Raw genomic sequence first — 144,179 nt, forward strand, 5'->3', positions numbered from 1 at the left:
GAGACTTTTAAGTTTGGTTCATGAGGGCCTCTTTGATTTCTGTCCTTTAATGATGATTGTGATTCTAAGTAAAATTATTTGGTTACAGCTTTCATTTACTTATAATTAACTAATATGTGTGCCTGTGCTCAGTTGCTGAGTCATGTCTGACTCTTTTGGACCCCATGGTCAGGTTCCTCTGTCCATGAGATTCTCCTGGCAAGAATACTGAAATGGGTTGCCATTTTCTTCTCCAGGGCATCTTCTTGATCCAGGGATCAAACCTGAGTTTCTTGGGCCTCCTGCCTTGGCAGATGGATTCTTTACCACTACACTACCTGGGATACCCATAATTAACTAATATATGCTTGCCTAAATCAGTCAAATAGATTTATATATATTGTAAGTGGTTTATATAGATGCAGTGTCTAATGAATTTATTGATTAATCCTCTAAGGTCTCTTTATCCAGAAATTTACTAATTAGTATCATGACTGAGCGACTGAATTTAACTGACATAGCTATAACATATTCTGAAGCTTTTGTACCATTAATTTGAAATATTAGTTCTGTTACCTACAGGATCATTCAGATCTGCCTTATATAATTAAAAAATACCTTTGGCTTTCATACCTTGTCACCTTCCTTAACCTTCCAAAGAATTTTCTCTCAGAGAATAAAATAATCTGATTACTCTGAACTGTTATTACTCTTCCCAGGAGTCCCCCAATTATATATTTTCAAATATGCTTACTGTTAATTTTTTTTTTCCTGATGTACACCAGAAGACACAGTTCCTTCTTATATCTGTTAAGTCCATCTGTAGCAGAGTAAAAACTACCATAGCAAAAACACAACTGAATTATTATAAAGAAATATAGCAGCATATATGAAAACCTTTTAAAGAGCAGGTTTTTCTATTCCCTTGGTACTCTCACACAGGCTGTTCTGACATCCTGTATAGTGACAGAGTAGCACTTAACTTGATTGGCATCTAACATCACTCATAGCACAAATGTGAGATTCCAATCTGCAAGGAATTGGGTTAAAGTACTAAGGGATTAAAATGAAGCTTGATTTTTAGTTTCAACTTGCAATAAAGTGAAAAAGAAACACCATTTTTGCTGTTGACCTTATTTAACAATAAATTATAGCAAATTAATTATAAATATCCAGTATATAAATTTAACTTAAGTAACATAAAAATTAAAACAAGTAGATTTTAACTACAAAGCTTAACTCTGCAAAGCACAGAATACAAAAATACTTTATTGTTTTAATTATTTCAGTGCTTCTTAGAAGGACAAAGGACATTAACCTATAACTCTAAGGTTTATAAGGTTTAGAATCATAACCTCACATAACCTCACAGAAGAAACAAAAAATAAATTCATTTATTATCTTATAAAATCTGCAAGTATTAACTCGCCCAAACTACTTATGGTGAGCAGAAACCAGTGATCCCAAGCTTCTTATATGCATGTATCTCAGATTCATTGCTTTTCCTCACTAGGTGATTATAATGATTTTTTACATAATACTTGAGTAGTCCCAGAGGCTAGGGGCTGGGGAAATGGGGAGATATTGGTCAAAGGGTGCAAACTTTCAGTTATAAGACAGCTAGAGGGTATAATATACAGCTTGATGATTAAAGCTAATAATACTGTATTATATCCTTGAAAACTGCTACAAAAGAAGATCTTAAATGTTCTCAACACAAAAAAGAAATAGTAGCTATGTGATAGCATAGAGGTATTATCTAAAACTATGGTGGTAATCACTTTGTAATATAGAAATATAGCAAATCAAGATGATGTAACTTAAACATATACACTGTTATATGTCAACTATATCTGGATAAAGTTCAAAATAATTTGAAGTGGCATTACTTGAAAGAAAAAACAAAATATGTTTTCTGTGTTCTATGGATTTGTTTGAATTACAATTTTTAAATCTAAAAATATATAGTACTTGAAATCCATAGTGTATATCTGGCATAGTCCTTATGTATAAAAAGAGAAGCACCTGCTCATAACATCCTCCAAGCCCATTAAAATTGTGAGAGGAGGGCAGAAGAAAAGGAATTGTTCAAATGTGTTGTATTAGTTGATAACATTTTTTGAAGGGTGGAGATAGGTTTGTAAATATAACAAAAGAATGAATAGGGATACTAAAAAATGAAATGCTTTGTGGAAATTTTTGAAGCAACCTGTAAATCACTGCAAATTGGCTCCCATGTATTATTTGTGATTTCCTTGGATATGCTAATCTTCAGTTTACACAGGTTAATTTAATAATAACTGTACAAGATTGTATACTTAGGTTAATTAATTCATATGCACACATCTAAATAGTGGCCAGAGTAAAAAGAAACATTCTTTACATACCAATGAGTGACTATGATATCATGACTCATCAGTATTGATTTTCTAAGGACAGCCAGTTTTAAACCATAGCAACCTTGGTGAGTAAGAAAAGCTAACAAAGAAGCAAGAAAACATAACCACAATCCTTCATATGATTTCTAATATAAGAAATTACTACTATTCTTTTATTAATATGGATGTCAATCTCAGTCTGAGGTTTAGGAGGAATTGGATACTGTTTCTAGGAAATCTTGAGAGAAAATTATTTTTGCCTATAACTTGCATTCAAAAGGTCACAAAAGTCTCAGGGCCTTTGTAAGATACAGTGTCTGATCATTTATAGTTTTTTTTTTTTTTAAGACCACTTAATGATTTCAAGGGAATAGTTTATAAGATCATAAATTAAATTATGTTGACATATCAACATTACTGATGACTTTGTTTGAAGCACACCAGGCAAATTTTGAGTGCAGAAAACAAGCCTCTAATCCCTGCTCTCAATGTCGTCCCGTGACATATTCCAGGAGATAATCTTGTCTCTCTGGGGCATGATCAGGCTCCTTCTAAGATACCACATAATGTTACTATATACTGAAAATGACAACAATTCATGCACAACCAATTTAACCATGATTCACAAGCAACTGGGGTTTATTTTTTCAAGCCTATGGGAAATGTCAAACCCGATATTTAACTTTTGACATTTTCCAAGAGTTATGTACACATGTATAGTGTATTTATTTTGATGTGTATATGTGTGTGTATGTTTGTGCGTGCCCGTTAACTAGGTCTACCTAAAAAGAGACTTGTGTCAAATGAAACTGTAAATTGTTGGGAAAATTTCAGGTAGAAGTTGTATATTAATTGCTTTTCTGTCTTTTAGCACACAAATCTCTATGCAAATACAACTCCCTATCAGTCAAAGCAAACATCCATAAGCTGGGGCATGCCAAGCATGGTCCTCTTATCTAGCCCAGCATTTATTAATATTGAACCGTCTGTCCCCAATTTCCTCTCTCTAAAGATCCACATTGCATGCATTGTTTCTCTTCGTGACCTGTATGCATGTGTGTGTGCTCAGTTGTTCAGTCATGTCTGACACTGAGACCCTGTGGACTGTGGCCGGCCAGACTCCTTTGTCCATGGGATTTCCCAAGCAAGAATACTGGAGTGGGTTGCCATTTCCTCCTCCAGGGGATCTTTCCAACCCAGGGATTGAACTCACGTCTCCTGCGTTGGCAGGAAGATTCTTTACCACTAATTTACCTTGGTGATCTGTATATATTGATTCTTTACCACTAACTTAGCCCTCATGATCTGTATATATTGGTTAAATTGAAAAAAAAAAAAATAGAACAAAACAGAAAGAGTTTTCTGAAAAGAAAATAATTATTTGCAGATGTGAGTGGGGCAGGTATCAAGAGATAATATTAGAATCGAATAGCTAGATATATTCACTTTAATTTCAGGAGGATTTCAATCAAGAGCCAGTTATATTACTGCTGCTTTGCAACAGCATACATTGTGTATATTAAAAATTGGTGCTTTTCTTCATGAATGCATTGATTCATTCCACAGACATATACTTATACTGTATACTTACTATTGTGTACCTTTTATCTACTAAGCACTGTTTGATCTCTAAGATTATGAGAGGAAAGCAGCCGAACATGGCCTGTGCCCTTAAAGAGACAGTATAAAATAAGGAATGGTTAAGAGTCTACTCCCTGAAGTTGGTTCAGATTTTGTCTCTACCATTCTTTGGCTATGTAACCTTGAGCAAGATATTCAATTGGTATGTATCTCAGTTTGTTCATCTATAAAGTGGATTGATAAGAGTTATCATTGTTTTGTTTTGAGAAGTAAAAAAAAATATGTAAAGTATTCAATACTTAGAATAGAACCTAGCCCATAATATAAATTCAATAAATAGTAGTTATTTGTATTTCTCTCAGTGGAGAGAACTGAGCATTAGTTAGGGAGGAAGATGTGAGGACAAATAAGTATAACACAATGTGATATGTGATCAACTAGGAAAGTCAAAGATACTATGAAAACCATAGAACATACAACCTTAATTTGGTGTACCCTGGAAAGTTTCCAGATGGAAGTGATATTTAAGTTGGGATCTCTGGAGAATGAAAAATTAGCTAGGTAAGGAGGTACTGGGAATGCAGGGAACCCTATGGCTTCCACAGAAGTAAAAGACCAGATAATGAGAAAATAATGCCCTGAAAGTCCAGATTTTTGCTGTTGTTACCACATTTTTTGTTTCTTAGGATAACATGCTTAGGTGGTTCTTTGTCTTTACGCAGTAATGGAAGTCAAATGAATCCAACAATTAAAAGACTTTATCCCCCAAACAGCTATTCCTCTTGCCAACCCCTCTCATTTATCAAATAAATAAATAAATAAATAATAATAATAATAATAATAATAATATCAGGCCACTGTTTGAAAGACTGTTACTGGACTCATTTTAAAAATTCCATTTATTAATACAAATGTGCCAGACTATTTCTATAGCCACTACATTATTCACTTAAGAACTTGTATACCTAAAAAAGATTTTATACTTGCCTTGATATAATCACAGAGTTTAAATCTAACTGCTGCCAGTCAGAACTCTAGGATCCAAGATGCACAATTTGCATAGAACAATTTTTACTGAAAAAAAGCAATTTCACAGATAAACTGTCCCTATTAAGGGGATCTGATAAATTGAGAAAGTTGTGAAACACTTTTCTACGAAAGAAAATATACTTTCTGGTATTTTTTATTTGCTATGAGTAAAAAGGTCTGATTTTGATACATTGTCCTTCACTCTGGATCTCCATTTTAAAGATCCTACAAAAATACTAATAATTCCTGGCAGCTTAAGCAGGTCACAGCTCAAATGAGCTCTCAGCAAGGTTCCTGTGGGAAAGGAACTGTGTCACACTTCTCCCTTTCCAACACATAAGAATTCAAATATTCCGGAAGTAAATGTTGTTTACTGGAAATGGTACTGAAAATAACAAAGAAATTGAGAAAACAGTTTGTTATTATTAAGTGCATTTTGGTGGGAGTTTAATATATTCAGGTCAGATATTTCTGTCTGACTGGAGGTAAGAGTCAGAATTTTAATTTTTTTTTAGTAGACTATGAACAGATTTAGTTCAGCAGAACAAGAGAAAGAAGCAATCCTTTCCCTCCACAACCTTACAATGTCATATCCTTCCCTGTCACAACTGAGGCAAGTGCTTATTTCATATGCAGTAGGAGAATATATAGAGAAGTACTCTTAGTGAATCCCATTGGCCCACTTCATCTTTGAAAATAATTTTAATTTCAATGCTAACTGGAATAGTCCTTATTCTATGCCAGAATTTAAGGACAGGTTATGGCATCCATAGATTCAAGCAGAGATAAAACAGGACAGATTCTTGCAGCTGCCTTGAAAGATGAAAGAAAGAATCTGAACATCTACACTGAGAGGCAAATCAATTTCATTAGGATACAGCAGGTATAAAATGTGGAATAGCTCCAAAGCTGATTACTCTCAAAATATGTGAACATATCAAATTCTTGTCAGCATTTTGAGATGAGGGTCATTAAGGTAACCACTCTGGAGAACATAGGAGGAAGATCTCCCAAATACATAAATGAAGCAAAAACAACTGCATTTCCAAAGACCAAGGAAAAGAAGATACAAAACAGTGCAAGATGTGTGCTACAGAAATGTTCAATACTTGAGCTGCTTGTATAGAAGTTTTAAACAAGGACCATCATACATAGGGTAGAAGAGCTATAAAAAGTGATCCAAGTGAATGGAAGTATGTTGTTGTTTAGTAGCTAAGTTGCGTCTGACTCTTGGTGACCCCGTGAACTGCAGCACACAAGGCTTCCCTGTCCTTCACCATCTCCCAGAGCTTGCTCAAACTCATGTTTGAGTCAGTGATGCCATCTAACCATCTCATCCTCTGTCACTTCCTTATCCTCCTGCCCTCAATGTTGCCCAGCATCACGGTCTTTTCCAGTGAGTTGGAGCTTCATATCAGGTGGCCAGAGTATTGGAGCTTCAGCTTCAGTATCAGTCCTTCCAATGAATATTCAGGGTTGATTTCCTTTGGGATTGACTGGTTTGATCTCCTTGCTGTCCAAGGCACTCTCAAGAGTCTTTTTCAGCACCACAATTCAAAAGCATCAACTCTTTGGTGTTCAGGTTTCTTTATGGTCCAACTCTAACATCAATACATGACTACTGGAAGAACCGTAGCTTTGACTATATGGACCTTTGCCAGCAAAGTGAATGGAAGTATATCTGTATACAAATAAAGCTGTTTCAAGGCTTTTGCATGATATTCAGTGAAAGTGGTGAAGACCCTAAACTTATCAATGGACTGGAAACTTTACAAAACTCTGCCTAATAGAGACAGAGAAGGGGTGAGAGAGAGAAAGAAAGAAGGAAGGAAGGAAAAAAAAAACAACAACAATGCAGCTCTTTTAAAAACAGATTCTAAAATGTGGAACATCTCATTACTCTTTACTTTTAAAAATTAGCCTGCAGTAAAATCAAGAATATATGTATATGTGTCATGCACATTTCATTACATGAGTCTTTATAATTTTTCTCAGTATCCATCATAGTGTTGATCACAGGATGAGCACCCAATATCTTCCTAATTATTGACTAACTAAAATGGATTTTTAAAAAATCATCAAGGATCCAGACAGGATATTCAATTAAACAAGTCAGGCTACTTATAAAACCAATGGACACTTTCTATACGTCAAGAATAAGCCTAAGCATGTTACATCTATTAACTTTTAAAAAGTCACAGTAATCTTATGAAATAAGTATTCTTACCATTGAAGAAGTTGGAAACTGAAACCTCAAGGAGTCAAGTAATTTATCCAAGGTCATGCACATATTAAGGGGCAAGAAACAAGATTCACACTGACTGCCTAGCCTCAAAGTATGAATTCTTATTCTCTGCACTACACTAGGATCCTCTGGGGACTAGACATAATCTGGAGTTGAAGTCCTGAGGATCTGTATCAGAAGAAGCCTGGAGCAACCCTGTTATCAGAGCCCAGGACTCTGGGGTTGGAATAATACCAAAGGACTTGTATAACTAGCCCTGTACTCTAAGGATTTGAATTCCTTTCATCAAGAACACAGATTTAACAGAATACCTTGATGATCTGATCAGCTATTGTGCACTTAGACATATATTTTTATTCCTTAGAGGATTTTCTATTCATCCACGGCAGCTAGATGACCCGTGGTTACTCTACCTGTTCTAACATTATAATTTGGGGGCAATAACAACAACAAGATAATATTCCTCAAATACACTATTGCATGCAGTTATAATCAAAGTAGAAAGAAAAAAAAAACACACCTATATCAGCTGTGTATTGGCTTCTAGCAATTTCTTTTACCTTATTTTTTATGTTTATTGAATGACTTTTTCCTTTGTGGACCGGAGAATAACTTGACTGTGGAACTGATTGTATTTTACTCACATGAAAATGTCAAGGCACGTAAAAAAGCAGTAAAAACACAGAAGAAATACTGAGAAAATTTGTAAAATAATGTTGCTGGGTGCCTTGTTTCTCTGATGTTCATTGTCTGAACACACAGAAGTAGATTAATGAATAAGCAAAAAGAATGGATTTTTTTCCCCATTTTTCTACAGTTTAACAAATAAAGAACAATCTTAAATGCCATTTATCAAAATGTAAACACATACTCCAGCTGATAATCATCAATTTTTTCACTTATCCTCAGTACTAAGATAGATAAAATGATCATCTTCACTTCTGGATCCTAAAGAGTTCCTCCAGTGCAAGGCTTTTGCCTTATTCATATTCAATTCCCCAGCACTTAACACAGTGACTGGCATTCAGTGAATGTTCAATAATTTTCTGCTGAATTGAACTCTAAAGGTGAAAAACTAGTAATCATAAAAACTACAAAGAGGTGTGCATGGAGGCACATAAGCAAGACACTAGAAATTTTAAATCCAAGTGTTCTAGTTATTTACTGAGAATATCTGCCAAGAAATTGAACATGCTCATTGTTTATTCCAATCTATAGTTATTATCCTTTCTGGATAGCTTGAACCATAAAGAATCTGCAGTTGGGGAGACCCAGGTTCAATCTCTGGTTCCGGAAGATCCCCTGGAGAAAGGCATGGCAACACACTCCAGTATTTTTGTCTTGTGAATTCCATGGACACAGGAGCCTGGTGGGTTACAGTCCATGGCATTGGAAAGAATCAGACACAAATGAGCCGCTAACACTCACTCAGACACACACACACACACACACACACACACACACACACATTTGTCAGTTACCGTCCAGGTGCCAGACCCTGTAGTGGAAATCTATCATATTTATATTTTAAGGTTTTCATCAGTCCTGTAATGTAGGTACTGGAAGTGAAAGTGAAAGAGTTAGTCACTCAATTGTGTCTGACTCTTTGCGACCCCATGGACTGTAGCCCACCTGGCTCCTCTGTCCATGGGATTCACCAGGCAAGAATACTGGACTGTGTTGCCATGCCTTTCTCCAGGGGATCTTCTGGACCCAGAGATCAAAGATGGGTCTCTTGCTTTGCAGGCAAATTCTTTACCATCTGCGCCACCAGGGAATTCCAATATAGATATTATTACCACCCAAAGTGAAGTTAAGAGAAGTTCTATAACTTGTTCAAAGTCACCCAGTTAATATATAGTAGAGTTAAGATGAGAAATCTAAATCTATGTAACTTCAGAGTCTAAATCTATATATCTTTGGCCATCGCTTAGGTTGCTGCCTGGAATTTCAAGCTGAGCCATGTGTATATTCTCCAAGAAAAACAGCTATACTGTTTAAACAATACCAATGAAACTACATTGGAAATATCAAAAGAAAAAATATCAAAGAGAAAATATGAAACACAATGAAAAAGATCTTCTTGTGTCTGGGAATGATTGGGTAGATTATCTATGTGTGTGGAAGTTTTTCAAAACATGAAGGTTTAAAGATTTAAGGAAAAATCTAAAGACTTCTGGAAACAGCTCATTCACTACAGGGTATTTTTAAAAGAATCAGTAATCAGATGCTAAAACTAGAAAAATACAGAAAGGTTTGACTATAATGTCAAGTATAACCAAAGCACCTCCATGAGTGATGTTCTTTATTCTCTATACTGTAAAGCCAGCTGCATCCAAAGGCTACTACTTAGCATATAAGGAGCAACATATTTGGTAAAAATATTGGGCGTCCCTGGTGGCTCAGTGGTGAAGAATCTGCCTGCCAATGTGGGAGACACAGGTTGGATCCCTGGGTTGGGAAGATCCCCTGGAGAAGGAAATGGCAACCGACTCTAGCATTCTTGCCTGGAGAATCCCATGGACAGAGGAGCCTGGAGGGCTACAGTCCATGGGGTTGCAAAATAATCAGACATGACTTAGTGACTAAATGACAGTCGCTCAATCGTGTCTGACTGTTTGCAACCCCATGGACTAAATAGTCCATGGAATTCTCCAGGCCAGAATCCTGGAGTGGGTAGCCTTTCCCTTCTCCAGGGGATCTTCCTAACCCAAGGATTGAGTCCAGGTGTCCAACATTGCAGGCGGATTCTTCACCAGCTGAGCCACAAGGGAAGCCCAAGAATACTGGAGTGGGTAGCCTATCCCTTTTCCAGTGTATCTTCCAGACCCAGGAATCAAACCAGGGTCTCCTGCATTGCAGGCAGATCCTTCACCAACTGAGCTATGAGGGAAGCCATTAGTGACTAAACAACAAAATAAATACTCTGCGTGAGTGTGTACTCAATGATACTAAACCAATTTCATAATTTCATTTATAAAATGTAAGCAGGCTCTTATTTTCTCTCTTTACACTTTATTGAACTGAAAAGTAGTGAGGAAAATGTCAAGACCTTTGACTCTTTGTCCTCTTTTGTTTCTTTCATAAGATAGCAACACTTTTCTTTAGGTTTTATAAATTTTGAAGTATTTCAACACCCTTCATCTCAGTTTTTCCTCACAATATTAACAGGTATACGGCCAGTATGATTTTAGCCCTTTTATGGATTAGGAAATAACACAACTTCCCAAGTGGCTCAGTGGTAAAGAATTCTCCTGCCAATGCTAGACACACAGGTTCAGTCCCTGAGTCAGGAATATCACGTGTAGGAGGAAATGGCAACCGACTCCAGTATTGTTGTCTAGGAAATCCCACGGACAGAGAATCCTGGTGGGTTACAGTCCATGGGGTTGCAAAGAGTTGGACATGGCGGAGCAACTGAGCACGCACACACACAAAGCAACAAACAAACCCAAACAGATCCAAAATCCCACAAATACTTTTCTCATTTTAAACTGATAATTTTTCCATGAGTAAGGCTGAGAGAATCTAGTCCTAAATTTGTCCAGCTACTCCTACCCCTATATCCTCTTTTTCACAACTGCTTTAAGAGCTAGTAACAGGCATTAGAATGTCACCAGGATTAAGGGGTGTGTGAGGATTGGCATAAAGGGATTTGAAAACTGTGTTTGGTGCTTTTTTTACCATTTTTACAAACTTTTCCCCAAAGCCTTAAACATCAACATTCTTATTCCATACACAAGTACTTGTCTCTAGGAAACTGTTCTTTGTTTAATTTTTAAATATCATCTGGGGAGTAAAGAAATTCCTAGGGAGCAAAAGGATAGCCAATACAGAACAAATAAAATCTTCCATGTTGGAATGATCAACACTCTGTGTGTGTGTGTATTCATTAAGCTGGCATTTGTATATTTAAAGATAATGTTAAAAGCCTTGCAAAACATGAAGAAGCAAACAAACTCTGCAATTACTGGAAGAGATTTCCAATTCAAGTACTATTTATTTATTTTAAAGCTTCAACTTAAAAACAAATCCAACAGAACGATGGTATTGGGTTTTTTTTAATCATATTTTTTTATAATATCAAACTCCTTAACAGATTTGTCGACAAAGGGAACATAATCAATCTGAAATTTCCTGGGGTTATAAACCATTTGAAAAGCCCAGAATTTTGTATTGGCTAATCCATTAAACAAAAAGTTGTGTCTTTAAGTCATAAAGGGGTTACTGATTCACTGACCTGTGATTATTTTCCATGTGAAAAACACAATTAACAAAAAGGATAAAACACTTCTCTAAACATCCCATAATTCAGCTCAAATCAAACTTGATTTGCTTAGAAATCTACGTTTTTTTTTTTTTTTTCCTGAAGGACTGTGATACAGCTGCTGTGGGATTATCAAGAGATTAACAATGTCTGTGAAATTTTCTGATCAGATGTTAGACTTTGTCGTGGCAGAAAAAGCACTCTTTGTAGGATATGCAGCAATTTGTGTGTGGTTACTGATGGAAGCAGTCTGTGAGGCTTTCGCTTGCTTGTCCTCTTAGCTAAGCCAAACAATAGGAACCTTTAATTTCAAGTTAAATGGTGAAAGTAGTAAAGGATATTCAGCTAAAATCCCCACTGTCAAGGAATGGATAGTCTATATACATTTTCCTAACCAAGCTTTGGTTGGCTTTTATTTTTTTCCCTAGATTTGTTAATGCAGCATTTCCAGATCCTTGTTAAATGGTCTAATATTCAAATTTTGTAAAAGTTCCCAGGAGTATTTTTTATATGCTCATGAATAAACCTTGTCAACAATTAATAACATTTTTCAAGTTCTCTCTGTTCAGCCTTCTCTACCTCCCAGTGATAAACACTAATGCTTTTTCACGTGTCCAGAGGAGAGTCACCTCTATGCAACACTACCATCTCCCTGTGGGTACTGCTCTCTTTCAGGATTCTTTGTCACATCTGCTCAGTACCACTATTTCATACCATAATGATGCATGTTCTTTTTTTTTTTTAAGTAATTTATTTATTGGAGGCAAATTATTTTACAATATTATATTGGTTGGTTTTGCCATATATTGACATGAGTTCGCCCCGGGTTTACATAAGTTCCCCCTCCCGAACCACCCTCCCACCTCCCTCCTCCCTTTATCCTCCCTCTGGGTCATCCCAGCATGTTCTTTAGATGTCTCAGTATTCTTCAATCACCCTATGTTCATTAGAACTAGAACCATTGCTTCCCTCCCATGTAAACATTAGACTTCTTTCTGCATATGAATCCTCTAACATTTTTCAAATTTTTGAATTCTTTTATGCTTTTTTTCCTTACTTACAATGAATCACCACCATCACCACCACCCCGCCCCAAACATGACACATAAGACTCAGTTTGTGACTTGAAGCATCTACAGAAAATTTCAGGTGATAAACACCACATTTTAGAGAACTTTACAAGTTCCCAAATCTTTCTTTTTATAAAACATGTTTATATAGTAAGATTTATCTTGTCATTCATTTGAATGACTTTAAAATTATCTCGTCAAATCAAATGCTTGTAACAGTAGAATAGAGTGGGGCTTGGAATCAAACATATCTGAATTAAAAATCTGGTTTGCCATTGATTAGTCATTTCATGATGTTGTACCAATAATTAGATTGTTGTATGAATATTAAATAAATTAAATATATATATGATTCTTTTCATACTGCCTGACACAATGAACTCTGAATCGCACATGCTTATTTGTACAGTCATGTCCAACACTTTGCAACCCTATGGACTGTAGCCTGTCAGACTCCTCTGTCCATGGGATTCTCCAGGCAAGAATATGGATAAATGGTAGCTAATATCCTTGGTGCCTCAGTGTAAAGAATCCTCCTGTCAATGAAGGAGACACAGGTTCAATCCCAGGGTGGGGAAGATCCCCTGGAGAAGGAAATGGCAACTCATTCCAGGATTCTTGCCTGGGAAATTTCATGGACAGAAGAGCCTGGTAGGCTATAATCCATGGGGTCTAAAAAAGAGCTGGACATGACTTAGCAACTAAACAACAACAATATTACTGATAGATACATACTTTTATATTTCTGTTTCTTTGGTTTAACTATGTTATAACTATCTCTTTCATCTTCTTGGAGATCATTTGGTAGAATAACAAGATAACTGCTTTACTTTTGTTTTCCAAAACATAATCAATTATTCAGGCAGGATTTTTAAAAATTTATCTATTTTCAATAAGGTATTATTCCACTTTTAGCACATACTCCTCATGAGTTCTAGAATTTGTTTTGTGTAGTCTATTTTGTTACATTGATCTGGTTATTCTTGCACTAGTATCATACTGCTTGAATAATTGATGTTTTGAATAAACTTTAATGACTGATGGCGTTCTTTATTACTCTTTCTTTCCCAATAACTTCTTTGGTACTCTTACTTTTCTGCTATTCACAATAAATTTTAGGTCAATTCTGTCACATTATAAAAGTCTTACTGGTAGTTTTTTAGTAGTTATATCAAACTTAAAATGAATATGGACTAAACGGAAATCTTAACAATTAATTTTTTCATCTCTCCACTGATGATATGTCTTAAAAAAAAAAAAAAACACTTAGGAATCTGTATGAAGGATAGTTGCATTCTGGTCCAGTTCTTCCTATAACTAGCTACATGCCTTTGGATAAATCTCATAATGATGATATAATTCTTGCTTTGCAAAGCTCGTGGATAAAGAGGAAGTGCCTGTATAAGCATCTTCAGTGCTAAGTTGAATAGTTTAGGTTTTATTGAGAATGGGAAGATATTATGTACACCCAGAGCAGATTCATGTATGACAAAACCAATACAATAATGCAAAGTAATTAGCCTCCAATTAAAATAAATAAATTTTATAAAAAGTTCAAGCTCAACAGTATTGTGCTAGTTGAATAACAACTTTTAAACCCTAACAGTTCTCATCACAAGGAAAAATACTATTTTTCTTTTTCTTTTATTTTGTGTTTATGTGAGACAATGGATGTTCACTAAACTTATCGTGATAATCATTTCATAATGTATATGTCAAATCATTGTCCTGTACATTTTAAACTTGCAAAGTTCTGTGTGTTAATTATATTTCAATCAAACTGGAAGAAAAAATATGTATCATCTATATGTTTTCCAAATTACCACCCTTTCCCTGAACTCATTCTGGTTTGTTTAGTTCAGTTCAGTTCAGTTCAGTCGCTCAGTCGTGTCCGACTCTCCGCGACCCCATGAATCACAGCACGCCAGGCCTCCCTGTCCATCACCAACTCCCGGAGTTCACTCAAACTCATGTCCACAGAGTCGGTGATGCCATCCAGCCATCTCATTCTCCGTCGTCCACTTCTCCTCCCGCCCCCAACCTTTCCCAGCATCAGAGTCTTTTCCAGTGAGTCAACTCGTCGCATGAGGTGGCCAAAGTATTGCAGTTTCAGCTTTAGCATCAGTCCTTCCAATGAACATCCAGGATTGATCTCCTTTAGAATGGACTGGTTGGATCTCCTTGCAGTATAAGGGACTCTCAAGAGTCTTCTCCAACATCACAGTTCAAAAGCATCGAATCTTCGGTGATAAGTTCACCCTAAATTACAATATCCAAAATTAAGTCAATACTTCAGATGTGATTTAATGATGCAAAGCTTGGTGAGATTATTTTAGTTTACTAATCTTATAGAAAAATTCTTTTAAGTAAGTTTCAAATTAGTCTTGGTTTATCTTGGAGTTAGAGTTGGGGCATATACCAGACAATGGAAGCTTTGTTATTACGCACTAATAAAGGACTCCAAAATCTCCATGAAAACACAGCAAAGATTTACTTCTCACACATAACATATAATATGTATTGACATGGAGTCGTCTGCTCATCAGTCATTCAGCTTGTGACTTGAATATCAGGTTCAAGTCAGACTGACAGAAACTCAAGTACAAAACCTACTTCCATGGTCAACAAGACAGAAGAAGAGAAACTATGTACTGATCCTTAAAGTTTTTAAAACAAACTCAACTGGCCTCACCTAAATTCAAAGCTAGTGAGGACATATATTGAAACCATGAACTTGGAATGAATGAAGAGCTAAGTAAGATATTTAACTAGTACTGGTGGCTTGTAATCAGTTAAATAAACATTTTTTTTCTTGATTTGGCATAAATGTCTATCAAACCATGTCTTCCTAATGTTATAAAAATTAGTTAAAGGAGTTACAGGATTGACTTCAGTCTACTGATGTGGCCTGTTTGCTGTGGTCTGAATGTATCACCCCTAAATTCATATCTTGAAACCCTAACCCCCAAGGTGATACTATTAGGAGGTGAATCCTTTGGAAGATGTAATGTTCTCATAGATGAAATCAAGCTGAATATGAACAATGAAAAATTATAACATGCAGAAAGAAAGATGTCACCATGAATAAGAGTCAGCATAAACACCAATCATCAAATTTAAAGCCTGAAGAACATGAGCTATTGAAAATATCAGACACAGATATATTTGAAATGCTTAAAAATTTATAAATATAGAGGTCAAAAGACTGCAAAAAACAGGATACAGTCCAAAAAAGACAAGGTGCTGAAAGAAATTTTAAATGACAGACTTTAGGAAAAATAACAATAAACACAGTAAGAAGGATTAAGATGATAGAAAGAACAGCAGACAAAGATATGGATTAATGTCTTTCATCTAAACCAAGAGCAAGTAAACTGTGGCCCACAGACTAAATCTAACCCATCATTTTTTCCCCCTAAATAAAGTTTTATTGGATCATAACTATGCTCATTGTAATGGTTAATTTTATGTGTCAAACAGACTGGATCATGAAATCCTGACACATTTTGTCAAGTATTATTTACGTATGTCTATGAGGGCTTTTATCCTGAATGAGATTAATTTTTAAACCAATATATTGAGTAAATCAGATTGCTCTTTCTAATGTTGGTAGTCTTCATGCTATCAGTTGAACAGCTGAATAAAACAAAAGATCTTACCCTAACAAGAGTAAGAGGATACAACTTCTTCCTGACTGCCTTCAAGTTGAGACATTAGTTTTTATATACTTTCAGCCTTGGGCGTGTCTGTAACTGGACTAGAGTTACCCCATTAGTTCTCCTGGTTCTCAAGCCTTTCAACTTGCACTAGAATGACTGCTGGTTCTCTTTGGCATCTAGCTTGTCAGCTACAGATTTTGGGACTTGTCAGCTTCCATAATCACTTGAGCCAATTTCTTTTAATAAATCTCTCTCTCTCTTTCCATATGTATATAGATCCTATTGGTTCTGTTTTTCTGAGCAACCTTGACTAATACTCATTCACGTATTGTCTATGGCTGCTTTTGCATCACAACAATAGAGCTGAGTAACAGAGGTTATACGGCTCACAAAGTTGAACATAGTTCCTACCTGATCTTTTACAGAAAAAGTTTTCTAACTTCTGACCTAAACTGACAGGGATTACAAAATAATGATAATGATAAAGATGATAAAATGACAATGATAACAACTAACATTAGAGTAAGAAAATAAGGTGACACTAAATTATTGGCCAACAATAATATCTAGAATGAAGAAGTTATTAAAGTATTTTAAAATTCCTGTGTTGTTTGAGAAAAGGAAAGAACATTGATTAAAATTAGATTTCATTGCCAAGAATGTATATTATCATTATAAGAATAATCATAAAAATAAGTAAAAGTATAATAAGGGGAAATAAGCAAAAATAATTTTAAAACATTTGAATAATCCTCCCCAGTTCAGTTCAGTTCAGTTCAGTCGCTCAGTCGTGTCCGACTCTTAGTGACCCCATGAACCACAGCACGCCAGGCCTCCCTGTCCATCACCAACTCCCGGAGTTCACTCAAACTCATGTCCATCGAGTCGGTGATGTCATCCAGCCAGCTCATTCTCTGTCGTCCCTGTCTCCTCCTACCCCCAATCCTCCCCAGAAAAGGTTAAAAACAGGAAAGCAAAAGAAACACAGAGAAAAGATGTATAAAAAGATTAAAATAATAAGATAAAAATAAACTTAAATATATCATAATCATAATAGTGTAAATGTAGTAAATTTACCAGTTAAAACACAGAGACTATAATAATTGCAATTTAAAATATACAGCCTTTAATGCTTCAGAAAGAATGCAGAAGAAATGGAAGATGTACACTATAAAATACTAACTAAAAGAAAGACTGGTATACCTTTATTATTATTATTTGAAAGTATTCTAAGGAAGAATCATTTTCAGGGATAAAAAACACACACATAATGCTAAAGTGTATCCACCAAGAAATATAAAAATTCTAAACTCATATGCATCTAAAAATATTACTCAATATATATCAAACAAAACTAACATGAGAAACAATTTCCCCATAAAACATGAGATTTTTCAAATGATTATTTCAATAAATGGTAGATCAAGTTCACAAAAACATTAATAAAAAACATAGGAAATTTGAACACTGCAACTAGCAAACTTGATTTTATGAATTTATGAAACACTCTGCACCCAGGAAGTAGAAAATATACATTTTTCTCATGCATAAATGGATCATTTATAAAAATTTATCATAAATTAATCCACAAATATTCAACAAATTTGTAAGAATATTTATGCAGACCATACTCTCAACAATGATGCATTTAAGTTCAAAAACAAAATAACTCAAAATAGTATCAGAATTTGAAAATATATATAAAAAAAAAAAAACAACACTCTTATTCACAGGCCAAATACCTAAATGAAAAATAAAAACAAAATTATATTTAGTGCTAAACAATTATAACATAAAATTTGTGAGATGCAAGTAGAATAGAACTAGACAGAAATATATATCAATGGAACAAAATAGAAAACCCAGAGATAAATCCACATACCTACGGATACCTTATCTTTGACAAAGGAGGCAAGAATGTACAATTTACAAAAGACAATCTCTTTAACAAGTGGTGCTGGGAAAACTGGTCAACCACTTGTAAAAGAATGAAACTAGACCACTCCTTAACACCATACACAAAAATAAACTCAAAATGGATTAAAGATCTAAATGTAAGACTAGAAACTATAAAACTCCTAGAGGAAAACATAGGTAAAACACTCTCTGATATAAATCACAGCAGGATCCTCCATGACCCACCTCCCAGAATATTGGAAATAAAAGCAAAAATAAACAATTGGGACCTAATTAAAATCAAAAGCTTCTGCACAGCAAAGAAAACTATAAGCAAGGTGAAAAGACAGCCTTCAGAATGGGAAAAAATAATAACAAATGAAGCAACTGACAAAGAATTAATCTCAAAAATATACAAGCAGCTCCTGCAGCTCAATTCCAGAAAAATAAATGACCCAATCAAAAAATGGGCCAAAGAACTAAACAGACATTTCTCCAAAGAAGACATGCAGATGGCTCACAAACACATGAAAAGATGCTCAAAATCACTCATAATCAGAGAAATGTAAATCAAAACCACAATGAGGTACCATTTCATGCCAGTCAGAATGGCCGTTATCCAAACGTCTACAAGCAATAAATGCTGGAGAGGGTGTGGAGAAAAGGGAACCCTCTTACGCTATTGGTGGGAATGCAAACTAGTACAACCACAATGCAGAACAGTGTGGAGATTCCTTAAAAAACTGGAAATAGAACTGCCATACGACCCAGAAATCACACTCCTGGGCATACACACTGAGGAAACCAGAATTGAAAGAGACACATGTACTCCAATGTTCATCGTAGCACTGTTTATAATAACCAGGACATGGAAGCAACCTAGATGTCCATCTGCAAACGAATGGATAAGAAAGCTGTGGTACATATACACAATGGAGTATTACTCAGCCATTAAAAAGAATACATTTGAACCAGTTCCAATGAGGTGGATGAAACTGGAGCCTATTATACAGAGTGAAGTCAGCCAGAAAGAAAACACCAATACAGTATACTAATGCATATATATGGAATTTAGAAAGATGGTAATGATAACCCTGTATAAGAGACAGCAAAAGAGACACAGATGTATAGGAGAGTCGTTTGGACTCTGTGGGAGAGGGTGAGGGTGGGATGATTTGGTAGAATGGCACTGAAACATGTGTATCATCATATGTGAAACGAATCGCCAGTGCAGGTTTGATGCATGATACCGAATGCTTGTGGCTGGTGTACTGGGTTGAACCAGAGGGATGGGATGGGGAGGGAGGTGGGAATGGGGTTCAAGATGGCGAACAGATGTACACCCGGGGCGGAGTCATGTCAATGTATGGCAAAACCAATACAATATTGTAAAGTAACTAGCCTCCAATTAAAATAATAAAAAAAGAGTAATCAGAAAAAAGATAAATAAATGCAAACAAAAAAAAAGAAAAATTTTGTCAAAAATTCAAAAGTCATAACATTAAAATTGATAACTTCAAATTAAGTCAGTGCAAAATAGAAGCCCTGGTTAGTCTTATATCCATTAAAATAAACAAATCACTGTTCAAACTCACATCCAACCCCTCACTGTACGAATAAGTAGGCCTAGACTTTCATGTGAAATGAAAGTTGCTCAGCAATGTTTGACTCTTTGTGACCCCATGGACTGAGTATTCCATGGAATTCTCCAGGCCAGAATACTGCAGTGGGTAACCATTATCTTCTCCAAGGTATCTCCCCAACCCAGGAATCCTGCCCAGGTCTCCCATGTTACAGGTGTATTCTTTACCAGCTTAGCCACCAGGTAAGTCCAGACTTTTTACATCATTGTAATAAACATTGAAAGAACAGATCATTTGCATTGTTAAACAAACTTTCCAGGTATTAGAATATGAGACAATTCTTCCCAACTCAGTTTTTTGAGACAAATATATGATTGACACCAAAATCAGATCAAGAAATTATGAGGAAGGAAAAATTGAAAAGAGAAAAGCACTGTCTTATTCTCATAGAGTATATATCTAAAACTGCATAAAACATTATGCTTAATATTGTAATCTTGGAAGTTTTTCATGTACCCAAAAAAAGCAGGATAAGTATGCATGCTATCACTACTTCCTATCAACATTATAGTGAAGCTCTCAGCCAAGTCTGCAAGTTGATCAATTACAATAAAAGAACAAAAATGTTCATTGCTTACACTCAAGGAGACTGCATACATAGAAAATACAAGCCAATTTATGAATAAATTATTAGAATAAATAAAATTCTTCATGAAAGTCTATAAATATATAGGATTAATATTTCAAAATCAATTGCATGCCTTATTACTAGCAACAAATGGTTATAACATATAATATTGCAAAAAGATGCATTTTAAAACAGCAACCAAATATATTAGGTACTTGGAAATAAATTCCAAAGATGTGCAAATCATTTTAAAAACCAAGTAAAAGTTTAATTGAACAACACACAAAAAATCTACATAATTGAGAAACTCTATGTGCAGTTTAGAAGAATCAATGTCATAAAGAAGTAAATTCATCTTAGAAATTGAATTCAATTCCAATCAAAACCTTTATTGTTTTTATGCAGAAACTTGAAAAATTGATTCCAAAATTTCTTTTTTTTAGCGATTCACAGTTTTTATTTATTTATTTATTTATTTTAATTGGAGGCTAATTACTTTACAATATTGTAGTGGGTTTTGCCATACACTGACATAAATCAACCATGTGTTTACATGTGTTCCCCATTCTGAACCCCCTTTCCACCTCCCTCCCCATCCCATCCCTCTGGGTCATCCCAGTACACCAGCCCTGAGCTCCCTGTCTCATGCATCGAACCTGGACAGTGTTGAAACATGTGTATTATCATATGTGAAACAGATTCTAAAAGTTCTGTGGATACAATAGTCCAAGAGCAGTTGAAACGCATCTGAAGAAGAAAAATATGGAGGAATTTTCCGTAATAGGTATCAAGATACTGCAAATCTACTGTAACTATGTCACTGTGAGTTAGTCCAGAGATGAATATACTATTGGAACAAATTGAGGAAGAACCAATATTCAGAATCTGAATATAAACATAACTGCTACAAAGCTGAAGAATTCAACACTAACAGGAAAAAAGGGTAAATACATGACTATATAATTCACAAAAGAGGAACTATAAGTGTTCGATAACATATGAAAAAACACAATTGCCAGCCTGAGAACACAAAATTTTCCATTTTCCAAAATGAGTTAAATGTAAAAATCTGTACACAACTTGTTGCTGAACATGTAGAGCATTCAGAACACAAACACAAATCCAGTCTATCTGGGAAATAAGTTTGCATTGTTATAAATTTGAAGATGAGTCTGTTCTATGATCTAGCAATTCCATTTCTACATATAACTTAAAGAAATTTGTCCACACATGTATAAGAAGACATATACAAGAATGTTCATAGAACATTGCTAATAGAAAAACACTGAGAGAGCACTAATGTATATCAAAAGAAAGAATAATTAATTTGCCATATACTAATCTAATAGAATCCATGTAGCTCAGATGGTAAAGAATCTGCCTGCAATGCAGAAGACACGGGTTCAATCCCTGGGTCAGGAAGATCCCTTGGAGAAGGGAGTGGCAATCTGCTTCAGTATTCTTGCCTGGAGAATCCCATGGATAGGGTACAGTCCATGGGCTCTAGCAGGCTACAGTCCATGGGTTTGCAGACACGACTGAGAGACTAACATTATAGCAACTAATTTAATGGAATACCACCCTGCAGTGAAAATGAATGATATAAATCTACATGTGTCAGCATGGATAAATATCTAATATATAGTGTTAACCAAATCACAAACTACAAGTTATATCATTTATATGAAGCTTTAAGATGTTCAAAACAATACTATCATTATTTAACGGTAGGCATATGTAGTGTAAAAATATGGATAGAAATAATATGCACCTAAAGTTCATGAGGTCGCTAAGAGTCGGACACGACTGAGCGACTGAACTGAACTGAACTGAAATCAAAATAGTGATTTTTCTGGAATGGAGGAGGAGAATCTAATTGGTAAAAGTGTAGAGGAACCAGTCGGGCTCTAGCCAGTGAAGTCACAAAGAGTTGGACATAACTGAACAACTGAGCACCTACACATAGAGTTCTTCACTGTATTTCTCTGAGTTGGATAGAAAAGTATACATGTATGCTTGCTTTATTATGCTTAGCATGTTTACGCTTTATTATACATTTTACTATATATAAGCTGCTGCTGCTGCTAAGTCACTTCAGTAGTGTCCGACTCTGTGTGACCCCATAGACGGCAGCCCACCAGGCTCCCCCGTCCCTGGGATTCTCCAGGCAAGAACACTGGAGTGGGTTGCCATTTCCTTCTCCAATGCATGAAAGTGAAAAGTGAAAGTGAAGTCGCTCAGTCATGTCTGACTCCTAGCGACCCCATGGACTGCAGCCCACCAGGCTCCTCCGTTCATGGGATTTTCCAGGCAAGAGTACTGGAGATATATAAACTAGTTCTTAATAAATTTAAAGAAGGGAAAAATGGTCTTTGAACACCGTGCATTTATCTTTCTACATACACAGAATAAAAATGGAGATTGAAAAGAGGGAAGGGATTTTGCTTGCTCTGTCAATTGATTCTGGCTGCTATAACAAATAAGTGACAGACTGGGTGGCTTATAAACAACAGAAATATATTTGTTATAGTACTGGAGGGGGCGAGTATAACATCAGCTTGGCTGAGTTTTAGCAAAATTCCTCTTCTGGATTGAGGACTGCCTGCTTCTTACAGTATCCTGACATTGTGAATCTCTTTGGATCTCTTTGAAGCCTCTTTATAAGGTGAGTAATCTCATTCATAGCTCTGGTGACTCAGAAGGTAAAGAGTCTCCTGAAACACAGGAGACCCAGGTTCAATTCCTGGTTCGGGAAGATACCCTGGAGAAGGGGAATAGCTACCCACTCCAATATCTTGCCTGGAGAATCCCATGGACAGAGATCCATGGGGGGATACAGTCCACGGGGTTGCAAAGAGTCAGACATGACTAACATACACACTCTATCCCATTCACAGGGCTTTGCCCTAATGACTTAGTCACCTCACAAAGTCCCTACCTCCTAATATGATAACATTAAGGGTTAGGATTTTAATGCATGAATTTTCAGGAGACACAAACATTCAGATCTTCGCATTCTACCACTTTGCCTAAGTAGATACAAGTGAAAATTTCTGGTGCTCATCATCGAATTTTGTCTGAACATATTCTCTTTGATTTAGTTGCATCTGATGTTATGACTTTTTTATGTTGAGTTTAATTATTTGTAGCAAAAACAAACACTTTTTCAAAGTCTGTGTTTTAAAGATTTATAAAATTTGTTTTTAAATAATTAACAGCATGTTTAAAAAAGACAAAAATTTAAGCCTCTCTGATCAAATATTAGGGACATTCTTTAATAAAATTTGACCCCAAATTATTTTCTCTTAGCTGAGTTGGAAAGGTTTCTAAAATATTAATAAACTGGAAAGTTGTCTCTCTATTTAGAATAGTAGAACAGTTTTGAATATGCTGCAAGCTTTTCTGTTCATTTTCCATTGTAATATCCAGCAAACAAAAATAAGGACCAAATTTATATTTTATCATCTTTCAATTATTCACCTTGCCTACTAAAATACAAGAAAACCTTTGTTAAGTATGTATGATTAACATGAGAATAATCAATGGGTATAAAATAAACTTGTATAGAAAAGTTTTCTAATATTTATTTATGAAATATTATTTTGTCTGAAGTTTCCAATTACATTCACTAAAACTGAAAGCTCTTGGATGTCCTAAGGTTTAAAGTTTTGACTAACAAATTTTAATTAAAGAGACCTTAATTAATGGATGAATATGATGAATATTTGATAACCTAGTTAGAAAGTATCATGGAAGCTATAGTAATAATAAGACAAAACAACTTTTGTGCCTAGAAGTGCTCAGTCATGCCCAATTCTTTGTGGCTTTATGGATTGTAACCTACCAGACTCTTCTGTCTATGGAGAAGTTTCCAGTCAAGAATAGCAGATTGAGTTGCATTTCCTCTTCCAGGGCATCTTCCCATGGAGGGATTGAACCCCAGGTCTCTTGTGTCTCCTGCATTTGCAAGAGGATTCCTCACCACTAGTGCTACCTGGGAAGCCCCAATTTTTGTGCAAACAATATTATTTCCATCAGTCTAAACATTCAATTAAGTTGAGAGAATAGATCGATAGAAACAATCTGAACAAAAATGCAGTTAGATTACCTTGGCTTTCTATGTACAGGAGCCATCCAGAACTTATACAAAAGAAAGGTTTGCTGTTGTTGTTAAGTTGCTAAGTCGTGTCTGACTCCTTGTGACCCCATGAACTCCAGCAAAGGACTATATAAAAGTCATTCTAGCTAAATAATACACTCCTGGAAACTAACCTAAGCACTAACTTTTAGGCAGAAACTGTCTCAGTACTGTATGACTGTACTAAGTAAATAGTAATCCACTGGCCTAAAAGACTAAATACTTCATTCAAAGTGGAGTAAGCATAGCCATCTGGTGAGGTCTTTTTTTGTGCCACCTAATATAAATTGCTACAATAAAAGGAAAATATTTTGTTCAAAACTTTCTAATTCCATTTGCTAAGATGCCTTATCCTCTTGTCTCCAAGAATTAATCAGAATCCACAGTGACTGTTCAACTCAAACAAATTGAAAATGTAAGCTTACTATTGAAAAGAAAACATAAGGAACCTGTATTATTGCCAGTGGTGAGAAGAGGAGATGCTGTATAAACACACACCCAAACACACAGAGAAATATTTGGGATCAAAGCGTCCTGTTAGGTGATGTTTAATAACATCTCTGCTTTCACAGCTTTTGTAAATGAAATAGGAACTAAACTGAATAAATATACACACTGGCATTTTGTGTCTTTATTGTTCAAATGTCCTTTTCAATACCTATTGTCACCAAATTTGGATGTACAATTTTGCATGCCTCCTTACCTCCTCTCCCCTCTCCAGACACCCAGCAATCACTTCATACTTTATTTGTATTTGTTTATATTCAAGGATTATGAAATTATTATTAATAGTGAAACCTCTTTTTCAGTAAATGGTTGGATTTCTCTGTTCACAATAACAGCTCTGTTTTGGAAGGTAGATAGATCAAGTCTCCTCCAGGGAAGCAATCTCTGGATCTGCCTAGGAAGGATTAGCCAGCCTAGCAGCAAAGGGAAACTTCATTGAGATTAACAATCTAATTTCCTGGGGCCCTCACTAAAGGAAAGCAGTTTGCCTTGATCAAGGCCACAGTGGTAGAAGTCATTGATACTGATTCTTTGGAAAACAGAGTTATGAGAAATCTGAGTTTAAGGAAAGGGTACTCCCAAACCTTGATTAAGAAACAACCAACATAAAGATTTCAGAAATTAAGAGACATATTAGAATTTCTATATATTCACTACTATAAGGAACTCAAATATCATGAGAGAGTAAGTAGACTCCTACAAAGGGAAGAGTTTATCCACATTTAACATGTTTAATAGATTGGTTAAAACAGGGTGAATGAATATATCTCTCCATTTCTCACAATGATTGCACAATCAAATGGTGATAGGGCAAATTCCATTAGTGCAAAATTTCCTACAAATTTCAATCAACTGTCGTTTGCTCCCAGATTAGAACAATTTGTTAGGTAGATTCCTTTTCCAAAGAGGAAGTAACTCTGATACATTATATGTGTTTTTTTGACTGTGATTTAAATGAGCTTTAGGATTCTTCAACGTCCCTTGTAACAGTCAGCATAGGTTGGAATTGGTCATTTTGGCCAATTCCTCAAACATTTCCTGAATGCACACTACAACAAAGTGCTGCCAATTTTTTGGTTCTGGAACTATTCAACCATTTTATTTCTTCACTCCTGTCCAGTTGCTGAGCCCTGAAAGGAAAATACTTTTCTTTAGAAAAAATTTTTTTTTTGTCCATAAAGTAATTTTTAATAAATTCATGGAACAACAACAGAAGCTCATGCAATATGGAGCACATTTGGTTTAAAGTAGACAGTAAATATACTTCTTATAGATATACAGAAAGAAAAGACCAAAACTGGACATTCATGCTTTTTAAAAACTGAATAACATATCACAGAAAGCTAACCAAAATGATCCTATGAATCACAGACTTGTGTAACTCAGTTGAAGCTATGAGCCATGCCGTGCAAGGCCACCCAAGACAGATGAATCATGGTGGAGAGTTCTGACAAAATGTGGTCCACTGGAGTAGGGAATGGCAAACCACTTCAGTGTTCTTTCCTTGAGAACCTCATGAACAGTATGAAAAGGGAAAAAATATGACACTAGAAGATGAGCACCCCAGGTCAGTAGGTGTCCAATATGCTACTGGAGAAGAACAGAGGAAGAAACTCCAGAAAGAATGAAGAGGCTAGGCAAAATCAGAAATGAAAATCAGCTGTGGATGTGCCTGGTGGTGGAAGTAAAGTCTGATGCTGTAAAGAACAATATTGCATAGGAACCTGGAAAATTTGGTCCATGAATCAAGGTAAATTGGACGTGTTCGAGCAGGAGATGGCATGAGTGAGCACTGATATTTTAGGAATCAGTGAACTAAAATGGAGAGCAGTGGGCAAATTTAATTCAGATTACCATTATATCTACTACTAATACTATGGGCAAGAATCCCTTAAAAGAAATAGAGTAGCTCTCCTACTCAACAAAGAGCCCAAAATGCAGTACTAGGGTGCAGTCTCAAAAATGACAGAATGATCAAGGTTAATTTCCAAGACAAACCATTCAACACCACAGTAATCCAAGCCTATGCCACAACCATTAATGCAAAAAACCTGAAATTGAATGGTTCTATGAAACTTACAAGACCTTCTAGCACTAAGCACCGAAACAAAATGTCATTTTCATCATGGGGGATTGAAATGAAAAGTAAGAAGTCAAGAGATATCTGGAGTAACAGACAAGTTTGGCCTTGGAGTACAAAATGAAGCAGAGCAAAGACTAACACAGATTTGCTAAGAGAACATCTGGTCATAGCAAACACCCTTTCCCACAACCCAATAGACGGTTCTACACATGACTATCACCAGACGGTCAATACTGAAATCAGATTGATATATTCTTTGCAGCTGAAGATGGAGAACCTCTAAGCAGTTATCAAAAACAAGTCCTGGCCTGACTGTGGCTCAGATCATCAGCTTCTTATTGCAAAATTCAGGCTTAAATTGAAGTAGGGAAAATCACTAAGCCATTCAGGTATGACCCAAATCAAATCCCTTATGATTATGTAGTGGAGGTGATGAATAGATTCAAGGGATTAGATCTGGTAGGCAGAGTGTCTGAAGAACTATGGAAGGAGTTTCACAACATTGTACAGGAGGTGGTGATCAAAACTATCCTCAAGAAAAAGAAATGCAAGAAGGCAAAACGGTTGTCTGAAAAGTTTTACAAATAGCTGAGAAAAGAAGACAAGTGAAAAGCAAGGGGGAGAGTGAAAGATACACCCAACTGAATGTAGAGTTCCAGAGAAGAGCAAGAGAGATAAGAAAACCTTAAGTGAACAATGCAAAGAAATAGAGGAGAATAATAGAATGGGAAAAACTAGTGATGTCTTCAAGAAAATTGGAGATACCAAGGCAAAGATGGCCACAATAAAGAACAAAAGAAATTAAGGTGAGGTGGCAAGAATATACAGAAAAACTAAACAAAAACAGCCTTAATGACACAGAAAACTGTGATGTTATGTTCACTCACCTAGACTCAGAGATTCTGGAGTGTGAAGTCAAGTGGCCTGAAGAAACATTATGAACAAAGCTAATAAATATGATGGAATTCCAACTGAGCTTTTTAAAATACTAAAAGATGATGTTGTTAAAATTAAATGACAGCAAATTTGAAAAATTCAGCAATGGCCACAGGACTGGAAAAAGTCAGTTTTCATTCCAATCACAAAGGAGGGCAATGCTAAAGAATGTTCAAACTACTGCACAATTGTGCTCATATCACATGCTAGCAGGGTAATGCTCAAAATCCTTCAATCTAGTCTTCTGCAGGATGTGATCCAAGAGCTTCCAGATATACAAGCTGGATTTAGAAAAGGCAGAGGAATCAGAGATCAAATTGCCAACATTACAGAAAAAGGAAAGAAATTCAAAAATAAATAGATCTGCTTCTGCTTTATTGTGTATTCTAAAGCCTTTGTGTGGATCACAACAAACTGTGGAAAATTCTTAAAGAGTTGGGAATACCAGCCTTCCTTACCTGCCTCCTGAGAAACCTGTATTCAGGTCAAGAAGCAAAAGTTAGAACTGGACATGGAAAAATGGATTGGTTCCAAATTGGGAAAGGAATACAATCAAGGCTGCATACTGTCACCTTGCTTATTTAAATTACATGCAGAATACACCATGTGAAATGATAGGCTGGATGAATCACAAGCTTGAATCAAGATTGTGGAAAGAAATATCAACAACCTCAGCTAAGCAGATGACACTACTCTAATGGCAGGAATCTAAGAGAAACTAAGAAGACTCTTGATGAGGGAGAGAGGAGAGAGTGAAAAAGCTGGCTCAACATTAAAAAAACTAAGGTCATGGCATCTAGTCCAATCACTTCATGGAAAATAGATGGGAAAAAAATCTGGAAACTGTGAAAGATTTTACTTTCTTGGGGTCCAAAATCACTGTGGAAGATGACTGCAGCCACAAAATTAAAAGATGCTTGCTCCTAGGAAGAAAAGCTATGACAAACTTCAGTTCAGTTCAGTTCAGTCGGTCAGTCATGACCGACTCTCCGTGACCCCATGAATCACAGCACGCCAGGCCTCCCTGTCCATCACCAACTCATGCAGTTCACTCAAACTCATGTCCGTCGAGTTGGTGATGCCATCCAGCCATCTCATTCTCTGTCGTCCCCTTCTCCTCCCGCCCCCGATTCTTCCCAGCATCAGAGTCTTTTCCAGTGAGTCAACTCTTCTCATGAGGTGGCCAAAGTATTGGAGTTTCAGCTTTTAGACAGTGTATTAAAAAGCAGACATTACTTTGTTGACAGAGGTCCATATAGTCAAAGCTATGGTTTTTCCAATAGTCATGTACAGATGTGATAGTTGGACCATGAATAAGTCTGATCATCACGTAATCAATGCTTTCAAATTGTGGTGCTGGAGAAAACTCTTGAAAGTCCCTTGGACTGCAAGGAGATCAAACCAGTCAATCCTTAATAATAGACCCTGAATATTCATTGGAAGGATTGATGCTGAAGTCGAAGCTTCAATACTTTGTCCACCTCAAGTGAAAAGTTGACTCATTAAAAAAGATTGCAATGCTGGGAAAGATTGAGAACAGGAGAAGAGGGTGACGGACAACAATGTGGTTGAATGGCATCAGTGACTCAATGGACATAAGTTTGAGTAAACTCTGGGAAATAGTGAAGAACAGTGTGAAGCTTGGCATGCCTCAGTCCATGGTGTCACAAAGAGTGGGACAATAATTAGGGCCTGAACAAAAACAACATCAATTTAAAAGTATTTTATTAAAAATTTTGAAATTATTAATATGTTGAATTTATTAGACAAGTCTAGATAATCAGCATGACTTCCAAGCTTCCTGTTTTCATATTCATAAGACATCCTACAATTCTGTTATGCCCTATTGTCCCTCAAGATCATATTATTATCTACTTATTACTACTGTTAGCAGTTAAGTAAAAGTAAAGATTTTTCTTTCATATATAAAAAGTTTAGGTTTTAATAATAGTTTTATTGATAGCTACAGGTTGTAAAATTCACTTATTTAAAGTGTATAACCCATTGTTTTTTCATATATTCATAAAGTTGTGAAATCCCCACCATTAATTCTAGACCTATCCATCACCAAAATAAGAAACATCCTACTTATTAGCAGTTACTTTATATTCTCTCAATTGCTCAAATTTAGGTAACCACTAATCTACTTCTTTTCTCTATGAATCTGCCCATTCTAAGAATTTCATATAAATGAAGTCATTCAATATGTGGTCTTTTGTGTCTGGTTTCTTTTACTTGGGATAATGTTTTAAGACACATTCATATTGTGGAAAATATCAGTATCTCATTTTTTGTTATTGCCAAATAATATTATATTGCATGGACATACCAGATTTTGTTTATCCACTTATCAGTAGATGGATATAAGTATTATTTTTATATTTTGCTTACTTTGAATAATGCTGATATAAACATTCATGTACAAATATTTGTGTGAACATATGTTTTCATTTATCTTCAGTATATACCTAGAAGTAAAATTTCTGGCTCATGTGATAATTCTATGTTTACTTTTCTGAGGAAATGCCAATATTTTTCCCCAAAATGACTGCATAATTTTACTAAGAAATTTTATTTCAAATTATACACCTTAGTACATCACAGACACTGGTATCCAAGAAGTATAGTTTAGGAAACATGTATGTGTTGTGTGTATTTGTGCTCAGTTATATCCAACACTTCGTAACCCCATGAACTGTAGACTGCTAGACCCCTTAGCCCATGGAGTTTTCCAGGCAGGAATACTGGAGTGGATTGCTATTTCCTACTCCAGGGGATCTTTCCAATCCAGGGATTGAATCCACATCTCTTGAGAGCAAGTTTCCTGCATTGGTAGGCAGATTCTTTACCACTGTGCCACCTAATATAGCTAGATCATTTATTACATTTTCTATTCAGTGTGCATTCGGTTATTCCCTTGATATATCTGGTCCTTTAGAGGGAATAGACGTAAGAAATGGAACACTACACAGGCATGTCTGAAGGTCCAATTCAGTATTTGAAAAATTACAGCCTCATGGAATTTTTTTTTATATAAAAGATGCATAAGTTCAGTTCAGTTCAGTCGCTCAGTTGTGTCTGACTCTTTGCGACCCCATGAATCACAGTATGCCAGGCCTCCCTGTCCATCACCAAATCTCAGAGTTCACTCAAACTCATGTCCACAGAGTCGGTGATGCCATCCAGCCATCTCATTCTCGGTCGTCCCCTTCTCCTCCCGCCCCCAACATTTCCTAGCATCAGAGTCTTTTCCAGTGAGTCAACTCGTCGCATGAGGTGGCCAAAGTATTGGAGTTTCAGCTTCAGCATCAGTCCTTCCAATGAACACCCAGGATCGATCTCCTTTAGAATGGACTGGTTGAATCGGAACATCTGGAAGTTCACAGTTCACGTATCGCTGAAGCCTGGCTTGGAGAAATATGAGCATGAATTTACTAGCGTGTGAGATGAGTGCAATTGTTCGGTAGTCTGAGCATTCTTTGGCATTGCCTTTCTTTGGGTTTGGAATGAAGACTGACCTTTTCTAGTCCTGTGGCCACTGCTGAGTTTTCCCACTTGCTGGCATACTGAGTGCAGCACTTTCACAGCATCATCTTTCAGGATTTGAAATACCTCAACTGGAAATCCATCACCTCCACTAGCTTTGTTCGTAGTGATGCTTTCTAAGGCCCACTTGACTTCACATTCCAGGAAGTCTGGGTCCAGGTAAGTAATCACAGCATCGTGATTATCTTCATCGTGAAGATCTTTCTTGTACAGTTCTTCTGTGTATTCTTGCCACCTCTTCTTAATATCTTCTGCTTCTATTAGGTCTACACAATTTCTGTCCTTTATCGAGCCCGTCTTTGCATGAAATATTCCCTTGGTATCTCTAATTTTCTTGAAGAGATCTCTTGTCTTTCCTATTCTGTTGTTTTCCTCTATTTTTTTGCATTGATCACTGAGAAAGGCTTTCTTATCTCTCCTTGCTATTTTTTGGAATTCTGCATTCAGATGCTTATTTCTTTCCTTTTCTCCTTTGCTTTTTGCTTCTCTTCTTTTCACAGCTATTTGTAAGGCGGCACAGATGCGAGACCATGGCTCCAGTGCAACAAACCATGCACAGAAGCGAGGCCGAGAAGAGCTACCCCATGCCTGAGGTCAGGGACGGTGGCCGAGAGGAGCTACCCCATGCCCAAGGCCAGGGCTGGCGGCCCAGAGGAGCTACCCCACGTCCAACAGGCAGTGGCTGCGCAGGCGCAGGAGGGCCGAGAGGAGCTACTCCACGTTCAAAGTCAGGAGGGGAGGCCTTGAGCAGATACCCCTTGTCCAAGGTAAGGTGCAGTGGCTGCGCTTTGCTGGAGCAGCTGTGAAGAGATATCCCACGACCAAAGTAAGAGAAACCCAAATACAACGATAAGTATTGCAAGGGGGCATCAGAGGGCAGACACACTGAAATCATAATCACAGAAAATTAGTCAATCTGATCACATGAACCACAGCCCTGTCTAACTCAATGAAACTAAGCCATGCCGTGTGGGGCCACCCAAGACGGGCGGGTCATGGTGGAGAGGTCTGACAGAATGTGGTCCACTGGAGAAGGGAATGGCAAACCACTTCAGTATACTTGCCTTGAGAACCCCATGAACAGTATGAAAAGGCAAAATGATAGGATACTGAATGAGGAATTTCCCAGGTCGGTAGGTGCCCAGTATGCTACTGGAGATCAGTGGAGAAATAACTCCAGAAAGAGTGAAGGGATAGAGCCAAAGAGGATGTGACTGGTGATAGAAGCAAGGTCCGATGCTGTAAAGAGAAATATTGCATAGGAACCTGGAATGGTAGGTCCATGAATCAAGGCAAATTGGAAGTGGTCAAACAGGAGATGGTAAGAGTGAACATAGACATCCTAGGAATCAGTGAACTAAAATGGACTGGAATGGGTGAATTTAATTCAGATGACCATTATATCTACTACTATGGGCAGGAATCCCTTAAAAGAAATGGAGTAGCCTTCATGGTCAACAAAAAAGTCCAAAATGCAGTACTTGGATGCAATCTTAAAAATGACAGAATGATTCTGTTCATTTCCAAGGCAAACCATTCAATATTACAGTAATCCAAGCCTATGCCCCAACCAGTAATGCTGAAGAAGCAGAAATTGAATGGTTCTATGAAGACCTACAAGACCTTTTAGAACTAACACCCAACAAAGATGTCCTTTTCATTATAGGGGAATGGAATGCAAAAGTAGGAAGTCAAGAAACACCTGGAGTAACAGGCAAATTTGGTCTTGTAGCACGAAATGAAGCAGGCCAAAGGCTAATAGAGTTTTGCCACGAGAACGCATTGGTCATAGCAAACACCCTCTTCCAACAACACAAGAGAAGACTCTGCACATGGACATCACCAGATGGTCAACACCGAAATCAGATTATATTCTTTGCAGCCAAAGATGGAGAAGCTCTATACGGTTAGCAAAAACAAGACCTGGAGCTGACTGTGGTTCAGATCATGAACTCCTTATTGCCAAATTCAGACTGAAATTGAAGAAAGTAGGGGAAACCACTAGACCATTCAAGGGTGACCTAAATCAAATCCCTTATGATTATACAGTGGAAATGAGAAATAGATTTAAGGAACTAGATCTGATAGAGTGCCTGATGAACTCTGGATGGAGGTTCGTGATATTGTACAGGAGACAGGGATGAAGAGCATCCTCATGGAAAAGAAATGCAAAAAAAAAAAAAAATGCATACATGTTTGTAAACTTTCCAAATAAAATTCAATGTAAATTTGTGTGTGTGTGTGTGTGTGTGTGTGTGTGTGTGTGTGTGTGTGAGGGAATGAGATTGATTTTTGGTGGCTTGAAATAAAGACAGAATTGGTATTTTGAGGTCCCAATTGGGATTTTTCTATTCAATTTAATCTTCCAAGTTACTCCTTTGTATTTGGCTGGCCTAATTCTCAGAAGTTGTCTCTTAGAGTCCTCTCACAGAGGTTCTTGAAAACTTTGTTAATTGATCCCACAAAATACTGAAAAATCTCAAGAGAGCAGATTTAGATAAATCTTATATTATGTAATATAATGTCACCAAAAGGATTTTGTATGTTTTCCTGTATTTTAAAAGCTGGTTAAGTCTCGTATAAAGAAATGTAATTCCATCTCAGCTTTCACTTTTTCTGGGACTCTTGTTAGTTCACCATTTTTATAACTGCTTTTAGCCACATGATTGGTGTGACAGGTTCTAAAACACTTGCACTCATTCAGTTTTTCCTATTAATTTGTGCTGAATCAGAGATTCATCTTTTTTTTTTTTTTAACACATGCTGTACTATCTGGGGGAAAAAAAATGCCCCCTTAGAAAGATCAGATATGTCGCTTATGAAACTGCAAAAGTTGTTTCATGTTGAGTTAGTTAAATGGCTAGAAGCAGAAAAAGTTATGTTATTTTATCTCTTTCATTGACTTCAAACTTTGGCTATATCCATTTCAACACCTTCCTACTTTGGGAATCATTTAAATTAAAGGGCAGAGTTGGAGATGATGATAGAAGCAGAATCAAGCGTTATGGAGTGACAGGAAGCATAATAAAATCACCAAAGAATCAAAGTGTTGCCTATTTCTTTGTACTCCTCCACCCAATCCTCCATGAAGCATTGATTATTTTACTAATGAACTTATCTTTGAGTGGAAGTCTCCCCAGTGTGCTAGCCCTGGCAGGGGTTGATCAGTCTCAGAGGGTTAAAAAAAGTCATTTAGTTAGAAGGAGTTGCTGATGCTACCACAATATTATATAATGGAGTCATAAACTACTCGTGTATTTTAATATCTTTCTGAAAACTTTGGTTATTAGTTTTCAATTTCTGCGAACCAAATCACCACACTTAGTGGCTTGAAACAATATACATTTATTATCTCCCAGCATTTGTAGGTCGGAATTCTGGACATAGCTTCATCTGGGTTCTCTGCTTCAGAGTATCACTAGGTGGCAATGCAGGTGTCAACTGGGTCTTCAGTCTCAGTAGCAAAGGATTGCTTCCAAACTCACTCTGGTTGGTGACAGAATTCATATTCTTGCTGCTTCAGAACTTAAGGTTTCAGTTTCTCACGGGAGGCTTTCTTCTCCTAGAAACTACCTACTGTTCTTTGCCACAAGGCCATTTCCAACATGGCCACTTACATCACTGACGCTTGGTTCTTCAAAGTTAGCGAGTAAGACCGCAAGTCTGACTGCAAGACAGAATCTTGAATAATGTGACTTATTCATGGGAGTGACATCCACCACCTTTGCCATATTCAATGTCTTGGAAGTAAATCCCAACCTCATTCAAGGAAAAGGGATTACACAGAGGTAGGGATCATAGAAAGGGCATTTTAGAATTTGTCTACCACAACTTATACTCTGTTTCAGGTGCCACTCAATAGCAACAGTACTTTTGGATAAGCCCTGAGGGGAAGGAATTTCTTGTTTACAGTTTTATTCAGTATGAGATTTAGAAGATGAGTCAAGGAAGCCAGGCAGTCTAGCCAACTAAGGGTTGGAGAGAGAAAATGGACATTTAGAAAGCCAGGAACAAGACAGCAAAAGAGACACAGATGTATAGAACAGTCTTTGGGACTCTGTGGGAGAGGGTGAGGGTGGGATGATTTGGGAGAATGGCATTGAAACGTGTATGTTGTCATATGTGAAACGAATCACCAGTTCAGGGTCGATGCATGTTACAGGATGCTCGGGGCTGGTGTGCAGAGATGAGCCAGAGGGAGGATAAAGGGAGGAGGGAGGTGGGAGGGGGGTTCAGGAAGGGGAACTCATGTACACCCGGGGTGGATTCATGTCAATGTATGGCAAAACCAACCAATATAATATTGTAAAATAATTAGCCTCCAATAAAAAAAAAAAAGAAAGCTAGGAAGCTCAAAACCTACCTCTTCTCATCTGTGGAAAGTAAGAAGGGGTTGTCTAATGTGTAACAGTTAATAGTGGTGATTTTATTCATTATCACTTATAACTAAGGCTAAACTGCTCCTGTTAATAGCTAATGGAAGATTGGGAATGTGGAATCCACATAAAGGATAAAGGGTCATACGACTGTACCTTTATGACTCTGCTAGAAGAATGTGTGTATTTTCTCAAAGTATAAGAAAATCCAAATGAACTGGAAAGAAAATATTTGATTTTCCAACTTTTCAGAGAGACAAAGGAAAAACTAGCTCGCAGTCTTTTTGGATTTTCCTTCATGATTTACAGCACTGTTGGTGTGAGAAACCCAAATTGCTTTCTTCTCAATTATATACACCCTAAGTCCATTTTCACCTGGCCTTGTCCATCCTCACCAATCTGTCACATTTTGTCTCAGTTTGCTTTGTAGTGAAAACATGCAAGGATGTGGTAATAGACAGATGTAGTTGCTTGATCCACATTACTTATTAAAACCTCTCAACTTTCATTTATGAAGAAGTTTAATAATAGGTAAAATTGAAATTATCTTAGGATCTCTCCCACTGTACAACATGGTAGAACTGACTCGACCAATGAAAATAACTGATTCTACCTATCCATGTTGATTTAATTTTCTTAATTTTTATTGTATTTTTTAATTGCATTGGATTATAGTTGATTTACAATCAACTATATGTTTTTTTTTTCAGACCTTAACTTTTTAAGGACTATTTTTATATACATTTCTTAAATCAGTACTGCTCGCTGATAGAATTAGATCTCTGGTGGTATTTCCTAATGGCTTCTAGAGAGACTGGCGACCCACCAGATGTAGAAGAAAGAGTAGAAATCATCCACAAAATTGGCAAGGCTTTTGACTTTGTTATTACTGAAACTAGGAACCATGAAATAAAACAAGCATCTGCTTAATAGATACTTAAGCACTCACCATAGGAATATCTCATTGTACAAATCTAGAGGATATTCCATTTATAGTTCCAGAGGCTGCAATTCACATAGACTACAATTCACTCTGGAATTTTCCCTCTGCAGTTGTACAATTTGATAGGACTGATCATGAGGCCATAATTAAAGGAATGTTATAAAAGTCAACATAGAAAAGTTTCTATGATAACATAGAAAGTTGTCATAGAAAAGTTTCTTGGTAGCATTTTATATTTGTATCTAATGACCTTGAATGCAGAATATAAGAGCAAGCTCACTGAGTTTGTAAATTGTATCATTTGTATGAATTTGTATTGCTACTATAGCAAGCAAACAAAAAATTCCATAATTCTACCATCTGTGACATTTACAAAATATAGTATATACTAATTGAACCAAACTTCAAATAGTTTAGTGCATGGGAAGCTTTGGAAAGCTGATTTTCTAGCAGTGAAAATTTTGTTAGTGTTGATTCTTCACTTTCTCTTTCAATCTCAAAGGCATTATTAATATCTCCTTGCTGGTTTAATTTGCTACCAAGATCCTTGATAATCTTCATAGGGAGAGTTTGACCCAGTAAAATGCAGCTGCAGGATCCTTGTTAAATCAGTTTGCCTAACAATGTGGGACTTTTTTTTTTTTTACCATGATAATTCCTTAAACTGATATTTTACATATACAGGGGAGATAGACATAACTTTCAAATAACTTTCTGCACAGATTGCATACAGTGAAACAAGAACGAACTGCCCCTTTGCTGTGCTTGCTTACTTTGGAAAGTCTTTGTTAAGAAAGATGCTAAGCTTATCTACAAACGTGGAAAGCAGAGGAGGAGAGATTGAAATGAAGATTTCATTAAAAGTAATGAGAATGTAGACCTGAGTTGAATTCACACCTCTTGATTATTTGATCTTTCATTTGATAGACTTAACATCCAAGTTACTATAGTACTGTGAAATTAGTTTTCCCAGCACTGATCTATCATATCCCTTTCCCACAAACAACATGGGTAAGTACACCCCAATGTTCAGTAATAATTAAATATTTTAACCAGGCCTAGTCCTGTCAACAAGTTTCATGCATCAATTATTTGGTCAACAACTTCTTAAGAGTTAGGATAATTTTAAAGCCTGAAGGCACACTACAGGCTTTCTGACACATGCCTTTCATTTTAAAGATGAGGAAACATGCTCAGTGAGGATATGCAATTTGTACAAATCTGCACAACTTTGGGCACAGTCATAGGATAAATTAAACCCCTTTCCTCTTGGCTCTTAATTTAGGACAGTACACTGTTGCACGACTGAGCGACTGAACTGAAATGTTGCACACATAATTTAGCACCCTGTGCTGTGCTGTGCTTAGTCACTCAGTTGTGTCCAACTCTTTGCGATCCCATGGACTGCAGCATTTCAGGCCTACTTGTCCCTCACCATTTCTCGTAGTTTGCCCAAGTTCATGTCCATTGCCTCAGTGATGCCATCCAGCCAACTGATCCTCTGATACCCTCTTCTCCTTCTGCCCTCAATCCTTCCCAGCATCAGGTAATTTTCCAAAGAGTTGGCTGTTCACATCAAGTGACCAAAATACTGGCTGTTCAGCATCAGTATCAGTTCTTCCAATGATATTCAGGGTTAATTTCCTTTAAGATTTACTGGTTTGATCTCCTTGCTGCCCGAGGGACTTTCAGGAATCTTCTCCAGTCCTGTACTTATTCCCATGGGCATATCATGCCCTTGCAAATACAACAGTAACTAGAATATTTAGTGCTTACTTTATATCACATACTATCCCAAGCACTTTATGAAGACAAAACCAATTAATTCTCACAAGTCAATGAGTCATGGACTGTTATTATCCTCACTTCACAACTAAGAAAATTGAAGCAAAATAATCTAAATCACTTACCCAAGGTCACACAGATATTAAGTGATACAACTTCTCAGTTCATATTCAATAAAATTAAATTTCTATAAATTTCTACAGTTTATAAATCAAATCATTCTACAATTTCTATAAATATAATCATCCTACAATTTATTTCCAGAATAAATATACTCACAAGAAAAAATCTGGCATTCCAGGTCATTAAGAAAATTATACATAAATGTTGAAAGTGCTTTAAAACCATACTAAAGAAAACTTGATAAAAATATTATAGGCCTCAGAGTGCAAATGCTGTGACAAAATTATGCTATTTACTTAAAATATTTTATAGCAACTCTATCACAGGAGAAAAAAATACTCCTATTATTTGCCTTGTTTTATTCAATCAGTGTGTCCCTAAGATAACTAAATCTTTTATATAAATGATTTGATGCTTCATATAAATGCAATAATTGAAAAGAAAACCATTTAGTGTAATTTATCATGATTATTTGAATAAAGCTGCAAATTTGTTGAAAAACAAGGCATTTTATAGTAATTTTATAAATTCATGTTTTTCATGTAAGAGGTTGTAAGACAAGCATATACCATAGTTGCTTTTAACTTAGGTATGACATTCCATCTCTATCCCAAGTAATTTGTCACCTATAAACATTTTTAAACTTGAATTAGATTTAATTTTGTACCTTACAAGTGAAAAATTCCATAATTCTACCATCTGTGACATTTACAAAATATATAATATTTGAACCAACTTCAAATAGTACAGACAGATGTAATGAAAGAGAAAAGCCTCTCCCTAGTCCTGATTTTCAAAGGTTAATATTCTTAAAATTTTGTGTGCATTCATAAATCAACATAAAATATCCAGTTTAAATGTATATAATGTAATTCCTTTTTATTTATGGGAAGAGTATTATACCCTATAGACTGTTAAAACTTTATTTCATCTAATATATTTTCTCATCTGCACATATTGATTTAATTCACCCTATTTGATGGTTGCATATTATTCATTGTTATCTATGTATTTATATGTATGTTTATATAAACACTATATACATATATGTATATACAGTAAATTCTTGTACTGTACACTGTTCATAGATACTCTGGGAGTGTGTGTACACACTGTAAGTATGTACGTGACATACACACAGAAATATACATATACTTTGAGAGTTTCAAAGTTTTAATTATTAAAATTATTGCAAAGAATATTAATGCCCATATATCTTTGCATATTTTAGATAATAAATATGAAAGCTAAATTCATAGTAGTGGAACTTATGCATCAAATAGTATGTGAATTTACTATTTTGATAGATATAGCTAAGCTGCCCTATAAGGAATTAAACTAATTTGAGTTTTTCATCAATTATGTTTGACAGAACTTTATTTCCACAACTCTCACTAATACTGGGTTTTAATTTATTTTAGTTTTTGCCTTTCATGGACTTTAAAACATTATCTTATTGTATGGGTATGTATTTCTTAAACTATGGGAGGATCTGAACACATTTTAAAGTTTCTTCCATATCTTTCTCTACTAAGCGAACTGTCCTTTGTCCATCTTTTAAAAAAAATATTTTACTTTTCCTTTTACTGATGTAAGAACTCTTTTTAAATTAAGAAAATTACCGTTTTTTTTTACTGCAAATGTTGTATTTCCCCTCTAGTTTTGCATTTGTCCTTTGATTCTATTTGTTTCCTTTTCTATATAATAGTTTTAAATATTTATAATATAAAATTTATCAATCTTCACATCTCCTTATTAGAGCCTCAAGATTATTAAGTTAAATATTGTTATGTCTCAGGTGTAATGGATTTTACCAGGTTCAAAACAACATAATATGATCCACGGTAAGTACATGTCCTCCCACTACAGTTTAACTGAGTTTAACTGAAGACAAGCATAAAATCTGCTTTACCCATTCCTCTTCATCTTCCACACTATGAAGAGAACCCTGCTGAACCATATTGGAGACTCAAAGGGGAAAATCAGTAATGCTGACCCTATTGTGTGTGTGTGTGTGTGTTTCTTTCTTTTTTTTTAGTTTATTTATTTTAATTTGAGGCTAATTACTTTACATTATTGTATTAATTTTGCCATACATTTACATGAATCTGCTCCGGGTGTACGTGTGTTTCCCATCTTGAACCCCCCTCCCAACTCCCTCCCCATCCCATCCCTCTGGTTTAATGAAAACTTTGGTATTTTGTTTATCAAGGATTTTTGCATTAATTTTGGCTTTTAAAAAATACCGCAGTAAAACAGTATTCTTCATTGCTGAGTTTTTTGGTGCCCTCTTGAATTTTGTGCCCAGGGTAAATGATCCATTTGCTTCATTCTAATCCCAGGCTTACTCTAAACATTGGATTTCCCAGAACTCAGTACAGAAGTTCTCAGACCTCTTTCTATCTATATCAGCACCCACTTCCATAATAATCTCAGACTATGCTTCTAAATATCACCTATACATTGATGTGTTGCCTGCATGTTAACTTGCTTCAGTCGTGTCCTACTATGCCACCCTCTGGATTATAGCCCACCAGGCTTCGCTGTCCGTGGGATTCCCCAGGCAAGAATGCTGGAGTGGGTTGCTATACTCTCCTCCAGGGGATCTTCATAATCCAGGGATCGAACCCCTATCTCGTCTCCTGAATTGGCAGACAGGTTTTTTACCATTAATACCACACTGATGACTCTTAAGTTGACAGTTTCATCTTTAGTCCTGAGATCCAGAATCATATTTCCAACTTCCTAATCAATTACTCTACCACATGGAGATCTAATAGTTATTTTAAAGCCAGTATGTGTCTCATGTAAAGCTATTATCTTGTTTCAATGACTCCCTGAGTGCCGGCACTTGCCCTGCTTGTTTTGAACCTTTACCTATTTATGGGCCACTTCTGAGACCCATCCCAACATGTGTTCAGGCAACAAGCCTCATGATGACTTCCCTGTTTCACCCCTTTCCTCCTTTCCACATTGACCCAGTTACATCCATTACCCACATGCCACAGTTCCCACACCCATGACCCTCAATAAAGGTACTTGTCCATAGTTCCTTACTCCACTCTCCTCTTGCCTGCCATGACCAAACTTTTGGGGCTTTTGCATGGCCCTCCAGGAATGTCATGCCTCTCTCTCTGGGAGTACTGAAGATGATAAATTGTTTAATATCTTATGCCTCTCTGAGGGTAATTTCTGTGGTTGTGTTGGCGTGATCCTTCAAGGCTTATTCTCCCAATTACTACACAATATGGAAAACCAAACTCTCGAATTCTGCACCTGTCTGCTCCCTCACCACTGCTTCCTATCTGTGTCAATGATGCCACTATCTACTTATTTACCGAAACCAAAAATTAAATCATTATCCTTGACTTATTTTTTCATCTCTCCATCAATTGAACCTGCCAGTACTAGTCCACCTGGCTCCATATGTATCTTAATTCCATTCAATTCTCTTCATCTCTACCGCCATTACCCTAGTCCAAACTTCAGTATTCTATTGCCAAGATTATTGGAGTAGCTGCTTCTTCCACCTTTGCCCCTCCCACCATGTCTCTCCTCTACATAGCAAACAAATTTTAAATCATAGGTAAGAGCATGTCAATCCTCTGCTCAAAACCCTGAAATGACCTACAATTTCACTGAGAGAAAAATGCTTCTACCATAGCCTACAGAACTCTCAATGACCCATAGAACTCTTAGGACTACTTCTATGAGTTCCTCTCCTCCTGTCTCCTTTTATTCAATTGATCACATTTGTCTAATTTCCCTTTCATGTAAACATCAAGCGTAACCCCCTACATTGGGGATTTTGTGCTTCATGTTCTTTGTTTGGAATGTAATGTTTTCCCAATATCTACATGATTTGTGCCTTCACTTCTGTCAAGTCACATACTATCTTATGAGAGAGACTATCTATGACTTGTCTGTATAAAATACAATTCTTTCCCCATCACCATCAGCACTCATTAAACCTTTTAATTTGCTCTATTTTTCTGTTTTAGGACTTTCTATCAACTCCGGGAGTTGGTGATGGACAGGGAGGCCTGGCGTGCTGTGATTCATGGGGTCGCGGAGAGTCGGACACGACTGAGCGACTGAACTGAACTGATCATTGATACACCATGTGTGGTGTGTATGTGTGTGTATGCTTTATCTCTATATCCCTAGCACTTAAAGTCTAGCTTATGTGTTCAGTTGCGTCCAATTCTTTGTGACACCATGGACTGCAGCATGCTAGGCTTCCCTGTCTTTCTCTGTCTCCCGGAGTTTGCTCAAATTCATGTCCATTGAGTCAGCGATGCTATCTAACAATCTCATCCTCTGTCTCCCCCTTCTCCTTTTGCCTTCAATCTTGGTCTCAATAAATATTTGTTGAATGAAGAAGTGAATTGAATCTATGATTCATTCCCTACAATGACTGCCCAGTAATTATTTCCTCATTTCTAACCTCAAATCTTCTGTCTACTTCTCTACCTGGGGCTCCACCACCTCCCTCCACCCCAGCCCAAGTCTTAGTGGTAAAGAACCCACAGTGCAGGAGCTGCAGGAGACACAGGTTTGATTCTTGGGTGGAGAAGATCCCTTGCAGAAAAGCATGGCAACCCACTCCAGTATTCTTGCCTGGAGAATTCCATGAACAGAGGAGCCTGGGGGGCTACAGTTTAGCACAAAGAGTCGACTGGATTGAAGAGACTTAGCACGCACAGACATATCCTCGACCTAGCTCATTTAGAGACCTATTATCACACTTTGCTTATGATGAGGTTATCAGGTGTAAACTACCTAAACTATTTCTTTTTCATCTCAAATTTTCTTGATTTCTGCACTAACTTTTCAATGTACCATGATGTTTTAGATAGCCTTTTACTTATCTAATCAACAACTTTTAACAGGAGGTTGAGTAGTGCAAGATATTTAAAAGAGTGGTTCTGGATTTAACTCCTTGGCTCTATGATATGGATAGAGCAAGTTACTTAGTGATTCTGTGCATCAGTTTCCCCACCTAAAAAATGGCAACAATAATAACACTTACCTCAAAAGGTTCTTGAGAGGATTAAATGACTTAAAATAGGCAATCAAATTCATCATCATCATCCCAAACAATTAAAAAGCATGTGATGATATATGTCAGGTACTCTTCTAAGCAGTTTAGACACCTTAAAATATTTGTTCTCATCTCACTTTTGTAGTGTCTTTATGGCTGTTTGCTAATGAGCTTTCTTCAGTCATCTTTATTGTGTGTTTGTCATGGTTGGATATTACTCTTTGAAATACTTTGATTCATATAGCATTTTCTTCTTAGTATTATAAAAGTTTCCTTCCCTATCAGCTCAATTCTAATCTCAAAGTATAAGATGCTTCATTTACATGCACTATGCATATACTATGTGTTCATTACTGCTGCGCAATATACTGTGCTATGCACTGTAGAGATCATGACTATGTGCAACATATGCTGCCAATGTTTAAAAAAATAACAGTGCCTAGTGCTGGGAGGGTGACCATATATACTTGTTGGTGATATTTAAGACTGGAGAAAAATGTGGAATATATGCACAGCAAGGCCAGTTAATGTATACATTTCCTTTGATCAATAACATTTGTTAAATATATACATCCTAAGCTGATTTACTAGGCGATAAATTATATGAATGAGTATGTTGATGGTAGCATTATATATGACAAAATGAATGGACAAATTTTGCATGTAAAACAATGGGGTCAAGGTACACGGTAATTATTCAATAAATACATATTCAATAAAATTATGGCTTATTAACGGAATGGAATTTTATACCATAATTAAAACTTGTAGCATAGAAATATTAATATTGGGGATGACAGAGGATGAGATGGTTGGATGGCATCACGAACTCAATGGAAGAGTTTGAGCGAGCTCTGGGATTTGGTGATAGACAGTGAAGCCTGGCATATTGCAGTCTATGGGGTCGCAAAGAGTCGAAGATGACTGAGGGACTGAACTGAACTGAAGTTCTTCTAAGCAGAAGATATTAAGAGATGGCAATAATACGCAGAAGATTATACAAAAAAGAATGACCCAGATACCCACGATGGTGTGATCACTCACCTAGAGTCAGACATCTTGGACTACAAAGTCAAGTGGGCCTTAGGGAACATCACTAGGAACAAAGCTAAGAGAGGTGAAGGAATTCTAGCTAAGCTATTTCAAATCATAGAAAAATGATGCTGTGAAAGTGATGCATTCAACATGCCAACAAATTTGGAAAAATCAGCAGTGGCCACAGGACTGGAAAATGTCACTTTTCCTTTCAATCTGAAAGAAGGACAATGCCAAAGAATGTTCAAACTACAACAGAAATGCACTCATTTCACATGCTAGCAAAATAATGTTCAAAATTCTCCAAATTAGGCTTCACCAGTATGTGAACCAAGAATTTCCAGATGTTTAAGCTGGATTTAGAAAAGACAGAGGAACCAGACATAAAATTGCCAACAACCGCTGGATCATAGAAAAGTCAAGAGAATTCAAGAAAAGCATCTACTTCTGCTTTAATGACCATGCTAAAGCTTTTAACTATTTGGAACACAACAAACTGTGGAAAATTTTTAAAGAGACAAAAATACCAGACCACCTTACCTGCCTCCTGAGAAACCTGCATTCAGGTAAAGAAACAACATCTAGAAATGGACATGGAACAACAGACTGGTTCCAAATTGGGAAAGGAGTATGTCAAGGCTGTATGCTGTCATCCTGCTTAGTTAACAAATATGCAGAGTACATCATGTGAAATGCTGTGCTGGGTGAATCACAAGCTGAAATCAACATGGCCAGGAGAAATATCAATAACCTCAGATATGCAGATGACATCACCCTAAAGGCAGGACGTGAACAGCGACTAAAGAGCCACTTGATGAAGGTGAAAGCAGACAGTGAAAAAGGTGGCTTAAACCTCAGCATTCAAAAAACTAAGATCAGGCATCTGGTCCTATCACTTCATGGAAAATAGGTGGTGAAACATTGGAAACAGTGAGAAACATTATTTTCTTATGCTCCAAAATCACTGCAGATGGTGACTGCAGCCATGAAAATAAAAGACGCTTGCTCCTTGGAAGAAAAACTATGACAAACCTGACAGCATATTGAAAGGCAGAGACATTATTTTGCTGATAAAGGTCCTTCCTTATAGTCAAAGTTATGGCTTTTCCAGTAGTCATGTATGGATGTGACAGAGAAAGTTGACTGCCAAAGAACTGATGCCTTTGAACTGTGGTGTTGGAGAAGACATTTTCTTCAATTTTTAAAAATTTATTTATTTTAATTGGAATATAATTACTTTATAATATTGTAGTGGTTTTTGCCATACAATGACGTGAATATACCATGGGTGTACATGTGTTCCCCATCCTGAACCCCCTCCCATCTCCCTCCCCATCCCATCCCTCAGGGTCATCCCAGTACACCAGCCCTGAGCATCCTGTCTCACTCATTGAACTTGGACTGGTGATCTGTTTCATATACGACAATATACAGGTTTCAATGCTATTCTCTCAAATAATCCCACCCTCACCTTCTCACACAGAGTCCAAAAGACTGTTCTATATATCTGTGTCTCTTTTGCTGTCTCGCATATACAGTTATCATTAACATCTTTCTAAATTCCATATATATGCATTAGTATACTATATTGGTGTTTTTCTTTCTGACTTTCTTCACTCTGTATAATAGGTTCCAGTTTCATCCATCTCATTAGAACTGATTCAAATGTATTCTTTTTAATGGCTTAGTAATATTCAATGTGTAAATGTACCACAGCTTTCTTATCCATTCGTCTGCCAATGGACGTCTAGGTTGCTCCCGTGTCCTGGCTCTTATAAACTGTTGCAATGAACATTGGGGTACATGTGTCTCTTTCAGTTCTGGTTTCCTTGGTGTGTATGCCTAGCAGTGGCATTCCTGGATGGTATGGCAGTTCTATTTCCAGTTTTATAAGGAATTGCCAATACTTTGGCCACCTCATGCGATGAGTTGATTCACTGGAAAAGACTCTGATGCTGGGAGGGATTGGGGGCGGGGACGACAGAGAATGAGATGGCTGGATGGCATCACCAGCTCGATGGACATGAGTTTGAGTGAATTCCAGGAGTTGGTGATGGACAGGGAGGCCTGGCGTGTGGTGATTCATGGGTCGCAAAGAGTCAGACACAACTGGGCGAATGAACAGAACTGAACTGAACTGAAGGAATTGCCACACTGTTACCCATAGTGGCTGTACTAGTTTGCATTACAACCAACAGTATAAGAGGGTTCCCTTTTCTCCGCACCCTCCCAACATTTATTGTTTGTAGACTTTTTGATAGCAGCCATTCTGACCAGGGAAAGATGGCACCTCACTGTGGTTTTGATTTGCATTTCTCTGATAATGAGTGACGTTGAATATCTTTTCATGTGTTTGTTAGCCATCTGTATGTCTTCTTTGGAGAAATATCTATTGAGCACTTTGTCCCATTTTTTCATTGTGTCACTTATTTTTCTGGAATAGAGCTGGAGAAGCTTCTTGTATATTTTTGAGATTAAATCTTTGTCAATTACTTTATGTGCTATTACCCTCTCCCATTCTGAAGGCTGTCTTTTCATCTTGCTTATAGTTTCCTTCGTTGTGCAAAAGATTTTATGTTTAATTAGGTCCCCTTTGTTTAATTTTGTTTTTATTTCCATTATGGGAGGTGGGCCATAGAGGCCTCTGCTATGATTTATGTCAGACAGTGTTTTGCCTAAGTTTTCCTATAGGAGTTCTATAGTTTCTGGTTTTACATTTAGATATTTAATCCATTTTGAGTTTATTTTTGTGTATAGTGTTAGAAAGTGTTCTAGTTTTATTCTTTACAAATGGTTGACCAGTTTTCCCAGCACCACTTGTTAAAGAGATTGCCTTTCCTCCATTGTATATTCTTGCCTCTTTTCTCAAAGATAAGGTGTCCATAGTTGGGTGGATTTATCCCTGGGCTTTATATTTTGTTCCACTGATCTATATTTCTGTCTTTGTGCCAATGCAATACTATCTTGATGACTGTAGCCTTGTAGTATAGTCTGGAGTCAGGCAGGTTGATTCCTCCATTTCCATTCATTCTTTTTTCTCAAGATTGCTTTGGCTATTCGAGGTTTTTAGTATTTCCATACAAATTGTGAAATTATTTATTCTAGTTCTCTGAAAAATACCCTTGGTAGCTTGAGAGGGATTGCATTGAATCTATAGATTGCTTTGGGTAGAATACTCATATTCACTATATTGATTCTTCCAGTCCATGAACATGGTATATTTATCAACCTATTTGTGTCATCTTTGATTACTTTCATCAGTGTTTTATAGCTTTCTGTATATAGGTTTTTTGTTGTTGTTTCTTTAGATAGATTTATTCATAAGTATTTTATTTTTTCCAATGGTTAATGGAATTGTTTCCTTAATTTCTCTTTGTTTTCTCGTTGATAGTCTATAGGAATGCAGGGATTTCTGTGTGTTAATTTTATATCCTGCAACTTTACTATACTCATTGATTAGCTCTAGCAATATCTGGTAGAATCTTTAGGGTTTTCTATGTAGAGGATCATGTCATCTGCAAACAGTGAGAGTTTTACTTTTTCTTTTCCAATCTGAATTCCTTTTATTTCTGTTTCTTTTCTGATTGCTGTTGCTAAAACTTGCAAAACTATGTTGAATAGTAGTGGCGAGAGTGGGAACCATTGTCTTGATCCTAACATTAAGGGAAATGCTTTCAATTTCAATCATTGAGGACAATGTTTGGTATGGGTTTGTCATAGACAGCTTTTATTATATTGAGATATGTTCCTTTTATGCCTACTTTCTGGAGGGTTTTATCATAAATGAATGCTGAATTTGTCAAAAGCTTTCTCTGCATCTATTGAGATAATCATATGGTTTTTATCTTTCAATTTGTTAATGTGGTGTATCACATTGATTGATTTGTGGATATTAAAGAATCCTTGCATCCCTGGGTTAAAGCCCACTTGGTCATGATGTATGATCTCTTTAATATGTTGTTGGATTCTATTTGCTAGAATTTTGTTAAGGATTTTTGCATCTATGTTCATCAGCAATATTGGCATGTAGTTATCCTTTTTTGTGCATCTTTGTCTGGTTTTGGTATTAGGGTAATCGTGGCCACATAGAATGAGTTTGGCAGTTTGCCTTCCTCTGAAATTTTCTGGAAGAGATTGAGTAGAATAGGTATTAGCTCTTCTCTAAATTTTTGGTAGAATTCAACTGTGAAGCCCTGTGGTTCTGGGGTGTTGTTTGCTGGAAGATTTCTGATCAAAATTTCAATTTCCATGCTTGTGATGGGTCTGCTAAGATTTTCTATTTCTTCCTGGTTCAGTTTTGGAACTTATACTTGGCTAAGAATTTGTCCATTTCATTCAAATTGTCCATTTTATTTGCATATAACTGCTGATAGTAGTCTCTTATGATCCTTTGTATTTCTGTGTTTTCTGTTGTGATTTCTCCATTTTCATTTCTAATTTTGTTTTTTTAATTTAATTATTTTTATTGGAGGCTGATTACATTATTATATTGGTTTTGCCATACATTGACATGAATCTGCCCCGGGTGTACATGTGTTTTCCATCTTGAACCCCCCTCCCACCTCCCTCCCCATTCCATCCCTCTGGTTCATCCCAGTACACTAGCCCTGAGCATCCTGTCTCATGAATCGAACCTGGACTGGCGATTCATTTCACATATGATAGTATACATGTTTCAATGCGATTCTCTCAAATCATCCCACCCTCACCTTCTCCCACAGAGTCCAAGAGGCTGTTCTATACATCTGTGTCTCTTTTGCTATGAATTAAAAATGGACTGGAATGGGTGAATTTAACTCAGATGACCATTATATCTACTACTGTGGGCAGGAATCCCTTAGAAGAAATGGAATTGCCATCATGGTCAACAAGAGTCCGAAATGCAGTACTTGGATGCAATCTTAAAAATGACAGAATGATTTCTGTTCGTTTCCAAGGCAAACCATTCAATATTACAGTAATCCAGGCCTATGCCCCAACCAGTAACACTGAAGAAGCCGATGTTGAACGGTTCTATGAAGACCTACAAGACCTTTTAGAACTAACACCCAAAAAAGATGTCCTTTTCATTATAGGGGACTGGAATGCAAAAGTAGGAAGTCAAGAAACACCTGGAGTAAAAGGCGAATTTGGTCTTGGAGCACGGAAAGAAGCAGGGCAAAGGCTAATAGAGTTTTGCCAAGAGAACGCACTGGTCATAGCAAACACCCTCTTCCAACAACACAAGAGAAGACTCTACACATGGACATCACCAGATGGTCAATACCTAAATCAGATTGATTATATTCTTTGCAGCCAAAGATGGACAAGCTCTATACAGTTAGCAAAAACAAGACCAGGAGCTGACTGTGGCTCAGATCATGAAATCCTTACTGCCAAATTCAGACTTAAAGTGAAGAAAATAGCGAAAACCACTAGAACATTCAGATATGACCTAAATCAAATCCCTTATGATTATACAGTGGAAGTGAGAAATAGATTTAAGGGACTAGATCTGATAGAGTGCTTGATGATCTCTGGATGGAGTTTCATGACATTGTACAGGAGACAGGGACGAAGAGCATCCCCATGGAAAAGAAATGCAAAAAAGCAAAATGGCTGTCTGAGGAGGCCTTACAAATAGCTGTGAAAAGAAGAGAAGCGAAAAGCAAAGGAGAAAAGGAAAGATATAGGCATCTGAATGCAGAGTTCCAAAGAATAGCAAGCAGAGAGAAGAAAGCCTTCCTCTGTGATCAATGCAAAGAAATAGAGGAAAACAACAGAATAGGAAAAACAAGAGATCTCTTCAAGGAAACTAGAGTTTCCAAGGGAACATTTCATGCAAAGATGGGCTCGATAAAGGACAGAAATGGTACGGACCTAACAGAAGCAGAAGAGGTGGCAAGAATACACAGAAGAACTGTACAAAAAAGATCTTCAAGATCAAGATAGTCATGATAACGTGATCACTGACCTAGAGCCAGACATCTTGGAATGTGAAGTCAAGCAGGCCTTAGAGAGCATCACCACGAACAAAGCTAGTGGAGGTGATGGAATTCCAGTTGAGCTATTTAAATCTTGAAGGATGATGCTGTGAAAGTGCTGCACTCAATATGCCAGCAAATTAGGAAAACTCGGCAGTGGCCACAGGACTGGAAGAGGTCAGTCTTCATTCCAGTCCCAAAGAAAGGCAATGCCAAAGAGTTCTCAAACTACCACACAATTGCACTCATCTCACACGCTAGTAAAGTTATGCTAAAAATTCTCCAAGCCAGGCTTCAGCAATATGTGAACCGTGAACTCCCAGATGTTCAAGTAGGTTTTAGAAAATGCAGAGGCACCAGAGATCAAATTGCCAACATCCTCTGGATCATGGAGAAAGCAAGAGAGTTCCAGAAAATCATCTATTTCTGCTTCATTGACTATACCAAAGCCTTTGACTGTGTGGATCACAATAAGCTGTGGAAAATTCTGAAAGAGATGGGAATCCCAGACCACCTGAGCTGCCTCTTGAGAAACCTGTATGCAGGTCAGGAAGCAACAGTCAGAACTGTACATGGAACAACAGACTGGTTCCAAATAGGAAAAGGAGTACGTCAAGGATGTATATTGTCACCCTGCTTATTTAACTTCTATGCAGAGTACATCATGAGGAACGCTGGGCTGGAAGAAGCACAAGCTGGAATCAAGATTGCTGGGAGAAATATCAATAACCTCAGATATGCAGATGACACTACCCTTATGGCAGAATGTGAAGACGAACTCAAAAGCCTTTTGATGAAAGTGAAAGGGGAGAGTGAAAATGTTGGCTTGAAGCTCAACATTGAGAAAACAAAGATCATGGCATCTGGTCCCATCACTTCATGGGAAATAGATGGAAAAACAGTGGAAACAGTGTCAGACTTTATTTTTTTGGGCTCCAAAATCACTGAGGATGCTGATTGCAGCCATGAAATTAAAAGACGCTTACTCTTGGAAGGAAAGTTATGACCAACCTAGATAGGATATTAAAAAGCAGAGACATTACTTTGCCAACAAAGGTCCGTCTAGTCAAGGCTATGGTTTTTCCCGTGGTCATGTATGGATGTGAGAGTTGGACTGTGAAGAAAGCCGATCACCGAAGAATTGATGCTTTTGAACTGTGGTGTTGGAGAAGACTCTTGAGAGTCCCTTGGACTGCAAGGAGATCCAACCAGTCCATTCTAAAAGAGACCAATCCTGGGTGTTCATTGGAAGGACTGATGCTAAAGCTGAAACTGCAATACTTTGGCCACCTCATGCGACGAGTTGACTCACTGGAAAAGACTCTGATGCTGGGAAATGTTGGGGGCGGGAGGAGAAGGGGACGACGGAGAATGAGATGGCTGGATGGCATCACCGACTCTGTGGACATGAGTTTGAGTGAACTCCGGGAGTTGGTGATGGACAGGGAGGCCTGGCGTGCTGTGATTCATGGGGTCGGAAAGAGTCGGACATGACTGAGTGACTGAACTGAACTGATACAGGGTTATCATTGCCATTTTTCTAAATTCCATATATATGCGTTACTATACTCTATTGGTGTTTTTCTTTCTGGCTTACTTCATTCTGTATACTAGATTCCAGTTTCATTCACCTCTTTAGAACTGATTTAAATGTATTCTTCTTAATTGCTGAGTAATACTCCATTGTGTATACGTACTACATGATGATTTGATTCTTCTTTTTTTCTTCATGAGTCTGGCTAATGGTTTGCCTATTTTATTTATCTTCTCCAAGAACAAGCTTTTAGCTTTGTTGATTTTTGCTATGGTCTCTTGTTTCTTTCGCGTTTATTTCTGCCATAATTTTTATAATTTGTTTCCTTCTACTAACCCTGGGGTGCTTCATTTCTTCCTTTTCTAGTTACTTTTGGTTTAGAGTTAGGTTATTTATTTGACTTTTTTCTTGTTTCTTGAGTTAAGCTTGTATTGCTATGAACCTCCCCCTTAGCACTGCTTTAACTGAGTCCCATAGGTTTTGGGTTGCTGTGTTTTCATTTTCATTCGTTTCTATGCATATTTTGATTTATTTTTGGATTTATTCTGTGATTTGTTGGTTTTTCAGAAGTGTGTTTTTTAGCCTCCATATGTTGGAATTTTTAATATCTTTTTTTCCCCTTTAGTTGCCATATTATCTTACTGCATTGTGGTCAGAAAAGATGTTTGGAATAATTTCAATTATTTTGAATTTACCAAGGCTTGATTTATGGTCCAGGATGTGATCTATCCTAAGAAGCTTCTGTGTGCACTTCAGAAAAAGGTGAAATTCATTGTTTTGGGGTGAAATATCCTATAGATATCAATTAGGTCTAACTGGTCCATTGTATGATTTAAAGTTTGTTTTCCCTTCTAATTTTCTGTTTAGTTGATCTATCCATATGTGTGGGGTATTAAAATCTCCCACTATTATTGTGTTACTGTTAATTTCCCCTTTCATACTTGCTAGCATTTGCCTTACATATTGTGGTGCTCCTATATTGGGTGCATATATATTTATAATTGTTGTATCTTCTTCTTGGACTGATCCTTTGATCATTATGTAGTGCCCTTCTGTGTCTCTTTTCACAGTCTTTATTTCAAAGTCTATTTCATCTGATATGAGTATTGCTTTTCCTGCTTTCTTTTGGTCTCCATTTGTGAAAAATATCTTCTTCCAGCCCTTCATTTTCATTCTGTATGTGTTCCTTGTTTTGAGGTGGGTCTCTTGTAGACAGTATATATAGGGGTCTTGTTTTTGTATCCATTAATCCAGTCTTTGTCTTTTTGTTGGGACATTCAACCCATTTACATTTAAGATAATTATTGATAAGCATGATCCTGTTGCCTTTTACTTTGTTGTTTTGGGTTCGAGTTTATACGCTTTTTCTGTGTTTCCTGTCTAGAGAAGATCCTTTAGGATTTATTGAAGAGCTGGTCTGGTGGTTCTGAATTTTCTCAGCTTTTGTTTTTCTGTAAAGCTTTTGATTTCTACATATTTGAATGAGATCCTTGCTGGGTACAGTAATCTGGGTTGGAGGTTTTTCTCCTTCATCACTTTAAATATGTCCTGCCATTCCTTTCTGGCCTGAAGAGTTTCTATTGAAAGATCAGCTGTTATCCTTATGGGGATCCCCTTGTGTGTCATTTGTTGTTTTTGCTTTGCTGTTTTTAATATTTGTTCTTTGCGTTTGATCTTTGTTAATTTGATTAGTATGTGTCTTGGAGTGTTTTGCCTTGTGTTTATCCTGTTTGGGACTTTATAGGTTTCTTGGTCTTGGGTGGCTATTTCTTTCCCCATTTTAGGGAAGTTTTCAACTATTATCTCCTCAAGTATTTTCTCATGGTCTTTCTTTTTGTCTTCTTCTGAGACTCCTATGATTTGAACGTTGGGGCATTTGACATTGTCCCAGAGGTCTCTGATGTTGTCCTCATTTAATTCTTTTTTTTTTTAATTTTTATCTCTCTGTTTCACTTATTTCCACAATTCTATCTTCCACCTCACTTAGCCTATCTTCTGCCTCAGTTATTCTACTGTTGATTCCCCACAGTGTTTTTTATCTCATTTATTGCATTATTCATTATTTATTGACTCTTTTTTGTTTCTTCCACGTCCTTGTTAAACATTTCCTTCATCTTCTCAATCCTTGTCTCCAGGCCATTTATCTGCAAATCTCTTTTGTTTTCAAGATTTTGGATCATTTTTACTATCATTATTCTGAATTATTTTTCAGTTAGACTCCCTATCTCCTCATCTTTTGTTTGGTTTGGTGGGCTTTATCATGTTATTTCTTTGTCTTTTCATTTTGTTTAGGTTTCTGTGTTTGGTGTGGTCTTTCTGCATGCTGGGAGTTTGTGGTTCCTCTTTATTGTGGAGTTTGCTCCTGGTGGATGGGGTTGTACTAGTGGCTTATGAATGTTTCCTGGTTACGGAAGCTTGCATTGGTGTCTGGTGGGTGGAGCTGGATTTCTTCTCTCTGGAGCGCAATGAATTGTCCAGTAGTGAGTTTTGAGATGTCTATAGGTTTGGTGTGACTTGGGGCAGCCTTTACATTAAAGTTCAGAGCTATGTTGCTGCATTGCTGGAGAATTTGTATGGTATGTCTTGTTCTGGATCTTGTTGTCTCTTGGGTGGTGCTTGGTTTCAGTATAGGTATGGAGGCTATGGGATAAGCTCTTATCAATTAATGCTCCCTGGAGTCAGGAGTTCTCTGATGTCCTCATGTTTTGGATTTAAGACTCCTACCTATGGTTTTCAGTCTTATTCTTACAGTATAAGAATAAGACGTCTCCTTCCATACAGTACTGATGATAAAACATCTAGGTTAATGGAGAAAGGATTCTCCACAGTGAGGGACACCCAGAAAGTTTCGCTGAGTTATATGGAGAAGAAAAGAGGGAGGAGGGAGACAGAGACGACCAGGGGAGAAAAGGGACAATCAAAAGGGGAGTAATCAAATCCCTATGTGCTCTCCACAGCCTGGAACACCCAGAGAGGTTCATAGAGTTATATAGAGAAGAGAAATGGGAGGAAAGAGACAGATGTGGCCAGCAGGAGAAGAGGGGGGAGTCAAAAAGAGAGTGACAGGTCTACCCAGTAATCAGTTCCCTAAGTGTTCTCCACAGCCCAGAATACTGAAAGAGATTCACAGAGTTGGGTAGCGAAGAGAAGGGGGAGGGAGGAGATAGAAGTGACCTAGGGGAGAAAAAGGAGAGTCAGAAGGAGAAGGCAATCAAGCCAGTAATCACACTCCTAAGTAAAAATGGGTACTGAAGATTGGATTCTTAAAGGTATAAAATTGATAACAAATACCAAAAAGCAAAGATGAAAAATATAGGGTAGAGTTTAGACTCACAAAAATACAATGTTAAAAAACAAAATCACAAAAATTATAAAAAATATATATGAAATTTGTTTTAAAAATAAGGTCTTTTTAAACAAGTTAATAGTAGGTTATAAAAATGAAAATTAAAGCAGTAATAAAGGACTTCAAAATTAAAAAGAAAATGATAACAGTAAAAATGTATCTAGGAATTTCTCTGGAGCTGTTGTGGGCAGTGTGGGGTCAATTCAGTTTCAGATAGTTCCTTGTTCCAGCTTAAACTTCTCAAAGTCTATGCTGCTGCTGCTGCTCAGTCACTTCAGTCGTGTCCAACTCTGTGTGACCCCATAGATGGCAGCCCACCTGGCTTCTCTGTCCCTGGGATTCTCCAAGCAAGAATACTGGAGTGGTTTGCAATTTCCTTCTCCAATGCATGCATGCATGCTAAGTCGCTTCAGTCATGTCCGAGCCTGTGCAACCCTATGGACAGCAGCCCACCAAGCTCCTCTGTCCACGGATTCTCTAGGTAAGAACACTGGAGTGGGTTGCCATTTCCTTCTCCACTAAGGTTCTATAGGCCCCTTCCAATGTAGTCGGTGCCAACCACAGGGTTTTAATCTGTTGCACCTGTCACTTCCAAAGAGGTTCCCTGTATTTATTTTGGCTTCTGTTTGCAAGTCTGTTCAGTGTCTATTTTTGGCCCTGCCACAAGGTGGTGAAGATGATCATTTATTTAGGCTCACTTGTTCAGTCATGCTGTGGGGAGGGAGGAACACTGCAAACAAATATCACTGGTGCGTGTGTGGAGTGCTCTCATTGTCTCAGCTACACTGGCTTTGCCCCTGTTCACTGCATGTGTACTTTCCCAGTCTACATTTCTCAGGCTCCAGGTTGCTATGCAGGGAAACTGCCTAAAACAGGCCCTGGGTTGTGTGCACTTTTCAGGTCTAAGCTGCTCAGGTTCATGTTCTCAGGTACTCCACAAAGGCCCAGACTCGGTTGGGCCTTCGTTTTGTGCCCTTCCCAGGTCTTAGCACCTCAGGGGACCAGGTGATTGGAATGTCCACTCTCCCCAGGTAGGGCAGTGTCTCTTATCACCTGCCGTGTCCTGGCTGCTCGGTTTTCTGCGTGCATAGAGGGAGCGCTGTCTCAAGTGTGCCCTGTGTCTCCTCTGGGAAGCTGATCTCTGGCTGGGACCTGCCTGGCATATGTCAACCATCCAGGATCCCAGGAAGACTTGGTTAGCAACTGGGAGCCTGCTCACAGTTTGGTAGAGGATGCTGTCTCTGGGGCCAAGTTGCTCCTTTCCGGCTCTGGCTTTCGCCTGCCTGCCTCTCTGCCTCTGGCGGGGATGGTCTGGTCTGCCGCTGGTAGCTCTCCACTGGTATATGCTCAGTCCTTTGTTCTGTGAGTTGGCCGGCATTGTCTTAGGTTAGAGATTTTTGCAGGAAAGTTATCTCTCTCTCTCTTTTTTCTCTCTCTGGTTTTCCCACAGTTTGGGTTGCTATCTCATGTTAGCTCCCTCAGATTGTCTTCAAGGCATTCAGGACTGGTCCCTACCCTAAGCAATGCAGCCCACGCCTCGTTGTTTAGCCCCCACTTGCTGGTGGCCAATGGGAGCCTTTGGGATACTTCTCTGCTGGAAGTTGCCATTAAGCACATAAATCTGTGGATTTTATTTATTTATTTTTCTTCCCAGGTACGTTGCCCTCTGAGATTCCAAAATTCCCCACCGACCCACTGGCGAGAGGATTTCCTGATGTTTGGAAACTTCTCCTCTTTTATGACTCCCTCCCTGGGATAGGTTTCCATTGATAACTTTTTTTCTTTTATATTTTGTCCTACCTCCTTTTGAAGACAATGGGCTACCTTTCTGGGTGCCTGGTGTCCTGTGTCTGCATTCAGAAGTTGTTTTGTGGAATTTGCTCAGATTCAAATGATCTTTTGATGAACTTGTGGGATAGAAAGTGGTCTCCCTGTCCTATTCCTCTGCCATCTTAGGACCACCTGGAGAAAACACTTGAGAGTTCCTTGCGAGGAGATCAAACCAGTCTATCTTAAAGGAAATCAATCCTGAATATTCATTGGAAGAACTGATGCTGAAACTGAAGCTTCAATAGTTTGGCCACCTGAGGCAAACACCTGGCTCATTAGAAAAGACCCTGATGCTGGGAAAGATTCAAGGCAGGGGGAGAAGGTGACTACAGAGGACAAGACTGTTCGATGACATCACTGATTCAATGGACATTAGTTTGAGCAAGCTCCGGGTGATGGTAAAGAACAGGGAAGCCTGGTGTGCTGCAGTGCATGAGGTGACAAAGAGCCAGACATGACTGAGGAAATGAACAATGAGTTCTTAAAGTTTATAATTAGATATCAAATTATTTCAAACATGTAAAAGATACTTTTATATGGACAAAATCTAAAATATGTTTCATTTTAATTTAAAATAAAACCCTTTAAAAATTATTTTTAAGTAATTTATTTTTTATTGAAGGATAATTGCTTTACAGAATTTTGCTGTTTTCTGTCAAACCTCAGCATGAATCAGCCACAGGTATACATATATCCCCCACCCCCTTGAAACTCCCTCCCATCTCCCTCCCCATCCCACACCTCTAGTTTGACACAGAGCCCCTGTTCGAGTTTCCCGAGCCATACAGCTAATTTCCATTGGCTATCTATTTTACATATGGTAATGTAAGTTTCCATGTTACTCTTTCCATACATCTCATCCTCTCCTCCCTTCTCCCCATATCCATAAGTCTATTCTCTATGTCTGTTTCTCCATTGTTGCCTGTAAATAAATTCTTCAGTACCATTTTTCTAGATGGGAGAAGGCAATAGCAACCCACTCCAGTACTCTTGCCTGGAAAATCCCATGGAAGGAGGAGCCTGGTAGGCCGCAGTCTATGGGGTCACGAAGAGTTGGACATAACTGAGTGACTTCACTTTCACTTTTCATTTTCACGCATTGGAGAAAGAAATGACAACACACTCCAGTGTTCTTGCCTGGTGAATCCCAGGGACGGAGGAGCCTGGTAGGCTGCCGTCTATGGGGTCCCACAGAGTCGGACACAACTGAAGCAACTTAGCAGCAGCAGCAGCATTTTTTTTAGATTCCGTATATATGTATTAGAATACAGTATTTATCTTTCTCTTTCTGACTCACTTCATTCTGTATAATAGGTTCTATGTTCATCCACCTCATTAGAACTGACTCAAATATGTTCTTTTTTATGGCTGAGTAATATTCCATTGTGTATATGTACCACAACTTCTTTATCCATTCATCTGTTGATTGACATCTTGGTTGTTTCCATGTTTTAGCTATTGTAAATAGTGCTGAAATGAACAATGGGATACATGTGTCTCTTTCAGTTTTGGTTACATTGTTAAAATAATGATAAATTTTAATTTAAAAATTACCATGTAAAATTATAATTAAAAACAAACATGTAAATAAGTTATGATAGACTGCTATCTCAGATTAATTTTTATCTTTTCTTTTTGTCAAAATTATCTTTAATATGATTTCTTCTATTGAATTTCATTTAAAACAATGAAAAAAAATTAAAATAATTAGAGTGCATGTTCCCTGTCTTTGGTGAACTTACAGTAACATGGCACATACATTAAACAAATAAGTAGGGTAATACAGTAAGGCAAATGATTCAACATTATTCAATGAGTTTCAATTAATATATATAGTATAGCAGTGGTCCCCAATCTTTTGGGCACCAGGTACCAGTTTCATAGAAGGCATTTTTTTTTTCTCATGGACTGGGGTTTCAGGATAATTCGGTGGCATTACATTTATTGTGCACTTTATTCCTATGATTATTACATCAACTCCACCTCAAATCATCAGGCATTCGATCCTGGAGGTTGAGGACCCCTGGTAGAATATACAGTTTATCATTAACATATGTATTTATGCAGGCATTCCTTGTTTTACCGTTTTTCATGGTACTGCACTTCACAGATACTTTTTTTTTAAAAGCTGAAGGTTTATCACAACCCTGCGTCAAAATCTGTAGGTGACATTTTTACAACAGTATTTGTTCACTTAGTATCTCTGTGTTCTGAGTCCTTTGGGGAGCAATCTGAGAAGTTTTAACTTGTAGGTTCAGGTTTCGATATTCTACTGTTTTATTCTAGAATTTCTAGTCTTTTCTGGTAGCATTTTCCTCTAACAACTCCTCTTATTTTTTGATGGCTAGTAGGAGTAGACTTGCTATTATATTAAATGACAAGCAGACTAATTGCATTCCCCTTTGATTTACAACGGTGACACTAATAATTTTTCTTGTCAGTTTTTTGGAGGTAGTCTGCCCTGTTTGTTACTTAGAAAAAATATTAGTAATTTGATATTGGTGGGGAAAGACATGAAGGATTATGAAGAATTAGCAAAAACTTTGGATATGTGAATCTATAAATCTAAGGCTAAATGAGTTTTCAATAAAGAGTGATGATCCTCTAAATTAACTATATTTACTATCACATGCTGAGTATTATCTAAAACTTCGTAATAATAATATTTCAGAGAATTGATTGTCATCTGAGCCTCTTCATTTTAAAAACTGGCCTCATAATCTAGCCAAAAATAGTTCATTATTTTCATTTCCCATCAATCCATGTGACATTTTTAGTACTTCTTGGATTTCAGGCTAGGATAAAAATAGCAGAAGCACATATTATTATAACAGTTATTTCTGAACCCAAGAACTTCATAAATTCACAAATAAATGTTTCATAAACTAAAAAATAACACTTTGCTTCTGAGATGACTGAACGTATTTCTATAAAATAAAAATCATAATCATTTTCATTAAAAACATCAGTTTATATGTCATAACATTATTTGACAGTATTACAAAGAAGTTGAGTTAGAAAATATGTTGGCTTTTTCCTCACTTTTATTCTCATCAGTGGTCTGTGGAACAATTGACTTAATGAATGAATTCCAGACAGTCCTTTGAGTTTGTTCAAAATGCCAGAACAGGATGTTCTCATATCATAACATTGACTTCTTTTTGAAGCTTATATTAAAAATAAATTTTGAAGATTTTTCCTATATATTTTCTTCCCTCTCCCCTCTCAAAGAGAATCTTTGTACCAGCCAGTGTTCCATGTTTGGATTTCTATTTGAACATCGGTAAATGTGATTGAACTTATTTGTTTATATGTTTGTCTAACTCATTCTGTGGACACAGAGCTCTGCTGCTCAAGGGCAAGGATGGCATCTCACTCCCCTTGGTTTCCCTAGTACCTGAAACTAAGTATAAGATTTAACAGTCCTCATTTTTGTTTCTTCCAGTGTTCATATCTCTTACATTTCAAATTGTAGTATCCTTCCCCTCTGACACTGGGTTTAATGATATAATTAGCTTTGGCCAATGTGTGCTGTGCTAAGTCGCTTCAATCCTGTCTGACTCTGTGCAGCCACATGGACTTTAGCCCAGCAGGTTCCTCTGTCCATGGGATTCTCCAAGAAAGAATATTGGAGTGGGTTGCCATATCCTCCTCCAAGAAATCTTCCCAACCCAGGGACCGAATATGGGTCTCTTACAACTACCTGCATTGGCAGGCATGTTCTTTACAACTAGTGCCACCTGTGAAACCCATGAGCTGTTAACAAGTTGTGATACAAATGTAGGCTTGAAATGTGATTGGGATTGCTTGCACTTGCATTCTGCCATTACAATGAGAACATGCCCATGTTAACCTGATGGAGGATGGAAGACAGTATCACTCATTTTTCTAGGTGAATTCATCTTAAACCACTTAACAAACATCTCCCACCCATGTAAACAAGGCTAGGTGAAACAAGAATTGCTATTCAGCCACTCTCAGTTCATAAAAATAATAACATTGTTATATACAAATCAGGTTTTGATGTTGCTATTCACAATTATTTTGGCACTAAATAGCTAACGCAAAGAGAATAGCACCTAGAATGTGCTTAATAATTGAGAAATTAAGGCTGCTTCTAGGTGGCACAAGGAAAAGGGGAAAAAATGAAAAGGAAAAGCAAAGGTAGAAAACATGTTTGCCTCCTAAAATACTCTTATTAAAACTCCCTCAATATAGCTCCACTTATATTAAAATAGTCTAGATAAAATGAAAATGAAATTTTTCTAAGCCTTCGGGCCTAGGGAAAAAATGAAACTGATATTAAATGAATGCCTACTATGCCCCAGACATTATCATGTATGTTTCATTTAATCCTCATGTCAATTCAAGAGATAGGAATTGTTGTCCCCATTTTAGAATGAGAAAAATTAGATTTGATCAAGTAACTTGTCTAAGGTTTTGGATTTTAAAAGGTGCAGAGTTAGTGAGAGAATGCTCACTGTGGAAAGTATATTCATAGGATGCAAGAGTGAGGCACACAAAGAACAGATTTAGAAAGGCCAAATGCCAATTGGGACCTAATAAAAATATGTATTGATCGCCTATCATTCATCACATCATTTGCAAATTGATGAAATATAATAAGCATTGAAGAATGATAAAATATAATGAAATAAGAATACATATTATAAATGCTAGAGCAATCACTAACATCTTAAACTAAAGAGATATAACTAATAAGCAAATGGAGATAAAATGGAATTTTTGAAAAATCTCAAATTATGCAAAAGAAGATAGCAAAGCATAAAAGGGAACAAATGTGAAAGATAGAAAATAAATATCATGAGAGATGTAAACTCTACCACATATAAAATATATATTTTATATATGGTACCACATACCAAATATAAATGGCTTAACAAGTCTAATTAAAAGACATTTAAAATTAAATAAAGATTCCAAGACTTACTTGTATGCTACCCATAAGAGGCCCACTTTAAATATAATGACAGAGGATAAAAGTAAAAGAAAGGAAAAAGATATTATGTAAAAATTGATGGAAAGAAGGCTGGAGTGCTATACTAATACTAGGCCAAGTAGTACACTTCAGAACTAGGAGTACTACTATGAATGGAGATGAATATTTCATAAGAATAAAGAGATTAATTCACCAAGGAGAATTAAAAACCTTAAACAGGTATGTATCTAATAATAGGATTTTAATATATGCAGAAGAAAAACAGAAATGAATGGAGAAGAGACAGAGCCAGAATTATCGTTGGAGAGCTCAAGACTCCTATCTTAGTAACTGAGGTAAAATGGCAAGGAAATAAAATTTGGTTGTTTATTTGTTGCATATTTTTATTGTCTTTTTTCTCTGAAACTAGATATTTATCAATAGAGAGAGGAAAATAATGAAAAATAGGTGCCCCTTCTTTTTGGACCTTAATTTGTTCTATCTTTCAATTTGCCATCCTTTAGCATAAATGAAGAGCCCAATTGTACTTAGGCGCATTTGGTCCCATCACTTCATGGGAAATAGATGGAAAAACAGTGGAAATAGTGTCAGACTACTTTTTTGGGCTCCAAAATCACTGTGGATGCTGATTGCAGCCATGAAATTAAAGATGCTTGCTCCTTGGAAGGAAAGTTATGACCAACCTAGATAGTATATTAAAAAGTAGAGACATTACTTTGCCAACAAAGGTCCGTCTAGTCAAGGCTATGGTTGTTCCCGTGGTCATGTATGGATGTGAGAGTTGGACTGTGAAGAAAGCTGATTGCCGAAGAATTGATGCTTTTGAACTGTGGTGCTGGAGAAGACTCTTGAGAGTCCCTTGTATTGCAAGGAGATCCAACCAGTCCATTCTAAAGGAGATCAATCCTGGGTGTTCATTGGAAGGACTGATGCTAAAGCTGAAACTGCAATACTTCGGCCACCTCATGCGAAGAGTTGACTCACTGGAAAAGATGCTGATGCTGGGAGGGATTGGGGACGGGAGGAGAAGAGGACAACAGAGAATGAGATGGATGGATGGCATCACCGACTCGATGGACATGAGTTTGAGTGAATTCCGGAAGTTGGTGATGGACAGGGAGGCCTGGCGTGCTGTGATTCATGGGGTCACAAAAAGTCGGACACGACTGAGCAACTGAACTGAACTGAACTGAATCTGTAAATCTATCTTGATCAAGGCATGGTGAATTTTATCAATCCAAGGAGCAATCAGCCAGTATCTTAAGGCAAATCACGTATATAGACACTGTTTCCTCCTTTGTGTCCTCCTCATTCCTATCCTATTTACTATCTAAGATGTCAGAGTAGAATAACTTATAATTACAGGGGTATCATGCTTTAAAGATAAAATGACTATTTGTAAGGATGTTCCACTACAATTATTATTCTTCATAAGTTCCTGATGCATTAGTTTTTGCTATTTTTTTATCCACATTGCCATATATAATTTAATTCTCAAGATTTCTCTCCTATAGCCTGTTTCATTTCTTCCCTATTTCTAGGCAGAAGAGTTTGTCATGGCATTCAAAACTTATCTCAAGACCAGAAGTTATGGTTGTTAGACAAGCATCTATGTTTATATTTTAGACACCTTTTTGATCACATGTAGATCTCTCAAGTTCTGCATGATTCTTTGTGCTGTCCAATTCCTGGAAAAATATTTTTCATTCCTTTGAGAAACATAGATATTTTTAATATCCTAACTTGTACAATTTTTTTTTCTTTTTTAAAAATTGTATTTATTTATTTTGCTGCCCTGGGTCTTATTTATTTATTTATTTTTACTTTACATTATTGTATTGGTTTTGCCATACATTGACATGAATCTGTCCCGGGTGTACATGTGTTCCCCATCTTGAAACCCCCTCCCACCTCCCTCCCATCCCATCCCTCTGGTTCATCCCAGTATACCAGCCCCGAGTACAATTGTTAATTGTAAATTTGAAATAAATAAAATTAACCCTTGTTTTGAAAGTATATAAAATATACAATTAATATGTATTCACAATATAAATATTAATAAAATTAATACTTATCCATTGGATCATAGAAAAAGCAAGAGAATTCCAGAAAAACATCTACTTCTGATTAATTAACAACACTAAAGCCTTTGACTGTGTGCATCACAACAAACTGGAAAATTCTTAAAAGAGACGGAATACCAGATCACCTTACCCACTTCCTGAGAAACCTGTATGAAGGTCAAGACACAAAGTTAGAACTGGTCATGGAACAACAGACTGGTTCCAAATTGTGCAAGGAGTATATCAAGTCTGTCTACTGTCACCCTGCTAATTTAATTTATATGCAGAGTATATCATGCAAAGTGTTGGGTTGGATGAAGCACAAGCCAGAATCAAGATTTCCGGGAGAAATATCAATGATCTCAGATATTCAGATGACAACACCCTTAAGGCAGAAAACAAAGAAGAACTAAAGAACATCTTGATGAGGGTGAAAGAGGAGAGTGGAAAAAGCTGGCTTAAAACTCAACATTCAAAAAATGAAGATCATGGCATCTGGTCCCAACATTTCATGGCAAATATTTGGGGAAAAAGTGGAAACAATGCCAGATTTCATTTTCTTGGGCTCCAAAATCACTGCAGATGGTGACTGCAGACATGGAATTAAAAGACGCTTGCTCCTTGGAAGAAAAGCTGTGACAAAACTAGACTGGATATTTAAAAGCAGAGACACAACTTTGCCAACAAACATCCGCATAGTCAAAGCTATGGTTTTTCCAGTAGTCATGTATGGATGTGAGAGACCATTAAGAGATCTGAGTGCTGAAGAATTGATGCCTTCAAATTGTGGTCCTGGAGTAGACTCTTGGACAGCAAATTGATCAAACTACTGAATCCTTAAGGAAAACCACCCTGAATATTTGTTGGAAAGACTGATGCTGAAGCTGAAACTCAATATTTTGACCACCTGATGTGAAGAGACAACTCATTGGAAAAGACCCTGATGCTGAGAAAAATTGAGGGCAGGAGAAGGAGATGACAGAGGATGAGGTGGTTGGATGATATCACTGACTCAGTGGACATGAGTTTGAGCAAACTCAGGGAGATAATGAAGGACAGGGAAGCCTGGTGTGCTGCAATCCATGGGGTCACAGAAAGTCGAACACAACTTAGTGACTGAATAGCAAATTATCCCCAATCTTCAAAGTTGGCTCAATATCAGGAAATCTATACTAACAAATTAAATTTTTTCAAAGGCTTTTTCTGCATCTATTGAGATGACCATATTGTTTTTATCTGTCAATTAGTTAATATGGCATATCACATTGACTGATTTCTGTATATTAAATAATCCTTGTATCCCTGGAATAAACCCAACTTGATCATGGTATATGAGCTTTTTGATGTGTTGCTGAATTCTGTTGGCTAAAATTTTGTTGAAGATTTGTGCATCTATGTTCATCAGTGATATTGGCCAGAAGTTTTCTTTTTTTGGTGTTGTCTGTCTGATTTTGGTATCAGACAGACAGATGAATGGATAAAGAAGTTGTGGCATATATATGTATGTATGTATGTAATGGATTATTACTCATCCATGTAAAGGAATGCTTTTGAGTCAGTTCTGATGAGGTGGATGAACCTAGAACCTATTATACAGAGTGAAGTGAGTCAGAAAGAGAAAGATAAATACCATATTGTAACACATATATATGGAATTTAGAAAAATGGTACTGAAGAATTTATTTACAGGGCAACAATTGAAAAACAGACACATAGAACAGACTTATGGACATGGGGAGAGGAGAGGGTGAGATGTATGGAAAGAGTAACATGGAAACTTACATTGCCATATGTAACATTCATCTTCTTGATGTTAAAATATATCATCTCTTCTTAGAGAATTAAGAGTAGAATTTTATGTCTTGACAAACAGTATAATGTATCAAACCCCACTAATGTTACCCTTAATAGTGAAATATTATATATTGCATTTGAATTGAAATTTGGAATAAGATTATGCTATCTACTATTAATGCTAACATCCCAACATTGTTATAAGACAAGAAAATTCCATTCATTTTAAATATTAAAAAGTATATTGATCAGATATTATTATTATTAGTTTATGACAATGGAAATCACAGTTGTTAGACTAAACATAAATGTATTTAAATCATTGGGGAAGCTAAAGAAGCAGAATCTACCAAGAATAGCTCTTAAAAACACATCAAAGAACTGGATCCCCAAGGGAGCTATTGTCTTTATCTTGAGGAAATTATCATATCAGGAATTTGTCTGCCATGGAGAAAGTTACCATGTCAGATGCTGGCTACAGAATCATGATGTCTTTGCTACAAATGTGCCAGAAAAAAATGGATGACTTGCATTTGCCTCTCTCTTCACATAACTCATTTCCAAAGTAAAGTGAGATTTGCATATATGTGATTTATTGAAACTAAATTGTATCCAGAATCCAAGCTATAAGAAATTCTTGAAAATGTAGGTCACAGATTCCATTCTCTGCAGCTAAATGAGGGTGCAAATGGATGTTGAATAATCCTACTCATGGTCTCTATCACAAAATGGAAGGAATAAAACTCATTTTTCTCACAGACCATATGTTGTGCAACACAGAAAATCCAAGAGAAGCAACTAAAAAACCCAGCAAAATGTCTATAATCATTCCTAAACTGATTAATGAAATATATTAAGAATTACTGTACAAAAAATTAATCAACTGGATAATGGAACATAACGATCCTATTCAAAATTGTAACAAAATTTTTCATTATCAAGGAATACAATTTAAAACATATGTATAAGATCATATGCAAATATTACAACAATGTGTTTAAAATAGTAATAAATGAAAATATAGTCCATTTTCTTACATAGAAACACTGAACATCATAATGACCATCTGTACTTCTTTTTTTATATTCAATATTCTATATACACTTTATTTAAATTGAATTTTATTTGATTGACAGAAATATTCATTTTTATGAGCTTTACACACTTTAATTTAAAGTGGAATTTTTTTCTCATAACATTATATAGTTGTGCCAGTTTTGCTGTATTTTTAATTTTTTTCACCTTTTCATCCCCTTAATTCATTTTTCCCATCCACCATCCTTTGCCTCTAGCAACCATGATTCAGTTTTCTGTATCTGTGAGTTTTTTGTTTTTATTTTTAGATTCCACATATAAGAGAGATTGTATGGCATTTGTCTTTTTATGTATGACTCATTTCGCTTAGCATAATGCCCTCAATGTCCATCCATTTTGTCACAAATGGCAAGATGTCATTCTTTTCAATAACTGAGTAATATTACTTTGTATATATATGTAACACAATTTTTATATTGTGAAATGAAAATGTCTCCTGCCATATTAATAAACAAGAAATGTCACACCATCAGCAATTTCTGACCTCCCAATGTGGATAGGAGCTCCCCAAACTGAAATCCAGAGAATGCTGCCACACCCCCATGGAGACTGCTGAGAAGCTGGAGGAATGCAAGAAGCAAGGTGAACAAGAAAAAAGATTGGCCCCAGATAGTTGAGGTGCATAGTAAAGGAATGAATTCAGTGAGCCAAGAGGCTTACATCTTCCAATACATAGACTGCTAAATTCCTTAACTTGATACCTGGTCTTTGATGTTCAGACTCCCTTTGTTGCAAACTTGTATATAGCCTGACTTCCCCTCCTGCTTCCTTAGAGTAGTTTTCTCAGAGCTACTGAGATTCTGTTTCCTGGGCTGAGAGTACTAAACATATTCACAAAGTAAAATAACTCTCTACTTTCAGGTTGTGACTATATTTTTTAGTTGACAATATCCATTCAACCATAGAAGGATGATTTGGTTGTTTTCATATCTTCTGTGACCTCACTTGTGTGCTTAGTTGCTCAGCTGTGTCTGACTTTTTACGAACCCATGAACCATATCTTGCCAGGCTCCTCTGTCCATGGGATTCTCCAGGCAAGAATACTGGAGTGGATAGCCATTTCTTCCTCCAGGGAATCTTCCCAACCCAGGAATCAAAGCCACATCTCCTGCATTGCAGCTTAATTCTTTATGGTATAAGACATGAGGGAAGCTCTTTTATATCTTAGCTATAATAAACAGTGCTGCAATGAACATAGGGGTACATCTATCTTTTCTAGTTAGTGTTTTTTTCCCAGATAAACAGAAGTAGAATTTCTGGATCATATGGCAGTTCTATTTTTTTTTAATTTTTTGAGTAAATTCTATACTGGTTTCCATAGTTGCTATACAAATTTATGTTCCCACCAACAGTGAACCAAGAATTTCCTTTCTCCACATTCTTGCCAACACATTGCTTTTTAATAATAATCATTCTGAGAGGTGTGAGGTGATATCTCATTGTGGATTTGATTGATATTTCCTTCTGTGGGCAAGAATCCCTTAGAAGAAATGGAGTAGCCATCATAGTCAACAAAAAAGTCCAAAATGCAGTACTTGGATGCAATCTCAAAAATGACAGAATGATCTTTGTTCGTTTTCAACGCAAACCATTCAATATTAGAGTTTTCCAAGTCTATGTCCCGACCAGCAACTCTAAAGAAGCTGAAGCTGAACGGTTCTAAGAAGACCTACAAGACCTTCTAGAACTAACAGTCAAAAAAGATGTCCTCTTCATTATAGGAGACTGGAATGCAAAAGTAGGAAGTCAAGAGCTACCTGGAGTTGTTATAGCCAAACACTCCAGGAAACAAACTCACTCAGAAGGAGAGCGTGGATAGTGGAGTGAAGTTTATTACACTGGCGGGTCCTAGGCAGAGTATCTTCTTTAGGCAGGGACCCGAACAACTTTTGTGAAAATCTTATATACTTTAAGTGTACTGCTCAAGCTCACATCCCTGAATTCCTTAAACCTACACTGGAAAGTGTTAAATGGAGAAACAATCAGGTTACAGCCATAACTGATAATCAGAAGGGTCAGGTGGTTATACACTGTAACCTCCACCAATGAGTGCCATAAAGATCACAAAGGTGACTGATTGCAAAGGGGATAATTACATTTTTTCTGGCAAAGGGAAATCTTGTTATGGAATCTGGTGTCGATCAGTCCAGGATGCGTGTTTTGCTGTAGAATGTGATCTCCATGGCTACCAGGCATATAGCACAAAGATGGAGTTTCCTTCTTTCTCAAGATGGAGTCACCTCGCCTGCTCCTTTCCTCCTTCAGAGTAACAGGCAAATTTGGCCTTGGAGTAAAAAACGAAGCAGCTCAAAGCCTAACAGAGTTTTGCCAAGAGAATGCACTGGTCATAACAAACACCCTTTTCCAACAACACAAGAGAAGACTCTACACATGGACATCACCTGATGGTCAATACAGAAATGAGACTGATTATATTTTTTGCAGCTAAAGATGGAGAAGCTCTATACAGCCAGCAAAACAAGACCAGGAGCTGACTGTGACTCAGATCATGAACTCCTTATAGGCGAATACAGAATAAATTTAAGAAAGTAGGGAAAACCACTAGACCATTCAGATATGACCTGAATCAAACCCCTTATGATTATACAGTGGAAGTGAGAAATTGATTCAAGGGATTACATTTGATAGACAGAGTGCCTGAAGAATTATGGACGGAGGTTCATTACATTGTAGAGGAGACAGGGATCAAGACCATCCCCAAGAAAAAGAAATGCAAAAAGGCAAAATGGTTGTCTGAGGAGGCCTTACAAATAGCTGAGAAAAGAAGAGAAGTGAAAGGCAAAGGAGAAAAGGAAAGATATACCCATTTGAATGCAGAGTTCAAAAGAATGGCAAGGAGAGATAAGAAAGCCTTCCTCAGTGATCAATGCAAATAAATAGAGGAAAACAATAGAATGGGAAAGACTAGAAATCCCTTCAAGAAAATTAGAGTTACCAAGAGAACATTTCATACAAAGATAGGCTCGATAAAGGACAGAAATGGTATGGACCTAATAGAAGCAGAAGATATTAAGAAAAAGTGGCAACTATACACACAATAACTTTACAAAAAAGATCTTCATGACCCAGATAACCATGATGGTGTGATCACTCAGCTAGAGTCAGAGATCCTGGAAAGTGAAGACAAGTAGGCATTAGGAAGCATCACTCCGAACAAAGCTAGTGGAAGTGAAAGCATTACAGTTGAGCTATTTCAAATCCTAAAAGATGATGCTGTGAAAGTGCTGCACTCAATATGCCAGCAAATCTGGAATACTCAGCAGTGGCCAAAGGACTGCTGAATAAAAGATAAAAGATCTTTTTATAAAAGATCAGTTTTATTTCCAATACCAAAGAAAGGCAATGCCAAAGAATGCTCAAACTACCGCACAATTGAACACATCTCACACACTAGCAAAGCAATGCTCAAAATTACACCCGAGGCAGATTCATTTCAGTGTATAGCAAAACCAATACAATAATGTAAAGTAATTAGCCTCCAATTAAAATACATAAATTAAAAAAAAAATTCTCCAAGCCAGGTTTCAACAATACATGAACCATGAACTTCCAGAAGTTCAAGCTGGATTTAGAAAAGACAACGGAACCAGAGATCAAATTGACAACATCTACCGCATCATGGAAAAAGCACAAGAGTTCCAGAAAAACATCTATTTTTGTTTTATTGACTATGTCAAAGGCTTTGACTGTGTGGATCACAGCAAACTGTGGAAAATTCTTCAAGAGATGGGTGTACCAGACCACCTGACCTGCCTCCTGAGAAATCTGTATGCAAGTCAAGAAGCAGCAGTTAGAACTGGACGTGGAACAACAGACTGGTTCCAAATCGGGAAAGGAGTATGTCAAGGCTGTATATTGTCAACCTGCTTACTTAACATATATGCAGAGTACATCATGCAAAATGCCAGGCTGGATGAAGCACAAGATGGATTCAAGATTGCCGGGAGAAATATCAATAACCTCAGATATGCTGATGACACCACCTTTATGGCAGAAAGCGAAGAAGAACTAAAGAGCCTCTTGATGAAAGTGAAAGAGGAGAGTGAAAAGGTTGGTTTAAAGCTCAGCATTCACAAAACTAAGATCATGGCATCCGGTCCCATCACTTCATGGAAAATAGGTGGGGAAACAATTTAAACAGTGAGAGATTTTATTTTTGGGGGCTCCAAAATCATTGCAGGTGGGGATTGCTGTCATGAAATTAAAAGACGCTTACTCCTTGGAAGAAAAACTTGGACCAACATAGACAGCATATAAAAAAGCAGAGACACTACATTGCCAACAAAGGTTCGTCTAGTCAAAGGTATGGTTTTTCCAGTTGTCATGTATGGATGTGAGAGTTAGACTATAAAGAAAACTGAGCGCCAAAAAACTGATGCTTTTGAACTGTGGTGTTGGAGAAGACACTTGAGAGTCCCCTGGACTGCAAAGTGATCCAACCAGTCAATCCTAAAGGAAACCAGTCCTGAATATTCACTGAAAGTACTGATGCTGAAGCTGAAACTCCAATACTTTGGCTACCTGATGTGAAAACCCGACGTATTGGAAAATACCCTGATACTGGGTAAGATTGAACGCAGGAAGATTAGGGGACGACAGAGGATGAGATGTTTGGATGGCATCACCTACACGATAGACATGAGTTTGAGTAGACTCTGGGGGTTGGTGATAGACGGGGGAGCCTGGCCGCAAAATGTCAGACACGGCTGAACTGAACTGAAGCATCTTTCATGTGTCTGTGGCCATCTATATGTCTTCTTTGGAAAAATGTCTATTCAGAAACTCTAACAATTTTTTAATCTTTGCTTTTTGATATTGATTTTTATGAGTTTATATATTTTGAATTTTAATCCCTTTAGATATATGATTTGTAAAGATATTCTCCAATTCAGTAAGTTGGCTTCTCTCTTGCTGGCTTCCTTTGCTATACAGCAGAACCATTTTAGATGGATATAATTGTAATTGATTATTTTTGCTTTTGTTACTTTTACTTTTCATGTTAGATTAAAAAAAAAAAATTGACAAAATTTGTATCTAGGGGCTTACTGCCTATATTGCCTCCCCCCGCCCCCCAGGAGTTATATGATCTTATGTCTCACATTCAATGCTTTTTTTTTCTTTCTGTTAACTTTTGAGTACACTGTAAGATAGTAGATAAGTTAACATTTTTTAAATTTCCTTTTACCCCAAATTTTCTATATTTGGCATTTTTGTTTATTCATTCATTACTTGTATCATTTAAAAATTTAACTTTGTATTTGCACACTGTTTTGTGCTTAGCAATTTTTGCCCTCATTCCAAATCATTTTCTGTAATTATAGATTAAATTCCAATAGACACCCTGGTAGTTCATCTGGCAAAGAATCTGCCTGCAATGCAGGAGACACTGGTTTGATTCCAGGGTTAGAAGATCCACTGGAGAAAGGATAGGCCACCCATTCCAGTATTCTTGAGTTTCCCTGGTGGCACTGCTGGTAAAGAATCTGCCTGCAATGCGGGAGACCTGGGTTCGATCCCTGGGTTGGGAAGATCACCTGGAGGAGGACATGGCAACCCACCAGTATTCTTGTCTGAAGAATTTCCATGGACATAGGAGCCTGGTGGGCTGCAGTCATGGGGTCACAAAGAGTCAGACATGACTAAGAACAGTGCAGACTTATTATTATTATAACTAACAAATATTGAACATTTTACATTGACATGTGTACTGTGGGGTCTAACTTTGATTGCTTTTGTAATTCTTTCCAGAACCACCTTAGTTTAGTACCATTATTGCGTACTAGTTAAGTACAGTCACTCAGTCTTGTCCGACTCTTTGTGACCAGATGAATCACAGCATGCCAGGCCTCCCTGTCCATCACCAACACCCAGAGTTCACTCAAACTCATGTCCATTGAGTCCGTAATGCCATCCAGCCATCTCATTCTCTGTTGTCCCCTTCCCCTCCTGCCCCCAATCCCTCCTAGCATCAAAATCTTTTCCAATGAGTCAACTCTTCGAATGAGATGGCCAAAGTATTGGAATTTCAGCTTTAGCAGCAGTCCTTCCAATGAACACCCAGGACTGATCTCCTCTAGAATGGACTGGTTGGATCTCCTTGCAGTCCAAGGGACTCTCAAGAGGCTTCTCCAGCACCACAGTTCAAAAGCATCAATTCTTCAGTGATCGGCTTTCTTCAGAGTCCAACTCTCACATCCATACATGACCACGAGAAAAACCATAGCCTTGACTAGGTGGACCTTTGTTGGCAAAGTAATGTCTCTGCTTTTTAATATGCTATCTAGGTTGGTCATAACCTTCCTTCCAAGGAGTAAGCACATTTAATTTCATGGCTGCAATCAACATCCGCAGTGATTTTGGAGCCCCCAAAATAAAGTCTGACACTGTTTCCACTGTTTCCCGATCTATTCCCCATGAAGTGATGGGACCAGATGCCATGATCTTTGTTTTCCGAATGTTGAGCTTCAAGCCAACTTTTTCACTCTCCTCTTTCAATTTCATCAAGAGGCTTTTGAGTTCCTCTTCACTTTCTGCCATAAGCGTGGTGTCATCTAGGCACTTCTTAAATGTTTTACTTATATTCTCTCATTTATCCTGCCAACAATCCTAGGAGCTGGCTACTATCATTTACTTTCATTTTTAGGTCAGAACACGGGGGTTTGGAGAGGTTAAATAATTTTCCCATGGAGAAACAGCTCCTCTGTGGTGGAGATATAATTTAAAGCTAGTTTGTCTGATTCCAGAAACTGTACTCTCAGCCATAAACTTGTATCTCGCTTTCTCCAAGATTCTAAATATCTTGAGTCATAGTGGGAAAACTCAAACAATTACTATTAAGATACAGAACATAATTATGTCTTGACCTTGAAAATATAATAGGTATAATTTTAGTTGAAGAGGACCTATTTGATAGTCATGAGTGAAACTCTGCTTAGTCACAGAACAATATGAAATCCTTCATTCACTATCAAGATGTAATGTTCCAATCCTGACCAATGCATGCCGTCTTCTAAGACCAGCTCTTTCATTTAAGAGCTTACCACTTTGGACTCATTACAACGTCACTGAGTTAGAACTTAGTCCTTTAAGTAATGAACTTCACCAGCATTTAACCATTCATTCTAATTGTGTAATTGCCTGTCATGGCATGAATATAATTGCCTTCTTTTCAATACTTTGTGTTCTTTCACAGGAATCTCTAAAATAGTACTTTTATGTTTTGTAAACTGGGGTAAAGAAATACTAAGGAATTGTGTGCAGCATCAACATTATATGTCACTAGAATTCTCATTTGTGCTTTTATATTGTGATGCTACAGGGACTTCCCTGGCAGTCCAGTGGTTAAGACTCTGTACTTCCAATGCAGGGGGTGCAGGTTCTATCCCTGGTCAGGGAACTAAGATCCCACATGTTGTGTGGCCTGGCCAAAATAATAATAATAATAAAAACTACAGTATATATATATTTTTTCTTTTATTTATTTTTTATTATTTTATTTTTTATTGTAGGCTAATTATTTTACAATATTATATTGGTTGGTTTTGCCATACATTGACATGAATCCGCCCCGGGTGTACATGAGTTCCCCCTCCTGAACCCCCCTGCCACCTCCCTCCTCCCTTTATCCTCCTTCTGGGTCATCCCCGCACACCAGCTCCGAGTATCCTGAAACATTCGTTTCACATATGACAACATACATGTTGCAATGCCATTCTCTCAAATTATCCCACCCTCACCCTCTCCCACAGAGTCCCAAGGACTGTTCTATACATCTGTGTCTCTTTTGCTGTCTCGTATACAAGGTTATATTTCCATCTTTCTAAATTCCATATATATGTGTTAGTATACTGTATTGGTGTTTTTCTTTCTGGCTTACTTCACTCTGTATAATAGGCTCCAGTTTCATCCACCTCATTAGAACTGATTCAAATGCATTCTTTTTAATGGCTGAGTAATACTCCATTGTGTATATGTACCAAAGCTTTCTTATCCATTCGTCTGCAGATGGACATCTAGGTTGCTTCCATGTCCTGGCTATTATAAACAGTGCTGCAATGAACATTGGAGTACATGTGTCTCTTTCAATTCTGGTTTCCTCGGTGTCTATGCCCAGGAGTGCAATTGCTGGATCATATATCAGTTCTATTTCTAGTTTTTTGAGGAATCTCCACACTGTTCTCCATAGTGGCTGTACTAGTTTGCATTCCCACCAACAGTGTAAGAGGGTTCCCTTTTCTCCACACCCTCTCCAGCATTTATTGCTTGTAGACTTTTGGATAGCAGCCATTCTGACTGGTGTGAAATGGTATCTCATTGTGGTTTGGATTTGCATTTCTCTGATTATGAGGGATGTTGAGCATTTTTTCATGTGTTTGTTAACCATCTTTATGTCTTCTTTGGAGAAATGTCTGTTTAGTTCTTTGGCCCATTTTTTGATTGGGTCGTTTATTTTTCTGAAATTGAGCTGCAGGAGTTGCTTGCACATTTTTCAGATTAATCTTTTGTCAGTCACTTCGTTTGTTTTATTTTCTCCCATTCTGAAGGCTGTCTTTTCACCTTCCTTATAGTTTCCTTTGCTGTGCAGAAGATTTTAAGTTTAATTAGGTCACATTTGTTTATTTCTGCTTTTATTTCCAATATTCTGGGAGGTGGGTCTTGGAGGATCCTGCTGTGATTTATGTCAGAGAGTGTTTTGCCTATGTTCTCCTCTAGGAGTTATATAGTTTCTGCTCTTACATTTAGATCTTTAATCCATTTTGAGTTTATTTTTGTGTATGGTGTCAGGAAGTGTTCTAGTTTCATTCTTTTACAAGTGGCTGACCAGTTTTCCCAGCACCACTTGTTAAAGAGACTGTCTTTTCTCCATTTTATATTCTTGCCTCCTTTGTCAAAGATAAGGTGTCCATAGGCGTGTGGATTTATCTCCGAGCTTTTTATTTTGTTCCATTGATCTATATTTCTGTCTTTATGCCAGTACCATACTGTCTTGATGACTGAGGCTTTGTAGTAAACCTTGAAGTCTGGCAGGTTAATTCCCCTAGTTCCATTTTTCTTCCTCAAGTTTTCTTTGGCTATTCGAGGTTTTTTGTATTTCCATACAAATTGTGAGATTATTTGTTCTAGTTCTGTGAAAAATATTGTTGGTAGCTTGATAGGGATTGCATTGAATGTCTAAATTACCTTGGGTAATATACTCATTTTTACAATATTTATTCTTCCAATCCACGAACATGGTATATTTCTCCATCTATTAGTGTCCTCTTTGATTACTTTCACTAGTGTTTTATAGTTTTCTAAATCCAGAAAACTGCTGAGGAAGGGAAACTTAAAACTCATTCTATGAGGCCACCATCACCCTAATCCCAAAACCTGGTAAAGACCCCACAAAAAAAGAAAACTACAACATTCAGAAAACAAAGATCATGGCATCTGGTCCCATCACTTCATGGGAAATAGATGGAAAAACAGTGGAAACAGTGTCAGACTTTATTTTTGGGGCTCCAAAATCAATGTAGATGCTGATTGCAGCCATGAAATTAAAAGACACTTGCTCCTTGGAAGGAAAGTTATGACCAACCTTGATAGTATATTAAAAAGCAGAGACATTACTCTGCCAACATAAGTCCGTCTAGTCAAGGCAATGGTTTTTCCCGTGGTCATGTATGGATGTGAGAGTTGGACTGTGAAGAAAGCTGATTGCTGAAGAATCGATGGTTTTGAACTGCGGTGTTGGAGAAGACTCTTCAGAGTCCCTTGGACTGCAAGGAGATCCAACCAGTCCATTCTAAAGGAGATCAATCCTGGGTGTTCATTGGAAGGACTGATGCTAAAGCTGAAACTGCAATACTTCGGCCACCTCATGCGACAAGTTGACTCACTGGAAAAGATACTGATGCTGGGAAAGGTTGGGGGCTTGAGGAGAAGGGGACGGCAGAGAGTGAGATGGCTGGATGGCATCACCGACTCTGTGGACGTGAGTTTGGGTGTACTCTGGGGGTTGGTGATGGATAGGGGGGCCTGGCGTGCTGTGATTCATGGGGTTGCGGAGAGTCGGACACGACTGAGCGACTGAACTGAACTGAACTGAACAGGCCAATATCACTGATGAACATAGATGCAAAAATCCTTAACAAAATTCTAGCAATCAGAATCCAACAACACATTAAGAAGATCATACATCATGACCAAGTGGATTTTATCCCAGGAATGCAAGATTCTTCAATATCCGCAAATCAATCAACGTAATACACCACATTAACAAACTGAAAAATAAAAATCATGATTATCTCAATAGATGCAGAGAAAGCCTTCAACAAAATTCAACATCCATTTATGATAAAAACCCTCCAGAAAGTGGGAATAGAAGGAACATTCCTCAACATAATAAAAGCTATATATGACAAACCCACAGCAAACATTATCCTCAATGGTGAAAAACTGAAAGCGTTTCCCCTAAAGTTAGGAACAAGACAAGGGTGCCCACGCTCACCACTACTATTCAACATAGTTCTGGAAATTTTGGCCACAGCAATCAGAGCAGAAAAAGACATAAAAGGAATCCAAATTGGAAAAGAAGAAGTAAAACTTTCACTGTTCGCTGATGACATGATCCTCTACACAGAAAACCCTAAAGACTCTACCAGAAAATTACTAGAGCTTATCAGTGATTACAGTAAAGTTGCAGGATATAAAATCAACACACAGAAATCCCTTGCATACCTATACACTAATAATGAGAAAATAGAAAGAGAAATTAAGGAGACTATTCCTTTCACTGTTGCAATGAAAAGAATTAAATACTTAGGAATATATCTACCTAAGTATATATTTTGATATTAAACTTCTAACTAAATACTATTTTTTGAATTTAAACAACTTATTGATCATAACTTTCTTCTAGTACCTTGTTTACCATCAATTCTTATCAATTCATTTTTATTTATCATGGTTTGGATTTTTAAAATTTCTCCTTTTTGACTTACTATACCAATTTCCCACCATTTCTTTTTTTTTATCTTGTAAAACTGAAATTCTTTTTTTTTCATATTTTTTATTTTTAATTGGAGGCTAATTACTTTACATTATTGTATTGGTTTTGCCATACATTGACATGAATCTGCCCCGGGTGTACATGTGTTCCCCATCTTGAACCCCCCTCCCACCTCCCTCCCCATCCCATCCCTCTGGTTCATCCCAGTACACCAGCCCCGAGCATCCTGTATCATGCATCAAACCTGGGCTGGTGATGCTCCCACAGAGTCCAAAAGACTGTACTGTACATCTGTGTCTCTTTTGCTGTCTCATATACAGGGTTATCATTAACATCTTTCTAAATTCCATATATATGCGTTAGTATACTGTATTGGTATTTTTCTTTCTGGCTTACTTCACTCTGTATAATAGTAATGTTTTAATTCTAAAGCAGTGACATTTTTGTCTTAATCACTTAGTGAGTTTCTTCATCAATCTTGATCAATTCTCATGCAGTAAGCTATTTTTCTGTGTGCCTTGCTTACTACTGACTTGACAACATAAGCTTTAAGCTTTGTGGTATAGTTAGGTTTGTTGTTCTTTATTTCTCCTATGAGTTTTTCTTTTACCTTTCATAAACCTCATCACCAGATCTGATTTTCATATTTATCAAGGTTTGTCATTTCAAAGGTAAATGTTTTTGTCCTTTCTACTACTGATATTCACATTTGTCACAACGTTGTCAGCAAACATAATTTTTCTTAACAAATCTTTAAATATTATGAGAATGGATCAGATAAGCTAATAAATATTCACCAAACTAACACACATACCCAAGGATACATGCTATTAGAAATATTAGCAGTATGTTTAATCGGCAACAAAAGAAGCTTGACTGAACAAAAAGAAAATATTTTGAGCAAAAATGCTAATATGGGAGCACTGACTACATTTGCCAATCTAAATTAAGCAATTACAATTCAGTTCAGTTCAGTCGCTCAGACGTGTCCTATTCTGTGCGATCCCATGAAGCGCAGCACACCAGGCCTTCCTGTCCATCACCAACTGCTGGAGTCCACACAAACCCATGCCCATTGAGTCGGTGATGCCTTCCAACCATCTCATCATCTTTCGTCCCATTCTCCTCCTGCCCTCAATCTTTCCCAGCATCAGGATCTTTTCAAATGAGTCAGCTCTTCGCATCAGGTGGCCAAAGTATGGGAGTTTCAGCTTCAACATCAGTCTTTCCAATGAACACCCAGGACTGATCTCCTTTACGATGGACTGGTTGGATCTCCTTGCAGTTCAAGGGACTCTCAAGAGTCCAGTTAAAATTTAAAACAAAAAAAAAGGGTCTTCTCCAACACCACAGTTTGAAAGCATCAGTTCTTTGGCACTCAGCTTTCTTTATAGTCCAAATCTCACATCCATACATGACCACTGGAAAAACCATAACCTTGATTAGATGGACCTTTGTTGGCAAAGTAATGTCTCTGACTTTTAATATGCTATCTAGGTTGGTTATAACTTTCTTTCCAAGGAGAAAGCGTCCTTTAATTTCATGGTTGCAACCACCATCTGCAGTGATTTTGGAGCCCAAAAAAATAAAGTCAGCCACTGTTTCCACTGTTTCCCTGTCTATTTGCCATGAAGTGATGGGACCGGATGCCATGATCTTAGTTTTCTGAATGTTGAGCTTTAAGCCAACATTTTCACTCTCCTCTTTCACTTTCATCAAGAGACTCTTTAGTTCTTCTTCACTTTCTGCCATAAGGGTGGTGTCATCTGCATATCTGAGGCTACTGATATTTCTCCCAGCAATCTTGATTCCAGCTTGTGCTTCTTCCAGCCCAGCGTTCCTCATGATGTATTCTGCATAGGCGTTAAATAAGCAGGGTGACAATATACATCCTTGATGTACTCCTTTTCCTATTTGGAACCAACCTGTTGTTCCATGTCCAGTTCTAACTGTTGCTTCCTGACCTGAATACAGGTTTCTCAAGAGGCAGGTCAGGTGGTCTGGTATTCCCATCTCTTTCAGAAATTTCCAGAGTTTATTGTGATCCACACAGTCAATGTCTTTGACATAGTCAATGAAGCAGAAATAGGTGATTTTCTGGAACTCTCTTGCTTTCTCGATGATCCAGCGGATGCTGGCAATTTGATTTCTGGTTCCTCTGCCTTTTCTAAAACCAGCTTGAACATCTGGAATTTCATGGTTCACCTACCGTTGAAGCCTGGCTTGGAGAATTTTGAGCATTACTTCACTAGCGTGTGAGATGAATGCAATTCTGTGGTAGTTTGAGCATTCTTTGGCATTGCCTTTCTTTGGGATTGGAATAAAAACTGACCTTTTCTAGTCCTGTGGCCACTGCTGAGTTTTCCAAATTTGCTGACATATTGAGTGCAGCACTTCAATAGTATCATCTCTTAAGATTTGAAATAACTCAGCTGTAATGCCATCCTCTCCACTAGCTTTGTTCTTAGTGATGCTTCTTAAGGCCCACTTGTCTTCACATTCCAGGATGTCTGGCTCTAGGTGAGTGTGAATGATCACACCTTTGTGATTTTCTGGTCATGAAGATCTTTTTTGTACAGTTCTTCTGTGTATTCTTGCCACCTCTTCTTAATATCTTCTGCTTCTGTTATGTCCATACCATTCCAAGTCACCCAGTTAAACCTATGACTAGCATAAGATAAGTAAAAATTATAAAGAACATATATTCATGTAACTAGGTTTGAAATTATTTATCTGAAATGCTGTATAATATATCAGTTATGCAAGATTGATAAGACTGAATGTCTTTGGCCTCAATAAGACACTATAGAATGCAAAGTCAGCCTCATTTGGACTCCAGAGTGTATTTATATGAATTGTATGTTCAGAGTTGATATTACTGTAATACGAGTTAAGGGAAAGCTGTGTATGCACCAACTTTTGCATGACATGAATAAGATAAAATGCATTTTAGAAACTATATGGCAATTTTGTGACCTGCCAAGTTAGATAAGCTTCTGACCAAAAAAGGTACACAAAATTTTCAAAAGTCCAGAAGCTAAGTTGTTGATTTCTTGTCATGAATACTAAGGTTTGGGCCAAAAATGAGATAATGAATTTCTTAGCTTTGTTTTTCTCTACTAATTAAAATTTTAACTCAAGATGATTTGCTCATGCCTTTGATTGACCTCACTGGTGTCTTCCTTGCCTGAAAGAATTCTCTCTAGAAAGTGGTGTCCTTACAGGATTTCCTTTTTTTTTTTTAATGTATAATGTAATATCTGGGAATCAACAACACTTGACATCTCAGGCTTTACTTATTTAAAAATCCCAGAAAGACAACTTAAACTGCTCTGTATTGGGAGAACAAACAAAGGTTAGAAATATATACACTTTGTTTCAGAATGCTAAAATTAACCAGATCACAATGTTTTTAGTAATGATAAGAAAACCCCATAAAACATTTGCAAATTTACGTATAGCAATCTAATGGCTTTAGAAATGGTCTTCAGTTCTTACATCCTGTAACAACATTTTGGCCATATGTGGTAGTCAGCCTCTAAGACAGTCCCCAATGAATCCTGCCCCTGGATATTCATGCCCTGGTTCCATTCTCCCATTAAGTGTGGACCAGATGACCCGTGAGTCCCTCTTAAATAATAGCATACAGTAAAAGTGAAGGGATGTTATGTAGGAGAATAGGTTACCAAGAGATTGCCTCCATGAGTATCTGCTATTGCTCTCCCACTTGTTCATTCACTCTGAGTTGTCATGTTTTAAGCTGTCTTATGGAGTGTACCACATTGCAATTAACTGATGTCACCATCTAACAGCTAACCTGCAGCCTTCCAAGAACTATGTGAGTACATTTTGAAGTGGACCCTCCCGTAGTAACACCTTGAGGTGACTTCAGACTCTATAGATAAACTTACTGCAGCTTTGTGAGACTTTGAGTCAGAGACACCCCAATGAGGTACATGCTGACCCATAAAAAATGTGAGATAATAAACATTGGTTGTTTTAAACCACTATATATTGAGGTTATTTGCTAGGTTGCAATAGACAACTGATGCATCATAGTAGCATCATTTATGATTTTTTTGTTCATTATGATTAAGTATTTTCTTATATATTAGATAAAAAGGGATAGAACATAATGCTTTAAAGATTCTACTGTTAAGATAATTTACACACCAAGGACTTTGAAGAGCCTCTTTTAAAAGTTGCATTCTATTGTCGCTTCATAGCATTAACAGGATCTAAGCATTAGCCCATATGGAGCTTGTATTACAGAGAAGTTTAAGCTGCAAATATGATTATAATGATCTGCTATAAGGTAAGTGTGAAAGTAAGAGAAAATATCACTATGGCCTTGCTGGACCAGGGCATTAAGACAAAATTTTCCTTCAGTTTCTCCACTGAGAAATGCTTCTCAACATTAAGTGTTATCATATATATCTAGCTAATTGCACCAGAGCTGAGTTTCATATCTGAAGCCAAGCAAACACTGGGGGTACTGTTGAGACTGGCTTTACAAGCAGGATTTCTGAAAGCATGATAAGGTGACAGAATGAGAAATAAGACACAAGAATTCAGTGAAAAGCGAGGATCAAGGGACCAACACCATTCCAAGGTGAAGGTGCCGAAACTGAATCCAAGCCAGTTTTATTATACTTTCAGCCATGAATGAAAGAATATGCAAGGAGCTAAGCTATAACTCATGTGGCCTTCAGGGCCAAAGAACAAAATGATCATTAACCATTTGGTAACTAAGAAGCAGTAATCAATAGCAAATCAGTAACTAAGACTAATATTCTTATTTATAGATATTTCCACCAGATACGTAAAACATGTGACTCTAAGATGCCAGTTGAGAAACAGTCTGGGGTCAGTTTTCCAATCCCAGGATCATATCTTGTTTTCAAGACTATGAACTGTTCCCTCTGGACTTGTTCCAAGCATCTCATGCCTTATAGCATCCAGTTTATCAATAATTATAAATTTCTTTTGCGGCCCTTGAAGGGGCCTGCTTTTTTTTTTTTTATTCTTCCTGTCTCCTACAGGATGCTATTAAGAATTTGTTTTCCCATACAAAATTTAGTGAAATTGAAAGGAAGAACAATAATAAAGAGTTCAGTTCATAAATATGCCAAAATTGGGAAGGGTACCATCTTTTTTCTAAATTCACTGTGAGAAATTCACTGATTTTTCGTTATTTTGTGTTTTGTGAACCATACTTCAAGGTTATTAGAAGATATGCTCAAATATGCAACAGATTATTAATTAATTTGCAGGGGAAGTATTTTTTCTTTGGCAATCAGTATGAAAGTTGAAACAGTTCCAATCTGCATAGCTCCACTAGCCTCAGAGAGTAGTTAGTTGTTATTAGCATATACTGCTAGTCAATGTAGAGTGTTCTCAAATTTTGTAGGCATGGAGAAATATGACCAAAGTGAATTACTGAAAGAATTGAATTAAGGAACTTTATGCATGTGTGCGTACTAGGTTGCTTCAGTCGTGTCTGACTCTTTGTGACTGTATGGACTGTGACCCACCAGGTTCCTCTGCCCATGGAATTCTCCAGGCAAGAATGCTGAAGTGGGCTGCCATGCCCTCCTCCAGGAGATCTTCCCAACCCACAGATTGAACCTGTGTCCCTTATATCTCCTGTATTGGCAGGAAGGTTCTTTACCACTAGAGCAACCTTTGGAGCCCTAAGGAACTTTCTAAAGATATTAATTTCTTAGGGCTGCTATAACAAAATATCACAAATTAGGTGCCTTAAAACAGTAGAATTTTAGTGTCTCACAGTTCAGGAAGAAAGAAGTTCAAAATCAGGGTGTTGGCAGGATTGGTTCCTTTTGAAGGCTCTGAGAGAGAAATCATTTATGCCTGTCTCCTAGCTTCTGATCTTTGTTGATAAGCCTTGACATATCTTGACTTGTAGACACACCACTGTAATGTCTGCCTCCATGTTAACACTACATTCTCCTTTGTGTACTTGAGTCTTCTCCACTTCTCAAAAGGAGATCAGTCATTATATTTAAGATCCTCCCTAAATTCTGAATGACTTAATGTACATAAATAATTAATTACCACTGCAAAGACCCTATTTCCAAATAAGATCACGTTCTGAGTTTTCCAGATAGACATGAATTTTATGAGAACACTATTTACTCCACTATATTAAAGTTATGTATATTAAAAAAGGCAAAAACCTCCTACTTGAATATTTGTATGAGACTAAATTTAAGGCATCAATTAAGATTTATTCAAGAATTTTAAAGGATTTGTAATCAAATGTAGAATAGATCCTTACAATAAGATTTTGGAGCCTTTTTTTTTTTTGTCTTTGAAATCAGACTTCTTAGAATATTGTTGTGAGACAGATAGTATTATATATATATATATATATATATATATATATATGAGTCACAATGGTCCTCTCAAGGATATTTGACAAGTGTATTAGGCATTCTGTACAACAAGCTTCATGAACAACGCAAAGGCAGAAATTCTCAACTCTAAATATTTGCTGCAGAATATGCATTTTGAAGGGGCTTCCCTGATGGCTCAGTGGTAAAGAATCTGACTGCAGTGCAGGAGACACAGTAGAGGTGGGTTCAATCCCTGGGTCAGGAAGATCCCCTGGAGAAGAGCCACTCACTCCAGTATTCTTGCCAGGAAAATACCATGGACAGAGGAGACTGGAGGGCTATGGTTCAAAGGATCACAAAGAATCAGACATGACTGGGTGACTAAGCACAATTCATTCTGGAATATGTAATTAATTCATGTATGGGTGACACTGAATTACCCAGTAAATGACCCAATGGTAAATCATATGATTCCTACTTTGATTCATGAAATTTCAATAAAACTGAATCAACTTAAGGGCAAGTTGAACTACTTACAAATTTCTAAATGCTGCTCCATGTTGCTTTTCTCTTCATTTCAAATATTTGCTTGGATAATGGTTTGTTATTGGAATACATATCACATGACTGACTGCTAATAAATTATTGTGAAAATTACTAATAAATTAATACTTAACATTTTGAAAGTAGCCTTCCAATGTTCTTGAGCATAGAATGAAATAAATGCTCCCACATGTTGCTAGTAAGAATTTTCTTCCTTAGAGCCTTTCTAGTGAGAAGTCTGGAAATATGCCACAAGTCTTAAGAACACTCATATTCTTAACTCAGAACATTCACTTATAGAAATTTATCTTAAAAATAAATTGATAAGTATGCAAAAATGTATGTTCTAGAATATACATGGCAGTATTATTTATAAGAGTGAAAAAACAGAAATATCCTAAATGTACCAAACAAGGATTTGGTTAGATACATATGAGGACGTAGAAAAAAATGGAATGAAATACTGTGTAGTCATTAAAAGTGATTTAGTTGAAAAAATATTTAATGGCATAAAGTCTTTGAACTTCCCCGGTGGCTCAGCAGTAGAGTATCCTCCTGCAATACCGGAGACTCAGGAGACACAGGTTTGATCCCTGGGTTGAGAAGATCCTCTGGAGGATGATATGGCAACCCACTCCAGTATTCTTGCCTGGAGAATCCCATGGATGGAGGAGCCTGGTGGACTATAGTCCATAGGGTCACGGTGAGTCAGCCATGACTGAAATGACTGAGTATGCACAAAGGAACTTTACGACTGATTGCAATGTGAAGAAAGTAAATAAGACAATATAAAAAATATGATCTCATTTATGAGAAAAATGCCAAAAAATCCTATCTATAGACTAAAATGTTAATGCATCATTTATTGCCTTTTTTTTTTGCTAATTTGTATTTTATAATTTAAAAAGTAACATTTAAAAAGAAAATATATCAATACACAGTAACAAATTCTTAGCCTAAAATGTGAGATTTTTAGAGCAAGTATTCCTAAATATTTTCCTCTTCTTCTATCAGTTTAATTTGCTAATTCAATATCCCAAACTTTAAAAAGTAAAGGAAAAGAAGATTTTCAAAACTTCAAAAATTTTTAAAAATTTAACTGGAAACAATTTATTTTATTGAGAGTTGTCTTTATAGTTCTTTTACATTTAGGTGATTATGTTTTCCTGAGCCAACAAAAAACAAATAGAACTAGTAGAAAAAAAGAAAGCTTCCCAAATGCTTTTAGACTGCCATTCATCAAACTATTCTTGGGGAATGAGTAGCAAATCATGGGCCAAATCATTGGATATTATAAGATCTCCCTTTGTTCACACTCTAACACTGTATCATTAATTTCTTCTTTAATGTAAGTTATTATTGCAATCCATATCCCTATAAGATCCCTGGTAAGTAGAATCATTATCTTACTGCTGCCCAGTCATTTTCAACCAGCATAAAGAGAGTCATGCTGAATGTAAAGCAATTGACAGCAATGTATCGGCACATATGATTTGATTTTTATGACATTATCAGATGACTGGAATAAATTTGAACAACTAAAATAAAATTAATCAGGCTACTGGAGAACAATTAACCTCTTAAATATAGTCAATTCCTACGGAAAAAGAGTAACTACTGTCATATCCACCAAAATTCATATTTCAACAGACATTCTACTTCAATTGTTATATGCATTCATTGAATCTTATCCTAAACACTGGAGACTTTTTATTTTGAAAAATTGAAAACATGTCTACATTAGAGATTAGGAAGCACACTTTCATTTTCTCACCAGGTAGGTGTGCAGTCAAGCAGTAAAACATTTCGTGTAGAAAAACAACAGCTCTAATACTTAAAACATAATTAATTTTACTGCTATAATTTTTCCAAATGCAGTATTCATTTTTGTGAAATTCCAAAAGAATTAAAATATTCAAATTAACATCCGACTAAGTTGATGGTTCCATTCCAAGATCTAGTAGGCATGAGTTCAAATTCCTAACAACTTTTTATTCAAAGAGAAATGACTTAGCTCCCATAGGAGAATATATAAAAAGTTCTTGTGTTTAAAACAAGGAACCTGCAACTTTACTATATTCATTGATTAGCTCTAGTAATTTTCTGGTAGAGTCTTTAGGGTTTTCTGTGTAGAGGTCATGTTATCTGCAAACAGTGAGAGTTTTACTTCTTCTTTTCCAATTTGGATTCCTTTTATGTCTTTTTTTGCTCTGATTGCTGTGGCCAAAACTTCCAAAACTATGTTGAGTAGTAGTGGTGAGAGTGGGCACCCTTGTCTTGTTCCTGACTTTAGGGGAAACGCTTTCAGTTTTTCACCATTGAGGATAATGTTTGCTGTGGGTTTGTCATATATAGCTTTTATTATGTTGAGGAATGTTCCTTCTACTCCCGCCTTCTGGAGGGTTTTTATCATAAATGGATGTTGAATTTTGCCAAAAGCTCTCTCTGCATCTATTGAGATAATCATACGGTTTTTATTTTTCAATTTGTTAATGTGGTGAATCACATTGATTGCTTTGCAAATATTGAAGAATCCTTGCATCCCTGGGATAAAGCCCACTTGGTCATGATGATCTTTTTAATGTGTTGTTGGATTCTGATTGCTAGAATTTTGTTAAGGGTTTTTGCATCTATGTTCATCAGTGATATTGGCCTGTAGTTTTCTTTTTTTGTGGGGTCTTTACCAGGTTTTGGGATTAGGGTGATGGTGGCCTCATAGAATAAGTTTGGAAGTTTACCTTCCTCTGCAATTTTCTGGAAGAGTTTGAGTAGGATAGGTGTTAGCTCTTCTCTAAATTATTGGTAGAATTCAGCTGTGAAGCCATCTGGACCTGGGCTTTTGTTTGCTGGAAGATTTCTGATAACAGTTTCAATTTCCGTGTTTGTGACGTTTCGGTTAAGATTTTCTATTTCTTCCTCCTTCAGTTTTGGGAAGTTGTCCTTTTCTAAGAATTTGTCCATTTCTTCCAAGGTGTCCATTTTATTGGCATATAATTGCTGATAGGAGTCTCTTAGGATCCTTTGTATTTCTGTCCTGACTGTTGTGATCTTTCCACTTTCATTTCTAATTTTATTGATTTGGTTTTTCTCCCTTTGTTTCTTAATGAGTCTGGCTAATGGTTTGTGGACTTTATTTACCCTCTCAAAGAACCAGCTTTCGGTTTTGTTGATTTTTGCTATGGTCTCTTTTGTTTCTTTTGCATTTATTTTTGCCCTCATTTTTAAGATTTCTTTCCTTCTACTAAGCCTGGGGTTCTTCATTTCTTCCTTTTCTAGTTGCTTTAGTTGTAGAATTAAGTTATGTAGTTGACTTTTTTCTTGTCTCTTGAGGTATGCCTGTATTGCTATGAACCTTCCGCTTAGCACTGCTTTTACAGTGTCCCACAGGTTTTAGGTTGTTGTGTTTTCATTTTCATTCATTTCTATGCATATTTTGATTTCTTTTTTGATTTCCTCTCTGATTTGTTGGTTATTCAGCAGCGGGTTTTGGAAGTTGCATAAAAGGAATCCAAATCGGAAAAGAAGAAGTAAAACTCTCACTGTTTGCAGATGACATGATCCTCTACACAGAAAACACTAAAGACTCTACCAGAAAACTACTAGAGCTAATCAATGAATATAGTAAAGTTGCAGGATATAAAATTAAGACACAGAAATCCCTTGCATTCCTATACACTAATAATGAGAAAATAGAAAGAGAAATTAAGGAAACAATTCCATTCACCATTGCAATGAAATGAATAAAATGCTTAAGAATATATCTACCTAAAGAAAAAAAAACTATATATAGAAAACTATAAACCACTGGTAAAAGAAATCAGAGAGGACACTAATAGATGGAGAAATATACCGTGTTCATGGGTTGGAAGAATAAATACTGCGAAAATGAATATACTACCCAAAGTAGTTTATAAGTTCAATGTAATCCCTATCAAGCTACCAACGGTGTTTTTCACACAGCTAGAACAAATAATTTCACAATGTGTATGGAAATACAAAAAACCTCGAATAGCCAAAGCAATCTTGAGAAAGCAGAATGGAACGGAGGGAATCAACCTGCCGGACTTCAGGCTCTACTACAAAGCCACAGTCATCAAGACAGTATGGTACTGGCATAAAGACAGAACTATAGATCCATGGAACAAAATAGAAAGTCCAGAGATAAATCCATGCACCTATGGACAGCTTATCTTTGACAAGGGAGGCAAGAATATAAAATGGAGAAAAGACAATATTTTTAACAAGTGATGCTGGGAAAACTGGTCAACCACTTGTAAAAGAATGAAACTAGAACACTCCTTAACACCATATACAAAAATAAACTCAAAATGGATTAAAGATCTAAATGTAAGACCAGAAACTATAAAACTCCTAGAGGAGAACATAGGTAAAACACACTCCGACATAAATCACAGCAGGATCCTCCATGATCCACCTCCCTGATTATTGGAAATAAAAGCAAAAATTAAAAAATGGGGTCTAATTAAACTTAAAATCTTCTGCACAGCAAAGGAAACTATAAGCAAGGTGAAAAGACAGCCTTCAGAATGGGAGAAAATAAAACAAACGAAGTGACTGACAAAAGATTAATCTGAAAAATGTGTAAGCAACACCTACAGCTCAATTTCAGAAAAATAAACGACCCAACCAAAAAATGGGCCAAAGAACTAAACAAACATTTCTGCAAAGAAGACACACAGATGGCTAACAAACACATGAAAAGATGTTCCACATCACTCATAAGCAGAGAAATGCAAATCAAAACCAAAATGAGATACCATTTCACACCAGTCAGAATGGCTGCTATCCAAAAGTCTACAAGCAATAAATGCTGGAGAGCGTGTGGAGAAACGGGAACACTCTTACACTGTTGGTGGGAATGCAAACTAGTACAACCACTATGGAGAACAGTGTTGAGATTCCTTAAGAAAAGAAATACAAGTGCCAGTTCAGTTCAGTTCAGTTCAGTCACTCAGTCGTATCCGACTCTCCGAGACCCCATGAATCACAGCACGCCAGGCCTCCCTATCCATCACCAACTCCCGGAGTTCACTCAAACTCGTGTCCACAGAGTCGTTGATGCCATCTAGCCATCTCATTCTCCGTCATTCCCTTCTCCTCCTGCCCTCAACCTTTCCTAGCAACAGAGTCTTTTCCAGTGAGTCAACTTGTCGCATGAGGTGGCCAAAGTATTGCAGTTTCAGCTTTAGCATCAGTCCTTCCAATGAACACCCAGGATTGATCTCCTTTAGAGTGGACTGGTTGGATCTCCTTGCAGTCCAAGGGACTCTCAAGAGGCTTCTCCAGCACCACAGTTCAAAAGCATCAATTCTTTGGCGATCAGCTTTCTTCACAGTCCAACTCTCACATCCATACATGACCATGGGAAAAACCTTAGCCTTGACTAGACAGACCTTGGTTGGCAAAGTAATGTCTCTGCTTTTTAATATACTATCTAGGTTGGTCATAACTTTCCTTCCAAGGAGTAAGCGTCTTTTAATTTCCTGGCTGCAATCAGCATCTGCAGTGATTTTGGAACCCCAAAAAATAAAGTCTGACACTGTTTCCACTGTTTTTCCATCTATTACCCATGAAGTGATGGAACCAGATGCCATGATCTTTGTTTTCTGAATGTTGAGCTTCAAGCCAACCTTTTCACTCTCCTCTAACACTTTCATCAAGAGACTTTTGAGTTCCTCTTCACTTTCTGCCATAAGGGTAGTGTCATCTGCATATCTGAGGTTATTGATATTTCTCCCGGCAATCTTGATTCCACCTTATGCTTCTTCCAGCCCAGCATTCCTCATGATGTACTCTGCATATAAGTTAAATAAGCAAGGTGACAATATACAGCCTTGACGTACACCTTTTCCTATTTGGAACCAGTCTGTTGTTCCATGTACAGTTCTGACTGTTGCTTCCTGACCTGCATACAGGTTTCTCAAGAGGCAGGCCAGGTGGTCTGGTATGCTCATCTCCTTCAGAATGTTCCACAGTTTCTTGTTATCCACACAGTCAAAGGCTTTGGCATAGTCAATGAAGCAGAAATAGATGATTTTCTGGAACTCTCTTGCTTTCTCCATGATCCAGCAGATATTGGCAATTTAATCTCTGGTGCCCCTGCCTTTTCTAAAACCTGTTTGAACATCTGGGAGTTCATGGTTCACATATTGCTGAAGCCTGGCTTGGAGAATTTTGAGCATGACTTTACTAGCCTGTGAGATGAGTGCAATTGTGCGGTAGTTTGAACATTCTTTGACATTGCCTTTCTTTGGTATTGGAATGAAGACTGACCTCTTCCAGTACTGTGGCCACTGCTGAGTTTTCCAAATCTGCTGGCATATTGAGTGCAGCACTTTCATAGCATCATTTTTCAAGACTTGAAGCAGCTCAACTGGAATTCCATCACCTCCACTATCTTTGTTCGTAGTGATGCTTTCTTTCTTTCTTTTTTTTTTTAGACTTTATTTTTTTTTTATTTTTTATTGGAGGCAAATTATTTTACAATATTATATTGGTTGGTTTTGCCATATATTGACATGAATTCGCCCCGGGTGTACATGAGTTCTCCCTCCTGAACCTCCCTCCCACCTCGCTCCTCCCTTTATGCTCCCTCTGGGTCATCCCCACACGCTAGCCCTAAGCATCCTATAACATGCATCGACCCTGAACTGGTGATTCGTTTCACATATGACAACATAGATATTTCAGTGCCATTCTCCCAAATCATCCCACCCTCACCCTCTCCCACAGAGTCCCAAAGACTGTTCTATACATTTGTGTCTCTTTTGCTGTCTTGTATACAGGCTTCTCATTTGCATCTTTCTAAATTCCATTATATGCGTTAGTGTACTGTATTGGTGTTTTTCTTTCTGGCTTACTTCACTATGTATAATAGGCTACAGTTTCATCCACCTCATTAGAACTGATTCAAATGCATTCTTTTTAATGGCTGAGTAATACTCCATTGTGTATATGTACCAAAGCTTTCTTATCTATTCATCTGCAGATGGACATCTAGGTTGCTTCCATGTCCTGGCTATTATAAACAGTGCTGCAATGAACATTGGAGTACATGTGTCTCTTTCAATTCTGGTTTCCTCGGTGTGTATGCCCAGAAGTGCGATTGCTGAATCATATGGAAGTTCTATTTCCAGTTTTTTGAGGAATCTCCACACTGTTCTCCATAGTGGCTATACTAGTTTGCATTCCCACCAACAGTGTAAGAGGGTTCCCTTCTCTCCACATCCTCTCCAGCATTTATTGCATGTAGAATTTTGGATAGCAGCCATTCTGACTGGTGTGAAATGGTATCTCATTGTGGTTTTGATTTGCATTTCTCTGATTATGAGGGATGTTGAGCATTTTTTCATGTGTTTGTTAGCCATCTTTATGTCTTCTTTGGAGAAATGTCTGTTTAGTTCTTTGGCCCATTTTTTATTGGGTCATTTATTTTTCTGGAATTGAGCTGCAGGAGCTGCTTCTATATTTTGGAGATTAATCCTTTATCAGTTGCTTCATTTGCTATTATTTTCTCCCATTCTGAAGGCTGTATTTTCACCTTACTCATAGTTTCCTTTGCTGTGCAGAAGCTTTTGATTTTAATTAGGTCACATTTTTTTATTTTTGCTTTTATTTCCAGTATTCTGGGAGGTGGGTCTTGGAGGATCCTGCTGTGATTTATGTCGGAGAGTGTTTTGCCTACATTCTCCTCTAGGAGTTTTATAGTTTCTGGTCTTACATTTAGCTCTCTAATCCATTTTGAGTTTATTTTTGTGTATGGTGTCAGGAAGTGTTCTAGTTTCATTCTTTTACAAGTGACTGACCAGTTTTCCCAGCACCACTTGTTAAAGAGACTGTCTTTTGTCCATTTTATATTCTTGCCTCCTTTGTCAAAGATAAGGTGTCCATAGGTGAGTGGATTTATCTCCGAGCTTTTTATTTTGTTCCATTGATCTATATTTCTGTCTTTATGCCAGTACCATACTGTCTTGATGACTGTGGCTTTGTAGTAGAGCCTGAAGTCCGGCAGGTTGATTCCCCCAGTTCCATTTTTCTTCCTCAAGTTTTCTTTGGCTATTCGAGGTTTTTTGTATTTCCATACAAATTGTGAGATTATTTGTTCTAGTTCTGTGAAAAATGTAGTTGGTAGCTTGATAGGGATTGCATTGAATGTATAAATTACTTTGGGTAGTATACTCGTTTTTACAATATTTATTCTTCCAATCCATGAACATGGTATATTTTTCCATCTATTAGTGTCCTCTTTGATTACTTTCAGTAGTGTTTTATAGTTTTCTACGTACAAGTCTTTTGTTTCCTTAGGTAGATATATTCCTAAGTATTTAATTCTTTTCGATGCAATGGTAAATGGAATAGTTTCCTTAATTTCTCTTTCTATTTTCTCATTATTAGTGTATAGGAATGCAAGGGATTTCTGTGTGTTGATTTTATATCCTGCAAATTTACTGCAATCATTGATTAGCTCTAGTAGTTTTCTGGTAGAGTCTTTAGGGTTTTCTGTGTAGAGGATCATGTCATCAGCGAACAGTGAAAGTTTTACTTCTTCTTTTCCAATTTGGATTACTTTTATGTCTTTTTCTGCTCTGATTGCTGTAGCCAGAACTTCCAGAACTATGTTGAATAGTAGTGGTGAGAGTGGGCACCCTTGTCTTTTTCCTGACTTTAGGGGAAATGCTTTCAATTTTTCACCATTGAGGATAATGTTTGCTGTGGGTTTGTCATATATAGCTTTTATTATGTTGAGATATATCCCTTCTATTCCCACTTTCTGGAGGGTTTTTATCATAAATGGATGTTGAATTTTGTCGAAGGCTTTCTCTGCATCTATTGAGATAATCATATGATTTTTATTTTTCATTTTAATGTGGTGTATTACGTTGATTGATTTGCGGATATTGAAGAATCGTTGCATTCCTGGGATAAAGCCCACTTGGTCATGATGTATGATCTTCTTAATATGTTGTTGGATTCTGATTGCTAGAATTTTGTTAAGCATTTTGCATCTATGTTCATCAGTGATATTGGCCTGTAGTTTTCTTTTTTTGTGGGGTCTTTACCAGGTTTTGGGATTAGGGTGATGGTGGCCTCATAGAATGAGTTTGGAAGTTTCCCTTCCTCAGCAATTTTCTGGAAGAGTTTGAGTAGAATAGGTGTTAGCTCTTCTCTAAATTTTTAGTAGAATTCAACTGTGAAGCCATCTGGACCTGGGCTTTTGTTTGCTGGAAGATTCCTGATTACAGTCTCTAGTTCCGTGCTTGTGATGGGTCTGTTCAGATTTTCTTTTTCTTCCTGGTTCAGTTTTGGAAAGTTGTACTTTTCTAGGAATTTTTCCATTTCTTCCAGGTTATTCATTTTATGGCCATATAATCGCTGATAGTATTCTCTAATAATCCTTTGTATTTCTGTGTTGTTGGTTGTGATCTCTCCACTTTCATTTCTAATTTTATTGATTTGGTTCTTCTCCCTTTGTTTCTTGATAAGGCTGGCTAGTGGTTTGTCAATTTTATTTACCTTCTCAAAGAACCAGCTTTTGGCTTTGTTGATTTTTGCTATGGTCTCTTTTGTTTCTTTTGCATTTATCTCTGCCCTAATTTTTACGATTTCTTTCCTTCTACTGACCCTGGGGTTCTTCATTTCTTCCTTTTCTAGTTGCTTTAGATTTAGACTTAGTTTATTTAGTTGACTTTTTTCTTGTTTCTTGAAGTGTGCCAGTATTGCTATGAACTTCCCCCTTAGCACTGTATTTACAGTGTCCCAGAGGTTTTGGGTTGTTGTGTTTTCATTTTCATTCATTTCTATGCATATTTTGATTTCTCTTTTGATTTCTTCTATGGTTTGTTCATTATTCAGCAGTGTGTTGTTCAGTCTCCGTATGTTGGCGTTTTTAATAGTAATTGAGATCTAATCTTACTGCATTGTGGTCAGAAAAGATGCTTGGAATGATTTCATTTTTTTTTTTTTTGAATTTACTAAGTCTAGATTTACGGCCCAGGATATGATCTATCCTGGAAAATGTTCCGTGTGCGCTTGAGAAAAAGGTGAAATTCATTGTTTTGGGGTGAAATGTCCTATAGATATCTATTAGGTCTAACTTGTCTATTGTATCATTTCAAGTTTATGTTTCCTTGTTAATTTTCTGTTTAGCTGATCTATCCATAGATGTAAGTGGGGTATTAAAATCTCCCACTATTATTGCATTGTTGTTAATTTCCCCTTTCATACTTGTTAGTAATTGTCTTACATATTGTGGTGCTCCTATGTTGGGTGCATAAATATTTATAATTGGTATATCTTCATCTTGGATTGATCCTTTGATCATTATGTAGTTTCCTTCTTTGTCTCTTTTCACAGCCTTTGTTTTAAAGTTTATTTTATCTGATATTAGTATTGCTACTCTTGCTCTCTTTTGGTCTCTATTTGCGTGGAATATCTTTTTCCAGCCCTTCACTTTCAGTCCGTATGTGTCCCTCGTTTTGAGGTGGGTCTCTTGCAGACAACATATATGGGAGTCTTGTTTTTGAATCCATTCAGCCAGCCTTTCTCTTTTGATTGGGGCATTCAACCCATTTATGTTTAAGGTAATTATTGATAAGTACAATCCTGTAGCCATTTTCTTTATTACTTTGGGTTCGAGTTTATACACCCTTTCTGTGTTTCCTGTCTAGAAAAGATCCTTTAGCATTTGTCGGAGAGCTGGTTTGGTGATGCTGAATTCTCTCAGCTTTTGCTTGTCTGTAAAGCTTTTGATTTCTCCTTCATATTTGAATGAGATCCTTGCTGGGTACAGTAGTCTGGGCTGTAGGTTATTTTCTTTCATCACTTTAAGTATGTCTTGCCATTCTCTCCTGGCCTGAAGAGTTTCTGTTGAAAGATCAGCTGTTATCCTTATGGGAATCCCCTTGTGTGTTATTTGCTGCTTTTCCCTTGCTGCTTTTAATATTTGCTCTTTATGTTTGATCTTTATTAATTTGATTAATATGTGTCTTGGAGTATTTTGCCTTGGGTTTATCCTGTTGGGGACTCTCTGGGTTTCTTGGACTTGGGTGATTATTTCTTTCCCTATTTTAGGGAAGTTTTCAACTATTATCTCCTCAAGTATTCTCCCATGGTCTTTCTTTTTGTCTTCTTCTTCTGGGATTCCTATGATTCGAATGTTGGAGCGTTTAACATTGTCTCAGAGGTCTCTAATACTGTCCTCATTTCTTTTAATTCGTTTTTCTTTTTTCCTCTCTGTTTCATTTATTTCTACAATTCTAACTTCTAGCTCGCTTTTCCTGTCTTCTGTCTCTGTTATTCTACTGTTTGTTCCCTCCAGAGTGTTTCTGATCTCATCTGTTGCATTATTCATTGTATATTGTCTCTTTTTTATTTCCTCTAAGTCCTTATTAAACCTTTCTTGCATCTTTTCAATCCTTTTCTCCAGGTTATTTATCTGTAACTCCATTTTGCTTTCAAGATTTTGAATCATTTTCACCATCAAAATTCGAAATTGCTTATCAGGTAGATTCCCTATATCTTCCTCTTTTGTTTGTGTTGGTGGGCATTTATCTTGTTCCTTTACTTGCTGGGTATTTCTCTGCCTCTTCATCTTGCTTACATTGCTTTGCTTGGGGTGGCCTTTCACTCTTCTGTCCGTTTGTGGAGTTCTCTTTATTATGTAGTTTCCTCACTGTGTGTGGGGTTGGACGGGTGACTTGTCAAGGTTCCTTGGTTATGGGAGCTTGTGTCGGTGTTCTGGTGGGTGGAGCTGGATTTCTTCTCTCAGGAGTGCAATGAAGTGTCCAGTAATGAGTTATGAGATGTCAGTGGGTTTGGAGTGACTTTGGGCAGCCTGTATATTGAAGCTCAGGGCTAGTTTCCTGTGTTGCTGGAGATTTTGCGTGGTATATCTTGCTCTGGAACTTGTTGACCCTTGACTGGTGCTTGGTTTTAGTGTAGGTATGGAGATGTTTGATGAGCTCTTATCAATTAATGTTCCCTGTAGTCAGGAGTTCTCTGGTGTTCTCAGGATTCGGGCTTAAGCCTCTTGCTTCTGGTTTTTGGTTTTATTCTTGGAGTAGCATCTAGACTACTCTATCTGTCATTTCCAAGGCCGTTCCCTCTTTTTTAGCTTCTTTTTGCTGGTCCCTTCAGTGTCTAATTTCCGCCCTGATACTAGGGGGTGGTTGGACACTTTTTAAGGCTCAGTTGTTCAGTCCTGTTCTGTTCTGGGAGGGGAGAAACGCTGCAGATGAATATCTCTGGCGTCTGTGGGGAGTGCTCGCAGCATCTCGGCCACACTGGGTTTGTCCCCGCTCACAGCACGTGTGCTGTCCCAGTCTACACTGCACAGGCTCTAGGTTGCTCTGCCGGGAACTGTCCGAGGCTGGCGCTGGGTTATATGCACTTCCCAGGTCTGAGCGGCTCAAGTTCAGGTTTTCGGGTACTCCACAAAGGTGCAGACTTGGTTGGGCCTGCGTTTTGTGCCTTCCCCGGTCTGAGCAGCTCAAGGGACCAGGTGTTTGGCAAGCGCAGTCGCTGTGACTTATCGCCTCCCCAGTCCCTGCCACTCGGTTTTCTGGGTGTATAACCGGTGCACGTTCTCAGGGGGATATCGACTGGCCTGATCCCAAGAAGTCCTGATTAGCAACATGCCTGCCAGCAGTTTGTATCGGATACCTTTTTGGGGCCGCGGTTGCCCGCTCCGGCTCTGGTTGCCCCCCCTGCCTGTCTCGATGGGGGATGGGCCAACCGCAGCCGGCTTGCTCTGCTCAGTCCTATGTTCTGTGAGCGGGGCTGGTGGAGTCTTAAGTTAGTGCTTTCCGCATTTTCGCGGGGAAGCTATCGCAGTCTGCTTTGCTATCCCCAGTTCTCTCAGATTGTTCTCGCGCCATTCAAGCCAAGTCCTCTCTCTAAGCAGTTCAGCCGGCTCCTCTCTGCCCAGCCCCCGCTTGCTAATGGCTTATGCAGGCGTCAGCGCTGCTTCTCTGCTGGGAGTTACCGTTTGGCAGGTAATCTCCTTTCGAAGACAATGGGCTGCCTTTCTGGGTGCCTGATGTCCTCTGCCAGCATTCAGAAGTTGTTTTGTGGACTTTACTCCGTGTTCAAATGTTCTTTTGATGAATCTGTGGGGGAGAGAGTGGTCTTGTGGTCCTATTCCTCCGCCATCTTGTTCCTTCTCCCCAAATAGCTCAGCGATGGGACACAGGCCTTGTCCCAGGGCTTGGGGAGGCTCACGTGGGCCAGTTCATTTCAGCTGCCGTCTACAACTTCACTGCTTCTCTCTGGGCTGCACTCTGGAGATCTCAGCACAATTCACTCTACACTGTTCGCTGCGCTCTCAGCCGCGGAAGCTGCGGTGGCTCCGCCTGATCTGCACCCCAGCCAGCAGGCAGCCGGTTCCCTTTTTTAGCACCGGGTAGTGTCCCAGGCGTCTTCCCCACCCCGGCCCTGCCTCGGATTCCCCTCCCTGGGATGCCTCCGGACTCCACGCTTGGCAGCGGCCTGAGAGCCCGGGAGCTGGGAGTCCCTGAAGGAGGGGCTGTTGGGCCAGGAGATGAGGGATGGCAGGTACGTGGGAAGGAGGGAAGAAGAGTGAGCATAGTGATGCTTTCTAAGGCCCACTTGACTTCACATTCCAAGATGTCTGGCTCTAGGTCAGTGATCACGTTATCGTGACTATCTTGGTCATGAAGATCTTTTTTGTACAGTTCTTCTGTGTATTCTTGCCACCTCTTCTTAATATCTTCTGCTTCTGTTAGGTCCATACCATTTCTGTCCTTTATCGAGCCCATCTTTGCATGAACTGTTCCCATGGAATCTCTAATTTTCTTGAAGAGATCTCTTGTTTTTCCTATTCTGTTGTTTTCCTCTATTTCTTTGCATTGATCACTGAGGAAGGCTTTCTTATCTCTCCTTGCTATTCTTTGGAACTCTTCATTCAGATGCTTATATCTTTCCTTTTCTCCTTTGCTTTTCACTTCTCCTTTTCACAGCTATTTGTAATGTCTCCTCAGACAGCCATTTCGTTTTTTTGCATTTTTTTTCCATGGGGATGGTCTTGCTCCCTGTCTCCTGTACAATGTCACGAACCTCCGTCCAGAGTTCATCAGGCACTCTATCTATCAGATCTATTCCCTTAAATCTATTTCTCACTTCCACTGTATAATCATAAGGGATTTGATTTAGGTCATATCTGAATGGTCTAGTGGTTTTCCCTACTTTCTTCAATTTCAGTCTGAATTTGGCAATAAGGAGTTCTTGATCTGAGCCACAGTCTGCTCCTGGTCTTGTTTTGCTAACTGCATAGAGCTTCTCCATCTTTGGCTGCAAAGAATATAATCAATCTGATTTCGGTGTTGACCATCTGGTGATGTCCATGTGTAGAGTTTTCTCTTGTGTTGTTGAAAGAGTGTGTTTGCTATGACCAGTGCATTCTCTTGACAAAACTCTATTTGCCTTTGCCGTGCTTCATTCCGTGTTCCAAGGCCAAATTTGCCTGTTACTCCATGTGTTTCTTGACTTCCTACTTTTGCATTCCAGTCCCCTATAATGAAAAGGGCATCTTTTTTGGGTGTTAGTTCTAAAAATCTTGGAGGTCTCCATAGAACCGTTCAACTTAGGCTTCTTCAGCGTTACTGGTTGGGGCATAGGCCTGGATTACTTTAGTATTAAATGGTTTGCCTTGAAAACGAACAGAAATCATTCTGTCATTTTTAAGATTGAGAGACGCCGGCCCCGGTGCAACCCACATGCAAAGAGGAGCTACCCCACGCCTGAGGCCAGGGCCAGTGGCCGAGAGGAGCTACCCCACGTCCAATAGGCGGTGGCTGTGCGGGCGCAGGAGGGCCAAGAGGAGCCACGTTCAAGGTCAGGAGGGGCAGCCTTGAGGAGATACCCCTCATGCAAGGTAAGGTGCAGCAGCTGCGCTTTCTTGGAGCAGCTGTGAAGAGATATCCCACGCCCAAGGTAAGAGAAACCCAAATAAGACGGTAGGTTTTGCAAGGGGTCATCAGAGGGCAGACACACTGAAGTCATAATCACAGGAAACTAGTCGAGCTGATCACATGGACCACAGCCAAATGTGGTCCACTGGAGAAGGGAATGGCAAACCACTTTAGTATAGTTTCCTTGAGAACCCCATGAATAGTATCAAAGGGCAAAATGATAGGCTACTGAATGAGGAATTCCCCAGGTCGGTAGGTGCCCAGTATGCTACTGGAGATCAGTGGAGAAATAACTCTAGAAGGAATAAAGGGATGGAGAAAAAGCAAAACCAATACCCAGTTGAGGATGTGACTGGTGATAGAAGCAAGGTCCGGTGCTGTAAAGAGCAATATTGCATAGGAACCTGGAATGTTAGGTCCATGAATCAAGGCAAATTGGAAGTGGTCAAACAGGAGATGGCAAGAGTGAACATAGACATTCTAGGAATCAGTGAATTAAAATGGACTGGAATGGGTGAATTTAACTCAGATGACCATTATATCTACTACTGTGGGCAGGAATCCCTTAGAAGAAATGGAGTAGCCATCATGGTCAACAAGTGCCAGACGACCCAGCAATCCCACTGCTGGGCATACACACTGAGGAAGGCAGAATTGAAAGAGACACATGTACTCCAATGTTCATTGCAGCACTGTTTGCAATAGCCAGGACATGGACTCAACCTAGACATCCACCAGCAGATGAATGGATAAGAAAGCAGTGGTACATATACACAGTGGAATATTACGCAACCATTAAAAAGAATGCATTTGATTCAGTTCTAATGAGGTGGATGAAACGGGAGCATATTTTACAGAGTGAAGTAAGCCAGTAAGAAAAACAGCAATACAGTATACTAACGCATATATATGGAATTTAAAAAGAGGATAACGATAACCCTGTAAATGAGACAGCAAAAGAGACACAGATATATAGAAGAGTCTTTTGGACTCTGTGGGAGAGGGCGAGGGTGGGATGATTTGGAAGAATGGCATTGAAACATGTATATTATCATATGTGAAACGAATCGCCAGTCCAGGTTCGATGCATGATGCGGGATGCTTGGGGCTGGTATGCTGGGATAACCCAGAGGGATGGGATAGGGAGGGAGGTCAGAGGGGGGTTCGGAATTGGGAACACATGTGCACCCTTGGAGGATTCATGTCAAAGTATGGTAAAACCAATACAATAATGTAAAGTAAAAAAATAAAAAATAAAATAAAATAATAAATAAAATAAAACAAGGAATGTGAAAATAGTGTCTCGGTTCAAATTCCTCAAATACCAAGTGGAGAAGTGTGATAGTCTATAATGAAAGGAAATAATCTCAAACATCAATGAACAATCAAAGAAAACGAGAGTGTGATCATGACCAATTTACTTAAGAACCTGTCCTCATCTGTAAAATGTGTGTGATGATACACGTGTAGGATCTTTGTGACAGTTACAAGAGATAATATATGCCTGTTCAGTCACAGATTTAAATTTTGAATATCTTCTAGCTTGGAGGCGATAGCAAGCTCAGTCAGTATCTATTTTCAGTTTGTGATTCTGACAGCTTTGGAACAAACTGTGCTATGAATCTCCTTCACCCAGAAAAGTGCCCCCTTCTTCAGTCTCCAGTTCTTCTAACTCCTTACTTGATCACTGTGGACAAGGGAAGAGGTACAGTAACCTTTCTCTTTCATGGTTTCCTGTGTAGAGAGCAGGCTTTCTGTTTTTGAACCTGTTGCAAACATCTTCCACAAGAGATGCTTTGATCATTCATCCAGATCTACACAGTGACCACTTTTAGATATTTTTTACAATAGAAAAAGACACTATTTCTGGGGCTTATTACATTAGCAAGTTAGTGCCACACTATGAATTCAAGTTATTTTTCTATCCCCCAAATTATAATTTTTGCTACTTCTCAGTATTCCTAAAATTCACAGTATTCCTGGGTTTCCCAGGTGGTGCAGTTGGTAAAGAATCCTCTTGCCAGTGCAGGAGACGCCAGATATCCAGGTTCAATTCCTGGGTTGGGAAGATTCCCTGGGGTAGGTATTGGCAACTCACTCCAGTATTCTTGCCTGAAGAATTTCATGGACAGAGGAGGCTGACAAGCTACAGTCAATGGGGTCGCAAAGAGCTGGACATGACTGAGTGATTGAGCACACATTCCTAAAAAGCAGAAGATGATGCATACAGCAAGGAGAGGGTAAGAATGCAGTGGAGTGGGTTAGGTGCTGCTTCAGGGTGAGGATTTCTTTAAGTCACATATTTTATCCAATTATACAAAGTTTGAATTTCACTCCACAGTACATCATGCTTGTTATACAAATAAAACATATGCCTGTCATAATATTTTTAAAATGTTTTATCACTGAATAAAACTGACTCTTCCAGAAGATACTCTATCTTCAGATAAAGTGTCTAAATCTACAAGTACCTTTCTCCCTGTATATTACTGTGTACCCCAGCTAGAAATGCAAACATAAAGTATTTCTCAGAAATTTGCTAAATGATATTGGTAAGGATTACACTAGCTCAGTGTGTTATCAAAAGTGATTGGTTACTCCTCATTTAGAGTAGGTTCTTTGTTAGCTAAATCATAAGCAATAGCTTCTTAGTACCCCCTTTCAAAAACAATTTTGGCAAAAGATCAATGATTGTAAAACAGAACAAAATCTTTTAATATTGATTAGAGTGAGGTATTAGGAGATAATACTGAGTTTTATACCAAAAGAATCTGAAAGAACAAAGAATCTCTCCATTTTAACCTGCCTAGGAAAAGAAAGTAAAACAAATGTATCTAATTCTGTTTTCACCTTCAAACATTTTCCATAAGTTGTCAAGATTGTAAGCCTTTATATTCTGATTCTTTATTTTCAGGAATCACATAATTTTTTGAAGATAATCAATTAAAATTTCATAACATCTCTTGAGCTCTAAAAGATAGTGTTATCACGTTTATTTTATATGTGTGACCATTAATTAAGGTTTCCCTATCTCAGAAATTATGTAGTAGGTTATGAATTAGTAGTGAATAGTCAATAGGAACAGATGGCATTAGCTGGGATACAAGATTACATCTGGAGGTATCTTCATTTGAAAACATTAGCTTTCCCAGTGGGAGAGAGTCTAGATTTAAAAACTCTTTTAAATTTCAACATTATTTTATGGTGTTTGATGTAATGATTAATTTAAAGCTCTTCTGTTTCATACTTCAGTTTTCAACCATCCAGTTTCTCTCTATCTCACCTAAGTACGTTACCCATACTTTTTATATAGAATAACATTCATAATGGTCCTGGGCTGAAAGAAGCACTAACTCAGTTTTAAATGTAATTGTCATTCTGGAAATGCAGATTTTAACAATAATAAAGTTGAAGTAGCAGTAGTTTTAACAGCCTAGAGGTGGCCTTGGTTTGATCTGGCTATTTAAAAATTACAATGCTGTAAAAGTTTACTGACCAAGCCTGCAGAAGGACTTTGCCAGGTTTTGGCAAATCATTGCCAGGTTTGTGAAGCAGTTTTGTTTGACCTACTAAATTATGTGTCATCATACAGTGACCTAATTTTATCAGGGTTCATCAAATAGTATAAAAAAAAGAGAATTTGGATTATTGTAGCGAAAGGATAATATATTTACAACACCTCTTTTAGGAAAATAAAAAATTAAAGAAATGAACTTTGCTCAGATATTGAAATCTCTCTCCATCTGACTTTTATCTTTTATTGCTTAACTTTTTAAGATTTTATGTAGCTGTTATTTCTCATGGAAGATAACAAGTTCCCTGAAGGTGTGTGCTGGTTTACACTTCACATTCCTCAGAGGACTTACCTCTTGCATTTGTACAAGGTAACAGAGAGCTTCAGCAAATAGCTTTTGAAAGAAGTCAGCGGTTTTGTTTTCTTTTTCCTTTTTCCCTTAAACTTCCTGATCTTTGCACATACTGGAAGGAACTCATTCTCAGAACATACGCTAATGACACAGTTATACACATACTTCAGTTCAGTTCAGTTCAGTTCAGTCAGTTCAGTCGCTCGGTCGTGTCCGACTCTTTGCGACCCCATGAATCACAGCACGCCAGGCCTCCCTGTCCATCACCAACTCCCGGAGTTCACTCAAACTCATGTCCATCAAGTCGGTGATGCCATCCAGCCATCTCATTCTCTGCCGTCCCCGTCTCCTCCTATCCCCAATCCCTCCTAGCATCAGACTCTTTTCCAGTGAGTCAACTCGTCGCATGAGGTGGCCAAAGTATTGGAGTTTCAGCTTTAGCATAAGTCCTTCCAATGAACACCCAGGATTGATCTCCTCTAGAATGGACTGGTTGGATTTCCTTGCAATCCAAGGGACTCTCAAGAGTCATCTCCAGCACCACAGTTCAAAAGCATCAATTCTTCGGTGCTCAACTTTCTTCACAGTCCAACTCTCACATCCATACATGACCACGGGAAAAACCATAGCCTTGACTAGACGGACCTTTGTTGGCAAAGTAATGTCTCTGCTTTTTAATATGCTATCTAGGCTGGTCATAACTTTCCTTCCAAGGAGCAAGGGTCTTTTAATTTCATGGCTGCAATCAGCATCTGCAGTGATTTTGGAGCCCCCAAAAATAAAGTCTGACACTGTTTCCACTGTTTCCCCATCTATTTCCCATGAAGTGGTGGGACCAGATGCCATGATCTTTGTTTTCTGAATGTTGAGCTTCAAGCCAACCTTTTCACTCTCCTCTTTCACTTTCATCAAAAGGCCTTTGAGTTCCTCCTCACTTTCTGCCATAAGGGTAGTGTCATCTGCATATCTGAGGTTATTGATATTTCTCCCGGCAATCTTGATTCCAGCTTGTGCTTCTTCCAGCCCAGCGTTCCTCATGATGTACTCTGCATATAAGTTAAATAAGCAGGGTGACAATATACAACCTTGACGTACTCCTTTTCCTATTTGGAACCAGTCTGTTGTTCCATGTCCAGTTCTAACTCTTGCTCCCTGACCTTCATACAGGTTTCTCAAGAGGCAGGTCAGGTGATCTGGGATTCCCATGTGTTTCAGAATGTTCCACAGTTTATTGTGATCCACACAGTCAAAGGCTTTGGCATAGTCCATGAAGCAGAAATAGATGTTTTTCTGAAACTCTCTTGCTTTCTCCATGATCCAGCGGATGTTGGCAATTTGATCTCTGGTGCCTCTGCCTTTTCTAAAACCTGCTTGAACATCTGAAAGTTCACGATTCACATATTGTTGAAGCCTAGCTTGGAGAATTTTGAGCATGTCTTTACTATCATGTGAGATGAGTGCAATTGTGATAATACACATACTAGTCATATGCAATTGTTCAAACTGAATGAACAGGATTTCCAAAAATTACTGAGTAGTTAGAGAGTAATCAAGTTACACTGAATCTCAACAAAACAATTACAGCTTCACTTGCTTATGCTTAGAGATTTGATTTAAGAGAAGAACTTCTTGGAAATTAATATTAATAGTGCTATAGTTTACTTTAAAAACATTAGCTTAACAATGTATCTGTGTGTAAAACTAAAACCAAATTCAGTTATTCAAAGACTGCTTAACAGGTCTAATTGGAGAAGTAGCATCAAAATGGATTTTTTCTGACTTGTTAGACAGTGTTTATCACACAGAGCAGCAAAGGAAGCCTGCAATGCATCGATTCTGTCCCACTTTATCTATGGGAAAACAGCCTGAGTCAATGCTCAAACAAAAAGTTTTAAGATAAAATGTAACACTTTAGAAAATATTGAACTAGGTGAGTTATGCTAAATAAAAATTAAAAAGAAAAATACTTTCATTGAAACTTTGCTGAAATGAATCAATTCCCTCTTAGGATGGAAACAAAGTTTCCAAGATTTCTATCCTGACTTGAGAGAACTAATTAGAAAAAGTAATGAGCTAAAGTTCTTCTCATCAACAATGGCTTGTGTATCATAATTATCTCATTGTTTTAGTTATAACTGAGTTTAAAAATAGAGATTGGAACTGCCAAAAAACTGACTATGTTATATATACAATTCAGCTCATTAGACTGACACTGGGATTTTCCCTGAGACAGAATTCTAAGGTGGCAATTTAGATGCCAAGTTTTAGCTAGATACAATTTAGAACGATTGTAAAATGGCTCAGAGAGAAAAAAGAAATGCTGATAATGAAAATGCTGACAAAGTTGAACCAGAGAAAGCTGCCCAATGTCAACCTGCTAAAAAGTAAGCCTCCAAGTAAAGTAAGACTAATTTCATAATATAAATGATTGTAATGAAAGATTCACTTGATATGCAAAAAAGCTACAGCATGAACTATAACTGTTGTTAGTACATAAATTGTTAATGTATTAGAGGGATCATTTCAAGATCAAAATATTGGAAAAACCCTATCTCTTGTTTTGGGTGTGTTTCTGGAATAACTCCCAGATTTTATTTTATAAATAATGTATGCTTTTCTACTTGACGGAGTTGACTGGTTGCATTGGGCCTGTTCAATATTTTTGTGTTTCATTGTGATTTGATCTCCAACGAAATATTCTTAAGCATTAAATTTTATGATACAATAACATTACTAAAAAGAGTTTTCAAAGCTAATGTAATGCTTTCTACTCACATTATAGGTAGCATCAATAATGAGAATGATATTTAATTACCAGGATACAGTAATCTTGAAATCAAAGGGGTGGAATGGTGAGATCAAGGATACTCTGTGATGTTAATATGGTTACTGCTATCAAAAAAATTGTCAAATGAGAGAGAAAATCCACTCTATTCTACTTCCAACATAAAATATTTTTTTTTTGCTATTGTCAGATTTCATGTGTCAACACTTCCTATCTAGACTGCATTCAAGCGATTCTTGGTGCAAAAGTATCATATTTTATCCATTTATATAAAATTGTATATAGGCGTGAGTGCTGAATAATACAGAGGAAAGAGCACAGGGTTTGGGGCTATATAGATCAGAGTTCAAATACCACCTTAGACACTAGTCAAGTCATGTCTTTACGGGCAAGCCATTTAGCCACTCTGAGACTTATAAACAGTTTCTCCACCTGCAAAATGAACTTCATACATCCTATCTTGCATTGTTGTGTGGATTACAGACAATGCATAGAGAGAAAGTATGAAAGAATATGTTAGTTGCTGAGTCGTGTCTGACTCCTTGTGACCCGATGGACTGTAGCCCACAAGGCTTCGTGGTCCATGGATTTCTCCAAACAACAATACTGAAGTGGGTAGCCGTTCCCTTCTCCAGGGGCTGTTCCTGACCCAGGGATCGAACCTGAGTGCCTTGTATTGCAGGCAGATTCTTTACCATCTGAGCCACCAGGGAGGCCCCATGTAGAAGAGCATTTAACATTACCTGAACTGTCTTGAGGTCCCTAACATGTCTTTCTCACCACTTTAGGACTTTTGCCTCAGGAAGTTTTGCAAGTTCTCACTCCCACAATGTTCACAGTGTCAAGGATCCCCAGCTTCAAGGGAGCAGACTCAACAGAGACCCAGCTTCCTTTCCCATCCCTCAAAGTTTTGGGAAAGAAAGTTGGTCAAGCACTGTGCCTGGCATATTGCACTTATTGATGAATATTTAAGCTTATATTATTTGCATTATAAACATTATGAAATAAAATTCATATTTTAGGGCAACACAAGTAATATTTAAACACACAGAAAAAAATTTATCTGCCCTTTGGCCTCCTCTCTCCCTTCACTGTGCATTGTGTGAATTATGCATAGGCCAGTCCTCTGCAATTCGCAGAAATATTTGCTCAAACATAAAGAACAATATTCTCCTAGCAGCAACAGGACAACTCTTTAGAACATAAAGTTCCTTCTTGATCTTATAAGGTGTCATGATAACCCACCACTTTGCACTTGTAGATCGAGATTAATTGTCAAAATACATAATTTAAAATATATGCCTCACTGAAAAAAATTATATAACTGCATTTTGACTTCTAACGGACAGAAAGTTATTGGAACTTTCTGAGGTGCTCTTCCCAAATTATAAGCTTCAATTTGGCTCAAATAAAATCTTTCTTACATCAACTGATTAACTTTTTATTAATAATACTTTTCTATGTGTATAAAAAAATTGCAAAGTATATATAGTATTATTGCTAAAGTAAACATCTTTTTTTTTCAACAGTCCAACATCATAATTCATGAATCTTCCTTTTAACATTATTCTCATTTTCCTATGAGTAACCAATTGTCATCCAGTTTTCCCAATTCGTGGGGTTTCAGGAAAGGTCTTGGTCTCAGAAGTAGGAGCATGGTACAGGCTTTGTCAACATCACAGATCATTTATTATCCACATCAACAGAACGAAGGCAAATAAAAGAGAACTCTCAAACTTTTTGTTGGGTTACTTCTTTATGTTAGGGTTGCTTGCTTGTGGAAGTAACCCTGGAATTGTTGCCATGACCTAGGGATAGACTGCCTGCATGGAGAAAAGTCTCCACAGAAAAAAGTACATAAACAAGTACAGATAGAAGCAGAGCCAGGAGAAGAAGGGAGATCAAGATCAAGTTTTGGTTAAAATGTTTAAACTCCTGGCTTTAGACCTGCTTGATTTTCTTGGAAAGTTTTGTTTTCTGAGTCAAAATGCTTTAACATGAATTATCATCATTACAATCTTTGTCATCATTCAAACCTTTCAGCCAATTCAGATGGGTCTTGGTCACTTGCAATCAAAAATCTTAATACAGTTGTTTTTCGCACAGAAATACCTTCCCACATAGAGGAGGAAGCACAATTCCTAACCAGAATTCTTTTCAAAGCCCAATACGTTCTAAAGATCTATCAACAAAAATAAAAATCATGTAAGAGACACGTGAAGAACAACTCACCCCACTGAAAATCAGCATGTATCATCATCCTTTCTGAAAATCCCAATTTAAACACCTCACTAGTGAAAATTTAAAGAGAGAGAAAAACAGCTTTACAGTAGAGTTGGTTCAGTTCAGTCACTCAGTCATGTCTGAGTATTTGCGACCCCATGGACTGCAGAACTCCAGGCTTCCCTGTCCATCACAGACTCCCAGAGCTTGATCAAATTTGTGTAAATCAAGTCAGTGATGATATCCAAACATCTGAAACAGTTGGATGGATCATTTCTTCCTAGTCTACTTGGAAATTTTGACACTTTAGATATTTGATTTTATGACTTCCAATAACTATGCTGTGTGATATATCTTTGCAATTTGAGTGAAATTAATATAGTGAATAATGTAGTGGAAGGAACACAGGGTTTGGGCCCGTACAGATCAGAGTTCAAATCCCAGCTTAGATTCCAGTCTAGTCATGTCCTTACAAGCAAGCCATTTAGCCTCTCTGAGACTTATACACAGTTTCTCCACCAGCAAAATGAACTTCATACATCCTATCTTGGCTTGCTGTGTGGATTGCAGACAATGCATAGAGAGAGAGTGTGAAAGAATGTGTTAGTTGCTGAGTCGTGTCTGACTCCTTGTGACCCGATGGAATGTAGCCCACCAGGCTTCGCTGTCCATGGATTTCTCCAGGCAAGAATACTGGAGTGGGTAGCCGTTCCCTTCTCCAGGGGTAGTTTCGGACCCAGGGATCGAACCTGACTGTCTTGTATTGCTGACAATTTCTTTACCATCTGAGCCACCAGGGAGGCCTCATGTAGAGAAGCATTTATGATTACCTGAACTTTCTTGAGGACCCTAACATGTCTTTCTCACCACTTTTGGAATTTGCCTCAGGAAGCTTTACAAGTTCTCTCTCCCACAGTGTTCACAGTGTCAAGATCCCCAGCTTCAAGAGAGTAGACTCAGCAGAGACCTAGCTTCCTTTCCCATCCATTCAAGCTTTGGGAGTAAAAGTTGGTCATGCACTGTGCCTGGCATATTGCACTTATTGATGAATATTTAAGGTTATTGTATTTGCATTATAAACACTATGAAAAAAATTCATATTTTAGGGCAAGACTAGAAATATTTAAACACACACAAAAATATTTATCTGCCCTGTGGCCTCCTCTCTCCCTTCCTCGTGCATTGTGTGCATTATGCATAGGCCAGTCCTCTGCAATTCGCAGAAAAATATGCTCAATCAAACATAAAGAGCAATATTCTCCTAGCAGCAAGAGGACAACTCTTTAGAAGATAAAGTTCTTTCTTGATATTATAAGGTGTCATGATACCCCACCACTTTTCACTTGTAGATTGAGATTAATTGTCAATAATACATAATTTAAACTATATGCCTCCCTCAAATACCTAACATAACTGCGCTTTGACTTCTAATGGACAGAAATTACTTGTAGCATTCTGAGGTTCACTTCCCAAATTATAAGCCTCAATTTGGGTAGAATAAAATCTTCTTACATCAACGGATTAACTTTTTATCAATAACACTTTTGTATGTGTATAAAAAACTAGAAATGTATACATAGAATATGGCTGAAATAAACACATTTTTTTTTTGGACAGTCCAACATCATAATTCATGAATCATACTTTTAACATTACTCTCCTTTTCCTATGAGTAACCAATTGTCATCCAGTTTTCCCAGTTCATGGGGTTTCAGGAAAGGTCTTGGTCTCCGAAGTAGGAGCAAGGCACAGGCTTGGTCAACATCACAGATCATTTATTATCCACATCAAGAGGACAAAGGCAAATAAAGGAGAACTCTCAAATTTTTGTTGGCTTACTTCTTATGTTAGGGTTGCTTGCTTGTGGAAGTAACCCTGGGCTTGTTGTCATGACCTAGGTATAGACTGCCTGCATAGAGAAAAGTCTCCACCGAAAAAAGTACATAAAGCAAGTACCGATAAAAGTAGAGCCAGGAGAAGCAGGAAGATCAAGATCAAGATTTGATTAAAATTTTTAAGCTCCTGGATTTAGACCTGCTTGATTTTCAAGGACAATTTAGTTTTGTGAGTCAAAATGCTTTACCATGAATTATCATCATTACAATCATCGTCATCATTCAAACCTTTGAGCCAATTTCAGATGGGTCTCGGTCACTTGCAATCAACAGTCTTAATACAGTTGTTTTTCTCCACAGAAATACCTTCCCACACAGAGGTGGAAGCACAACTCCTAACAAGAATCCTTTTCAAGGCCCAATACTTTCTAAAGTTCTATCAACAAAAATAAAAATCATGTAAGAGGCACGTGAAGAACTCACCACACCTAAAATCAGCATGTATCATCATCCTTTCTGAAAATCCCATTTAAAAAACCCCACTACTGAAAATTTAAAGAGAGAGAAAAACAGCTTTAAGGTAGAGTTGGTTCAGTTCAGTCACTCAGTCATTTCTGACTCTTTAAGACCCCATGGACTGTAGAACTCCAGGCTTCCATGTATATCACAAACTCCTGGAGCTTGAACAAACTCATGTCCATCAAGTCAGTGATGCCATCCAACCATCTCAGTACAGTTGGACTGGATCAATTTTTCCTACTCTACCTGAAAATTGTGACACTTCAGAAAATTGATTTTATGACTTCCAGTAACTATGCTGTGTGATATATCTTTGCGATCTGAAAGGAATTAATATAGTGAATAATATAGTGGAAAGAGCACAGGGTTTGGGGCTATACAGATCAGGGTTCATATCCCAGCTTGGACTCTGGTCTAGTCATGTCTTTACGGGCAAGCCATTTTGCCTCTCTGAGACTTATAAACAGTTTCGCCATCTGCAAAATGAACTTCATACATCCTATCTTGGCTTGTTGTGTGGATTAGAGACAATGCATAGAGAGAAAGTATGAAAGAATGTGTTAGTTGCTGAGTCATGTCTGACTCCTTGTGACCCGATGGACTGTAGCCCAGCAGGCTTCGCTGTCCATGGATTTCTCCAGGCAAGAATACTGGAGTGGGTAGCCGTTCCCTTCTTCAGGGGATGTTCCGGACCCAGGGATCGAACCTGAGTGTCTGGTATTGCAGGCAGATTCTTTACCATCTGAGCCACCAGGGAGGCCTCATGTAGAGAAGCATTTAACATTACCTGAACTGTCTTGAGGTCCCTAACATGTCTTTGTCACCATTTTTGTACTTATGCCTCAGGAAGTTTTGCAAGTGCTCTCTCCCACAGTGTTCAGAGTGTCAAGGATCCACAGCTTCAAGAGACCAGACTCAGCAGAGAGCCAGGTCCTCTCCCATTCCTCAAAGATTTGGGAAAGAAAGTTGGTCAATCACTGTGCCTGGCATATTGCACATAGTGATGAATATTTAAGGTTATTGTATTTGCATTATAAACACTATGAAATAAAATTCATATTTTAGGGCAAGACAAGAAATATTTAAACACACACACAAAAAATTTTCTGCCCTTTGGCCTCCTCTCTCCCTTCACCGTGCATTGTGTGCATTATGCATAGGCATAATTTCTGAAATTCGCATAAATTTTTGCTCAACCATAAAGAGCAATATTCTCCTAGCAGCAACAGGACAACTCTTTAGAAGATATCGTTCCTTATTTATCTTATAAGGTGTCAGGATACCCCACCACATTGCACTTGTAGATCTAGATTAATTGTCAATAATACATAATTTAGATTATACGCCTCCCTCAAAAAACTTACATATCTGCGTTTTGATTTCTAACGGACAGAAAGTTCTTGGAACTTTCTGAGGTGCTCTTCCCAAATTATAAGCCTCAATTTGGCTCAAATAAAATCTTTCTTACTTCAGATGATTAACTTTTTATCAATAACACTTTCGTATGTGTATAAAAACTAGGAAAGTATATATAGTATTATTGCTAAAGTAAACATCTTTTTTTTTCGACAGTCCAACATCATAATTCATGAATCTTCCTTTTAACATTATTCTCATTTTCCTATGAGTAACCAATTGTCATCCAGTTTTCCCAATTCATGGGGTTTCAGGAAAGGTCTTGGTCTCCGAAGTAGGAGCAAGGCACAGGCTTGGTCAACATCACAGATCACTTATTATGCACATCAACAGGACGAAGGCAAATAAAAGAGAACTCTCAGACTTTTTGGGTTACTTCTTTATTTTAGGGTTGCAGGCTTGTGGAAGTAACCCTGGGATTGTTGCCATGACCTTGGGATGGACTGCCTGCATAGAGAAAAGTCTCCACTGAAAAAAGTACATAAACAAGTACAGATAAAAGCAGAGCCAGGAGAAGCAGGAGATCAAGATCAAGTTTCGGTTAAAATGCTTAAGCTCCTGGACTAGACCTGCTTGATTTTCTTGGAAACTTTAGTATTGTGAGTCAAAATGCTTTAACATGAATTATCATCACTACAATCATTCTCATCATTCAAACCTTTGAGCTGCATTCAGATGGGCCTCGGTCACTTGCAATCAAAAGTCTTAATACAGTTGTTTTTTTCCACAGAAATACCTTCCCACATAGAGGTGGAAGCACAACTCCTAACCAGAATTCTTTCTAAAGCCCAATACTTTCTAAAGTTCTATCAACAAAAATAAAAATAATGTAAGAGACACGTGAAGAACAACTCACCCCACTGAAAATCAGCATGTATCATCATCCTTTCTGATAATCCCAATTTAAACACCTCACTAGTGAAAATTTAAAGAGAGAGAAAAACAGCTTTAAGGTAGAGTTGGTTCAGTTCAGTCACTCAGTCATGTCTGAGTCTTTGCAACCCCATGGACTGCAGAACTCCAGGCTTCCCTGTCCATCACAGACTCCCGGAGCTTGATCAAACTCATGTCCATCAATTCAGTGATGCCATCCAACCATCTCAAAACAGTTGGAGTGGATCATTTTGTCCTAATCTACTTGGAAATTGTGAACACTTTAGTTATTTGATTTTATGACTTCCAGTAACTATGCTGTGTGATATATCTTTGCAATTTGAGTGGAATTAATATAGTGAATAATATAGTGGAAAGGGCACAGGGTTTGGGGTTATCCAGATTAGAGTTCAAATGCCAGCTTAGACTGTAGTCATGTCCTTACGGCCAAGCCATTTAGCCTCTAAGACTTATAAACAATTTTTTCACATGCAAACTGAACTTCTTACATCATATCTTGGCTTGTTGTGTGGATTAGAGACAATGCATAGAGAGAAAGTATGAAAGAATGTGTTAGTTGCTGAGTCGTGTCTGACTCCTTGTGACCCGATGGACTGTAGCCCAGCAGGCTTCGCTGTCCATGGATTTCTCCAGGCAAGAATACTGGAGTGGGTAGCCGTTCCCTCTCCAGGGGATGTTCTTAACCCCGGGATTGAACCTGAGTGTCTTGTATTGCAGGCAGATTCTTTACCATCTGAGCCACCAGGGAGGCCTCATGTAGAGAATCATTTAATATTACCTGAACTGTCTTTAGGTCCCGAACATGTCTTTCGCACCACTTTTGGACTGTTGCCTCAGGAAGCTTTGCAAGTTCTCTCTCCCACAGTGTTCACAGTGTCAAGGATCTCCAGCTTCCTTTCCCATCCCTCAAAGTTTTGGGAAAGAATGTTGGACAAGCACTGTGCCTGGCATATTGCACTTATTGATGAATATTTAAGGTTATTATATTTGAATTATAAACACTATGAAATATAGTTCATATTTTCGGGCAGGATAAGAAATATTTAAACACACACAAAAATATTTATCTGCCCTTTGGCCTCCTCTCACCCTTTACCGTGCATTGTGTGCATTATGCATAGGCCAGTCCTCTGCAATTCACAGAAATAATTGCTCAAACATAAAGAACGATATTCTTCTAGCAGCAACAGGACAACTCTTTAGAAGATAACGTTCCCTCTTTATCTTATAAGGTGTCATGATACCACACCACTTTGCACTTGTAGATCTAGATTAATTGTCAGTAATAGATAAATTAGAGTATATGCCTCCCTCAAAAAACTTACATAACTGCGTTTTGACTTCTAACGGACAGAAAGTTCTTGGAGTTTTCTGAGGTGCTCTTCCCAAACTATAAGCCTCAATTTGGCTCTTACATCAACTGTTTAACTTTTTATCAATAACAATTTTGTATGTGTTTAAAAAACTAGCAATGTATATATAGTATTATTTCTGAAGTAAACATCTTTTTTTTTTGACAGTCCAACATCATAATTCATGAATCTTCCTTTTAACGATACTCTCATTTCCCTATGAGTAAACAGTTTTCATCCAGTTTTCCCAATTCATGGGGTTTCAGGAAACGTTTTGTTCTCAGAAGTAGGAGCATTGCACAGGCTTGGTCAACATCACAGATCCTTTATTATCCACATCAACAGGACGAAGGCAAATAAAAGAGAACTATCAGATTTTTGTTGGGTAAGTTCTTTATGTTAGGGTTGCTTGATTGTGGAAGTAACCCTGGGATTGTTGCCATGACCTAGGGATAGACTGCCTGCATAGAGAAAAGCCACCACTGAAAAAAATTATATAAGAAAATACAGATAAAATCAGAGCCAGGAGAAGCAGGGAGATCAAGATCAAATTTTGGTTAAAGTGTTTAAACTCCTGGCTTTAGATCTGCTTGATTTTCTTCGACATTTTAGTTTTGTGAGTCAAAATGCTTTAACATGAATTATCATCACTACAATCATTCTCATCATTCAAACCTTTGAGCCGATTTCAGATGGCTCTCGGTCACTTGCAATCAACAGTCATAATGCAGTTGTTTTTCTCCACAGAAATACCTTCCCACATATAGGTGGAAGCACAACTCCTAACCAGAATCCTTTTCAAAGCCCAATACTTTCTAAAGTTCTATCAACAAAAATAAAAAACATGTAAGAGACATGTGAAGAACAACTCACCACACTGAAAATGAGTATGTATCATCATCCTTTCTGAAAATCCCAATTTAAACACCTCACTACTGAAAATTAAGAGAGAGGAAAACAACTTTATAGTAGGGTTGGTTCAGTTCAGTCACTCAGTCATGTCTGAGTCTTTGCGACCCCATGGACTGCAGACCTCGAGGCTTCCCTGTCCATCACAAACTCCCGGTGTTTGATCAAACTCATGTCCATCAAGTCAGTATTGCCATCGAACCAACTGAGTACAGTTGGACTGGATCATTTTTTCCTAGTGTACTTGGAAATTGTGACACTTTAGATATTTGATTTTATGACTTCCAATAACTAAGCTCTGTGATATATCTTTGCAATTTGAGTGGAATTAAAATAGTGAATAATATAGTGGAAAGGGCACAGGGTTTGGGGCTATACAGATCAGAGTTTAAATCCCAGCTTAGACTCTAGTCTAGCCATGTCCTTACGGGCAACCCATTTAGCCTCTCTGAGACTTATAAACAGTTTCTCCACCTGAAAAATGAACTTCACACATCCTATCTTGGCTTGTTGTGTGGAGTACAGACAATGCATAGAGAGAAAGTGTGAAAGAATGTGTTAGTTGCTGAGTCGTGTCTGACTCCTTGTGACCCGATGGACTGTAGCCCACCAGGCTTCGCTGTCCATGGATTTCTCCAGGCAAGAATACTGGATTGGGTAGCTGATCCCTTCTCCAGGGGATGTTCTGGATCCAGGGCTCGAAACTAAGTGTCTGGTATTGCAGGCAGATTCTTTACCATCTGAGCCACCAGGGAGGTCTCACGTAGAGAAGCATTTAACACTACCTGAACTGTCTTGAGGTTCCTTACATGTCTTTCTCACCACTTTTAGAGTTTTGCCTCAGGAAGCTTTGCATGTTCTCTCTCCCACAGTGTTCAAAGTGTCAAGGATCCCCAGCTTCAAGAGAGCAGACTCAGCAGAGACCCAGCTTACTTTCCCATCCCTCAAAGTTTTGGGAAAGAAAATTGGTCAAGCAATGTGCCTGGCATATTGCATTAATTGATGAATATTTAAGGTTATTGTATTTTCATTATAAACACTATGGAAAAAAATTCATATTTGGGGGCAAGACAAGAAATATTTAAGCACACAGAAAAAAATGTAACTGCCCTTTGGCCTCCTCTCTCCCTTCACCGTGCATTGTGTGCATTATGCCTAGGCCAGTCCTATGCAATTCGCAGAAATATTTGCTCAACCATTAAGATCAATATTCTCCTAGCAGCAACCGGACAACTCATTAGAAGATAACGCTCCTTCTTGATCTTTTAAGGTGTCATGAAAACCCACCACTTTGCACTTGTAGATCGAGATTAATTGTCAGTTATACATAAATTAGGGTATATGTCTCCTTCAAAATTTTTCATAACTGCGTTTTCACTTCTAACGGACAGAAAGTTCTTGGAGGATTCTGAGGTGCTCTTCCCAAATTATAAGCCTCAATTTGGCTCGGGTAAAATCTTTCTTACATCAACTGATTAACTTTTTATCAATAACAGTTTTGTATGTGTGTAAAAAACTAGCAATGTATATATAGTATTATTGCTAAAGTAAACACCTTTTTTTTTACAATCCATCATCATTATTCATTAGTCTTCCTTTTAATATTACACTCATTTTCCTATGAGTAACGAGTTGTCATCCATTTTTCCCAATTCATGTGGTTTGATTAAAGGTCTTGGTCTCAGAAGTAGGAGCATGGCACAGGCTTGGTCAATATCACAGATCCTTTATTATCCACATCAACAGGAGGAAGGCAAAGAAAAGTGAACTCTCTGACTATTTGTTGGGTTACTTCTTTATGTTAGAGCTGCTTCTTTGTGGAAGTAACCCTGGGGTTGTTGCCATGACCTAGGGATAGACTGCCTGCATAGAGAAAAGTTTCCACCGAAAAAAGTACATAAAGCCAGTACAGGTACAAGCAGAGCCAGGAGAAATAGAGAAATCAAGATCAAGTTTGGATTAAAATGTATAAGCTCTTGGATTTAGACCTGCTTGCTTTTCTTGGACATTTTTGTTTTGTGAGTCAAAATGCTTTAACATGAATTATCATCATTACAATCATCGTCATCATTCAAACCTTTGCGCCAATTTCAGATGGGTCTCGGTCACTTGCAATCAACAGTCTTAATACAGTTGATTTTCTCCACAGAAATACCTTCCCACGTAGAGGTGGAAGGACAACTCCCAACCAAAATTCTTTTCAAAGCCCACTAATTTCTGAAGACCTATCAACAAAAGTAAAAATCATGTAAGAGACACTTGAAGAACAACTCTCCACACTGAAAATCAGCATGCATCATCATCCTTTGTGAAAATCCCATTTTAAAAACCTCACTACTGAAAATTTAAAGGGAGAGAAAAACAGCTTTAAGGTAGACTTGGTTCAGTTCAGTCACTCAGTCATGTCTGAGTCTTTGCGACCCCATGGACTGCAGAACTCCAGGCTGCCCTGTCCATCACAAACTCCCGGAGCTTGATCAAAATCATGTCCATCAAGTCAGTGATGCCATCCAATCATCTCAGTACATTTGGACCGGATCATTCCTTCCTAGTCTACTTGGGAATTGTGACACTTTAGATATTTGATTGTATGACTTCCAGTAACTACGCTGTGTGCTATATCTTTGCAATTTGAATGGAATTAATATAGTGAATAACGTAGTGGAAGGAACACAGGGTTTGGGGCTATACAGGTCAGAGTTCAAATCCCAGCTTAGACTCTAGTCTAGTCATGTCCTTACGGGCAACCCATTTAGCCTCTCTGAGACTTATAAACAGTTTCGCCATCTGCAAAATGAACTTCATACATCCTATCTTGGCTTGTTGTGTGGATTACAGACAATGCATAGAGAGAAGGTATGAAAGAATGTGTTAGTTGCTGAGTCGTGTCTGACTCCTTGTGACCCGATGGACTGTAGCCCAGCAGGCTTCGCTGTCCATGGATTTCTCCAGGCAAGAATACTGGAGTGGGTAGCCGTTCCCTTCTCCAGGGGATGTTCGGGACCCAGGGATCAAACCTGAGTGTCTGGTATTGCAGGCAGATTCTTTACCATCTGAGCCTCCAGGGAGGCCTCATGTAGAGAAGCATTTAACATTACCTGAACTGTCTTGAGGTCCCTAACACGTCTTTGTCACCATTTTTGTACTTATGCCTCAGGAAGTTTTGCAAGTTCTCTCTCACACAGTGTTCAGAGTGTCAAGGATCCACAGCTTCAAGAGACCGGACTCAGCAGAGAGCCAGGTCCTCTCCCATCCCTCAAAGTTTTGGGAAAGAAAGTTGGTCAATCACTGTGCCTGGCATATTGCACATAGTGATGAATATTTAAACTTATTGTATTTGCATTATAAACACTATGAAATAAAATTCATATTTTAGGGCAAGACAAGAAATATTTAAACGCACAGAAAATAATTTACCTGCCCTTTGGCCTCCTCTCTCCCTCACCGTGCATTGTGTGCATTATGCCTAGGCATATTTTCTGCAATTCGCAGAAATATTTGCTCAACCATAAAGAGCAATATTCTCCTAGCAGCAACAGGACAACTCTTTAGAAGATAACGTTCCTTCTTGAACTTATAAGGTGTCATGATACCCCACAACTTTGCACTTGTAGATCTAGATTAAATCTCAATAATACATAATTTAGATGATAAGCCTCTCTCAAAAAACTTACATATCTGCGTTTTGACTTCTAACTGACAGAAAGTTCTTGGAGCTTTCTGAGGTGCTCTTCCCAAATTATAAGCCTCAATTTGGCTCGAATAAAATCTTTCTTACATCAACTGATTAACTTTTTATCAATAACACTTTGGATGTTTATTAAACTTAGCAATGTATATATAGTATTATTGCTAAAGTAAACATCTTTTTTTTTTTTTCGACAGTCCAACATCTTAATTCATGAATCTTCCTTTTAACATTACTCTCATTTTCCAATGAGTAACCAATTGCCATCCAGTTTTCCCAATTCATGGGGTTTCAGGAAAGGTCTTGGTCTCAGAAGTAGGAGCATGGCACAGGCTTGGTCAACATCACAGATTATTTATTATCCACATCAACAGGACGAAAGCAAATAAAAGTGAACTCTCAGACATTTTGTTGGCTTGCTTCTTTATGTTGGGTTTGCTCACTTGTGGAAGTAAGCCTGGCATTGCTGCCATGACCTAGGGATAGACTGCCTGCATAGAGAAAAATCTCCACAGAAAAAAGTACATAAAGCAACTACAGATAAAAACAGAGGCAAAAGAAGCAGGGATACCAAGATCAAGTTTTGATTAAAATGTTTAAGCTCCTGGAATTAGATCTGCTTGATTTTCGTGGACATTTTAGTTTTGTGAGGCAAAATGCTTTAACATCAGTTATCATCATTACAATCATCGTCATCATTCAAACCTTTGCGCCAATTTCAGATGGATCTCGGTCACTAGCAATCAAAAGTCTTAATACAGTTGATTTGCTCCACGGAAATACCTTCCCACATAGAGGTCGAAGGATACCTCCTGAAGAGAAATCTTGTCAACGCCCAATAATTTCTAAAGTTCTATCAACAAAAGTAAAAATCATGCAAGAGACACGTGAAGAACAACTCTCCACACTGAAAATGAGCATGCGTCATCATCCTTTGTGAAAATCCCATTTTGAAAACCTCACTACTGAAAATTTAAAGGGAGAGAAAAACAGCTTTAAGGTAGAGTAGGTTCAGTTCAGTCACTCAGTCATGTCTGAGTCTTTGCAACCCCATGGACTGCAGAACTCCAAGCTTCCCTGTTCATCACAGACTCCCAGAACTTGATCAAACTCATGTCCATTAATTCAGTGATGCCAACCAACCATCTCAGAACAGTTGGACTGTATCATTTTTTCCTAGACTACTTGGAAATTGTGACACTTTAGTTATTTGATTTTATGACTTCCAGTAACTATGCTGTGTGATATATCTTTGCAATTTGAGTGGAATTAATATAGTGAATAATATAGTGGGAAGGGCACAGGGTTTGGGGCTATACAGATTAGAGTTCAAGTCCCAGCTTGACTGTACTCTAGTCATATCCTTACGGGCAAGCCTTTTAGCCTCTCTGAGACTTATAAACAGTTTCTCCACCTGCACAATGAAATTCTTACATCATATTTTGACTTGTTGTGTGGATTACAGACAATGCATAGAGAGAAGGTATGAAAGAATGTGTTAGTTGCTGAGTTGTGTCTGACTCCTTGTCATCCGATGGACTGTAGCCCAGCAGGCTTCGCTGTCCATGGATTTCTCCAGGCAAGAATACTGGAGTGGGTAGCTGTTCCCTTCTCCAGGGGATGTTCCGGTGCCATTGATCGAACCTGAGTGTCTGGTATTGCAGGCAGATTCTTTGCCATCTGAGCCTCCAGGGAGGCCTCATGTAGAGAAGCATTTAACATTACCTGAACTGTCTTGAGGTCCCTAACACGTCTTTGTCACCATTTTTGTACTTATGCCTCAGAAAGTTTTGCAAGTTCTCTCTCACACAGTGTTCAGAGTGTCAAGGATCCACAGCTTCAAGAGACCAGACTCAGCAGAGAGCCAGGTCCTCTCCCATCCCTCAAAGTTTTGGGAAAGAAAGTTGGTCAATCACTGTTCCTGGCATATTGCACATAGTGATGAATATTTAAGCTTATTGTATTTGCATTATAAACACTATGAAATAAAATTCATATTTTAGGGCAAGACAAGAAATATTTAAACGCACAGAAAATAATTTACCTGCCCTTTGGCCTCCTCTCTCCCTCACCGTGCATTGTGTGCATTATGCCTAGGCATAATTTCTGAAATTTGCAGAAATATTTGCTCAACCATAAAGAGCAATATTCTCCTAGCAGCAACAGGACAACTCTTTAGAAGATAGCGTTCATTCTTTATCTGATAAGGTGTCATGATACCACACCACTTTGCACTTGTAGATCTAGATTAATTGTCAATAATACATATATGAGAGTATATGCCTCCATCAAAAAAACTTACCTAACTGCGTTTTGACTTCTAATGGACAGAAAGTTCTTGGAGGATTCTGAGGTGCTCTTCCCAAATTATAAGCCTCAATTTGGCTCGAGTAAAATCTTTCTTATATCAGATGATTAACAACTTTTTATCAATAACAATTTTGTATGTGTATAAGAAGCTAGCAATCTATATATATTATTATTGCTACAGTAAACATATTTTTTTTGAAGGTCCAGCATAATAAATGATGAAACTTCCTTTTAACATTACTCTCATTTTCCTATGAGTAACCAATTGTCATCCAGTTTTCCCAATTCATAGGGTTTGCGTAAAGATCTTGGTCTCAGAAGTAGGAGCATAGCACAGGATTGGTCAACATCACAGATCATTTATTATCCACATCAACAGGACGAAGGCAAATAAAAGAGAACTCTCAGACTTTTTGTTGGGTTACTTCTTTATGTTAGGGTTGCTTGCTTGTGGAAGTAACCCTGGGGTTGTTGCCATGACCTAGGGATAGACTGCATGCATAGAGAAAAATCTCCACCGAAAAAAGTACATAAACAAGTACAGATAAAAGCAGAGCCAGGAGAAGCAGGGAGATCAAGATCAAGTTTTGGTTAAAATGCTTAAGCTCCTGGATTTAGACCTCCTTGATTTTCTTGGAAATTTTAGTATTGTGAGTCAAAATGCTTTAACATGAATTATCATCACTACAATCATTCTCATCATTCAAACCTTTGAGCCGATTTCAGGTGGGTCTCGGTCACTTGCAATCAAAAATCTTAATACAGTTGTTTTTCTCCACAGAAATACCTTCCCATATAGAGGTGGAAGCACAACTCCTAACCAGAAACCTTTTCAAAGTGCAATACTTTCTAAAGTTCTATCAACAAAAATAAAATAATGTAAGAGACACGTGAAGAATAACTCACCCCACTGAAAATCACCATGTATCATCATGCTTTGTGAAAATCCCAATTTAAACACCTCACTAGTGAAAATTTAAAGAGAGAGAAAAACAGCTTTAAGGTAGAGTTGGTTCAGTTCAGTCACTCAGTCATGTCTGAGTCTTTGCAACCCCATGGACTGCAGAACTCCAGGCTTCCCTGTCCATCACAGACTCCCGGAGCTTGATCAAAATCATGTCCATCAAGTCAGTGATGCCATCCAACCATCTCAGAAGAGTTGGACTGGATCATTTTGTCCTAGTCTACTTGGAAATTGTGACACTTTAGTTTTTTGATTTTATGACTTCCAGTAACTATGCTGTGTGATATATCTTTGCAATTTGAGTGGAATTAATATAGTGAATAATATAGTGGGAAGGACACAGGGTTTGGGGCTATCCAGATTAGAATTCAAATCCTAGCTTAGACACTACTCTCGTCATGTCCTTAAGGGAAAGTATTTAGCTTCTCTAAGACTTATAAACAGTTTTTTCACCTGCAAAATGAACTTCTTACATCATATCTTGGCTTGTTGTGTGGATTAGAGACAATGCATAGAGAGAAATTATGAAAGAATGTGTTAGTTTCTGAGTCGTGTCTGACTCCTTGTCATCCGATGGACTGTAGCCCAGCAGGCTTCGCTGTCCATGGATTTCTCCAGGCAAGAATACTGGAGTGGGTAGCCGTTCCCTTCTCCAGGGGATGTTCCGGACCCAGGGATCGAACCTGAGTGTCTTGTATTGCAGAGAGATTCTTTACTATCTGAGCCACCAGGGAGGCCTCATGTAGAGAAGCATTTAACATTACCTGAACTGTCTTGAGGACCCTAACATGTCTTTCTCACCACTTTTGGACTTTTGCCTCAGGAAGCTTTGTAAGTTCTCTCTCCCACAGTCTTCACAGTATCAAGGATCTCCAGCTTCTAGAGAGCAGACTCAGCAGAGACCCAGAATTCTTTGCACATCCCTCAAAGTTTCAGGAAAGAAAGTTGGTCGAGCACTGTGCCTGGCACTTTGCACTTACTGATGACTATTTAAGGTTTTGTATTTGCATTGTAAACACTATGAAATAAAATTCATATTTTCGGGCAAGACAAGAAATATTTAAACACACACACAAAAAAAATTATCGCCCTTTGGCCTCCTCTCTCCCTTCACCGTGCATTGTGTGCATTACGCATAGGCCAGTCCTCTGCAATTCGCAGAAATATTTGCTCAACCATAAAGAGCAATATTCTCCTAGCCACAACAGGATAACACTTTTGAAGATAACGTTCCTTATTGATCTTATAAGGTGTCATGAAACCCACCACTTTTCACTTGTCAATCGAGATTGATTGTCAATAATACATAAATTAGAGTATATGCCTCCCTCAAAAAACTTACATAACTGCGTTTTGACTTCTAACGGACAGAAAGTTCTTGGAGCTTTCTGTGGTGCTCCTCCCAAATTATAAGCCTAAATTTGGCTCGAATAAAATCTTTCTTACATCAATTGATTAACTTTTTATCAATAACACTTTTGTATAAGTATAAAATCCTAGCAGTGTATATATAGAATATTGATCAAGTTAACATTTTTTTTTTACAGTCCAACATCATAATTTATAAATCTTCCTTTTTTACATTACTCTCATTTTCCCATGAGTAACCAATTGTCATCCAGTTTTCCCAATTCATTGTGTTTGAGTAAAGGTTTTTGTCTCTGAAGTATGAGCATGGCATAGGCTTGGTCAACATCACAGATCATTTATTATCCACATTAACACACGAAGGCAAATAAATGTGAAATCTCAGACTTTTTGTTGAGTTACTTCTTTATGTTAGGGTTGCTTGCTTGTGGAAGTAACCCTGGGGTTGTTGCCATGACCTAGGGATAGACTGCCTGCATAGAGAAAAGTTTCCACCGCAAAAAGTATATAAAGCAAGTACAGGTACAAGCAGAGCCAGGAGAAGTAGGAAGATCAAGATCAAGATTTGATTAAAATGTTTAAGCCCCTGCATTTAGACCTTCTTGATTTTCTTGGACATTTTAGTTTTGTGAGTCAAAATGCTTTAACATGAATTATCATCATTGCAATCATTGTCATCATTCAAACCTTTGTGCCAATTTCAGATGGATCTCGGTCACTTGCAATCAACAGTCTTAATACAGTTGATTTTCTCCACAGAAATACCTTCCCACATAGAGGTGAAAGCACAACTCCTAACCAGAATCCTTTTCAAAGTGCAATACTTTCTAAAGTTCTATCAACAAAAATAAAAATCATGTATGAGACACGTGAAGAACAACTCACCACACTGAAAACCAGCATGTATCATCATCCTTTGTGAAAATCCCATTTTAAAAACCTCACTACTGAAAATTTAAAGGGAGAGAAAATCAGCTTTAAGGTAGAGTTGGTTCAGTTCAGTCACTCAGTCATGTCTGAGTCTTTGCGACCCCATGGACTGCAGAACTCCAGGCTGCCCTGTCCATCACAAACATCGGGAACTTGATCAAACTCATGTCCGTCAAGTCAGTGATTCCATCCAACCATCTCAGTACAGTTGGACTGGATCATTTTTTCCTAGTCTACTTGTAAATTGTGACACTTTAGTTATTTGATTTTATGACTTCCAATAACTATGCTCTGTGATATATGTTTGCGATTTGAAAGGAAATAAAAATAATTTTGTTTTGAGAATTTTTTGGCAGATCCTGACGTTCTTGGAGATGAGTTTTTACACAACAAGGATTAGGAATTACAATGGAGAATCAACTGTCAAAAGAAAAAAATCTTTTTAAATGGTTTTGGGGCTAGAAAAAAAATATATCATTTCTCGTAATACTCTCTCTCTCTCTCTCTCTTTTTTTTTTTTAGCACAGATTTGACTAGATCTTTGATTGAACTGACTAGCCTAGCGTATGGTTTTGGAGTCATATAGACATGCCTTCACAAGGAAGAACATATTTTTGCTTATTAGCAATGTATAGAGTTCGTGGAAATCACGTTTAAAAGTTTTAATATTGCCCAGTTGTTTTCCCATACTGGAAGACTCCACGGAGTATAGATTTACACTCTCTAGCTGAGATTATAATTCTTTTATAGTCAAATACCTCATTGGTTTGCATGTTTCCAGTATTGCTACTTCTAATAGAAGCAAATTGGCTTAAGAACCTAAACTTTAGTTCTCCAAGAAATAATTGCAGTTCTTTATCGGGTGGCATGGGTCTACCTTTAGGGATTATAACAGCTAGCATTCTATTGGTAAGGATAATTCTAATATTTATGAACTCGTGGAATTTTTTAACTTGGCAAATGGCTAAGTGACAAAATAGGAAAAATTCAGCTACCTCATCGACAAACACTTCATCATTAAACTTACTGAGTGCCATTAGTTGAAGAGCTGACAGTACAGGAGGTTTCTTACCTTCTTGCAATTCTCAAGCAACTGTAGATGAATCAGGCACTTTAATCTGTAAGAAACAGATTTCTCAGAAGGTGATAATATTTTTACCAGTAAGCATTTAAATTTTAAACTATTTCCTTGGATTGCATTTTTGCATTTATCTTGAGAACAGGAAGTCTCTAATAGAAATGTGTTTCCTCACAATAGAAATTAATACTAAAAATGATACACCTCTCACATATCAATTTTTTAAAATCTTATTATGCTTTGTTTGGCATGTACCTCAAAATGTCAGCCTCCCATGGTCCTCAACACAGGAACCTGGCACAAAAGATAACACAGCCTAGTACTACTGTAGTATGGCAGCCAAAATGTTTTGTCCAAACTCTTTCTGTCAGTGGTTTACATAGGCAGACAGTCTGCCCTTTCCCCTCATTTGGCTACAGCTTAACAATGAAACATGTAGCTATCAGTTTTTGTTTTTTATTTATTTATTCCCCTTTTCTCCAAAGACAGCCCCATTATTCTAAGTCAACCATATAATTGTTAAATATAAAATTATTTTTTCAGACTACCTTCAGCCATCAACAGAAAGGGGAAAAGGGAAGAACATCTTGCCTAAGGAAGTTGAGGAGAGCCAAGGAGAAGCCAGCATGAACAGTCATGACCAAGATCTCTCAGGTAAGTTGGCAGAACCAACCATGGAATGACTTTGGCAAACAGTAAGTATGAAAGTGAATTTTTAGCTTGCAAACAATTCAATGAACCAAAAGGGATCATGATGAGAAGAGAAGGATGAGGAAGGAAAAGGAGTTAGGAAAGGAATCCCCAAAGTATTAAAACTTGTCAGTGAAGTGCATTTTGAGAAATACAGCAGAGGAAGATTGAGTTCCAGATCTATTCTTCCCTAGTGCAGAATGTCTGATCAACTCATGCTAGTTTCTTATGAGGCTATTTATTTAACCAATCAATCATCCTCTGCTTTAATTAATTCATGTTTTTCTTCAGATCTCATATAAATTCCATACTGATTTTGAAGCTTTTGTAGCTTTAAGTCACAAGTGATTTCCAAATATTACCTTCTTTACTCTTCTGTTTTGAAATTTACAACTTAAAGAATGTGGATTATTATTATTTGGCAAAGCAGAGGTATGGGGGAGGGGGGCAGTCTAGGGGCAGGGGCGCAATTTTCCAATAGCAGATTTAAAGCATTCACTATGTTCTCAGCTCAAGATGTTTTACACTGTTGGATATATACTGCTATTGTAACGATCCTTCCAACTTTATAATATACTGTTTAAAAAAATGAAAGTGAACAGTTTGGGGCTTTGATTCACAGCTGAAATGTTTTAATCTTTTGTACTTTACAAGGCAATGGGCACTTTTGAAGGGCTGATGGGGGGTAGGAGAGAAGAAAGATCTGAGAAAGAAATCTTTTGGGGTTATAATGGCCAAGAAGTATAGCAGTTGGAAAAAGCAGCATGGTATTGACTTGATTCTACTTTTCTTGCAGGACGGCAGGGGTGGTAGGGGGGATGGCTTGGGCCAGGGAAATGCTAGCTTTTGTGACAAGGTCTCTTAGAAGGAAAATGTCATTAGATTGAATAATAGGGAAAACACCTATATAAACATATTATCTCTTAATATTGTTTCTGGGTTCAGATGCTTATTTTCAATGAGCCTGTTGATGCAAGGTCTAATAGAAAAGGTGTGAGGAAAGGAGGAGAGCTGCTCTGGGAAACAAGAGTTTATGCTGCAGTTCAAAACATGTAACTGCTTTTGAAACACTGGCAAGATCACACTCACAGGGACTTCAATTGACCTTTTCTGGATGGAAAAGAGCAAAAATAGAAAGTCATCAAGAAGTGAGAAAAAGAAACTTCTCATGAAGAGAAAAATGCATTTGTATTTATTTCTGCTTTTCTGACAATGCCTGAGATAGAACACATTAGTTGACAGTTCACTTTTTATACAAAACATTTCTTTTTGATACACTTCATTCTCACCAAATCAAGACCAGAGTTCATTGACAGCCAGGTCCTAGAAGAGAGCTCCCTTAGTACAGCATGAGTAGTGTGCAGATTACTTTTTAAAAGGTAGAATGGAAATTTATTGGCTTTGGCAAACCTTGTTTGGTGATGAGGGTCAGATACAGAGGAGACTTGCTCTTAATTTTCACTACTTTTTTTTTTTTTTTTAAATAGTATATGATTTTTGAAAAAAAATCAAACAAGAAAGAAAAAGAAACAGTTAAAAGTAAATGTTCTATTTCTCCCCTTCATTTCCACTCTTACAAGATGAACACCAGTAACATTTTAATATGAGTCCTTTAGCCTTTTTTTTTCCTATGTGCTTTTGAGGCAGGAAATAGATGGGCTGCAGGCTGAACAGTTTCTCCCCTGTGAACAGAAACTCTACAACAGCAGAAACTTCATAAAAGCAGAATTGATGGAGGAGATTGGGCCCTGCCCAGATAAGAGATAAAAGACCCTGTATTCCTCATTCTTGAAGTGAAAGAGACCTCCATGTCTACACATGTGCAGAGAGGCTCCTTGGAGTTCAAAAGGGAGGGGTGTCATCTCACAGTTAGTGATACAACTACCTATAAGCCTTTTCACTAGAATCCATCTTTTCTAAAAGATGTGCATGCACACATGGGAGGACCCCAAGGTATACCAAATACAGACTCAGAACCAGGCAAAGCAAAATGATTGGCTAAAGAAAACCTTGTAGAAATGCCCCATATAAATGATTCAAATCATCACGAGGGCCTGACTCTCTCTGAGTCTGCCCTTGTGTTTGTGTCTATCCACATGTACTGTACCCTTTTCCTCCTAATACGCACTTTACTTGTTTCATTAGTTTCCATCTTTGTGGGAATTCCCTTCTTCAAAACTGAAGGGTCCAAAGCCGTGTCACTGACCACTGATTTAGTATTTAGAATTTGGTGCTCTCACTGGCATAACCTGGCCTCAATCTCTGGCTGAGAATTAAAGCCCCTCTTCAAGCCACTGCAGGCTGAGGCCACCCAAGATCACATTCAGGTATGTCTATATATGTATAAACATATACATTATATGCATATATATATATAAATGTTTTATATATACATATATTTTATATATCTACATATTACCTATATCAAAGTATTATGTACATTTTATATAAATTTATATGTATAAAATGTTTCTCCTCACAAAAATGAATTCTATTCCAACCTCCTGTGCAACTTGCTTTCTTGTCAATGTATCAAAGATTAACTTCTATGTGAGAACATACAGATATCCCATATTCTTTGTGACGGATGCAAAGCATTCGATTTTATGTGTGCCATAATTTATTTACTGATGGGACTTCACAGGTGGCACTAGAGATAAAGAACCCATCTGCCAATGCCGGAGATGTAAGAGAATTGGATTCAATCCCTGGGTGGGGAAGATCCCCCAGAGGAGGGCATGGCAACCCAACCCAGTATTCTTGCCTGGAGAATCCCAGAGAGAGAGGAGCCTGGGGAGCTACAATCCATAGGGTTGCAAAGAGTCAGACATGACTGACGTGACTTAGCTCATATGCATGAACATTTTGGTCATTTCTAGTCTGTTGCTGTTAAAAATAATGCTGCAATGAATATCCTTTAGCATATGTCCTTACATTGCTATGCAATAATTTTTGTGTAATACTTTTTATTAATCATTATGTCTATCAGGTATTATTTGACTTGATTAAAATAACTAAGACATATATGCAACATATAAAGAAACAATAACTAAAAGAATAACCATGAATCCACCACTCAAAAAGTAAGGCATTTGTTTATCTCTTTCTCATTTACTTCACTGTGTATGACAATCTCTAGATCCATCCACATCTCGGCAAATGCCATTATTTCATTCCTTTTAATGGCTGAGCAGCATTCCATTGTACATATATACCACATCTTCATTATCCATTTCTCTGTCTATAGACATTTAGGTTGCTTCTATGCCCTGGCTATTGTAAACAGTGCTTCGATGAAGATAGGGGTGCAGGTATCCTTTCGAATTCTGGTTTTCTCTGGATATATGCCCAGGGGTGGAGTTGCTGCGCCTATGGTAGCTCTATTTTAGGTTTTCAAGGAACCTCATACTGTTCTCTATACATTCCCACCAAGAGTATAGGAGGATTTCCTTTTCTGCACATCCTCTCCAGAATTTATTATCTGTAGACTTTTGATGGTCATTCTGAACAGTGTTAGATGATAACTCATTGTTAGTTTTGATTTGTATGTCTCTAATCATTAGTGAGTTGAGCATCTTTCATGTGTTTGGCCATGTGTATGTCTTCTTTAGGGATTCCCTGGTGGCTCAGACAGTAAAGTGTCTGCCCGCAATGCGGGAGACCTGGGTTCAATACCCGGTTCAGGAAGATCCCCTGGAGAAGGAAATGGGAACCCACTCCAGTACTTTTGCCTAAAAAATTCCATAGATTGAGGAGCCTGGTGAACTACAGTCCATGGGGTTGCAAAGAGTAGGACATGACTGAGCAACTTCACTTCACTTCATGTCTTCTTTAGAGACATATGCTGCTATGTACAAAATAGATTACTATGAAAACCTACTATATAGCACAGGGAACTCTACTCAGTGTGCTGTTGTGTCCTAAGTGGGAAAGAAATCTAAAAGGAGAGTGAGTATATGCACACGTATAACAGTTTCATTTTGTTAGCAAAAACTAATACATTGCAAAGCAGCTATGCCTGCGTGCTCAGTTTCTTCAGTCATGTCTGATTCTTTGCCACCCTATGGACTGTAGCTCGCCAGGCTCCTCAGTCCATGGAATTCTCCAGGCAAGAATACTGGAGTGTGTTACAATGCCCTCCTCCAGAGTAGCTCCCCGACCCAGGGATTGAAACTGCATCTCCTGCATCTCCTGCATTGCAGGAAGATTCTTTATCCACTGAGCCACCTGGGAAGACCAAAGCAAATATACTCCAATAAAAATCACTTAAAAAAAAAAAAAGACGTATGGTATTGTCATTCTTTTGTACCTCCTGTGTGCTCTGTCCCTATTTCTATTCCATTCACCTGCCTCTGCTGCCTGCAACCCATTAGAGTTTGATGGGTTTTTGTATGTTGCTTTTTTTAAGGTTTTTCTCTTATTCCCTACTGCATAAACAATGAACTTAATTTAAATGGTTTTGACCTTTTTAAAATTTTTATTTTACTGTGTGTAGTCTGCAATTTGCTTTTTTTTTTCATCAATATTATACTAAGTATTTAACCACATTGTTGTTTATAGCTATGGTTGATTCATTTTCAGTTTTAAACATTACAATTTGTAACTATCCTATAATTTATTAATACATTCTCCTGCATTGCTAGATCATATAATATGTACATGTTCAAATTTCTAAGGAAGTTCAAAATTGTTTTCCAGATTGATTATAGAATTTCAAACTTTCATAAGCAGAATATCAGGACATAGGTATTATGGTTGTTCTACATCTTGGTATCATCACACTTTTAAGTTTTAGCTGACTTCTTAATTTTTGTCAACTTTTTTGACAAACTCATTATGCTAGTACATTGAACGTGATTTTTAATGAGGATAAAAATCTAAATATATATATATATTCATGGTCCCTTTGTTTTGTTTTTGGTAAATAGTTATTCATGCTTCTATTGAGTTTTTTATTGAGCTGTTTGTATTTTTCTTATCGACTTGTGACAATTCTTTGTATATTCTAGATGCCAAAATTTTGTCAGTTTTATGTACTTCAAATGTCCTCTCCTAGTTTTTCATTTGTCTTCCCACTTTCTTTATTGTATCTTTTCAACAACAGACATTTTACTGTAATTGAATGCATTACTCTTGTATTTTATGATTAGTGCTTTTTGTGTCTTTAAAAAAAAATCCTTCATTACTTTGACTCCATAAAACACTTCTCCTATATTTTTCCAGATTTTGCCTTTCACATTTAGTCCTTAATCAATCAAAACGTGATTTTGGCATTGACTATACATGGATATAGTCTTTCTCTTTTACATATAACCAGTCGTCTCAGCACTGCTTGTGAAATAGTCCATCTTTTCCCACTAATCTGCCATGGCACCTCAATCTTAGAATATTTACATATATGCTAGATTCTGACTGAGTCTATTTTCCATAGATGGCTACCCAAAGAGCCCATGTTTTCTCCCGTTTAATCTGTCCACGTCAGTGACTACAGTGGGATTCACACTGGTTGACTTTTTTTCTTTTTGGCCATGCTGTGGGGCTTCTGGGATCTTAGTTCCCCAATCAGGGATGGAACCAGGCCTCGGCAGTGAAAGTGAGGAGTCCTAACCACTGGGTCACCAGGGAACTTGCCACCCTGATTGAATTCTGAGACTAGAGCATAAAATATGATGCAGCTTCTTTCTGCCTGGTTTGCTCAGAACATATGCCTTTTGAGTCTTAAGACACCATGGAAGAATTTGGCTGTACTAAAGAAAATAGGCAGAAAAAAAAAAAAACAGCAAAAGTAGAGATTAATACCCAGGGTGCTTCCCCAGCTGTTTGAGTCTTCCCAATCCAGGCACCAAACCCTTTGAGATGACCCCTGCCTTACCACCGTCTGACAAAAACCTAATGAAACCCTAAGCTAAATTGTATTAGCTGAGCACTCCCATATTCATAACCCACAGAAACTGTGACAGGGAGTGAACGACTATTGTTGATACAAGTCGCTAAATTTTTAAATGATTTGTTACACAGGATTATACAAAGAGATCATTAAATCTCCTTCTGAAATATCTATATATTCATTGGTCAGTTTTGTTTTATTACTTAATTTCTTTGTGATTTAGTCTTTTCAATGTGTAAAATAAAGTAACCCTTTCCTCCATAAGTCTGTTGTAAAGACTAAATGAGTTATTTTTTATCCAGACCTAGCACATTGCACACAGTAAGTATTAACTATTACTAGTGGCACCATTAAAACTACCACTAATTCTTAAAATTATTATTATGTTTGAACCAATAACCTTATTACAATTTTCATATCATTATAATTTTTCATAATAAACTGTAAGGTAATTTCTCCTAACTTTCCCCATATATTTTTCTTCTGTTTTCTCAGGTTCCTCTTGATTATTCCTTGATGTTGGTTCTTTCACATAAATTTTGGAATTACTTGTAAATTTCCTCAAAATAATACATTAGTATTTTTCTTGCAATTGCATTGACACTATTATTCAATTTGGAAAGAATTAATATCTTTAAGATTCCTAGAATTGTAAATCCACCAAAATAAGGTTTCAGTTAATAAGGATGGGGTAATGTCTTCCATAAAGGGCCAGATAACAAGTGTTTTAAACTTAGAGGGCTATGCAGTCTATATTAGTTATTTAACTCTGCCTTTGTAGAGCTGAAGCAGCCAGGTGTGCATGCTCAGTTGCACCTGTCTCTGTGAGAGCTCATGCACTGTAGCCTGTTAGGCTCCTCTGTTCATGGAATTCACCAGGCAAGAATATTGGAGTGGGTAGCCATTTCCTTCTCCAGGGGTTCTTCCCTACCCAAGGATCAAACCCTGGTCTCCTGCATTACAGGCAGACTGTTTACCACTGAACCACCAGGGAAGCCCTAAAGCAGCCATTGACAGTATTTAATTGAATACACATGATTAGCCAGATATAGACCCTGGTCATAGTTTGCTGACTTCAGATCAAGAAGAGTGATATACAGTCTTCCTAGCTCTCTCTAGATGGTTTTAAGATTTTGTCCTTGTTTTTGGAGTTTCACTATGACAAGTCAAACAGGAGATACTTCGTATTTATCTTGCTTAGGGTCTTTAGAGCAGTTTGATTTGGTAAGCAACTATTGTAAATTTATTTCAGAAATTTTTTGGTTAACATCTCTTCAAATGTTACTTCTTCCACATTTTCTCCCTCTATTCCTTCTGGTTCACCAATCACATATATGTTGTATGTTTTCAAAATAAGTAAATAAAGTCTTCCTAGCTACCTTGATTGTGTATCACACTCCACACACAAAATAGATTTCTTTTTGAGTTCTCTTTGTATTCCTTATGTCTATTTGTCACTAGTGAACTCCGGGAGTTGGTGATGGACAGGGAGGCCTGGCATGCTGTGATTCATGGGGTCACAAAGAGTCGGACATGATTGAGCGACTGAACTAAACTGAACTGAACTGAAGATGGCAATTAAATTTATCATTTTTTACCTTTATTTATTTTAATTGGAGGCTAATTAAATTACAGTACTGTATTGGTTTTGCCATACACTGACATGAATCTGCCCTGGGTGTACATATGTTCCCCATCTTGAACCCCCCTCCCACCTCCCTCCCCATCCCATCCCTCTGGTTCATACCGGTACACCAGCCCCGAGCATCTTCAATCATGCATCGAACTTGGTCTGGCAATTCGTTTCACATATAATAATATACATGTTTCAATGCCATTCTCCCAAATCATCCCACCCTCACCCTCTCCCACAGAGTCCCAAAGACTGTTCTATACATCTGTGTCTCTTTAGCTGTTTCGTATACAAGGTTATCATTATCATCTTTCTAAATTCCATATATATGCGTTAGTATACTGTATTGGTGTTTTTCTTTCTAGCTTACTTCACTCTGTATAATAGGCTCCAGTTTCATCCACCTCATTAGAACTGATTCAAATGTATTCTTTTTAATTGCTGAGTAATACTCCATTGTTTAAATGTACCACAGCTTTCTTATCCATTCGTCTGCAGATGGACATCTAGGTTGCTTCTATGTCCTGGCTATTATGAACAGTGCTGCGATGAACATTGGAGTACATGTGTCTCTTTCAATTCTGGTTTCCTCAGTGTGTCTATCCAGAAGTGTGATTGCTGGGTCATATGGCAGTTCTATATCCAGTTTTTTAAGGAATCTCCACACTGTTCTCCATAGTGGTTGTACTAGTTTGTATTCCCACCAACAGTGTAAGAGGGTTCTCTTTTCTCCACACCCTCTCCAGCATTTATTGCTTGTAGACATTTGGATAGCAGCCATTCTGACTGGTGTAAAATGGTACCTCGTTGTGGTTTTGATTTGCATTTCTCTGATTATGAGTGATGTTGAGCATCTTTTCATGTGTTTGTTAGCCATCTGTATGTCTTCTTTGGAGAAATTTCTGTTTAGTTCTTTGGCCCATTTTTTGAGTGGGTCGTTTATTTTCTGGAATTGAGTTGCAGGAGTTGCTTGTATATTTTTTAGATTAATCCTTTGTCCGTTGATTCATTTGCTATTATTTTCTCCCATTTTGAAGGCTGTCTTTTCATCCTTGCTTATAGTTTCCTTTGCTGTGCAGAAGTTTTAATTTTAATTAGGTCCCATTTGTTTATTTTTGCTTTTATTTCCAAAATTCTGGGAGGTGGGTCATGGAGGATTCTGTTGTGATTTATGTCGGAGAGTGTTTTACCTTTGTTCTCCTCTAGGAGTTTTATACTTTCTGGTCTTACATTTAGATCTTTAATCCATTTTGAGTTTATTTTTATGTATGGTGTTAGGTAGTGTTCTAGTTTCATTCTTTTACAAGTGGTTAACCAGTTTTCCCAGCACCACTTCTTAAAGAGGCTGTCTTTTCTCCATTGAATATTCTTGCCTCCCTTGTCAAAGATAAGGTGTCTATAGGTGCGTGGATTTATCTCTGGGCTTTCCATTTTGTTCCATTGATCTATATTTCTGTCTTTATGCCAGTACCATACTGTCTTGATGACTGTGGCTTTGTAGTAGAGCCTGAAGTCCGGCAGGTTGATTCCCCCAGTTCCATTCTTCTTTCTCAAGATTGCTTTGGTTATTTGAGATTTTTTGTATTTCCATACAAATTGTGAAATTATTTGTTATAACTCTGTGAAAAACACCGTTGGTAGCTTGATAGGGATTGCATTGAACCTATAAATTACTTTGGGTAATATATTCATTTTCTCAATATTTATTTTTCCGATCCATGAACATGGTATATTTCTCCATCTATTAGCGTCCTCTCTGATTTCTTTCACCAGTGTTTTATAGTTTTCTATATATAGGTTTTTTTTTCTTTAGGTAAATATATTCTTAAATATTTTATTCTTTTCATTGCAATGGTGAATGGAATTGTTTCCTTAATTTCTCTATTTTCTCATTATTAGTGTATAGGAATGCAAGGGATTTCTGTGTGTTGATTTTATATCCTGCAACGTTACTATATTCATTGATTAGCTCTAGTAATTTTCTGGTAGAGTCTTTAGGGTTTTCTGTGTAGATGATCATGTCATCTGCTAACAGTGAGAGTTTTACTTCTTCTTTTCCGATTTGGATTCATTTTTCTGCTCTGATTGCTGTGGCCAAAACTTCCAAAACTATGTTGAATAGTAGTGGTGAGAGTGGGCACCCTTGTCTTCTAGCTCTTCTCTAAATTTTTGGTAGAATTCAGCTGTGAAGCCGTCTGGACCTGGGCTTTTGTTTGCTGGAAGATTTCTGATTACAGTTTCAATTTCCATGCTCGTAATGAGACTATTAAGATTTTCTATTTCTTCCTTGTTAAGTTTTCAAAGTTGTAATTTTCTAAGAATTTTTCCATTTCTTCCAAGGTGTCCATTTTATTGGCATATAATTGCTGATAGTCTCTTATGATCTTTTGTATTTCTGTGTTGTCTCTTGTGATCTCCCCATTTTCATTTCTAATTTTTTTGATTTTGTTTTTCTCCCTTTGTTTCTTGATGAGTCTGGCTAGTGGTTTGTCAATTTTATTTACCTTCTCAAAGAACCAGCTTTTGGCTTTGTTGATTTTTGCTATGGTCTCTTTTGTTTCTTTTGCATTTATTTCTGCCATAATTTTTTAAGATTTCTTTCCATCTACTAAACCTGGGGTTCTTCATTTCTTCCTTTTCTAGTTGCTTTAGTTGTAGAGTTATGTTATTTAGTTGATTTTTTTTGTTTGTTTCTTGAGTTATGCCTGTATTGCTATGAACCTTCCCCTTAGCACTGCTTTTACAGTGTCCCAGAGGTTTTGGGTTGTTGTGTTTTAATTTTCTTTCATTTCTATGCATATTTTGATGTCTTTTTTGATATTTTCGTTATTCAGCAGCATGTTGTTCAGCCTTCATATGTTGGAATTTTTAACAGTTTTTCTCTTGTAATTAAAATCTAATCTTACTGCATTGCGGTCAGAAAAGATGCTTGGAATGATTTCTTTTTTTTTGAATATACAAAGGTTAGATTTATGGCCCAGGATGTGATCTATCCTGGAGAAGGTTCTGTGTGCGCTTGAGAAGAAGGTGAAATTCCATGTTTTGGGGTGAAATGTCCTATAGATATCTATTAGGTCCAACTAGTCTATTGTATCATTTAACGTTTGTGTTTCCTTGTTAATTTTCTGTTTAGTTGATCTATTCATAGGTGTGAGTGTGGTATTAAAGTCTCCCACTATTATTGTGTTCTTGTTGATTTCCCCTTTCATACTTGTTAGCATTTGTCTTACATATTGTGGTGGTCCTATGTTGGGTGCATAAATATTTATAATTGTTAGATCTTCTTCTTGGATTGATCCCTTGATCATTATGTACTGTCCTTCTTTGTCTCTTTTCAGAGCCTTTGTCTTAAAGTCTATTTTATCTGATATGAGTATTGCTACTCCTGCTTTCTTTTGGTCTCTATTTGCGTGGAATATCTTTTTCCAGCCCTTCACTTTCAGTCTGTTTGTGTCCCTCGTTTTGAGGTGGGTCTCTTGTAGACAACATATATGGGGGTTTTGTTTTTGTATCCATTCAGCCAGCCTTTGTCTTTTGCTTGGGGAATTCAACCCATTTACATTTAAGGTAATTATTGATAAGAATGATCCTGTTGCCATTTACTTTTTTGTTTTGGGTTTGAGTTTATACGCTCATTCTGTGTTTCCTGTAGAGCAGGTCCTTTAGCATTTGTTAAAGAGTTGGTTTGATGATGCTGAATTCTCTCAGCTGTTGCTTGTCTGTAAAGCTTTTGATTTCTCCTTCATATTTGAATGAGATCCGTGCTGGGTACAGTAATCTGGGCTCTAGGTGATTTTCTTTCATCACTTTAAGTATGCCCTGCCATTCCCTCCTGGCCTGAAGAATTTCTATTGAACGATCAGCTGGTATCCTTATGGGGATCCCCTTGTGTGTCATTTGTTGCTTTTCCCTTGCTTCTTTAATATTTGTTCTTTGTGTTTGATCTTTGTTAATTTGATTACTATGTGTTTTGGGATATTTCACCTTGGGTTTATCTTATTTGGGACACTCTGGGATTCTTGGATTGGGGTGAATATTTCCTTCCCCATTTTAGGGAAATTTTTAACTATTATCTCAAGTATTTTCTCATGGTCTTTCTTCTTGTCTTCTTCTTCTTCTGGGACTCCTATTATTCTGATGTTGGGGCGTTTAACATTGTCCCAGAGGTCTCTGAGATTGTCCTCATTTCTTTTAATTCGTTTTTCTTTTTTCCTCTCTACTTCATTTATTTCTACAATTCTATCTTCTAACTCACTTATTCTATCTTCTGCCTCTGTTATTCTACTGTTGGTTCCCTACAGATTGTTTTTGATCTCATCTATTGCATTATTCATTGTATATTGAGTCTTTTTTATTTCTTCTAGATCCTTGTTAAACCTTTCTTGCATCTTCTCAATCCCTGTCTCCAGGTTATTTATCTATAACCCCAAATTGTTTTCAAGATTTTGGATCAATTTCACTATCATTATTCGGAATTTTTATCAGGTAGGTTCCCTATCTCTTCCTCTTTTGTTTGGGTTGATAGGCATATATCCTGTTCCTTTATTTGCTGGGTATTTCTCTGCCTCGTCATCTTGCTTATGTTGCTGTGTTGGGATGGCCTTTCCGTCTTCTGGCAGTTTGTGGAGTTCTCTTTATTGTGGAGTTCCCTTGCTATGGTTGAGGTTGGACAGGTGGCTTGTAAAGGTTCCCTGGTTAGGGAAGCTTGTGTCGGTGTTCTGGTGGGTTGAGCTGGATTTCTTCTCTCTGGAGTGCAATGAAGTATCCAGGAAAGAGTTATGAGATGTCAGTGGGTTTGGAGTGACTTTGGGCAGCCTGTATTTTGAAGCTCAGGGCTATTTTCCTGTGCTGCTAGAGAATTTGTGTGGTATGTCTTGCTCTAGAACTTGTTGACCCTTGGGGGGTGTTTGGTTTCAGTGTTGGTATGGAGGTGTTTGATGAGCTCCTATTGATTAATGTTCCCTGCAGTCAGGAGGTCCCTGTTGTTGTCAGGATTCGGACTTAAGCTTCTTGCCTCTGGTTTTCTGTCTTATGCTTGAAATAGCCTCTAGACTTCTCTCTCTGTCATTTCCAAGGTGGTTCCCTCTGTTTTAGCTTCTGTTTGCTTCTCTCTTCAGCAGCAAACAGAAGCTAAAACAGAGGGAACCACCTTGGAAATGACAGAGAGAGAAGTCTAGAGGCTACTGAAAGCATAATCAGATTGATTATATTCTTTGCAACCAAAGATGGAGAAGCTGTATACAGTTAGCGAAAACAAGACCAGGAGCTGACTGTGGCTCAGATCATGAAACCCTTATTGCAAAATTCAGACTTAAATTGAAGAAAGTAGGGAAAACCACTAGACCATTCAGATATGACCTTAATCAAACCCCTTATGATTATACAGTGGAAGTGAGAAATAGATTTAAGGGACTGGATCTGATTGATAGAGTGCCTGATGAACTCTGGACGGAGTTTCGTGACATTGTACAGGAGACAGGGACCAAGACCATCCCCATGGAAAAAAAATGCAAAAGAGCGAAATGGCTGTCTGAGGAGGCCATACAAATAGCTGTGAAAAGAAGAGAGGCGAAAAGCAAAGGAGAAAAGGAAAGATATAAGCATCTGAATGTAGAGTTCCAAAGAATAGCAAGGAGAGATAAGAAAGACTTCCTCAGTGATCAATGCAAAGAAATAGAGTAAAACAACAGAATAGGAAAAACAAGAGACTTCTTCAAGAAAATTAGAGATTCCAAGGGAAAATTTCATGCAAAGATGGGCGCGATAAAGGACAGAAATGGTATGGACCTAACAGAAGCAGAAGATATTAAGAAGAGGTGGCAGGAATACACAGAAGAACTTTACAAAAAAGATCTTCACGACCAAGATAGTCACGAAAATGTGATCACTGACCTAGAGCCAGACATCTTGGAATGTGAAGTCAAGTGGGCCTTAGAAAGCATCACTACGAACAAAGCTACTGGAGGTGATGGAATTCCAGTGGAGCTATTTCAAGTCTTGAAAGATGATGCTGTGAAAGTGCTGCACTCAATATGCCGGCAGATTTGGAAAACTCAGCAGTGGCCACAGGACTGAAAAAGATCAGTCTTCATTTCAATCCCAAAGAAAGGCAATGCCAAAGAATGCGCAAACTACCACACAATTGCACTCATCTCACATGCGAGTAAAAGCATGCTCAAAATTCTCCACGCCAGGCTTCAGTAATATGTAAACCGTGAACTCCCAGATGTTCAAGCAGGTTTTAGAAAAGGCAGAGGCACCAGAGATCAAATTGCCAACATCCACTGGATCATGGAGAAAGCAAGAGAGTTTCAGAAAAACATCTACTTCTGCTTCATTGACTATGCCAAAGCCTTTGACTGTGTCGATCACAATAAACTGTGGAACATTCTGAACAAGATGGGAATCCCAGACCACCTGACCTGCCTCTTGAGAAACCTGTATGCAGGTCAGGAAGCAACAGTTAGAACTGTACATGGAACAACAGACTGGTTCCAAATAGGAAAAGGAGTACGTCAAGTTTGTATATTGTCACCCTGCTTATTTAACTTATATGCAGATTACATCATGAGGAACGCTGGGCTGGAAGAAGCACAAGTTGGAATCAAGATTGCTGGGAGAAATATCAATAACCTCAGATATGCAGTTGACACTACCCTTATGGCAGAAAGTGAAGAGGATCTCAAAAACCTCTTGATGAAAGTGAAAGAGGAGAGTGAAAATGTTGGCTTGAAGCTCAACATTCAGAAAACAAAGATCATGGCATCTGGTCCCATCACTTCATGGGAAATAGATGGAAAAACAGTGGAAACAGTGTCAGACTTTATTTTTGGGGGCTCCAAAATCACTGCAGATGGTGATTGCAGCCATGAAATTAAAAGACGCTTGCTCCTTGGAAGGAAAGTTATGACCAACCTTGATAGTATATTAAAAAGCAGAGACATTACTTTGCCAACCAAGGTCCGTCTAGTCAAAGCAATGGTTTTTCCCGTGGTCATGTATGGATGTGAGAGTTGGACTGTGAAGGAAGCTGATCGCCAAAGAATCGATGCTTTTGAACTGTGGTGTTGGAGAAGACTCTTGAGAGTCCCTTATACTGCAAGGAGTTCCAACCAGTCCATTCTAAAGGAGATCAATCCTGGATATTCATTGGAGGGACTGATGCTAAAGCTGAAACTGCAATACTTTGGCCACCTCATGCGACGAGTTGACTCACTGGAAGAGACTCTGATGCTGGGAAAGGTTGGGGGCGGGAGGAGAAGGGGACAACAGAGAATGAGATGGCTGGATGGCATCACCGAGTTTGTGGACATGAGTTTGAGTGTACTCCGGGAGTTGGTGATGGACAGGGAGGCCTGGCGTGCTGTGATTCATGGGGTCGTGGAGAGTCAGACACGACTGTGCGACTGAACTTAACTCAACTGAACTGAACTTGCTGCTCTCTTCAGTGTCTAATTTCCACCCTGACACTAGGGGGCGGTGGTGGACACTTTTAAGGCTCACTTGTTCAGTCCTGTTCTGGGAAGGCAGGAATGCTGCAGACAAATATATCTGACGTCTGTAGGGAGTGCTCGCATTGTCTCAGACACACTGGTTTTGCCTCCACTCACGAAAAGAAAAAGAAAGAAATAATTAAAACCCACAGATTACAAGCCATAATGGTAACTCCCAGTAAAGAAGCAGAGCAGACACACGCATCTGCCATTAGCAAGCGAGGGCTGGGCAGGGAGGAGCCGGCTGAACTGCTTATAGAAAGGACTGGGCCTGAATGCCACGAGAGCAATCTGAGAGAACTAACTGGGGATAGCAAAACAGACTGTGGGATAGCTACCCAGTGAAAAGGCAAAAAGCCCTAACCTAAGAAAGATGCTTACTCCTTGGAAGGAAAGTTATGACCAACCTAGACAGCATATTAAAAAGCAGAGACATTACTTTGCAAACAAAGGTCCGTCTAGTCAAGGCTATGGTTTTTCCCGTGGTCATGTATGGATGTGAGAGTTGGATTGTGAAGAAAGCTGATCACCGAAGAATTGATGCTTTTGAACTGTGGTGCTGGAGAAGACTCTTGAGAGTCCCTTGGACTGCAAGGAGATCCAACCAGTCCATTCTAGAGGAGATCAATCCTGGGTGTTCATTGGAAGGACTGATGCTAAAGCTGAAACTCCGATACTTTGGCCACCTCATGCGATGAGTTGACTCACTGGAAAAGAGTCTGATGCTGGGAGGGATTGGGGGTGGGAGGAGATGGGGACGACAGAGAATGAGATGGCTGGATGGCATCACCGACTCGATGGACATGAGTTTGAGTGAACTCCGGGAGTTGGTGATGGACAGGGAGGCCTGGCGTGCTGTGATTCATGGGGTCGCAAAGAATCGGACATGACTGAGCGACTGAACTGAACTGAATTGACTGAAGACTCCGCCAGTCCTGCTCAAAGAACAAAGGACTGAGCAGAGCTAGCCGGCTGTGGATGGCCCATCCCCCACCAAGACATTCAGGGAAAGGCAGCCAGATCTGGAAGGGGGCAATCGCAGCCCCAGAAAGGTATCCGACACCAAACTGAAAGCAGGTTTTGTTGCTAACCCAGACTTCTTGGGTTTCTGGCCAGTCGACATCTGCCTGAGAAGGTGCTCTGGCTGTACACCCCGAAAACTGAGCAGGAGGGACCGGGGAGGTGATAAGTCACAGTGACCACGCTGGCCAAACACCTGGTCACCTGAGCTGCTCAGACCTGGGAAGGGCAAAAAACGCAGGCCCAACCAAGTCTGCGCCTTTGTGGAGTACCTGAGTACCTGAATCTGAGCTACTTAGACCTGGGATGTGCATGCAACCCAGCGCCGGCCTCAGACAGTTCTCGGCAGAGCAACCTACAGCCTGTGCAGTGTAGACTGTGACAGCACACACGCCGTGAGCGGAGGCAAACCCAGTGTGGCTGATACATCATTTATTTTTATTTTCTTGTTTTGTTCCATTTTTTCCCATATTTATCCACTCACATTTTGTAGTTTCTTGTGGATTATTCATCTTTTACTTATATCCTTTATTCATTGTGATTTTCCATTTCATTGCTGTTTTCATGCATTCTGTATTTGAAAATTTTAGATTCTGGAACTCCTATGGGACTATATTTGTTTGGATTTTTTGTTGATTATCCCTGCTAACTCTAACTCTACAAATGTCCATATAGTCAAAGCTATGGTTTTTCCAGTAGTCATGTTCAGATGTGAGAGTTGGACCATAAAGAAGGCTGAGTGCTGAAGAATTGATGTTTTTGAACTGTGGTGCTAGAGAAGACTCTTGAGAGTCCCTTTGCCAGCAAAAAGATCAAACCAGTCAATCCTAAAGAAATCAATCCTGAATATTCATTGAAAGGACTGATGATAAAGCTGAAACTCTAATACTTTGGTCACCTGATGTGAAGAGCCAACTCATTGGAAAAGGCGCTGATGCTTGTAAAGGTTTTGGGCAGGAAAAGAAGGGAACAATAGAGGATGAGATGGTTGGATGGCATCATCAACTCAATGGACATGAGTTTGAGCAAACTCCAGGAGTTAGTG

Source organism: Moschus berezovskii, chromosome X (genome assembly GCF_049115385.1).
Source record: "Moschus berezovskii isolate FMDL1 chromosome X, NW_MosBer_1.0, whole genome shotgun sequence".
In the NCBI taxonomy this organism is placed as follows: Eukaryota; Metazoa; Chordata; class Mammalia; order Artiodactyla; family Moschidae; genus Moschus; species Moschus berezovskii.